The following is a 105660-nucleotide window of genomic DNA, read 5'->3' as shown; positions in this document are numbered from 1 at the left end:
ATGCTATATTCCGATTGATTTTGGTTCATATATCGGCCACTTGGATGGGGCAGTGCGTCACTTTTGTCACTTGACTTAATCTTAATGTGCCATAGACATAGATTGTCCACTTGGCTAATTAATTGATTTTATTACGAAAGATTCTGTCATGTAGGGAAACATGTCTCTGATCCGACGGGAATCGTTTCATCACCTCCAATAAACCGACAAATTTTACAGAATGCCATGTCAGCTTTCCTGAGTGCCAACGGAGCGCGTGCTACTTGCTTGCTGCCATAAAAATAGAAAAGTTCGTTGATATCTGCGTAAAATTTTAGAATCATGTTATAAAACAGAGTTATTTGTCCTTTTAGACCATTAAATTCTACAAAATGGTCGCTGATAATGGATAGAAACAAATTATGAAACTATATAACGACAAATTTATATTACCTGTCAAGGAACATCAATTTTTCAGACGGATAAATTCAGTGATAATTTTGTAAACACCATTGCCACGTTGGTTTGCAATACATACATGTCAAAATCCCTAACATGTTTCTGTAAGCCGTGCGGTGATTGGTTGATCTCCTTGTGAATAAATCAATCACAACGCTTGTACTATATATGTAGTTCATGGGTCACGCTTAATCCTACATATTTATATATCAGAGCTGTTGAACTATAACTAATTGTATATAAAGAATTGTTCCGAGCGGACGGGTTGGCGGCTTAGCTATGTTAAAGGAAATATTTATACTGTGCTTAACAATCATTCACGGGGAATTTGTTTCGTGTGTGCCAGACTCGTACCAAACAGCACGCGATGCTATCCTAAAGGCAGAACGACAACAAAGGCTGGGAAGCCAAATCGAGCTAAATTCTGCGGAACTGGCACTGGATAAATTTTTACTTCAAGACAAGCAGACGACAATCGAAAATGCACGTGTGGGAGGATCGGATTTTCCGCCTTCTATTAATTTCTTTCAGTCTAAAAAATGGATCGATGACAGTCCCGTTTTTAAAGTCATAGAAAAAATGCCCAAAGGTAAGTTCCATCATGGAAGTAGAAAAATGGTTATTTTTCCCAGAACCTTTTACGAAATTACGATTACCGTATACATATATAAACTGTGAGTGAAATTACACGTATCAGGCCACGTTCTTTTTGTTGTTTATTTATTTATTTATTTTTTAAATCGCACATTCGGATTAATGGATAGAAATTAAAACCATTATAAGACCTTTATTGTTTCATAATCAATGTACAATATTTTAGAGCATTTTTAATTGACAAGCCCCTACCAAGGCTGATTGTTACATGTATATGGGAGATAGGTTTGGGTAAAAATTGCATATAAGCGAAGCTAGCCCAGAGGCAAAAGCCGCTCCGTACAATTTATTAGATTAATGAGATGATCCCTAACCCGTGTATCTTCTATGGCCAAGGGCATTCAACAATTTATACTGATCGGTAATTAAACAAAATAACAACTTCAAAACCAAGCATTAATAGATTTCGTTTTGCCCCTTGTCATCTCAATGTGCCTGGTTGTACCCAATATAGGCTACTGTGTCATAGAACCGTGTACTTGTATTTTAAGCATTTCTGATTTATAGAACCAGTGTCGTGAACGAGACAGGATATTAATTCCCATACATGTACCATGACACCACATAGATCACTGTTCACGTAAAAGAACCCTTGGCAGTTCAAAACAAGAATAGGCCGTAGCGCCGTTGTCGGGGAATAATTTCCCCCATAGCATGGCGTATGTCGGTCTTCATTAGCCCATTAGGGGCAGAACAGTAGGACGTTAAATCCCATTTCATTTCATTTAGGTATAGCACTACTTTTCGGCGTTTCTTTTGTGCTTGAAAACGATTAAGGGGCCATTTGTGCTTGAAACGATAATGGAACACTTGTCGAAACGCCATGCCAAAATATAACAAGCCAGTGAGTGTAATTCATATATAAATGGTTTGTTTTTAATTTTTGACATAATAAGACACGTATGGCAAATTATCCCCGATCCAGTGAAATTTAAAACGCAATACCATAGGAGATATAAGCAGTTTCACTTGGACGAGATATCGGCGACCCCGGTAAAAACTAGAGTACTCTACTTATATTTCTATTAAGTGGGTTGTGGAAGGAACAAACTTCAAACTGTCAGATTTATAATAAAATAAGAGATTAGTTTATCATAGATCTGTTTGGTTTAGCGGTGTCATGCTTCCGTCCTGTTGTACTTTTGGCCTACTAGTTGTATACATTGGAGTTTGTGCCATGATTTCGACTAAGTACGTGTCGAAGGAAAACACTCAAGTGCCACTGCCCTAGGAGTATCCCCCACCTACTGCCTACATTGCAGCTGAGTATAGTGTGATGCTAACAGGGGGTTATACTGGGGGCCGCGGGCTGCTGACCTGGCATACCCCACTTGACCCCATGACACAGAAAATATATTTTACCCCATCTACAGGGTTAGAAGTTAAAATTCTGTCTTTCAAATTTCCTCTTTGTTCATCAGCACGGCTCCCGTCAAAAGGCAAAACCTAGTAACTCACTTTTTTATCAAAATTGAGTTAGGACCAAATTTGTAGTTACTAGGGTAGGTGCCTCCTGTTGTACTAGATATTCCGATCTTTTGATTTTGTAAGCAGTTACACCCATGAAACAACCTAGCAACTTCCTTCGTTTGCCTAGTATACCACAGCAAAACCTAGTAACTCAATAGTCAAATCAATGGATGAGCTGCCGTTTAATTTTCATTCATTACGTTTTCCTTTGTTTTCTCAAAATAAGAAAAAAGTGAGTTACTAGGTTTTGCCTTTTGACAGGAGTCGGTTCCTCTACAGCATGTTTTGCAGGACCCTTTGGTGAGTTAGACACCGACTCACTAACCTGGAGTTTCAGGTTTAGACCCCGGTGTTGACCGAGAAAGTTCCTCAGTCTGGGTTTCCATCGTCGGTGACGTCGCACCAGGTACCCGACAAGCCGTTAGGATGGGATGTAAACCCTATATAACCCCCTTACACACGTTTGCCTGCTCGTAAAGTAGTCCGTGACAGCTGGAAATCGTTGAAGATTAGATGAAAACGCCTCTGTCCGAGCAAAATGGTGATTCCCCATGGGATACTTCATGGCGTATGCAGGTGTTCCATATTATTTTTTTTATAAACAATATTTTTATTCAGTAAATCGGAATTTGGATTGGGGGACAGGTTATGCCTGTGTGTAATCCATCTCCCTTGTTGATGTACAAAAGGTGCGCCCCAAATATTTGGGATTACTAACAGCGCTATTAATAACACTGATTTTCTGTGTAATATACAATAATCTGATGTCATTCGCGCGATACACAGTATGCATTATCGGTTATATTACCTTAACCATACTGATAATACCTTTATGTAATAAGACCGATAGCTTTATAAATACATGTATGACATTAAATTCTATATTTAGCCCGATGTTTCAATGTTTGTATTGCATACCTTTATATAATAATGCATATGTGTAGGCCTGTTTTGAATGAGAAAATATAGTATTAACAATGATAATAGAATATGTTCAAAAGTCATTTTAAGCGGAGGTCCCGCGCTCGTTCCCCGTGTTGGCCGAGAGAGTTCCTCGGAATTTTTCGGCGAGGTATGCCCCTGTCAGTGGCGTAAAACGAAGGGTCGAACGAGGAACAGTGTCTAGTTGTTCGGATGGAATTCGAGGCCCCGTGTACCCGTAGAAACACTGACAGATGGAATTCGAAATAAGAGTAGCGCCGCTGTCAGAATTTTTGTTCACCATGGCGTGCACGTAAAAGAACCACCAACAGTTGTATTTCGATAACAAATAGCGCCGCTGTCCAGATAAAATTTCCCTCATATGCCTTTTTTCGTTATCTCGGTTTCTACGTTTCATTCATCTTTCGCCATATGTTTATATGAAGATTGAGTATCTGTGTCACCAAGCAACCTGTACGTATTGTAAGGTAAATGATCGAAGTGACCTTACACTACATAAGTAAGTAGGTCAACGGTCATACTGACCTATAAAGACCCCTTCGATAGAGGACAAGATCACGTGTATGATGGCCGATGTTTATTATAGAATTTGGTTTGGACGTAAAAGAGAGGGAGAAATGGGGTTTACTGTCCCCTCGACAAAAACTTGGTCATTTCGGGACTAACATGGTTCAATTTTATTTCAATAATTCACTTACGCGTAGGGGTCTTTAGCAGTGGGAGGACACCGGAGGACCCGGAGAAAACCCTCGAGGCTTGAAGGCGACCCTACTCCTTGTCACGTACAACCGGGGAATAGAAACCACGCCAGTTGACTTAATGAGAGACCCTATGATACAGCGCGCACACGCTAACCATTGCCCCCCTCCCCCGAACGTAAAAGAAACCCCAGCAGTTGGATTTCTATAAAGAGTACAGTAGGTACAGCAGAAACGTCGGTGTCCGGACAGAATTTCTCACATAAAAGGCTATGACGTATGCCCGTCTTTATTATTGTAGTTTATTTCATTTTCTTCTGGGAACACGGTGGCTAAGTAGTAAGACGCTGGCTCGCTAGCCTTGAGTTCGCGGGTTCGATCCCGGTGTTGGCCGGGAAAGTTCATTTTGATTTTCCGGCGTGGTTTTCACTTGTCAGTGGTGCAGGACGGAACACCTGTCTAGTCGTCGGATTGAACAAAAAACTTAGGTTCCGTGTACACATTGGCGTGCACGTAAAAGATCCCTTGGTGGAATTCGAAATAAGAGTAGGCCGTAGCGCCACTGTACGGGCACAATTTCACTCATAGCACAGTCTGTATGACGTATGCCCGTCTTCATTAGCCAAGTAGGAGCAGAACCCCAGGACGTTAAACCCCATTTCATTTCACTTTTTTAATTTTCTTCTTGACAAGCAGTAGTCCTTTCATATGATTTAATTTTATGTTCTTTATTTTTTTTTTTGACGAGCCCACATCGATTCTCTTGTGTAACTAAATGCTCTGTGAGACACGCGACCATATGTCACCCCAAATAATAAATAATAATGTAACTTGGTCACATTAGACTGTACACAGGTATTTGGTATAGTAATTATTCTCCGTTTAGATTTAAATATGAATTACCAGGATGTAAGATTTAGATAAAGAGCTGACAGTTCTCGCAATACTAGTTTAAAAATTGATAATGAAAACGCGTTTGCGGCAGTTAAATTTTCAAACATTCATCGAGCTTCTACGCCTATGCATCACGGGACCACTTTATGTATATATATATATATAGAGAGAGAAATGAGGTTTAACGTCCACTCGACACAAACTAGGTCATTTCGGGACTAACATATGGTTCAATTTTTTTTCAATAATTCACTTGTGCATAGGGGGATTTAGCAATGGGAGGACACCGGGGGACCCGGAGAAAACCCACGAGGTTGGACAGGCCAAGCGATCCTACTCCTTGTTACGTACAACCGGGAAATCAAAATCACGCCAGTTGACTCAATGACAGACCTTATGATACAGCGCGCACGTGCTAACCATTCGGCTGGACTATTTACGTGGTATTGCACATAATATTCAGCTGTGATAACTGTGTCCGTGAGCCCTATTATAGATAGTCAGTCAGTCACTTATTCAGTCACTTAAATCATTTATTTATTTCTTTCATTTTGTGTGAAGCCTGTACCATAACAGGCCCGGGACTGTACAGCACAGTGGACGTTTACAGCTCCATTCACTTGATTTGATATTTGTTTATTTTTTGCCATGTCTATATTCTGACCTTTCTGCAGGTTTATCTTGTAGATATTTGTTTTACGTGTAGTGCGGTCCTCCTGCACCTAATATTAGTGAGTGCTAATAAACTCAACCTGTGTGATAATAATACAAAATATTTAATTATTACCTATTGGTTATGTTTAACAAAAAGGACATAAATACAGAAAAACAAATATCATCGGCAGTTGTCCAATCTGGTTAAAACACAGATCCTATTTCGTTTCGTTTTTATAGTTCAAAATTTCGTTTTACTTGTCTTTACTACAATTGGATCTGGAAGAGTTGTTATTTAACCCGTGTTCTGAATGGTGTCAGGGATAAGCCAATGAAACGGTCTATTACGGCGAGCGTTAGGCGTGTTCTGCACGGAACTGTGGGTAATCCACTAGTAACATCAACCGTGATTGGTAAATCAAATGTCTGACATCATAGGGTCATAAGTCGGTCTTTTGACCCCTGACGTGACCTATCGCTATAACGTGTCAGATCTTTATGTAGTGTAGGCCATCGAAAGTATAAAAAAAAAACGAAACGAATTATAGATCTGTATTTTAATCAGATTGGCAGTTGTCCCGCCGGAAGTTGTCCGCCGGCAGTTGTCCTGCTCCCGTTTTGCGATGTTTGAGTGGCAATGTACATCGCTTTTGAGGTGGAGATTGTTTTGGGGGAAATGCATTTTTGAAAATGTTCAATCCGCTTGGATGTTTTGATAGGGGATCGCCTTGGTAATTTTGTACCATGCCATTGAAATGACTATATGTAACGGTTGCGGTAAAACATGATTAAGCAATATGATCTTGGTCGAAAATACCTACACGTAGCCCCCCTCAGCTAGTCGGTGATAAACTAAATATACAATGTAGGTGCCGATGAAGCCGTAGTCGAGACGAGCATAACCCTGTGACGTTGTTTTGTTTTGAATTGTTTGCCTTTACTATGATAGGAAGTCTTCAAGCCAACGGGGATTAGCGTTAGAGAGTTCCCCGGGGTTTTCCAGCGTGGTTTCGTCTTGTCAGTGGTACATGACGGACAACCTGGCACACAAAAGATTTTAGTGTATTATAAATGTTTCATTACCGACAAAAAAAATATGCGACAACTCTTATTGACTGCCCGGACGACTTAGCTACTGTGGGCGTGTGTTTCGTTGCCTGGCAACCTATCTTTCATAACGCCTCAAATATCGATTATTTTGGCATGATTACGCTTAAAGACGTGTAAATATTTCAAAATACTACCACGTACTATGCAGGAGCCCCCCCCCCCTCCACACACACACACACCTACACCTTCTCAGCTACATAAAAATAAAAATAAAAGTAAAACAACACTACCACTTTAATGAAAAAAGTCACGGTCGCGCGCTTTATCCTTTATCAACAGATGGTGGGATGGGATGGGATGGGCATTCAAAGCTTGAGATACGTAATGATACAGACATAATGTGATATCACAATTAATGCTTTGCATCAATGAAATTGAATCACAATGTTTTCACATTAATTCATAATAAAAATGGAGGTCAAACAGGATGTTGGATTTCTCTCTTTAAGAAGCTCAGTGTGTATGTATGCCTACCAATCTGATTAAAACACAGATCCTATTTCGTTGTTAGATAACCCGCGTTCTGGATAATGTGAGGGATTAGCTAATGAACGGTCGGTTACGGCGAGTTTTTTGCCGTGAGGTGCACGGAACTGTGGGTAACCCACTAGGGAGAGATAGAGAAATGGGGTTCAACGTTCACTCGACACAAACTATTTAATTTTGGGACTAACACATGGTTCACTTTTATTTTAATAATTCGCTTGTGATCTAATTAACCCATAGTCCCGCACCGATGTCACCCCGCTCAGGGATTGTAGAGGCTTAACGAATATTCACTGCTGATCATTGCGTGTATGGCGTACACAAAATATCTGCATTAGCCCGGTTAGCGCAGAAAACTAGGACGTTAAACCTCATTGCATTCATTCATCCCCGTGACGTTAATTAGATATACAATGGGTGTAAACATCTGCCGTAGTAAAACAAAAGAAAGTATTGGATGAACATCTGTCTGGTTAACAGTTCTATAGACCAGGTGATAAGTGCATTTAATCAACTTCAACTGGCACCATTGAATGCCTGCGATATCAATATTGTGAAAGCCGATGTTAAACAATCAAAGTACTACAACTACACCATGCAGTTTAGTAATTACGATAATTTCAACAGGCACGGTGGCTCAGTTACCAGGAGAGCTGGGTGGCTCCTGCGGTTGGTCGAGAAAATTCCCCTCGATAGTTTTGAGCGTGGGTTTCCCTTGTCAGTGGCACATACATGTGTAACTGGGAGCCTGGCAAGGAACAATATCTAGTCGTTCGGATGGGTGGAAACACCGTGGTAACCCTGTAAATGACGTGAACGTAAATGAACCACTGACAATTGGAATTCGATGAAGAGTAGGCTTAGCGAAGTTATGAATGTTTGAAGTTTTTTCAAGAAATACATGTAGTCTAGGGCCCTTATTCACGAAAACTTAAACTAAGATACAATCGAAATTTTAAGAAATACTGCAATTCGATTGGCTGACCAATATGCAAATTGGATATATGCAAATTGATTTTACTGGTCAGCCAATCGAATTGCAGTATTTCTTAAAATTTCGATTGTATCTTAGTTTAAGTTTTCGTGAATAAGGGCCCAGTACCCGACGTTTGCCGATTGGCAGTTGATATTCTCGATTGTCAACTACTATTTCCACATAACTAACGAAGCCTCCATTTCCCGTCCTTCAATCGACCATATCGGTAGTGCCTCTGTGTTATCGTTTAATGTATAGATATGGCGGACATTGTCTAATCCAGTCAATATCTAAGCCATCCTATGTTCTAGAGAGTTGGTTGTGGAATTGTTATGTGAATACATGTCTAAATAATTATTTATAAAACATTAAAAGCCAGAAAAAAGATCTGCAATAGGCAGATTTAGTTCTTACATGACGACAACTAAAGGGTGACATGATGTGCCCCATTGTCATTCCAGAATGTTCGGAAGTGACGGAACGGATTGTGATCGAGTGACACGGATTTGAGTCCTGTCACGGTTCAGTTAATCCCAAAAACTGACTTGAGCTTAATCTCGACGTACATTTAATCAAATGAAATGAAATAGGGTTTGCCGTCCTATTGTTCTGCACTGACAGGCATACACGTATGCCATACAGTGTGATGTGAGGGAAATATTACCGAATTCAATTTGTCAATGATTATATTACTCACATGGCAATGTATACGCGGGAAGTCGGTTTTTCGTTTGTCCCAACCGAGCGAATATCCGGTGTTCTATACCAGGCCCCCCTTTCTGCACCACTGACACGGAGGAACCACGCCGGATAATCGCGATGAACTTCCGCGGTCAACACAGACATCGAACACGGGACATCGAGGTTAGCGAGCCAATGTCTTACCCACTGAGTCTCCGTGGCACCCACATGGTGATTGGTAGCGATAATATATAGGGTAACTAAACATGCTCGACATTTTAAGAGAAACCATTTTTAAAGGAGCTAAATCTTTATTCTTTGGCCCCTACAAATGGACACAAACGGTTTGCGACGCATATTTACATGTATGTAATATGAATGTATATAAACAGATTTACATTCACTATAATTTCTAGTCCGTTATGTTTGGCGAAATACGCGAAGAGTCCAAATTGAATGACAGTCTTTGGCGTCTGATTATTCCAGTCTACACCGGTAGTATTCTGCTATGCAATATGGTTAGCCTCGTTCATCGAGTCGCTTCATAACTAATGTCGCTCGAAAACATTGTGGCACGCGATTCGTCTGCTAATTTTAAAATTTTAATTTTGTCTTAAAGAAGGCACGTTTCTAACTCATCGTCCACGTTCTTCGACATTGGGTTATCTTACCGTGAAAAGATAAGCTTGTGATATCCAATATTTATAACAAAATAAACATTTTAAAATTTGGACAGGATTAATAAAGCGCAGGATTTTTCTAAACATTTTGTTCCTTATGCACTTTCAAGTACGTGGTCACATAAAACTGCCTTGAAAAAGATGGGTTTTCAATGTGACTTTAATGTTTCGATAGATTTGAATTGTATAATTTTAATTGGTAACTGGGCCCAGAGATATGATGCTGCAACCGCAAAAGATTTTTTGTCGAGTTCGAGCTGTATTGGTGGAATGACGTAAGGTCTTTTGAAAACGAACGCAATCCATCACAAACACCGACATTGATTGAATTATTTTATATTGCTTTTGTGTGTTGTGTATTAGAATGGCGAATATGATCTGAAAACATGTATTTGTTCCCGTATTTAATAATGCCACTGGCACTGTGCCGACTTTTAACTTCCTTTAGCCTTATTTACGTAACTCTAAACTGTCACATTTATAATAGTATTTAATAATGCCACTGGCACTGTGCCGACTTTTAACTTCCTTTAGCCTTATTTACGACGTAACTCTAAACTGTCACATTTATAATATGTCGTTACTAATTTTCATCACTACCTGCCCCTAGAACTGTGATCGCATCTAGTTGTCACTCCTGCCTCTTCGTCGGTCCGACCTTCCGGCCGTCGTCTGAAATTATGTATGTACGCCCTGAGCGCAAAAGTTATCATCCGATTCATCTGAAATATATACACAGTGTTTATGCTTATAAGAAGAAGACACCTACTGATTATTAGTGTCAAGGTTATGGGCATTGATCACTTGTTATGTTGCCTTGAAACAATGTTTCGACCACTCTCCACACAAGTCTCGCTATCCAGCGGACTGCAAGGAAAGTCAATTCTGTTTGGGAGATTGTGTTTCGACATGATTGTACATGTATCTCTTTGTTACAAGCTGCCCTAGAGCTAGGCCTAGTGCAGAAATGTAGCCCACGACGTTTAGTCCCATATTTCAATATATTTTTCTTTCATTACAGGTTGTGCCCTACATGTCCACGACTCATCTATAACCAGTTTAGACTGGATAATATCAAACGTTACCTACAGAGCTAACTGTTATATATGCTTCAACCAAACCACTGGATCACCAAGTCTACATTTTTTTAATAAACCCCCTGTTAATAAAGGTGAGTTATATATGTTTCAATCAACCCACTGGATCACCAAGTCTACATTTCTTTAATAAACCAACTGTACATTTTATTACCCTTGGGCGGGATCTTCCGTGGGTACACTGAAAAAAAAACTTGTGTTGAAACAACACAAGTTAGGTGTCTCTATTTAACAACACAAACTTGTGTTGAAACAACACAAACTTGTGTTAAATGTTGAAACAACACAAGACTTGTGTTAAAATTTACCAAACAACACAAACTTGTGTTGAAACTTGTGTGAAAATCTACACAATACTTGTGTCGAAACTTGTGTTGAAATTTCTGAAACTTGTGTTGAAATTTCTGAAACTTGTGTGGTTTCATAAAAACTTGTGTATAACCACCAACAAAAACTTGTGTTTCATTTTCCCTCAATTTAGCAATCTTTCCCATGCAGCCCCCCACCCCTTTTGCTCTGTTTAACCTGTAAAGTTTGATAAATGAGGTAACAATAATTTTATTTGTTAAATTATCATTTATTCATAAAATGATAGGAAAAAGTAAATTAACACCACCAAATCAAAACTAAATAGACATCATTTGAAATGTTAACAGAAAAACAGAGATATAATTCTAATACTAATAAAAATTTTGTTATACTTAGCCCCCCTCCCCCCCACATCACAAAATACAAAATAGCTATTTAATTTTTTCTTTACCCGAAAACAAGAACTGAGAAAAGAAAGAACCCTACCCCATACCCCAAAAATATATAATTCAAATATATCAAAATTTAATAACATCCAAACCAAGCCCTAATTAGATTAATTATGCACTAAATTGAAATACTTTCAGAAACTGAAAAGTGCTACAAAGTCATATTACTAGTGATTTGTGAGGCATCTAGAAATAACTAGCATACACAGAAAACTAACAAAAGAAAAATGCACTATTTTGCAGGAGTAATAAAATGATGTAGAACCTTTTCCTCAAACAAAATGAATATTTTGTACATAAAAGGAGCAAAGCATCAAGATTACAGGATTGAAAAATAAAAAAATATCAGAGAAAATCGCAAACATTAAATAATATGTACAAAATATATATAAATAATCACAAGTCAAAAGCAAGGAGGAGCCACTGTGGTTCAGTGAGTGCATTGGCCGAGAAATTTCAACTGGATTTTCCGACATATACCCACACGTCAGTAGTGTAGGACATGGCAAGGGATAATTGGGTATAAGCCCAGAATTGAAACTACCCCCACTGCGTTTACTTTAAAGAACCCTTGACAATTGAATTATCTGACTCAATGACAGACCCTTCTGATCCAATGTGCGTGTGTTAACCATTCGGCCCTCCTGGGTTCCCTTGAAATATTTGATATAAGAGTAGGTTGTAGGGCAGAATCACCATAATAACACAGAAAAGTAGGATATTAAACCCTATTTCATTTCATAAGCAAGGGAAAGTCACCTTAATGTAGGTCAAGGTTTTTTGTAATTCTGGGTATATTTGATCTACATTTGGTTTCTAGACTATGCCTATTAAATACTTTATGATTTCCGACCAAATTCTAAGTGATTTATATGTCACTTTACATTCTATATTATACATAATTTCTGTAGAGAATTAAAATCTAATTGTGTTTGGGATGAATATTTAACAGTAAAAACAAAAAAAAAATATTCAAAAATTGGATCAAATGCATTCTTTTCCAGAATTATAAAATAAATTGATGCTTGGGATCTCTTGTTATCATACATCAAATAATCTTCCAGCCTAAAAAATAAAAAGTAGGCAATAAGAATACTTTCTTACTATTTATGGTTCACAATGTTTAAATAAACAATTTATTTTGCCACATCGAGACTGAGTCTCTATTTTGTTTCATCTTTGGGTAACACTTATTGTGTCTTGTCCAGTAACAGACCCAGGCAGATTATTATATTTTATTTCCATCGACAACAAATTGGATATTACCTATTAAAATCTATTTGAAAAGTAAAATATTGTCCATTTTTATACTGCTATTTACTGTAAAAATACACATAGGGTCTATCACAACCTGAAGAAAATCAATGGATGTGATTGTCAAAAATCAAGAATGCCAAGACTTGAATAGGAGAGTCCTAGGCATTGCCCCAAGAAGAATAACTAGATTACCAATCAAGTGTATAGAACTAGTTGATGATTAAAAATAAAAATATGTATGTTACTTACATTTTACCTGATTATCAAGCTCTGTGAGAAAAAGTTTCCATAATATGAATAGCCATTTCCAACTGTCTTGATCTTTCTGATGTAGTTAACTGAGAAAAACAACATACTATGTTTTAGTTGACTTAAATCGATTCAATATTTAAATAGACGAAAGTTTTAATTTAATTAAATTGTATTGTAATGTGTTGGTTTGCTTTGTCACAGATGAGACAAAATGAAAAAAATGAAATGAAATGGGGTTTGGCGTCCTACTGTTCAGCTTCGACTGGGCTAATGAGGTTGGGCATATGCCATACAGTGTGCCACGAGAGAAATTTTGCCGGGTACCGTGACCCTAAGGCCTACTCTTGTATCAAATTCTAACTGCCAGGGGCTCTTTTACATGCACGCCAATGTGTACACGGGACCACGTTTTTTTGTTCAATCTGAACGACTAGACAGCTGTCCTTGTAAGGCCCCCCGTACTGCATCGTCTTACTGCAAACCCGCGACCTTAAAATATGCAAACCAGTGTCTAACCCACTTGGTCACCATGGGTCCCCACAGATGAGATAGTCATATCTACATGTATCTGGACATAAGTAAGAGAAAGTTCACCAAAATTTTCCGGCGTGGTTTCCTCTTGTTAGTGATGCAGGACGGAGGGCCTGACAAGGACAGCTGTCTAGTCATTCAGATTGAACAAAAAACCGTGGTCCCGTGTACACATTGGTGTGCATGTAAAAGATCCCCTGGCAGTTAGAATTTGATACAAGAGAAGGCCTTAAGGTCACGGTACCCGGCAAAATTTCTCTCGTAGCACACTGTATGGCATATGCCCAACTTCATTAGCCCAGTCCTCCGTACTGCAATGTCTTACTGCAAACCCGCGAGAAAGCTCATTTGAATTTTTCAGCATGGATTCCATGCCTAGTCGTCATGGTGGCTAAGTGGGTAAGACGCTGGCTCGCTAGCCTGGAGGTCGGGTGTTCGATCCCTGCATTGGCCGAGAAAGTTCACCCAGATTTCCCAGCGTGGTTCCCCCTTGTCAGTGATGCAGGACGGAGGGCCTGACAAGGACAGCTGTCTAGTCATTCGGATGAAATGAAAAAACAAGGTCCCGTGTACAGGTTGGCGTGCACGTAAAAGATCCCTTGACAGTTGGAATTCGATACACCGCAGTGCCGCTGTCCGGGCAAAATTTCCCTCATAGCACACTGTGTGGTGTATGCCTGTCTTCATTAGCCCAGTTCGGAGCAAAACAGTAGGACGTTAAACCCCATTTCATTTCATTTCTAGTCGTTTCAATGGAACACAAAACCTGAGGTCCCATTGGCGTGCATTTAAGCCGATAGTATGGTAGTTGGAATTTGTTGGCTGTAGCACCCGTGTCACAGTTCGACTGCTAGTTTGCGATACCCACTCGATATGAATGAGTGGTGATTGGCTAATGAATTCTAAAATCAGACGAATGCTTCGGCGAAGCGGACACACCACTCAAATACAATTCGGCCAAATATATCAAACATGTTTGATTCGGGCGTATGTCAGTGGATAAACTAGGTGAAGTTTAGCGCCAATTGATTCAGCCAAATCCTTTGGCTAGTTTATCCAGCACTGACGATTTAAGTTTGTACTTTCTTTATATGCAAATATCACATTTGAAAGAGGCTGTAAGCCTACTTTCTTTATATGCAAATATCTTATTTGAAATAGGCCATTATTATGTGATTCCCCACTTGAATGTGACTAGGAATAGGGTCGTCTGTCCAGCCTTTTGGGTTTTCTCCGGGTCCTCCGGTTTCCTTCCTTTGCTAAATACCCCTAGGGTGTATTCGAAACAGTGTTCCGGTGCAGAGAACGGACGGAGAATGGGTTCTTGTCGGACTTGAGCAGTCTGGAATGCGTTCACGAACACATTCCCGTTCTCAAATCCCACACTACCTCATAGCTGGTGTGAGGGAGAACAAACATGGTCGACGTATCGATAACTGCTGAGAAAACAGCATCATGGGTGCATTTATTAATTTAAAAGTTTAATACCGTTCGAAAATTGGATGTAGTATGTGGCCAGTATAACATCAAGTAAGTTAGGTTGCCAGGCAACGAAACATATGCCCACAGCAGTTTAATCGTTTGCGCAGTCAACAGGGATTGTCGCATATTCATTCTTTTGTAGGTAATGTGGGCATTTACAAGAAAATTTCATACAAGATTATAATTTTCGTCGTTTGTGGGTTTACAAAGGTTCTACAAACTGAAACAAGGGCCTTAATTGTTGAAATTTGACAGATTTTTTTGTTTTGTGTTTTACTAATTTAAATAATGCATACAATTTTCATACAAATCGGATGATAATTTTGTTGTTCGTGCGTTCACAAGGTTCGAAAAAGTGAAACAAGGGCCACAATTCTAGACATAATTCACAGAAATCGCAGAAATTTAATAGACGTCTTCGTTTCACTAATTTAAAAGATTCAAATGAATTTCACAAAGTGAAACAAGGGCCATAACTCCAGAAGAAACTAACAGAAATTATTGAAATTAAATAGGATTCATCTCATTAAAATAAACAACATATCAATTTTAAAATAATCAGTTCTGTAGACGACGGACAAACCTACGGACGAGGGCGTATCAAAAGGTGATGTAATCGTCATCCAAAGAATTGAAAAGGAGTAAAACGGTGTCATAATTTATCAAAATTATGCTTAATAGCGAAGTAAATACTAAACAAGTTATCGTAACAGATTGTATAAATTTAATTCATCTTGTTACCATGGATACCGTTCTCTCATGTTCGAGACTCATGAAAGTGTTTTCATGTTCTTCAGCCGTTCTCGAACCTGCGCAAACACTGTTTCTAATACACTCCTACAGTACGCGCAAGCAAATCATTCAAATAAAATTGAACAATATTAGCCTCGAAATTACCTAGCGCCAGTAAGTATAAAGGATCTATCCGACAAACACTAACAACAACTCTAGGTTGATTACATGTCATTTGGGACTCACGTCATTTGGGACTCGCGTCATTTGGGACTCAAAAAATATGACCACGACATTTGAGACTCCGGTATACGACGTTTGGGACTTTGGTATACGTCGTTTGGGACTCGGGTTAACGACGTTTGGGACTCGGGATAATTTATTAGAAATAGGCCAATTCAAACAAAACACGAAAGAAAATATTTATTAACATGAAACTCGTGGTTAGTAAAAGGCTCAACCAAACGATAAAACATTAGTTGCACTTACGGTTCTTTGATAATCATCGTTTCTGATAAAAGTTTTATATTTATTTAAAACGAATAATATGCTGATGAATTTATTTGAAAATGACCTACACAAAAAACAAAATAAATATTTACACGACATGCAATCTTTTTTTACAAGCCCCTAGAAATTGTTAACGATAATCCGTGAGCTGCACGTTGACATGCTTGTCGTAGATGGCAATACCAATTGATAAATTAGTGCGTACAAGGCAAAGTTTTTTTGTGGAAAATATAAGAAATGGCAACGATCAAAGTGGGATAATTAAAGCTGATTAACTGATAATCCCAATGTTATTACAGTATGTTCAAAGAAACCTAACGGTTCTTTGGTGGATAAGGAAAATGTGAGTTGTCAATCATCGAGAATGGTGGCCGTGTGTTGATTGCAGTTATACCGTTTCACGAAAAAACATTAGAAGTGGTCGGTCAATCAAGCTCGTTTACTATTTATAACGCAAATTTTTCGTTTCGGTTAAAACAAAATATACGTCCATTTTAATTGGCCGAAGGATGTGTGACTAATAGAAATATGGCGGGCGGACAAACTGACCAAACAGTATATTTCGAGGTATTTGAGGTAAGCTAATTTAATATAATATCATAACTGCATGTGCATACTTGTGTTTCTGTGTGATTAAATATTCAAAAAATCATTCTTAGGATACAGCCTCGACACCAGTCAGCCCTGAATTGCAATGTTTGTTTTGTGTTCTGGGCGCCATTTTGAAAAAAAACTGACATGACCTATATAATACAATCCAGCGATAGTGCAGTCAATTTCCTTTAAAAGGGAATCCGAATTTGTTAATTTTCTGCAATATCACTTCGGTGGTAGCGGACGTTAAATAAAGCTATTTCACGTACAAAGACCTACAATAAAATCCAGGTGAATTGGGAAAAATATTCATGTATTTTCTTGATGAAGAGTAGCTATTTCAATTTGTAAATGCCCAGTCATCTTAGACAAATAATAATTCCAACTTCAAATCAGTTGTATTTATTCAAATCATACTATGAATAATTGTATTTTTCCACTTGCATAATAATAAAAACTTGACTTTTATTATTTTATTTCTTCAGGCCAAGAACATGGAAAATTGGCAATTGCCTTGTATCACTGCTAACTATAAGGCACAGGGAGCCTTGGGCAGAAATGATAATAATATGGTTCTCAGATATGTTACTGTGTACAGACTGAACAAAAAATATATATACACTTGCTATTACATGTACATTATATCATTGGCAATAATAAGATCCAATTTTAGTTTTTAGTTACACACTGTTAACCACCAATAGATGAAAATAAATCATAAAATGTATTCAGCTCGACGTAAGACTTAAATAAATAGATACAGTTGGTTTAACTTGAATAGAAGTTTTAATTATCTATGCTGCATATATGCATATATCACCTTGCAGCTGAATCACATTACATATCTTTTTAGTTGATGTTCATATCGTCTTACGTATTTGTCAACATCAATGTGACCTTGTTCTATGTCACATTAGCCTATTCACACTTGTTACCACGAAGAATTTACTCACCACACCCTCGCATAGTTATGAATTTATTGTTTCACTTGACTAAAGAAACATTTTGTAGGAATGTATGCTTTTATAGATTGGACACTTGTTTGCAATATCATTGTCGGTGGAAACTGGCACTATACCTAAAGAATGACTGAACAAATAGCGGAGACGGGGTTTCAGCCGGCTGATTTAAATTATTTCTTTAAATACAGTAAAGCTTCAAATATGTCAGTTTTCCCTCTTTAGAATGTTTTTGTAAATAAGTTTTTATTGTAGTTTCCGTGGCGTATTCCCAATAAGCGTTAGAAACAAAGATATACACCCTTAATCCCGGTGCCGATAAATGTTGGGTTGTGTGGAACATGCTAACAAATCTCAGGTACGATATATGTTTGATTCTGGTTGAGAACAGCATGAGAGCAACATGATTGTTTTCATTGGAGATGAGACGCAAATATTCAAAGGGGTCAGACAAACTCTAAACCAACCGCGTTCCCTTCACTGAGTCCCTTCAAAGGAGGCCCTGTCTGTCTACCTGTGGAATAACATGCATTTGTATCTGTTAAATTTGTGTGGTAGACAGATTGATATTATTTATATAACGTCTTACCCCAAACAAATTGCAAAAGAAACCATGAAGTTTCTGAGAGCGATATTTCGTAATTAGCGTGCTTTAATGGTGGGAGAATAAATAATTAAATTTTTCAAACACAAACTGGTCATATATAAAATAGCATTTTCTGACAAGACCAGCGATAATCTCGTAAGATTAAAACAAAATATACGTTCATTTTAATTGGCCGAAGGATGTGTGACTAATAGAAATATGGCGGGCGGACAAACTGACCAAACAGTATATTTCGAGGTATTTGAGGTAAGCTAATTTAATATAATATCATAACTGCATGTGCATACTTGTGTTTCTGTGTGATTAAATATTCAAAAAATCATTCTTAGGATACAGCCTCGACACCAGTCAGCCCTGAATTGCAATGTTTGTTTTGTGTTCTGGGCGCCATTTTGAAAAAAACTGACATGACCTATATAATACAATCCAGCGATAGTGCAGTCAATTTCCTTTAAAAGGGAATCCGAATTTGTTAATTTTCTGCAATATCACTTCGGTGGTAGCGGACGTTAAATAAAGCTATTTCACGTACAAAGACCTACAATAAAATCCAGGTGAATTGGGAAAAATATTCATGTATTTTCTTGATGAAGAGTAGCTATTTCAATTTGTAAATGCCCAGTCATCTTAGACAAATAATAATTCCAACTTCAAATCAGTTGTATTTATTCAAATCATACTATGAATAATTGTATTTTTCCACTTGCATAATAATAAAAACTTGACTTTTATTATTTTATTTCTTCAGGCCAAGAACATGGAAAATTGGTAATTGCCTTGTATCACTGCTAACTATAAGGCACAGGGAGCCTTGGGCAGAAATGATAATAATATGGTTCTCAGATATGTTACTGTGTACAGACTGAACAAAAAATATATATACACTTGCTATTACATGTACATTATATCATTGGCAATAATAAGATCCAATTTTAGTTTTTAGTTACACACTGTTAACCACCAATAGATGAAAATAAATCATAAAATGTATTCAGCTCGACGTAAGACTTAAATAAATAGATACAGTTGGTTTAACTTGAATAGAAGTTTTTATTATCTATGCTGCATATATGCATATATCACCTTGCGGCTGAATCACATTACATATCTTTTTAGTTGATGTTCATATCGTCTTACGTATTTGTCAACATCAATGTGACCTTGTTCTATGTCACATTAGCCTATTCACACTTGTTACCACGAAGAATTTACTCACCACACCCTCGCATAGTTATGAATTTATTGTTTCACTTGACTAAAGAAACATTTTGTAGGAATGTATGCTTTTATAGATTGGACACTTGTTTGCAATATCATTGTCGGTGGAAACTGGCACTATACCTAAAGAATGACTGAACAAATAGCGGAGACGGGGTTTCAGCCGGCTGATTTAAATTATTTCTTTAAATACAGTAAAGCATCAAATATGTCAGTTTTCCCTCTTTAGAATGTTTTTGTAAATAAGTTTCTATTGTAGTTTCCGTGGCGTATTCCCAATAAGCGTTAGAAACAAAGATATACACCCTTAATCCCGGTGCCGATAAATGTTGGGTTGTGTGGAACATGCTAACAAATCTCAGGTACGATATATGTTTGATTCTGGTTGAGAACAGCATGAGAGCAACATGATTGTTTTCATTGGAGATGAGACGCAAATATTCAAAGGGGTCAGACAAACTCTAAACCAACCGCGTTCCCTTCACTGAGTCCCTTCAAAGGAGGCCCTGTCTGTCTACCTGTGGAATAACATGCATTTGTATCTGTTAAATTTGTGTGGTAGACAGATTGATATTATTTATATAACGTCTTACCCCAAACAAATTGCAAAAGAAACCATGAAGTTTCTGAGAGCGATATTTCGTAATTAGCGTGCTTTAATGGTGGGAGAATAAATAATTAAATTTTTCAAACACAAACTGGTCATATATAAAATAGCATTTTCTGACAAGACCAGCGATAATCTCGTAAGATATGACTTTTACTATGTCTATTAAATGGTTTTCGACGTCTCTTCAAGGTCACCGCCTTGCGCCAAAGTCGTGAAACGCACCGTCGGGGGATTTGTTAGGGCCTGTCTCCCCCAGAAAAATTTCTAGAAATTTCAAGTCGGTCTTGCCTGGCCGTGAATACGGCAACCTGAAAGTGGTCGATTTTAATGTAGACATCTGAACTCCAATTAACAAATCAATCAACCAGGCTGTTGTCGTTGCATTCACATGACACCAGACGTGTCACCGATGAAACAAATATGCCTGAAACAAATGTCGCTGTTAGTGCGACCCATTTGTGACAATTTCAAAGTCCCAAATAATAGTCCTTTTTTACTATTAATAGTAATTCAATCAGTAAGTGCTATTTACCTTATAATAGTCGTCTTGGCTTTTACCCGACATTACACAAAACACCAATGGTAACTGTCGGGTGGTCTCTCCAGTCTTAATGAAGGCGTGTATGGAAAACAGCTGAGACCATGGCTTGTTCACCACCCGAAAAGTTGCATCCATATACCAAGTTTTTGCGCGTGCGAGTAGTTGCATCTGTCTATCAGTACAAAAAATGTGATGGCGCCTTTCCCCAACTTTTACTCTTTTTTGATAAAATCCCGATGCACTATGATCGATGAAATCTTCGTCAAGCTAAAACAAAAAATAAATAAAAAAGTACATTTAAGTACATGTTAATAAATAAATAAAATTGTACATTTAATTACATGTTAATAAATTCTTATATACATGGGTATTTAATTGCATGAGTACTTACGCTTGACGACACGTCAGTGGGATCTTTTGGTCGCAGAGTCTGTCGGGTTCTTTATAGCGACCTTACAAGTGCTGCAATGGGTGGTCTGCTATGAATGGGTTCTTCTGCAGAACCGACACTGGATAAAACTCTCTAAGCTATTGAGGAACATGCCTTGGTAAAAACATTTCCTTTGGCTTCATGCTTTGCCTGTAATGATAAGATAAAACATATTAAACTACAAATTTATTATTGGTTTATTTATATTTTATTTATTTATTTATATATTAAATTCATTTATTATTATAGAGTTAACTAGGTTAACTAGAGTTAATTATGCAGAATTAATATAACACAACTTACACAGATGGCAATAGAATGAGACAGTGTTCAGAAAAAGGGCGGAAGAAGACTACCTGTCCTACTTGATTCTAGGACATATATATAGCATGGACCTACTTGATTCGACCAATTTAATACAAGGAAATGAATGGCATAGTTTGTGTCAAGTGAATTCAGTGAACTTTAAACCCCATTTACTCGCCCTCTCTCTACAGAGATAAATACTTTTCGTGTTACATACAATAACAATTATTGGCCATTATTAAAAAAATATATTAAAAGGAAATGAAATTCTGTTACCTGTTTTTCTTTGTGTAGTACATGCTAACATCAATGACTGGAAAAAAAAAATAACGAAACTGTAGAGAAACTTCTGAATCATTGAAAGTCTAATATTAGGCCTACACATTGATGACATTGATATAAAAAAAGGCTGATTTGTTTGTTGTTGTTTTTTTCTTTTACAGAAATAAGATTACATTTCAACTAAACAACTAACACAAAAGTTAGTATCTAGCTATAGTCCATGTCTGGATATACATTTCTCCTTTTGCCCGAACGTCTATAAAAATCAAAGATGGCGGCCAATAATTGCAACCGGGTATTACTATAAAATCAAGACAGATTCTTACCTGCTGGTCCTAGTCGGGGGTTTCTTGCAATTATAAGTATTTGAACAACGGTGTAGCGCCGATTAGCTAATAATAATTAAGCACGATTTCAGAAAAATTAAGACAGATTCATTAGATTGCTGAATTAGCGGAACACTTTTAGAACACATCAAAAAAATTTTCTTTGTGGCGCCATTATATAAATAGACTTCCGGTGCAGTCAGTGGCAGTAGTTCTAAATCTGACTGTTTTAAACGAAACGAATTATTATATACATAGAAGCAATATATACATGCTAAATTAAAACCACGGTTTTATTTTTTGTAAAAATTTACAAACCTGCGGTCTGGTATTCTATGTGACCATTATAATTTTTTTTAAAATATCACGGCTAAAGCACCCTGTTGATGCTAACTTCACTACATCTATCTAACTGAATGTCGCTGATATAATATCAAAGAAAGAATTTGTCGCAATGACTAAAGTATAGATACTTCTTCTTAGTTAGTTGTATTTTACGTCCGCTTCCACCGAAGTGATATCGCAGACAAAAAGTATAGATAACTTGGAGAACCATTATATCAATAAGTCGATTATGAGATACACGTGGATGATCAATTAAATTTGATTGGTTACTTTTCAGTTAACCAATACTGTCCAATTTCGATTACATCAACCAATTACATTATTAAGAGTTTTACTCATTTTTTTTTGTTCATTGTACATTGAATCAATTTTCGAAAACACCAGGGTGCTGAAAATCACATGTACACTATATATTCATTTGATCTATCAGTTTATTGGGTCAATAAAAAAAGACAGACATTTTAACTTTACAGACAACTTAACATCAATTAACATTCAAGTCTGTCTGGCAATTGTCTGATTAATTGGTACTCACACCCTTCCAGTGAGGAACAGCATGTGATTTTCGAGATGTGAATTAAGCCCTTTATTACTTTTCTTAAAACTTGACGACTCCCGAATTCAGACTTTGTATGGAGTTTTTTTTTAAAAAAGAAAACAAATCTTGGAAGGTACACATTACTTGTGTTAATGATATGAAAAAAACACAAGATTTTATAAATCGACACAAGTTTGTGTTAATGCAATGCAAAACAACACATAATTTGTGTAGATTAGTTTTAACACAAGTACTTGTGTTGAGATCCAACACAAGTGTTTTTTCAGTGTAGTTTTGAGACACGACTAGAACTCAACCGACTGATAGATTATCCGGTTATAGCCCACTTTCACCCAGAGTTAACGAAGAAACTGTCTAAATCCCGCGCGGGGCGGATCCAATTTAAAAAAAAATCATGTGCTATTTTTATTCAATCTGCACAAGATCCCGAAGAACTTTTTCAGCCAGTGTCAGGATTGAACCCCGGAACTCCATTTCTTGTTACCAGGTTTAATCATGTTCTTGAATGCCCCTGGCTCTTCGAGTATGTTATGTGCTCATAGGCGTAGGGGGCCTATCTCAGTTGCGAGAGCTGAGGCTATTTGCCCGAATTTTGAAAATGAATCAATCATCATCAACTAAAACGAGTTTTCCACAAAACGGTGATGTTTCTGCTCGAAAAACGGGAATACATTGCCCGAAAAATGGACGGTTCACCTGCCCCCCCCCCATTCCCACGCCCATGTATGTTGTATGTGCCCAGTTTTAATCATGATTTATGTTCCTCAACAATGTTTTGTTGAATAGGCCTGGTTGATCGAGTATGTTACTCATGTTATTGTGTTTCAGGATGTGAATGGGAATTGATATCAACAGCACGAACACGAATTGGTAATGATAAAACATTTGATCAACAGTAAGTAGTTGAAATCTAGAAATATTCCAGCTTCATGACACATGCACGAGTTGTTTTGACAGAATCGTCTTCATAAGCGTAGTCACAGCAGAACAGTAGGGCGTTAAGCCCCCTTTCCCTTTCGATTTGATTGCATTTTTGACCAATTCGGAACGTTGTCTTGTGCTAGTTAAATTTCAAAAGGAAATATCAGCCGAAACAGGTCGAAACGTGGTGCAATTTGTTCAGATATGATAAACTATAACACATACGTATACAAAGATATGATAATAAACTATAACACATTCGTATACAAGGATATGATTAAACTATAACACATATTTATACAAAGATATGATTAAACTATAACACATACTTATACAAATATATGACTAATTGAAAAACGCTTGGCATCCACTGTGGACCATATGTGGTGTATTCCCGCGAAGGCGCAGTTACAGAGCGTGACCAAAATTAATCCTCCCGCGAAGGCGCAGATATCGACGTGTCGGCTTTCGTTTGAAGGGAGACATGTTGTTATTAGGACCCAATTAACGGTGTTAAAGATTTTTTGAATTTATGTTCACTCTGAATTTTATTCACCAATTGACAACTAATGATGAATATCATCAAATCACCCAAGTAGTGTTCACCTATTCGCTCACTCACACAATCAGTGTCATTTTTAAAGATATAAACGCACAACTTGAATTCAGCTTTGTACCTACAAATCGCGGAGGGTCAAGAAGCTAGTTGGAAAAGCCCAACCTAATGTTTTTGAATTGATCATATTTTTGCAACAAGAACAAAATATTAATGAGATAAGAATCGTCCAATATGCTGGGGGACAGGAATCACCAAAGAAAAGATATAAATATGCTCAAATTCAAAGCCAGCTCGAGGAATTGAAACGAAGACACCAGCAAAATGAATTGACATTAGTCGAGTATTTAGACAGGGTGTCTTATTTGGCGAAATTGAACTAATTTTTGTTATATTATAGTTGTTTTTATTGGCGAAGTTAAATTAATTTTTGTTATAGTATAGTTATGTTTTTTTATTTATTTGACGAAATTAAATTAATTTTTGTAATATTATAGTATAGTTATGTTTTTTATTTCTTATCTGATGCTAAAATGTTGGTTGATTAGTTACAGTGGGGATTATGAAAGTGTAAATTCTTATCATAACAATCTATAACACCATTGTTACGTTTTTAATCCATTTTAATCCATTTTAATCCTTAGTGCTGGATTCCCGCGAAATCGTCGAAAACGACCTTTTTTAATCCGTTACGGCCAATAACTCCGCCTTCGCGGGAATAAACCCCATATGTACATGATAAGGAAATTCAAATTACCACCGCCAATGATTTTCACGGAAACCTTTTCATGGGGCCCCTTTTTAGTCCGAAAGATTATCAACCGTTCATATTATAATTTTGTTTTCTTAATTAAATGTTAAATAGCCAATTTGTGTATATTTTAGTGTGGATTAAGACGTCAAAAAATAGATATTGTCCGAAAACTCAAATTATTTTAAATAATGTCAATGATTATGTATTTATAGGTTGTTTAGAAATCTTAGTATTATAGTAGATAACCCAGATGATGCGTATGTCACGGTTAATGACGTATGGAAGAAGTTCAGTAAATATTTTGGACTGATAAACGGTGTATTATATTACGCCCCTGTGTTTAAAGACTATTTCCACCAAGCTCTAGTCGAGTTCTATCAGGATAATGTCCAGTGTCTGGAAGTTCGAGCCGGACTTCCACAGGTTAGATTGGTTTGCTTGTTAGTTCATAAAGCAAGAAATTGATGCTTATACAGTTTATTAGTGTTAACAACAAATTTCCCTTTGTAGCTTAAAATACCTTTTAGTTATTTGTTTGACGTATTTCAACGGGTGATTTGATATCTATCAAGTAATTCGAAAATTTTCAACACCTTTTGAAATCATATCTTTGTCACGAACCAACAATAAACTGTTTACCAGAACTTTCGATAAAATGGACACATACGATGTTGTTTTACAGTTGATTTGCTAAAAAGTGTTGCAAATGACCATCATATCCTTCTTTACGAACGAATAATTAATTGCCAGCTGGAATTTTCTATAAAACGGATAATATTCTTTTGTAGCTGTAAAATTTCTTTACCTCAAACGCAATATGCCATTTATCATTTTAAACGGCACATTTTAACCGATGGTTTAAAATCTGTCAATTAATGCGGAAAATGGCAACGCGTTTTAACATCATATCGTTCTGCACGAACTAAATTGTCAGCTGAATTTTCGGTAACAAGGACACATCTTTTAATATATAGGACGCATTTTACCACATGATTTAATATCTATCAAGCAGTGTGGAAATTTGCAACACGTTTTATATCACATCTTTCTTCACGAACCAACAATAAATATTGTGTACCGGAAATTTAGATGTACATCATATCTTTATTCACGAACTAACAATTAATTGTCTAACCGAACCGAAACACCTTTTTAGCTGTAAAATACCTTTCCTGCTAAGGTTATGACAAATTATTATTTCATACCACGGATTTTATTTTCCATGCCCTTTATTGTTGGTGATATTTAATTATTCTATTGCACAATTTGACAGGATACATGCGGGACACCAGACAATCACACGCACAAGTGGTATCAGGTGTTCCTACACGAAATCGGTCACATTGAAAACTATTTTACCCCGAACAGTTCTTTTCTGGCAGGTTTATGAACTGAATGGTACTGTACGCGATCAAGACTGGGTTGTTCAAGCCTACCAAAGTATATCAACAGAATTCACCAAACAGAACCCAAACTTTTGGGGCACCAAAATAATTTACTCTGGCATCAGGTAATATATTTTAAGTAATCGACATAAGTTGACAAGACAATAGACTAAAAGGTGCCAACTCGCTATTCTTTGGAACCTTAGATAGACGAAAGTGGACCCAAAAGCAAATATTAAAGATACATTATGGAAGATTTGTGGCCGTTCCCACTATAATAGCTAAAACCTAGATACTGTAAAGGGAATTTGCTGACAATTTCAGTCAAATTGATCAACTCTGAACCGAGAATTTAGTGATTGATTGAATTTTCGGCCTAGCCTCGATCAGTATTACTAAAGTCGGCACGATGAAAATATAGTCTCGATTATCCATTTCATGATTTAAATCATGAATGAAAGTTGAGCATACTAATGAATATGAATGCACACGTATGCATTCAATTTTTATTGTAATTCTAATCAGTTATATGCGGCGAATTATGTGTGTTTGAAGATTGAATGGCAGTCTCTTGGGCCTGGTTTTAAAATGTTCATTATGTCTGAGTTATCAGGAGTCGGTATTTTCACGATAAGATAACAACGCTAATATTAATTGAAATGAACCAATATTAAATTTTTATATTTTGTAGATTATTGATAATAATACCTACCTACTTTAAAGATGTAACCTCGTGGGTTATCTCCAGGTCATCCGGTTTCCTCTCACTGCTAAAGACCCCTAGGCGCAAGCGAATTATTGAAATAAAATTGAACCATATGTTGGTCCCGAGGTGACCTAGTTTGTGTCGAGCGGTTTCAATCACAAGCATGTACGTGGCAAGGAACAGGATGGCCAGCCCAACCTCGTAGGTTTACTCCGGATTCTCCCCCCCCCCCTCAACTTCTAGCGAATTGTACCATGTCAGTCACTAAATGGCCTGGTTTGTGTCGGTTGGACATTAAGCCCCCCCCCCTCTCTCTCTCTCTCTCTCTCTCTCTCTCTCAGTATTTAAGTTAACAATGATGTTTTGTTTTTGAAGGTTTAACCCAGTTGCTACTATATTAAATAATGTGAAAGATGCGATGAGACTGATGAAGGCATATCCTGATTTTGTAGTTGGTTATGATTTAGTTGGTCAGGAAGGAATTGGTAACACGTTACTATATTATATTGATGATCTACTGTATCCTTCCCAACAACAACCTCCAGTTCATCTACCTTATTTCTTCCATGGCGGTGAAACAGGTATGTTACAAAGAATACATCGACTGGAATGGGGTTTAACGTCCTACTGTTCTTCTCAAATCGGACTAATATAAAATAACTATACCCCTCGGTCGTAAATTCGCATAGATGTTATGTATGCACTTTGAGAATGCACGTTATATATTATCTGTCATGCCATTGTACATGAAATGAAATGGAGTTTAACGTCCTACTGTTCTGCTCCGACTGGGCTAATGATGACGGACACATGTCATGCAGTGTGCTATGAGGGAAATTTTACCCGGACAACAGCACTATGCTTTCTTAACATCTGATACCACATCTCAATGATATGACTTTCAAATTAAGCGATTTTTTTGTACGCCCATATGAAAATTGTCGTCATCCACTTTGGATGCACTAGGGGCTGATCTGTCGGATTCACAAGGGGATGGTCTGTTGGATGCACTAGGTGTTGATGTTCATGGGCCGAAGATTATCATTACATATTCGATAACCGACCTTAGACGTCACCTTAGACAATATTATTGTGGGCGGAGTCGACGGAAAGGTCGATTACTGCCAAAGCCATAGGCCTTGATCAATATTAAAAATCATGTCGACAATCTGATATTATCACGTTTTCAATTGCTACTTTTGACGTCTTGTAAATGCCCCAGTCATCGTTTTTTTGCATGGCTTTTTAACCAGGTACACTAGTTGACTAAAACTGGTGATCTTAAACAGCGTGTTGGAAAACCGACCTGGAAATTAAATGAAATGAGTTTTAACACCCTACGGTTCTGCACCTGACAATAAGCTCTCCAATCTGTTTTAGAAGATTTGATACCACTTCTCAAAGTTCATCAAGCTACCATGGTATGTTTGTATTACAGATTGGAAAGATACGCGGGTTGATGAAAATCTAATCGATGCTATTTTATTGAATACAAGTCGTATAGGGCATGCCTTCGCTCTCAATAAACACCCGTATATCATGCAAGTCATGTCTGAAAGAGGTATTGCTGTTGAGGTTAATCCTATATCTAATCAGGTACGTGTAATTAATTTACAATACATTCTCCATATAGAGATTTAAAGCCAGGAATGAATGAATGAATGAGGTTTAACGTCCTACTTGCCTGTACCGACTGGGATTATAAACACTGGTATACTACATACAATGATGTGCTATGGAGAGGAAGTTTGCCCGCACAGCAGTTGTATTTGCCCGTGTAGACGGGGCCTAGGTGTTTTGTCCCATCCGATCTATAGACGCTGTTTGGTGCCAGGTCATCAATCCTGCACCACGGACAACGGGAACCGCGTTGAGAAATCCTTGAAGTTTAGGAGTAGGACTATAATATATCGCTTTTCGTGTGAATTTAGTACTTTGGGCATATCGTTATTCTAGTGAATTTAGTACTTTATTTGGACCATGCGTTGTAACCGGGCCATATTATGTATTCCGAAGTCGTTTAGCTGAGAAATTGTTAGCGTATTGTGGTTGAGCATCTCCATTGACTTGTTTGTTTTGCAGTATGACCAAACGATTATATTTGATGTTTTTAGGTATTAAAATTAGTGGCTGATATCAGAAATCATCCGGCTGCTCTGCTGATGACCGGAAAATTTCCTGTTGTCGTAAGCTCTGACGATCCAGCTGTATGGAATGCAAAACCCCTCTCTCACGATTTCTACATGGCATTTATGGCGCTGGCTGGGGAAGATGAAGGAATCAAAATTTTGAAACAATTAGCCATAAATTCTATCAAGTTAGTAATCTTTTTACTTTGTTACCTTAACATGGAGTAGGTAGAACCTCGCGGGGCACATTAATTCTCATAAACAGAGAGAGAGAGAGAGAGACAGAGAGAGAGAGAGATGGGTTTAACGTCCACTTGACACAAACTAGGTCAATTCGGGACTAACACATGGTTCAATTTTATTTTAATAATTCTCTGTTTAGGTAAACGATAGATAGCGAGGTTGACAAGTAAAGTGTTGTCACATCGTTCGTATGGAATGCGGTCTACCCTTATAAATTAAGCACAGGCGCAAACGCTGCTGTTGTTGCAAAAGTCCCACGCTAACATTGAACATGTGGCCAACGAAAAATCACTCAAAATGATCAAAGTGTTGTGTTAATTTGTTACAGGTTCAGTGCCATGACAGACAAAGAAAAAAAGGCGGCTTTGGCATCATGGAATGTACAGTGGGACAAATTTATCAATGATTGGAATACTTATAATAATAACTCCCAACACGTATCGCGTTCGGATCACACAGTCAAAATTATTGGTTAATCCATATACGTATATTCAATAAAACCTATATTAAGCGACCACATAAGGAAATTAATCAAAGTGTCCGTGATTTATGTGGTCGTTTAATACGGGGACATGGTTTTAGTCGTACTAATCACTGAGAAGTATTTTGATTAATTTTCCAATTATCCGTATTGTTTTTATGAAATCATTTAAATTTTGAACATGATGTGTGGAGGCATAGCATCAGATTCAATTGACCACAACAAACACCGGTGATTAGCAGGGTGGGTATATTTTATGTGAAATACATGTAACGACCATCCAACAAGTAGGCCTGTCTTAAACGTCACACGAGTGTCGATCAGTATCAGATAAACAACGAATAATAGAGATGCCCTTAATATATGTTGAATCTAATAGTTGATCTTTTGTATATTCATACGATTTGCTAACTGTAGACAAGCAGTATAAGTTTAGTATGTGTTTTACCTTGAAGCCGGAAGATTTTACTTTGGACAAAATGAAATGAAATGCAGGGCTGTTTACCCTGACACCGGTACATGGAATGGTATTGGGTGACAATTAAAACCGTGTGCTTGATTATTTTGTTATCATATATTTTTAAATTCGAATATTTAAATAAAATCCCCTGACGGTGTCTTTAACTATTGTTATATTGATTGACTTGTGGAGATATATGATTTTATAAATAAGGACTGGTTTGGGCTGTAATATACACGATGATGAATTGAATAGTAGAGGTTAAAAAGGGTTAATAGTAACAATTAATTAATACATACATGAAATGAGGTTTTACGTCCGGCTAATAAAGACGGACATATGCCATGTAGTTTGTTATGAGGGAAATTTTATCCGGACAAGGGCGCTAGGCCCTAATCTTACATCGAATTCCAAATGTCAATGGTTCGTTTAATTATAATGAATAAGTATATGGCAATTTATAAAGTTTTAATGACAATACTTTAATTAATCAATTATTGTATAATAGTCATGACAATGATGGTTTATTACGGGTTCAAATGATTATTTTATCCAAATTATTACGATTTAATTGATCTTTTATTGTAGAATATTCATAACATTGATTGTAAAAGATGCATTATGTAAGAGCTAAATCTATTGAAGTATAACGTTGCCAATATTATTTCAATGTTTACGGCGCAAAATGCATGTCAGCAGTTCAAATACGTATTTTAGTTTTACAATTTGCAATTTCCATTGCTCCACAATACCATTGTCACAGTGTTGAAATATATTGGCAACGTTATTCTTCCATAACTGTCCAACCTCGTGGGTTTTCTCCGGGTTCTCCGGTTTCCTCCCACTGCTAAAGACCCCTACGCGCAAGCAAATTATGTAAATAAAATTAAACCTTATGTTAGTCCCGAAATGACCTAGTTTGTGTCGAGTGGACTTTAATCCCCATTTCTCTCTCTCTTCCATAAAAATCTGCCCACGGCAGGTCTTTATTTTGGCTTCAAATGTTATACAAACTATTATTTAGATATTATAAACATGATAAGCCCAGAACATTGGATGGCATAGATTGAATTGGATTAGAACGCCCGTTAGATTAAAATAAAATAACGATAAAATGGATAATTGAGACTGAATCTCGTTCTTCCAGTACCGTTGCTACGATAATAAACAACCAATGATACACCTCCCAAGACTCATAACTTCGCTGTAATAAAGTAATTTGACTAAGATTTTCAAAATATTCATTTTACATTATTTATTTTTGAACTATTATAGCAAAAACGACCAGCTCTTTATGTAAATCGTACATAATGCATCTTTAACTAAGGGTTCGAATAAATTGAAATATCCTTTATAACTCATTATAATTTATTCAATCGTTTATTGTTCAATGATGGGTTAATATGGGCTTAAATAAACTACAATATCCATTACAAATTGTCCATTATAAGTTAGTATAATTTGATTAATCTGTTATTGTGCAATAGGTACGACAATGTTACGGGATCCAATGGATTATTATGAAATGGCCAAATTATTTTTAACTTAGTATAATTTAGTTAATTTTTTATTATACAACAATGTTGCCAATGATTGGTTAATACGGGTTCCAATATCCAGAATTAATCGTTTTAATTTATTAAAATGTATTTAATCTTTTATTGTACATAAAATTATTTATGATTATTATTTATTGATTGTGAATATTGTAGCTGGGTATACGTTTTCTTTTTTGAACACTTTGTTCCTAAAACAGTGGTTCAGTTTGTGCTCATTGGTCTGCAGGGTTCGCTTGTCGACCAATCATAACTGCAAAACGAAATAGGTACACATATGGGTTATGAGAATCTACTTAATGACAACCAAGGCTTGGTCGTATAACCTAATAGTTTGGATGCAGCTATGGCGGGTGTGGCGCCAGGCAGGGTAAGCTTACTCTTCCGAACACCTGTTACCACTGTTTGTCGTGTATTTTGTACACGAGGAGCAGTCCATTTGCTGATTACACTATTTAGCTTGAATACACTATTTTGCCTATAACGTTTTTTAGGACTTCGAATTCTGTCTTATGGTTTGGATTGTTCGTACTTGGTTTTATTTTATTTTTTTATAGAACGATTATCAAGACATCATTTTACAGAAAACCCACTGTACCCCAGTAGCAATAGTATATAAGCTAATAATGCTCGGCACGATTGCTTCATGAATATGGTTCAGGTGTCACTACGTGTAGAGAAATACATAGAATCATTTTGATTGTTCCACACAGTGAAATATTCCCTTGACCCTCTTGATGCACACATTTGGCTTTCGCACTATTGATTTGTCTGATGAGTGGCACCCGTCGACACGTCAACCAAACCGCCGTTCAATTGACTTCAAATGTTTCTAATGGGTGACTCCTGTCGACACATCAGTCAATTCGTCTGTCAAATGTTTTGTGTAAACGAGGACGTATTTGGTAAAATAATTTAATAAACATATATAAAATTTGAATTATTTTGTCTCCGTTTTGTTTGAGGTGGGGGAGGGGCGAATGGTTATTGAAATAAAATTGAACCATGTGTTAGTCCCGAAATGACCTAGTTTGTGTCGAGTGGACGTTAAACCCCATCTCTCTCTCTCTCTCTCTCTCTCTCTTTCCCTCCCTCTCTCTATCTCCCGTCTCTATTTTGTAAATATACGTCTAATCACAGGAGTCTGACCTTCTATCCGTATTTATATGCATACACCATGTCCAACCAGACAATATATAATAAAAAACAACAGGAATGCAATGCCTGTTGAAGACTCGATTTTATCTGCTCCGCTTCGGCTCGTTTTTTTCAACAATTCGTAATATGTCAGGCAATCAAACACAAAAACCTAACCAACCTCTAAAGTCTTGTATACTTCCGCCTCAAAATGATGACTATTCACCAAAACCTGGCAGAAAATGTATATGCAAACCCTCTTCTTCGATTCTACACCCAAAAGTCAACAAAAATCGCCATGCAAAGGGAGGAAAATGGAAAAGGGAGAGAAAAACTAAAAATATCTTTGGCACTTGTTTCAATGGTCTAGTCACTGCGGATTGGTTTTGTGTGACGTCAACGCATGGCGGCAGTGACAAAATGGAAATGGACGAAAGTAATGTAAATATTGGAAACAAGTGGCTATGATATCGTTTTGTGGGAGTATTTATGCAAATCCAAACGACTAGATTGAAGAAAAAACATATCTGAGGGAATCGACAGAGGTTTGATTGCCTGACATTACGAATTGTTGAAAAAAAAACGAGCCGAAGGGAGAGCAGGTAAAATCGAGTCTTCAACAGGCATTGCATTCCTGTTGTTTTTTATTATATATTGTCTGGTTGGACATGGTGTATGCATGTATATACGAATAGAAGGTCAGACTCCTGTGGTCTAATCCTGAAAAATGTTGTGCAGAAAATGAATGTTGTAAGTTATGTAGGTCGATTAGAACCTGATCAGTGTATTTTCATATTTTGGATCTAGCTTATTTTCAGAAGATAGCATTCAAATCCAACAGAACGTAAAATAACTGAATTTCTCCAATTTTAAGCACAAACATCATTTTTGGGTAGTCTTTTTAGCAATTCACAGAAGCCTTATATCTAGACATAATATGTCACCTTTTTTGGTTTAAAGGCTGTTTTATGTCACTGATATTTGTTTAAAAGGCTGTCTGCGTTCAACATTTCAAGTCGGTTTAGTTCCACAATCTAATAACACATACCTTTTATAAGCAAAATTGAATTTCCTTTTAAAAAGCCACAAAATATAGCTAGGGTTAATGAGGGACATTTTACCCCGATAGCGGCGTATATACCCGGTCTTCATTAACTCGATCTGTGCAGTAAAGTAGGACGTTAACCGCAATAATTGACCAGCCTCTCAGTATATTATTTCTGCAACGACCGGGCTACTGAAGACGGGCATAATATATTGAGCTATGCGAGAACTTTTGCTTGAACAGAAACTGATTTTTCTCCGCGTCCTCCGTTTCCTCCCACTGCTAAAGACCCCTAAGTGCCAGCGAATTATCCAAATAAAATTAAACCATATGTTAGTCCCGCGCAAGCGAATTATTTAAATAAAATTAAACCATATGTCAGACCCGAAATAACCTAGTTTGTGTCGAGTGGAAGTTACCCCCCCTTCCCTCTCTCTCCATCTCTCTCTCTTTCTCTCTCTCTCTCTCTGTCTCTCTCAACTAACAAATGGAAACCGAACCGGAAATCCCAAGGAACCTTCTCGGCCAACAGCAAGGCCACCAATAATACTTACGCATTTTTAAATTTTGCAGTGGCGGTCTGAATCCTTTAAACTGCCACATAATAGTTAATTCCCTTGTTTCTGTTCTTTTCTGTAGAAAATTACTCAACAGTATACGTGTCAGTCAAAGTTTGCAAATTTGAAGTCAACATGTTGTTAGTCAAAACGAATTTATATCGACATATATTCATATTATATGATTCATTCGTGTCTCTAGCCAGTCACAGCCACTCAAAGTCGGATATTTACAGTTTCTTGTATAGTACAGCAGGACACGAGTACGAAAAAGTAAAGTCATGAAACACAATGGACGAGATATAATTTGATAATTTTTATTCTAGTTTAAACAACAATGGATCCTTGTGATTGTGTGTAGTGCCTTTAACTCATGATAAATTATCATGGAATCAACAAATTGATATGAATCGTCACCAAAAGCAAATTTAATCGAATCATCGATCCTTTACGGTAAGTCTATCTACAATTGAAAACGAAATTCCGTCGTCTAAGAAGTATATGATATATAAGCAGTAATTGTATTCCATAAAATTGTGACCTGTATATTGTTTATTATCGTAGCAATGATGCTTGGCAGTCCAGACAATTTAAGTTAAATCTTATCAAACCTTCAAACATTCATATTTTCCATCAGAATAAAGACATTTGACTGAAATTTTCAATATATTCATCTTTTATTATCTTTTTTAAAACTATTGTGACCAGAACAGCCATCTCTTTATCGAAACCTTACACAATACGTTTAAAATCTAACTTTTAAATCAAATGTTTTTTTTTAAAACTTCAGGCAGTTTGAAGATTCGGTGATGAGTGACGACAACCGTCTTGTAATATTTTATATATTACACAGAGTATCGTCAATATATAAGATATCATAAAACTAGTTCTTGTATATCATTCGACTATAAACAGAGATTAGAATAAACATGGCCAACGAACTGAACAGCTTTAGTTGCAGCATATGTCTTAATGAATTTAATAAACCTAAAATAATAGACTGTCATCATACGTTCTGTGAATCATGTCTTGCTAATTACGTAGCCAATGCCGTGGTCAATAACGAGTTTCTCTGTCCACTATGTAGAAAGGAAATCACGGTGCCTGATGGAGGAGTAAAGGCGTTCCCGGTGAACTTTTACATTACAGACACACCCCAAATATCTTGTCAACAGCCAGTCGAACGTCAACAGACTTCTAGACATATGTGTACTTTACATTTGAGAGAAAGGGAACTATTTTGTTGTAATTGTTGTGAAGCAGTATGTATCAAATGCTTTATATCAGAACACCCCGGTCATTTCCTAGAAACTGTTCACGTTGCTGAGAATATACTCATAGGAAAACTTACACTGTTGAGAGAAGATATTCAGGCTAATATTTTGAAATATCAAGAAATGTTGGCCCCTCCGACTAAAACGGTTTTGATTAAATTAAATGGTGAATGGCTAACCCTCAGTAAAGAGGAATCAAAGGCGTGGTTATGTGAAGTGATAAGGGAATCGGAAGTCCAGGAAAGGAGAATATCAACGATCTTAGGAAACTGCAATCTAAGCGATATGCTAGACGAAAACCGTGAGTTCGGACTTATAATGGACAATGAGTTGCACACAGCAGTTGGTGCAAACGATGTAAAATTGGATCGAAGGGATGAACTGAATTCATCATTCAGATTACGTGACGAAATTAGTCATATACCACCAATTGAGGATGGTGTCCATTCGTCCGAATTGGATATAAATCTGCTACCGCAAAGTTTAAGAGGAGACATAGTTCACACCCCTGAACCCGGGCAATCCGATAACTGCCATGGTAATACAATGGTGCACAGCTTTGATGTAACTGCCATTGGTAGGGTCAAAAAACTATTGACCAGTCCAACATGTTTCATTGGGGGAGAATTATGGTCTTTGGGATGTATTTGCGACTATCAACATCGAAAAGCACCGCAATTAAGAATATCTCTTAAACGCATAACGAGTAATTCATCATCATTGTTCGCCAGATTTACAGTGGTACTCAGTGGAAGAACCAAATCCCGAAAAAACGAAAATGAATTTTATTTTACCCCACATTCAAACTGTTACAAATGGAGTGATTCACGAATGAAGTATGGCTACATCTCGAATCCCGCAAATGGCTATGTGAACCATGACAATAAAATAACCATAACTGTTATTTTCCATCAGTTCATGGTTAATCGTACACCTAGCTCTGGTATTACTTCATCTCGAGAACCAATGCGCTATACACCAAATACTGAAAGCGAAAATGAAAGAAGTTTGCACAATAGAACCGATCGATATGGTGTTGATGGCGACATACATATAGTATTGATTAGATTGATTTTAACAATAATAGTTTTTCTTTTGTATATTAGTGTTGCCCCATATATATATTTATATAAAACGTGTACGATGTCAGCTCGTAAGACGTTTGTCGCAATACTCTGCATTTTTGTAATTTTTGTTCAGATAGAAAATTGTTTTTGTTAATTGTAAATTGGACGATGTACATATTTAGTTACTGCTGCTCTAGTATATAATATTATTTATTGTATTTATTCTTTAGTATAATGTATAATGTATAATGTGGTCATATATTGTCGTTGCCCTCGAGCGTCCGTCCGTCCGGCGTCCACGCTCTAGAGGCTAAAGTTAATATCCACTTGAATTTATACACAGTGTTTAAGATCATGAGACGAAGAAGTTTATTAATTTTCAACGATTTGCGATAATTACCGCAAGAGTTATGGCCCTTGGTCACTTTGAAAAATCTTTTGGACGCTGTCCAAATCTTTTCAACGATTTCTGATAAATGAGTTGTTACTCGTAATCATATTTTAGTGTATTATAAATGATTCATTACCACCAAAGCCAAAATATGCAACAACTCATGTTGACTGCCCGGACGATTTAGCTGCCGTGAGTGTATGTTTCGTTGCCTGGCAACCTATCTTTAATTATTTTAACTTAATTAATCTTTTATTGTACATTAATGGTGCCAATGATGGGTTAATACCGGTTCAAATATCCAGATATAATCTTTTTAATTTATTCAAATTTATTTAATCTTTTATTGTACATAGAATTATTTATTGATTGTGAATATTGTAGATTGGTATACTTATTCCTTTTTGAACAATTTGTTTCTAAAACAGTGCCAGTGGTATAGTTTGTGTTCATTGATTGGTCTGCAGAGTTCGCTTGTCAACCAATCAAAACTACAAAACGAAATAGGTACACACATGGGTTATGAGAATCTACTTCATGACAACCAAAGCTTGGTCGTATATAGAACGATTATCAAGACATAATTTTACAGAAAACCCACTGTACCCCAGTAGCAATTGTAAATAACCTAATAATGCGCGCCACGATTGCTTCGTGAATATGGTACAGGCGCCACTACGCGTAGAGAAATACATAGAAACTTTATAGTCCCATGGTACCCTCGATGCACATATTTGGCTTCCACAGTATTGATATGTCTCATGGGTGACACCTATCGACACGTCAACCAAATCGCTGTTCAATTGACTTAGAAGTTCAAATGTTTTGTGTAAACGAAGACATATTTTGATGGTAAAATAATTGAAATAAAGGTAATAAAATTTTAATTGATGTGTCTCCATTTTATAAATATACGTCTCATCCTAAAAAATATTGAGAACAGAAAAAAGGTGTTTTTGAGTTCATAGATTGGTTAGAACCTGATCAGAATATTTTCATTTTCAGAGTATTTCAGAGTATCTGAATTTCTTATATATTTAGTACAAACCATCATTTTTGGGTCATTCAAAGTAAAGGAAGCCACTGAAGCTGTTTATCTTGATCTATGTCACTATTATTGCTCACAACATATCAAATATTACAGTTTAATAATCCAACATTATCTGTAACATTCAATGACTTTTAAATGAGAAACAGCCACAAAAAGCAACGCGGCTAATGAAGATGGGGCTAGACAACATGTCTTGCCATATGACATTTTACACAGACAACGGCGTCTGTAGGTTAGATATGGGAAGTAAAATCAACCAAAAACTTCTCACATCCCACGTGTGACGCATGATCTCTCCTCTGCTACATATTTTATTAGAATTGTGATCGTCTAGTACTAGTATTGCCTCTGGTTATATTTGTAATTTTCTTCTTATGGCTAGGACCCCTTTTCACGTTGTGTATTTTCTTCTTACTATCTCAATAGTTAAGACGTTTATCTACCAGGAATAACACTGCAACAGTTCGTTTCTGCATTCTATATCAAGCACTGGATACTTAGGTTACAAGCTTATGTCACATTGGAATACTTAAAATTAACATCTTTCTCTCCAACCCCTAATTCACAGATCGAGTTTACCGGTGGAACACACAACATCATATGGCTCTCCTACAAATCACTCAGATGGTGTCTCTTGAACATCAGCGGTCCATCCCGAATCTACATGATCCTCTCTAAGAATCTAACGGCTATCTATCTAAAGTCTATAGGATCAAAATCAGTCATATAACATTGACATTGTCCTTGAGACAGCTCTGTCAATTATTTAATTGGACAAATATTACGTAATTAATTATGACGATTGCTTACTAAGCCCCATGACGTCAAGAACCACCTTACATGGACAGTAGAAACTTACCACCAGAAGTGTCAGACGGGTTACTTTGCTATTAATCAAGAATTAAATGTGTATGAAATTATAACTGTTTTTATATATTCTTCAAAAAAAGGTAGGCGATATTCAGAAACAATACAAAACTTCGGAAATGCACTGCTTTTTTTTATTAGAGGTAACCAGTGTATGTTAATAACAGGCCATTTGGCTGCACATGAACATAAACGGTTCATATGGGTGGCTTATCTGACGGCCCCATTACACTCGCAAAGAGATACACCATCAAAAGTGAAAATGGACGTTTTTGATTTTTGTCTTAATAATGAGTAATTGCTCCACCAATCCTCGGACATTCAGCAATTCGTCGTGGCAATCTGACCCACTCCTCTTGCAGTGCCACGGCCAATTCTTGCAGTGTTGTCGGTTGACGTTGACGTTAACGAACACGTCTCTCGATCAAATTAAACGTAACACACTAAAGCAAAGATATGCTAAACCCTTTCTTGAATCGTCAAATTATACAATGAAACCCTCCCACGTCTATGGCGCTATTGCGTGCGCATGTGTAGCTCAGTGGTTCTATTGGAGCAATAAGTTCTTCATCTGTGAACATACTCTCAAAGCATGTCAAGTGTCCATGACTATTTATCATAACACAACCTACATAGGTATTTGCATTTCAATATCCCCTACTTTTTTTGAAGATTATATAGAAACCTACCACTCATTTAATTTGAGTGCGTGAGATATAATTTCCCTATAATTAGTTAAAGCCACAGTTAATATAATGCTGGTATTAATTTAAAGGGCAAAAAGTTCTACCAATTTTACTACATGTGTACTCGTCTTCATCTTCATTATGCCGGGCTAAGTGGGTAAGACTCTGGCTCGCTAGCCTGGAGGTCGGGTGTTCGATCCCTGCATTGGTGGTTTCCCCTTTTTAGAGGTGCAGGACGGAAGGCCTGTCAAAGTCAGCTGTCTAGTCGTTCGGATGGGACGAAAAACCGAGGTCCCGTGGATACATTGGCATGCATGTAAAAGACCTCTTGGCAGGTGAAATTCGATATAAGAGTAGTCCATAGTGCCGCTGCCCGGGCAAAATTTCCCTCATAACACACTGTATGGCGTATGTCCGTCTTCATTACCCCGTTGGAGCAGAACAGTAGGACGTTAAACCCCATTTCATTTCATTTCATTATCCCGGGTGCACAAAATTAGACCGTAAAAATCCAGTTTATTCATTCACGGACAGCACCTCAACTTCAACAGTCATGGGTTAGTTTTACGTGCACGCTAGGGTGTATATGGACTCTGGGTTTTCGTGCCACTCGAACGAGTAGATACTGTTGCATTTAAGGCCCTGTGTCATGCACCGCTGACAAGAGGAAACCCATCGCGCCGGATCGAAACCCGAGATCTCGAGGCTAGCCATAGTGCCTTACTCACCGAAAAACTGCTGCTATAACACTAACGCCATTTTAAGTTTTCACAGTGGTGGTCTGAAACCTGAAGTCCACAAATGATAGTTATTTCCCTTGTTACTTTCCTTTTCTATGGGGAATTCCCAAATAGTAAGTTAGTCAAAGACTGAAGCATCCACAAATTTGGAGTCGCCACGTTGTAAGTAATGAATTTGTTTAGTTATAATATTCATATTAAAATTTATCATTCATTCATGCCGTGAAGGCGTCACAATTTCTTGTGTTGTATAGCATAGTAGGTAGGTACGAAGTCGATTATTGGGTGGATACGTAGTTATGACAAGAAACAGAAAGCTTCAATGAACGAGATGTAATTTCATAGGCCTACTTTTTATCCTTAATTTCTCCCAGAACTGTTTCATGCTTAATTATCATCAAAAGTATTCGGAGAGCGACAGAGAAACGGGGTTTAACGTTCACTTGAAACAAACTAGGTCATTTCAGAACTGTCATATGGTTCAATTTTATTTCAATAATTCACTTCCGTGTATGGCTATAGTTGTGGGAGGAAACCGGGGGACCTGGAGAAAAAGCCCATGCGGTTGGACAGGCGACCCTACTCCTCTATTGAAATAAAATTTAACAATATCATCCCAGACAACACTCGATATTGGGCACATATACGGCCCATATCTGGCAACATCTGGCAAAATGATTGGACCGGATATGGCATACCACAACTGGGTCAAATCAGGCATATCTCGGCCGGACGTGGCCCAGTCAGAGCCAGATCTGACATGCCACCTGTGAGCCAGAGGTGGCACAACTGGCCCAGACCTGGCCCAAATATGTCCCACACATGAAAATCATACCATGTCAGATGTGGGCCAAAGATCGCAACCTGAAACCATAGGTTGTTCCCCGTACTATCCCTTCTTAAAGAGGGACGTTGGATAGTTTTGGAAAACATTATTAGTTGGTCCATGATTTCTTCTAATTTGATGGGCTTATTTTTTCTCTCTGTGGATTAATTTGAATTCTGTTGATGATTCACAAGTTGGAACCATACCAAGGCAAAAGAATAGTTAAATGAAGTTATACAAATAATAAAATACATAAATCTTATCTAATTTAAATAGAGAAAGTCTTTAACTCTTTTCTGTGGCCTGCATTGTCTTCCGTTTCTTGTTAATAATAACTTCTGTTAAATTCAGCCAATGACCAAACAGATTTCAAGATAGTAAATTGGATTTTAATTATGCTTTGTTGAAAGGTGCGCACGGTTGACCCGCTGGCTTCAACAAATTGTATAATTTGAGTACAGAATCGCTATAGTAATTAAAATCTAACTACTTTGTAGCATGATACCCAACAGACGGACTGTGTTCAAATAAACTTTGTCTTTATTTCATTGACTTCTTTTAAGAATATATTTACATTTGCTGGCTTTGTTTGGGGGGTGGGGTGAGAGGATTCCATTCATATTATATACATTAAAGGGACAATAACACTCTTGCTGGCTTGACAGCTCCAGTAAATAAATATTAGCCTTATTCTAAGTATTAGATGTTTAAGTGTTCTACCTGTTGTGTAAATTATCCATTACATCCTATTTTACTTGTCCAGAGGGTTTGAAAATATTTTTAAATCCAAGTCACATTTGAAAAGGTTTACGTTTGGCTTTTCAAATCATTTAGTTGAATTTTTCCAATTTTTTAAATTAGGTGGGTTAAGATGAAATTTATATCACCGATTAATTGTAGTATTGTAAAATAGTACAATTTGTTGATCAGAATAAAGATTGGGACATATTATTCAGTTACAACAAGAGTGGTATTGAGCCTTTAAAGAAAATATTATTCTAAGACTTTATGTTTTTATTCGTAATAAAACTAATATAGAACACCAGGACCACAGCACTCAGGAAAATTCTGCTGGAAACTAAATGTCATATTCTGAGCCAAAATTGATTCGGTTGATATTTTGAGGCATTTGGCCAGTTGGATGTGGGCCATCTCTGGCCAAAACTTGGCAAACTTCTCGCATAATATTATTTTTTCAAATGTTTTGAATATAAAACAAAAAATTTAAAACCTTTTAACTAACCGACAAGATATTCTTAGATACCATTAACAAAAATAAGTTTAATTCATCAGTAGTGAGCCAATAGTTGCAAAGTGTTACCCAGGCTTTGGCCCACATATGTAGCAACATATGGGTCACATTTAGCCAGATGTTTCTATATGTGGCCCATAGTAGGGCCAAAGCTGAGTTGCTGGCTGAGATAGTCCGGAAGTTAAGTTGATGCCAATTTAATTGGACGTTAATCCTCTTAATATGTTGGATATGAATTATATATACAAATGACAGGAACAGAATTATTCCTTTAAGTTATGGCCATGGTCTACTTTGAAGCCATCTGTGCACCATTTGATAAGATTGACTGTTAGTGGTCTAAAGTGATTACAAGTTATGGGTTCGATCCCAGGGTTTGTTGGTTACCAGAAGGGGGGGGGGGGGGTCTCGTGCCTAGTCTCGTCATTGTTTACCCGGGGGCTTATTCACAAAAACTATGGGATATTTGATAAAGAGTTGACAGTTCTCGCTAAAATAGTTTAAAAAATATATAACGTAAAAAGAATATGCTGAAAATTTTAGTCAAATAACTCCACTCTGAACCGAGATATTAGCTTTTGAATTTTAGCCTAGCCTCGATCAGCATTACTAAAGTCGGTACGATAAAAAACAAAGTCTCGATTTTCCAATTTCATACGCCCACATTTTCATGTGGACGTATATTATCGTCGCCCCTGCCACCCGGACGTCCGTGCATAATTTTTTGTGGACACTCTACAGGTCACAATTTTGATTTCCCTAAGATCTCGGTTCCTTTCGATATTGGCATGTATCGGACCGTAACTTCATGGATTATGGTCCCTGATTGTACGAGAAATCACGTTCTTAGCTTGTGGACACTGTCTAGGTACCGATTTTGTTTAAACTTGAAATGTAAGTTTATATCCCACAGGTCTCGGTTCTTTCCGATATCCGCGCATATCGGACTATAACTTCCTGAATTATGGCCCCTGATCGTGTTTTCAGTTTATGGACCCTATAGAGCTCAGAATTTTTATCCGATTAAAAAAAAAAAAAAAAAAAAAAAACCGTTCAAATATATCACCGTTACACCTTACGGATGGTTGAGTTCGAATTTCGTGAAAATCGAACCGAAACTCCTGATCAAAATGGCCGCCGCCCATTCGAAAATAGTGTAAAAAAATATGATATATCAAGGTTGTGGACCCTCTAGAGGTCAAATTTTGAGCCGATTTCAATGAAACTTGAAATACAGGTTTATAACCCAGAGAGTCCCTTGCGATATTCGTGCATACCGGAACGTAACTTCCTGAATTATGGCCCTTGACTGTACGAAAAAAATCACGTTCTTAGCTTGTTGTTCCTCTAGAAGTCACAATTATTATCCGATTTGAATATATCGCCATTACACCCTAATGATGGTTGACTTCGAAATTCGTGAGAATCGGAACGAAACTGTTGGGACAAAATGGCCATCGCTCGTTCGCAAATAGTGTAAAAGTATGGTATATCAAGGTTGTGGATCCTCTAGAGGTCACACATTTGATTCGATTTTGATGAAACTTGAATTTAAATAGATGTTTATTACCCAAAGATCTTGGTTCCTTGCAATATTCGCTCAGATCGTCACTTCCTGAAATATGACCCCTGTTTCTACGAAGAATCGTGTTTTTAGTTTGTGGTCCCTCTTGAGGTCACAATTTTTTTCCGATTTCAAAAAAACCGTTTGATTATATCACCGTTACACCCTAATGATGGTTAAGTTAAAATTTCGTGAAAATTTGACCAAAACTGCCAGACAAAATGTCCACCCCTCGTATGCAAATAGTGTAAAAAAAATATGGTATATCAAGGTTGTGGACCCTCTCTCTAGGGGTGACAATTTTGCTCCGATTTTGGTAAAACTTGAAATACATGCGCATATCCGAACGTAATGTCTTGAATTACGTCCTTGATTGTACGAAAAATGCCGTTTCTAGCTTGTGGACCCGCTAGAAGTCACAATTTGCATTCAGTTTAAAAAACGTTTAAATATATCACCGTAACACATCAGTGAAGGTTGAGTTCGAATTTCGTAAAAATCTGACCGAAACTGCCGGACAAAATGGCCTCCCATTGTACGCAAATAGTGTAAAAGTATGTAATACCAAGTTTTTGGACACTCTAGAAGGCACAATTTTTATCCGATATTGATGAAACTTGATATGTATGTTTATAATCCAACGATCGTGCTTCCTATTTGCGCATATCGGACCGTAACTTCCTGGATAGTGCCCCTGATTGTACGAAAATCAGGTATTTAGCTTTTGGACATTCTAGAGAACACAATTATTATTTGATTTACAAAAACGTTCGAATATTACATCATAAGGATGTTTGAGTTTTAATTTCGTAAAAATCGGATTGAACTACCCGACAAATCTCTTGCAAGATGTGGGTATATCTTTCATGGCAACCGCTTGTTACGTTTAATCATCGTTCTCAAAATGTATTTAATCAGGTAAATATCGCAGGCTAGCGATGGCATCGATAGTTGATTATGGTATGCATAAGTTAATTAATAATATTTCAGGCCTAAAGAAAGACCTGCAATAGGCAGATTTAGCTCTTGAATAAGATTTTGTGAATTAGGATCCCGGTTTCTTACATTTGAAAATTTGTATTATTATACCATATGTGGGTCTCGAAATCTCACGTGGACGTTAAGCATCCCCCCCCCCATTCACTTTAAGTTAAAGATGCATCGTGTAAGAGCTAAATCTGCCTATTGCAGTCCTTTTTCCAAGATTTATTCACATGACAAACCATAACAAGCCCATAATACACCCGGATGACCGAGATTATAAATGGATTTAAACAAACGCGGCGTCATTTAATAATTTCAAGTTTAAATGGATAATCAATAGTTTTATGTATCATCAAATCATCAATTGTTTCGATGGCATTTAGTAATTGAAGTGGAATATACAGGTCACAATTCTATGGAATACAATTACTGCTTATTACTAGGCTTCTCTAGTCAATATCATTGCCCAAAACGTCGCTGAGTTATAAGTAGTAATTGTTTTCCATAGAATTGTGACCTGTATATTGTTTATTATCGTAGCAATGGTGCTTGGCAGTCAAGACTATCGAAGTTAAATCTTATCAAAGCTCAAACATCCATAACCTCCATCAAAATAGAGAAATTTGACTGAAATTTTCAATATATTCCTCTTTTTTTATTATCCATTTTTAAACTATTATGGCCAAAACGGCCACCTCTTTATCGAAAAGCTACGCAATGCGTTTAAAATCTAACCTCTAAATCAAATGTTTTTTTTCTTAAACCTCAGGTAATTTGAAGAGGCGATGATGAGTGAAGAGAAAAGGGTGACAACCAGCTCGTAAGATTTTATATATTATATGGTATCGTCTATAACAGTTCTTGTATTAGATTCTGCTGTAAACAGAGATTAGAGTAAACATGGCCAACGAACCTAACAGCTTCAGTTGCAGCATATGTCTTAATGAATATAATAAGCCTAAAATAATTAATTGTTATCATACGTTCTGTGAATCATGCCTGGGTGATTATGTAGCCCAGGCCGCGACCAACAACAAGTTCGCCTGTCCACTGTGTAGAATGGAAATCACGGTGCCTGATGGAGGAGTCAAGGATTTCTCCGCGAACTTTTACATTACAGACACACCCCAAGTATCTCCCCAACAACCAGTCGAAATTCAACAGACCTCTAGACATATGTGTACTCTACATTTGAGAGAAAGGGATATATTTTGTTGTAATTGTTGCGACGCCGTATGTAGCGAATGCTTTTTATTTGGACATCCCGGCCATTCCAGAGAACCTGTTCACGATGTTGAAAATATACTGATAAGAAAACTTACACAGTTGAGAGAAGATATTCAGGCTAATATTTTGAAAGATCAAGAAACTGTGGCCTCTGGGACAAGGATTCGGAATAAGCAACCCTTCAAGAAAAAAGAATCAAGGGCATGTCTTTCTGTAAGGATAAAGAGAAATGAAGCCCTGGAAAGAAGAATATCAAAAGTCTTGGCAAACCACAATCTGTATGAAATGCTAGACGAAATCAGTATATTTGGACTTATATTGGGCAGTGCTAGAAATGAGTTGAACACAACACATGTAGTTTCTCATCCAACAGCGGATACAAACCGTGGTGAATTGTTGGCAGAAGACAAAGAGGAACATGCTACAGAATCCGACGAACTGGATGAAGGAGATGATCTGAATTCATTAGTCAGATTGCCTGGCGAATATAGCCCGAATGTACGAACAGAGGATGATGGTGGTCGAGTATTCGAATCAGATGAACCGAATTATAATCTACAACCAGAAGATTTAAATGACAACTCTTCACATGGACCTGACATTAGCGACCAGTATGATTTATTGGACTTCCCTGTACCCAGACAAATCATTTACTTTCATTGTAACACAATTATTCAGAGGTTCGATATAAATGTCCATGGCAAGAAAAACAAATCGTTAAGCAGTCCAACATTTGATATTCTAGGCGAATTGTGGTCTTTGGAATGTAAATACGAAAATCGACATCAATGTCGAAAATCACTTAATTTAAGAATTTCTCTTAAACACATGTCAAGTAGTTCATCATCAATACTCGCCAAATTTACCATGGTACTAAATGCACGAAGAACCGAGCCTGTGGTAAATGAAAATGGGTTTAACTTCACCCGGCGTTCAAATATTTACCAATGTTTTAATTCACAAATAAGACATTCCAATTCAATCACCTTAACTGTAATTTTCCATGAAGTCCAGGTTCCGTCTAGCTCGGGTATTTATATATCTCGAGTCCCAGTGGCCCCTACTCCTATTCATACGGAACCTGCAGGACTTTTGATTTTGTTTGTATTGGGTTTGATCCTGATAAAAATTCTAACCTGAACAATTAGAATGTGCACGAATTTGAGCTTTTATTATTAATAAAAATGAATTTCTGTGATGTCCGACATGAAAGTAAGAGGATCATATAAAAGAGTGCTCGGAGTTCATGTGCTTTAATGGAACGTTTCAGTCACTTGTGGATCTTTACTCAAATATGACGTTTCAATGTGTGCAAAACATATCGTGATCCAAAAGATGTGATTTGTCGTGACGAAACGGACCTCTTCTAATGACGTGATATGGATAACCTAAATAACTTTTATCTAGTTCAAGGGCGATAAACCGGTGTTAGCTCGGAGGTCTCAGAACTGGTTAGATCTGGTTATCCCAGTAGTAAAGACAATGATGTAAATTAGTTTATGTATTTAATATTGTGTCTATTTATTAATCACTGGAGTCCTCTAGGTAGTTTAGGTATAAATGAAATACAGCGAGATCTTACTACAAAGGTTAGTTAGAATACAGAAAACATAGAGTGGTTTCTCTAGCAAACCTGCCGTGACTGCCAGCGGTGAAAAACTGTTAGTAGTTTTTAGAAATGGTTCTTGGTTATATTATGGAATTTGTGGATATCAAACCACGAAGTTCAAATTTTTAAATTCAAAGTTGTAAATTTTATAGCTAGCTGAATTCTTATTTTTTGTAGTAACTATGTAATGCTGTAGTGGGTGTTTAGAGCCATTCTGGTTACCATAGTATTTTATTCATAAATAAATGACGTGACAAAGACTGCTTGTTTATTTACACAACGTGAAGTCATAATATGGCTATCTCAGGTAACAGCTAAAAGGACCGGTCATAATAATATTAGTAGTAAACACTAGTCAATCTTCAGTGATCAACGTTAGCGTTTCAGAGAGAGAGAGAGGGGGGGGGGGGTAACTCCAAACGACACAAAATAGGTCATTTCGGAACTAACATATGGTGCAATTTTTATTTCAATAATTCGCTTGCAGGTAGGTGTCTTCAGACGTGGGAGGAAACCACACATATTAACTGCCCTTAACGGGTTTCGGTATCTGAATATGTCCATAGAATATGGGTGTATTACACGAGGCAATTAACGTATGTATGGTCATTTAGATGGGGCTAAACACTACGGGTGTTCACATTGGTGGACACATAAAATAATCCTTGACAATTCTAAATACAGTAGGTGGAGATAACTGAAGTATTCAAGAGAAGTCATATGGAGTCAAAACTGAGCATGTTATCTTCAGTACCGGATCGATAATATATACCGGATCGATAATATATAATTATTGTTTATAATTAATGTTAGCATAAATTATGTAGTTTATTTCGCCAACATAAATTTTACTATGGTTCAATTTTATTTCAATAATATCAATAATTCGCTTGCGCGTAGTGGTCTTCGGCGGAGAAAAATCACGTCAAATTGTCACTTAATGCACCCGTCAGACGGGGTGGCGTCCTTACTGCGCTGCTGTTACCGTACGGCGACCAGTAAATGCACAAGGTTGCTGGTTAACGTAAACACAACACGAGAAAATGTCAAAAACTATTACAAACTTTAAAAACGCCGCGTTCTAACTACTTTCCAGGTCGGATCGCAAAACCTTGGTGTTTGTTTTGAACACACTCATTTACGACCATGGAGACCAATGAATTTTATCTATGTACATGTAGTTATCTTCGCCCTATGGAGATTATAGAAAAGGTGAGATCACCACTATACGGTGTAACAACATAGAAGTAAGTAATACTTGTTCAATCCTTTTTTTTAAAGTATCACCCTTTTCTTAATTTAAAGTATATGAATGTCGTTTGAGGGATAGTGTTCATTATTCACAAAGATATAGGGGATGCTCGATCCACAGTTCAGAACGTTCCGAGTTGACAGAATTGCAGTCGAGTAACGCGGAATTCAGTCCTGTTACAGTTCGGTCAGCCCCGACTACGGAGATGGTGTGAGTAGAATTAAACACAACGAATATCTTTCGGCTGCATGGTTGGTTGAGATATTTACTCATCCAGTCGACGCATGCGTTGTAGCCCGAAACACCCCTTTTCACTCGATTGTCACTTGTTTGGGATTGAGAGAATTCAATTCCGGAACGATCAATCGAGTACCCCCATAATTGTTTGAAAATTTGTCAATTCAACATTCAAACTTCACCGTAGTCATTGGGTGGGGTCAGCAAACAAATAGTGAGTACTAGCGTTAAAGTTTGTGTCAGCAAAAGAGTAAACCTGAGCCCCTTAATTTGATGCTTGGGTTAGAAAAAAAATTACACTTTGTTTTTGAAATTGAAACAAATGGCCATTTGAAAGAATGCGTTTGTTATATTAACGTATTAGTATATAACTAGTGGATAATTCCTGTGAGAAAAGCAATTTTTTTTTAAAACATATAGTTCTTTACTCTTTTGATGGGTTGACCTCAACCAGATTTATAACATTCTCTTAACGTTGAATTACACAAATGAATTGGATCGAACAGTAGTGTTTCCTCAATCTGTTCCCAATACAGTTTTCCCATTTTGTAACATGGGGTCCAGTAGTACAGTAACTCAGCCGCTCATGGATGCAGACACTTTTTTCCAGGTCAAGTGTTACCTAATTTCATGAAATTTTGCTAAAGGTTTGCCTGATATTACCCAGGATTAAACGTATAACAAGATTCATACAACTCTGAGATTTCGTGATGTCGATAAGCGAAGGCCCCGTTTAAATTTATTTCTGGTAACACTAGTCTTTTCTTGAGACCCTACTATGTACTTTTATCAACAGTTGGAAAACTTTCCAAGCTGTAATTTTGCCACCCTTTTTGTTGGACACTTTATTTATGGTCAAAAGTTAGGAAACGAGTCACAAAAAAACATACCTCAACACTGCTCTTAATCTCACCAATTGTATTTATGCACACAAGTGAAATTTATTACCTAAATAAATATGCAAAAAATTTTGTTTAACATAATTTGTTCCCCATACACTAGTGGAAGCATGATCCCGTTGTGTCTTGAAAATCATGTTTTTGAAATCAGCTTTGGGAAAATGTTACGATCGTTATGTCTGAATTTCACAATTGGGCCTTGACGATTAACCACAGCGATTGGTATCAAGAATTCTGTAATTGTCAATGAGACGGAAGACATGATAATTGTATCACCGTCCCTCAACCATTAGTCGATCATTGCGAACACGTCAGCACACTAATGATGTAAGGTCCGTCAACGTTCTGGTAGATGCCGCTCTTTTGATTTGAAACTTGTGCGATGTCATCGATTTAACGCCAAAGGGAATGTTTACCTCACCACCCCCTACCCAAGAGAACTGTTCGTCAATCAACCACTCTTGTCATGTGGAGCCACGCTAGCTAAGTCGATAAGACACTCGCTCGCTAGCCTGGAGGTCGCGTATTCGATCATTGCATTGGCCGAGAAAGTTGATCGGGAATATCCGACGTGCTTCCTCCTTGTCAGTGGTGCAGGTCAGAGGGCTTAACAAGGACAGATGCCTTGTCGTATACATTGCCGTGTACGTAAAAGATCCCTTGGCAGTTGGAATTCGATATAGGAGTAGGGCAAAATTTCCCTCATGGCACACTACAGGGAGTATGACCGTCTCATTATCCCAGTCAGATCAGAACAGTAGGACGTTAATCCACATTTCATTTCTCTTGCCACGTGACCATAAAGCTGCGCGACTAGCACGGTGCTTGTTTGTGACGGTTATGGCGACATAGGACCATGGCATATGCTCATCCTAGAGCAGATTCCGTTTGGTGGCTGCATTTGTTATAAGGCTGCAAGCCTCCACTGGTAATGGAGGTAGTCTAATGGATAACGGTAACGACGAGGCATGCTGAACAGGTTTGTAGTGTTTCGCTTTGACATTCCGCCTCTATTTTTGAACTCGAGAGAATCAATAAATCATCAATTTAAGTTTGTTGTCTTCCTTTGCTCGTTCAATTTTTCCCCAGGGCACTTCGGGAGAATTGAATGCTTCCCGGAAAATGAGAGAGGGAGAGAGAGAGGGAGAGAGATGGGGTATAACTTCCACAAAGTAGGTCATTTCGGGACTAACATATGATTCAGTTTTATTTCAGTACTTCGCGTGGGCGGAAACCGGAGGACCTGGAGCAAACCCACAAGGTTGGGCGGGCGACCCTATTGCTTGCCGCGTACAACCAGGAAATCGAAGCCACGCAACATGACCCAAAGACAGACTTTACGATACAACGCGCGCACGTGAACCCCCCCCCCCCCCGCACCCAAAAGAGCAAAAATATATATGATTTTCTATATATCACATAATTCTTATTTAATAACTAATATTTATGATTGTTTGATCTAACAGTTATGCCCGTTCTGAATCACCTATCCACAATTTAGCACAGATTTAGTCCTGTAAAATGCTTGATATCATTCTACAAAATGAACTGTCAACAATCCTCTTATATAACTGAAATGAAAATTTTTTGTTTTATTAATTAAATGTTCAATGTTTATGCGGTAAACTACAAATACCACATAGAGGTTTTAATACAAAACTCAACAGCAATAAATCCATCAATGATAACCTATACACTCACACAATGCTTTGTTATCATAAAGGTTATCTAATTGAATTGAAGATATCTTTATAAACCAAAGTCCACATATTAATTCATGGGGTATTATACCGTCAGGTGGCAAAGGGTTTAGTTCAGTGGCTTTATTCTGAATTACTATCTAGCCTTTAAATAACTTCATTTTAATTTGTTTTTCTAACTTTAGGCAATTTGAAGAGACATGTTGCTGGCTGATTAATGAAGAGCGAATGACGACGGCTCCTTTGTAAGATTTTATATATTATCGACAATATAGAGTTCTTGTATCACGTTCTACTATACATGGGGAATAGTGTAAAACATGGCAAACGAACTGGGCAACGCCAGTTGCAGCATATGCCTTAATGAATTTAATAAACCTAAAATAATTGACTGTTATCACACGTTCTGTGAATCATGTCTGGGCGATTATATAGCCAAGGCCGCGACCAACAACAAGTTCGCCTGTCCACTGTGTAGAAAGGAAATCACGGTGCCTGATGGAGGAGTCAAGGATTTCTCCGCGAACTTTTACATTACAGACACACCCCAAGTATCTCCCCAACAACCAGTCGAAATTCAACAGAGCTCTAGACATATGTGTACTCTACATTTGAGGGAAAAGGAATTATTTTGTTTTAATTGTTGTGAAGCCGTTTGTATCAAATGCTTTATATCAGAACATTCTGGTCATTACCAAGAAACTGTTCACGATGTTGAGAATAAACTCATTGTAAAACTTACACAGTTGAGAGAAAATATCCACTCTAACATTTTAAAACACCAATCCATGTTGGAATCTCTATCTACAATGGCTCTATCTACACGGTTTTGGCTATCGACATCTGTAAGGATAAAGAGATCTGAAGCTCTTGAAAGGAGAATATCAGCAGTCCTAGAAAACGCCAGCATACGTGACATCCATGAATTCGTACGGATAATGGACAGTTCTAAAGAGTTGAACATACCAAACGGGGATGTATGGAGGGGGATCCTCGCCAAAACTCTCAATTTGTGAAAATACATTTGTCGATTTGTGAAAGTACATTTGTTAATTTGTCAAAATACAAAATACATTTGTCGATTTGTCAAAGTACATTTGTTAATTTGTCAAAATGCAAAATACATTTGTCGATTTGTGAAAATGCATTTGTTGATTTGTCATACAACAAAAATACATTTTTTCATGTGTGAAAATACCTGTCTAACCTACAAAGCACAAATTTTGAAATAACACAGCTTAACTTTACAGTTTCAAGATATGTAATTTCAACATTTGTATTTTCAAGATATGTAATTTCAACATTTGTAGTTTCAACATTTGCAGTTTCAACAGTTGTATTAACGACACTTGCATTATCGAGCCTTGCATTAACAAGCCATGCGTTAGCGAACTATGACCATATTTGGGTTGATGACGTTGATCATTAATCCGGAAAACGCCGAGTTTGGTCCTGCAATGATGTCTCCCGTCTCAATAAAAATATCTCTTCTTCGGTGGAGTTTTTCAAGGGGAACTACTCTCATTATTTCCGTTCTTCAACATGGCCAATGAACTTATTCATGAAGTTAAGTCCCGAATAGAGGGAATTTGCAATTTGTTAGATACACAAAATTTTCAATCGCTTTCAGACATCATACATGATATACATACAGTAGCAGGTATTGTCTCAGATTTAATGTGTTCCATGCCTTCCACGGAAGAAGACAGTATAACGATGAATGGATTACAAACTTGTTTATTTCATATTCAAAATGCTGCAAATTTAATCGAACGAAAGCAGGCCAATGAAGTTATAACTGGATCTCTCGGACATTCATTGTCACCAGGACATACTGGACGACCATCAAAGTTAGTTCCATTTGAACAGCTAGAATTTTTGGTTTCTAATGGATTCAAATTGAATGACATGGCCAATTTATTTAATATTAGTCCCAGAACCATGAGTCGAAGATTGCTTGAATATGGTATTTCATTAAATGAAAAATATAGTCATATTTCCAATGATGAGCTAGATGAAATAGTAATTGACCTTCTTAGTAACTTTCCAAATATTGGGTATCGAAGTATAAAAGGACACCTGCACAGTAAAGGACATATAATTCAAGAATACAGGGTTCGTGAATCGATGAGAAGGGTTGATATAGAAGGTGTTCTCTATCGTCGACTTACTTTAAATCCAGTAAGACGAAGAAGATATTCTGTTCGTGCGCCAAACTCATTGTGGCATATAGACGGCTATCATAAATTGATAAGGTTAGTATTGACTCAATTACAGGCAGGGGCGGACTAAGCTTATTTATCAGCCCAAAGAGGGACTAGCAGTGCATGGCGTTGTATGCCGTGAATATTTGAAAATTCAATTGCTGGATGGGGGCCTGGTGTGGCCGAGTGGCTAGGACGCTTGCCGTTCATGGTGGGGGTCCCAGGTTCGAATTCTGGCGGAGATCGGGTCGACCTTGTGGATTTTCTCGACTGGGTTCCCCCTTGTCAGGTGGGGAATGACATGGAAAAGCGTTCTAGTCCATTGGATAGGATGAAAAACGGAGGCCTGTGTTCACTAAGCTACGAGAGGGCATGTTAAAGTCACCTCGGCAGTTAAAATCGGTAGTGAGAATAGGGTGTTGCCGCTGCCTTAGCAAAATTTACCCTCATTGCACACGCTTGGCAAATGCCCGTCTCTAGTTAGCCTATAAATTAGTGCAGAAAAATGGGACGTTAATCTCCATTTCATTTCATTTCAATTGCTGAATGTGCAATCTTCGCTTTAAAACTGACTATTAACATGCATAAATTTTTGAAAGGCCCTTTGGGTCGGGACCCAACTGGTTTTGGCCAGGTGTGTCCCCCTCCATACCTGCTTACAGGTGATATACCGTTTTGTAATGTAAGCTTATAGAATTGATTTAAGAGTCTTCGTACTGTAGTAATCATTGTTGATTTCTGACTCCTGTTAAGTGAGTTCGCTTACTCAAGATAATTAATCCAAAATCCATATTTGGATTTTTAACACCCATTCGAAACCAGCTATTCAATATCATTAATGTCAGACTGGTTTATGATATATAGGCTTACTGTATTTGTATGACTAGTATAATATTTTATATGGGTTGCATTTTTCGAAACACGATGGAATGGCGGTTTGTCAATTACCGGTATATTATATATTGTATCTTTAACATTAACTCATCGCAGTTCAGTTTGATTAGTGGTAGCTGAGTAATGATCATTTGTATATTTTTTCCATATCTTTTAAGCTGGCACTTAGTTGTTCATGGAGGTATAGACGGTTATTCTCGCCTCCCTACATATTTAAAGATTAGCAACAACAATAGAGCAGAAACTGTTATGCAAGCATTTAATGAAGCTGTTCAAAATTATGGATTGCCATGGAGAGTTAGATCGGATAAAGGGGGCGAGAACGTTCGTGTTGCAGAATATATGATAAATTCCAGAGGTTTTGGAAGAGGCAGCCATATTACTGGAAGAAGTGTCCATAATCAGAGGTAAATTTAGTACGTCTGCATTAATATGTTCGATTTTATGTTATACATCTGTCTGTTCGCATTATCCTTTGAATAATAATTTTCAAGTTATGGTCCTTGATCCCATAAAAATATGCCAAGTTTAAATGGTTTAAAATCTTGATAGTTAGTCAGTGTGAAGCATCATACAGAATGCCCGTATTATTGTTTGGAACATGTTTCAGACTTCTTCCACTTGACTACAGTATTAAGAGGTTTCAACTATTATAAACGATAATCAGCAGTCTTCGTGCCATTCGAGGGTTTTCATTAATATTAAAGATATGTGCAGTTTTGCGTTAACCAATGGATATGTAACATTTATCACCTAATTAGAATTTTAAACTTGTGATCGTATATTAGCGTTCAGAAAACGAATGTCATGTTCAATATTTGATACGATTCAATAACAATCACCAGAGTTACTGCCCTTTGTTTTTAATCTAGATTCCAGAGTTTTAATGTGTCTTTGTCGTCATCAAATGTAGGTAAAGTAGTTTGTTCAAAAATCAAATTATGTACCATTGTCTAGACTTTGCTAAAAACATTCATTCTGTGACTTTGTGTGGTTTCATGAAAGGAATGTTGACAATTTGTTGCTCTGGTGTCATTTTCAACAACCTGTTCATATTTTAACAGTGAAATAGATCATCACACTTAATTTTTTTTTTATTTCAAAGAATAGAGAGATTTTGGAGAGATTTGTGGATGGGATGCATCAGTTTTTTCTACTACCTTTTTTGCTACATGGAAGCAGAAAACACATTTATACCAACTGATGAAATACATATTCAAGCCCTACACTATATCTTCATACCAAGGATTCAAAAACACTTGAACGAATTTAGAGAGGCCTTTATCAGGCGATCTATTAGGACAGCTAATCAGAAAACGCCGTTACAGTTATGGATAGATGGTCAAATCCTGGATCCAAATGAAAATCTTGCTTCTGAGGTATATTTTCATTGATATGTTTATTCAAGAAATCCAGATTAATATAATCTTTCATTTTTTGACAGTGGTTAAGATTATGCCTAAAAATATTCAAAAATTGGAGGGTGAGATTTTGGGATATTTTAATTTCCATAGCAAACAAATGATTTAATCTGTTAATGATAAGATAGAAGTCTCCAACCTTATACACCCCAACAACTGTTATTATATCCCAGAAAGTTTCAAAACTTTTCGTTGAGAACTGTGATCTCTATCGTGTAAAGAAGAAGTTTTTATGGGCATGCACAATAACTAGTAAAATGAAACTTTCAACCTTTTCAAAGATAAGATACAACTTTTAAACTAGCATATTCATAATCAGTGACCTCAATAATATATAATTAATTGCTTGCTTCGTCAGAATCAGATGATTTTGTGACTTGACCTAATTTTCGCCATTTTTATAAACAATTACAGCAACTCTGGTCTCTATCACGTTTACAAGGTTTCGTGAATCAAGGTCAATAACTCTGGAAAACATTGAATTTCGATAGGCTTCTTCCTTATGCTGGTATAAACAACTACAGCAAGTTTCGTTAAAATTCTTGTTTACAATATGAAATAAACTTATATCTTAAATAAACCTATAAATTCAATCCCAAACAGACGTTCATTAGATTTTAAATATTTTTTTATAGGCAGACTTTCAAAGTTACGGAACAATACAAAATGGTTTGATGGCATATGATGATGAACCAGAAAGAGTTGTTATTGGTCATTTTCCTATATCTTTAACTGATCAAAAGATGGAAGAATTGATGTGCCAAATAAATCCTTTATTCGATTCAGAAAATCAGGGAATGGACTTGTTTCTTGCAACCGTAAATTTCATTTCTAATTATCATGAAATGAATTAGGAAATCAACACTGCTTTTTTTCAATTAATAGGTTTTTATTGGGTATTTCACCAACAGAGGCCCAGTTCATGCTACATACATTTTCAATTCAAACCAAAACCATAAGCACATACAATTATGTTAATAAAAGCATTTTCTAGGAAATCGTATTCTTTCATATATTTCGTTTGGTTAATAGTAATAGATGGCGCACATGTATTTACTGTAGTGCAGTTTAAATTTTCATGGTCAAATAGTAGTAGCCCATCTCCTATATTTGGAGATATGGCAGGGCTACCAGTTGTTGCCAGAAGAAAATGTCCAGTATTCAGTTGAACATCATCTTCGAGATCTGTTTCCATATCCAACCACTGGGTACTGATTTTTCCACCTAAAAATATATACAAACTTGTTAAATAATTTGAAACAAAAGACCATCAAGAAAGTTAACATACGCCATACAGCAGTTTAACTTCAAGGCAGCTACTAGTCTTCTATGAAGGGCTGCCGCCTGCCGGCATTCATTATATTTTAGAATGTATCAGTAAAATATTCATAACTAATTTCCTAATACATGCATAAACTTTAGTTTGAGCTATTTTCCGATATGCACAGGTAATGGATCTCAGCGACAGGTGCATGAACATTTCGACCCTTGACGGAGGGGGATCCTAATATTACAGGCTTTTTAGATCCAATTAGATCGTGTAGGTGTTGTTGGTGCCGTGGACGAGGCAATGACATATAATAGATCCTTGGCACGGCATAAAGGAAATTGTAAAAGGGTTGGGGCTTGAATACTTATATACACAATCTGAAAACTGTTATGAGAAGCTTAAATTATCATCTCTATATACCGGTAGTAAACATATAATTACATGCATCTATCCCTTTAACAATGAATCATAACAAAAACTCATATGATCAGGTTCATAACTATGAAAAAACAAAAATATAAACTTTGCAAAATGAAATACTTAGTTTCATGAACAACAAGTTCTTCGTTCTTGGTTGAATTCTGCCAAAATTGTAGGTCGTCTTATCACAAATATTAATAATATACAAACGGCCACAAAAGAAAATCAACACACGATTTGTTAACACAGCAACCAAATTTTCAAAATATTTTCATCTGTGATTTTAAAAATATTGTTTCGTGTAATTTGATATTTTCATAGCATATAGAGGGTAATTTAAGCCGATGTGAATACTTCAAAAAAAATTCTGCAACATTTCAATTGACCTCCACCTCATTAACAGCACTGTACCATGTTCTACCATATGTCACTTCTGGAACATGAAAATTCGGTAAGGCATGGTCGCAAAAAGTTGTAAAATATACAGAATATATTTTCAAATTTCTTGTATGACCATCCCTTACGGGATTTTCAGTTCCGGGTGTGATGTGTGGCATAACATAAAAAAATGTTAAAGGTGTGCAGGACAAATGCAGTGTCAAAGAAAAATTTTGTTCAAAGAAGCTTTAAAAAAATTATTTTTGACAAATTTTTTTTTTAATGCAATATTTTATTCACATGGAAAAGGATCAGAGAACAGGCTAAAGGCTATGTGAGACTCCTCTCCCTAACAATTATTTCATTATTGGCAAAAAAATAAGAGTTTTTACATCACAAACTAAGTGACTTTAGAAGGCTGTCCTGTCAAATAATGTCATGAAAATGTTGTTTATTTGTGCTAATGAGATCTGCGTTCTGAATACCACTTTTAATTTTCTTACAAATTCAAACACTATTAACTCACCTCACTTACACAAGCATATTTACAAATAGGAGTAACAGAGGACAACTGCTCTGACTTCTGTCTCTTTATTTTAGGTAAATTATCTTCCTGAAGCTAAATTAAAAATTTTAATAATAATTCAATGAAGGCAAAGTCAATAGGTTATCACATAGTGAGTAAAAACAATGAGTTAACATGACATTGGTTATTCAGAAAACAAGTTAAAACGCTCAAAATGTAATGGTAGGCGAATAAGTCGATAACAGATGCAAAACAACGCAACATTTCGGAAAGTTATCCATTCATCAGCAAACAAAAATTATTATTAAACTAGATACAACTAACAGCAGAATCTAAATGTGACAGCCAAAACATTACTGGTACCACCAGTTTCAAGGGAGAACCCTCAAGTCAAATCATTCAGAACAGTAATATAAACAAAACAAATAGTAATACATTAGGTACTGGATAGTAAATGTGTTGAAATGTATTTAAAAGGTCAAATAATAAAATAAACATGAGAAAAACAACCTAGAAACTGGATTTTGCAAGTAATGTAGCTAACAGTTTTAAAGCTATGATTTGTATCATGAATTATGAAAAGAGGGCAGGCATAGAAAAGGTCTACAATATAATAAAACGAATTTGTGTTAATTTCATGCGGTTTAAGGGTTCCTAATCGGTCAATGATCTTTATTTCACATTGTTTTCTGTTTGCCGTACTGCCACTATATTATTAGTGCTATGGCTGAGCTTGGCTAAAGTGCATAGCTACAGGTTTTTATACGACCAAATTATGGTCCGAAAATATGGACGGACTAGTGCAAGGACAATATACGAAACAAAATAACATATGGGCACATAAAAATCATATTTCAAGATTATGCTTAATTTCTAACCTTTGATTAGTTTGCAATGCTTACTTACCTCATGAAATTCTTGTATATGTTTTCTCAAATTATTTAAAGGCACTTTTTCACCGCAATCCATGCACTCCTGTGTTATCATATCTGACTGTAAGTAAAAGATAGTTTCAGTTTTTATCCCAGAATATTATACATGGAGAAATCAAGACGGTATTATAGAGCTATATCTGAATCTCACAAATCTGATCAGAATAGGTTTATATTCTTTAAACTGTAAAACCCCAATGTAATAGAATTCTTGAATTATGAAACTCTACAAATTAAATGCTAATAATTTGACATTCACTACTCTATCCTATATTCAACCAAAAGTTTGTGTTTAATATAATGTAATAGACGATGCAGGTAGACTGCACAACACTAGATATATACAAGACATAACACACACAGTATATAATACAAGACACAATATACACAGTACATAAAAAGGCAAATACTCCCAGAGAAGACAAACAAACTCTACCAGTAGCAATCAAAATCACTTGACGAAAGGGCTGTGGTCCACGGGGTCTCCGTAAGCGCAAACTCAGCAACAAGTCACTAAACGTCAAATACTATTCGCTCCATAGGAGAGTAACATATAATTTTACAAAATATAAAATTATGATAACGAATCAAATATTAGCTGTCCAAAGTTAGAATTAAAGACTTTAAATTTATCCAATTTGTGATTGTTTATTAGTTTTTCAATTTGTCTGTGAAGTCTGCTGTGAAGAGCACCTTTATTTAAACATTTCTTATACAAAGAAACTAATTTATTTATAAAATTTGAAGACGGCTACATATGTTTATAAATCTAAATGTCTGAGAGTAAAAAACATTATATAAGGTATTTTCATTATTACTATTACTTTCAGTTGAGGGATATTTAATTACATCAAAAGGGAAATAATCTGTTTTGTCATATACAGTAGTATTAAAAGTACAGTCATCAATAGTGATATCAATATCAAGGAATGCAGCATGTAGATCTCCAGTGTTTTCTTTATTGAGTACAAGTTCAGGTGGATAGATTTGGTCTCTGTAGCGCTTAAAATTTCCCTTATCATTAATCACAGTTACATCGTCAATATTACGAAATGTGTTATTAAGATTGCGTGCAGTTAGTTAGTTTTACTCCTATCTTGAAAATCGAATTTGTATTTATGCAGGTTTCCATTTGCCATAAATGGCGCAGGATCAGTGTCCATAGGAAGGCCAATGATCTGTTGAATGATTTTATCACCTACTGCAAAAATGGTATTATCAATCAAATAGTGGATAAGGTAGCTTGCCAGGAATAATTTCGGAAAACGTTGATAGGCTTCTTCCATATGCTGGATGTATAAACAACTACAGTAAGTTTTGTTAACTCTGGTCTCTATTTAGTTTACAACAAATTGTGGGCAGATGGACAGGGGCGATGGCGTGGGCGTATAAAAAACTCGACTGTACATACCTGCATGCCTTTTGGAGTCCCACTAATAGTAATATCCAGATCTCTCTGTAAGGGTTTGATATATATGATGGCTTGTCCAATGTATGACTGTGCCAGAAAAGCACTTGTGTACCCTGATGGAGGGGGGTCAATAAACTCCATTATGGTTCTTCCTATGGCACGATTTAGATCATACCCTCCTCCATCTATCAATTTTGGATAATGTGAATATATTTCATTTGAAAAATACTTCGCATCATCATTCTTAAAAAGAGTTATTCTTTTTTCTCCCAGTCCAGCATCCTGTGTGACTTTTCTTGCGAACCGATCAGGGACAGTGTTCTAAAAATATATTAAAAATACATACTGGTACATAAATTCAAATAATAGCTAGAAATTTGTTGAAAATCTTAAATAATATAAATCATCTGAAATATAAGCTTACTATAATAAATATTATTCAAATGTTCAAATCTCATGATTTAGTTTCCTGGTCGTACTACCTAAGGTAAAAGGTAGTAACTTGCTCTTATACAATCCAATATCCAAACTTCACATTGAAATAATTTGATTTGACCGCATAATTCTGCGTTGTAGCATCTATGTCGAACCTTTCTAACTTCAGGTTGTAATAATGTCAAAAGGTAGTAACTTAGTGATTTCCTAATGTCATTTTTGACAGTTAATGCTCCTGCCATTGCAACTTAACTACAATGATCACAACCCACTATTACCCTGTATTAAATGTGATGTTTGTGGTAAAATGTTTGGTCAAAATCAACTGTGACATATGTATTACTATATGGCTACAAGCTATCACCTACTACCACATCTACCTAAACTATGTACCACTATCAATTGAATGTCACATCTGTATGTATATAATGTGTATACTGTTTTGTTTATTGTTAGTTTGTCGATGTTCTCATAACATACTATATATTCGATGTACAATGGGCCTATGGCCTTGTAGTATCTGAATAAAGTTATTATTATTATTATTCAATCGTGTCTGCATAGTTTTAATACAACCACCAAAGAACATGTCGTCTCTGTCTATCTTTCATTTGTCTGTAGTCCACAATGTATTGTGAACACATACAGAATTCATCCAATGTTTATTTTCAGAGTTCTTGCCCTTGCTGTATGAAAAATTCCTTGTGGACTGGGCGATGATGAGCCCTATTAAAATTCAGCTTATTCCAATATGTTCATTTATCATATAAATACTTTACCTGTGTGCAACTTGACACACAAAAAAAACGATGAGTCCATGTGTTCTGTCTACCAGTACCAGCAACTCTTTTATTACTTGTCCTCGAAATACTAGAATAGGGACAAAACAAACGGCGCATTTCGCTGACATTTGGTGTTGACGGCCCAGGTAATATAGTAGTAGGAGTCTGTGTAGTTCGAGATTTTTCTTCCAGTTCTCTGGCTGCCTGCCTAAGAAGCTCAGCAGTTTTCTTCAGATCATTATCTGACATTTTTATTCTGAAAAATATAAAAAAGAATTTTAGTTGGACAACAACACAACAGACACCCAAAACAAGAACATTTTCTCAAAATTAGACATTATCAAAAACAGAATAACCCTGTAAGTATTTTTGAAATATAACTGGACTTACACCTTAAGTGCACAGGCAAACTAAAGGCAGTAACTCTTAACGATTTTTATCGAATCACAACCAAATTCAAACATGACCTTCATTGCATGGAAACAAAGATACGTACGGTACTAAGAATCGTTAAGTTCGAATAAACAGTGTTGTCTAGAAAGGGGTATATATTCTTCCGGAATTCGTGGATGTTCATCCAGGAATAAAATAGGCCTGTCAGGGAAAAAATAGTTTTAAGGAAAACAAGCGGTCGCCATGCGATATACGCCCACCAGCAGCTTTGCTCAAGTAAGGTAGTAACTTCAATGATTTTTATCGCATCGCAACCAATTCGCACTTGATCTGCACTGTATAGCGATAAAGACACATAACAAGTTTCATTAAGATCGGACCATGACACATGCCAAGTTTCGTTTCCATCAAATGAAAATTGTAGACTCTTATCGCGTTCACAGTCTAAATTGGCGAAGTTTGTCGAAAAAATGGGCATAACTCTGAACGTAATTTTCGAATTGCACCAAATTCGAACTCATCCGAGATCTTTGGATATGCCAAGTTTCATTTCTATCGGATGAACATTGTAGACTATCGCGTTCACAAAGTCTAAATTGACGAATTTTGTCGAAAAAGGGGCATAACTCTGCAAGTAATTTTTATGTGGGCGCATAAAAACCAGTTTGGTTGAGTATTTCAGCAATATTTTTCTTTACTATTTGCGAAAAAAAAGAGGCCGCAGGGGAACCGGAAAAAAACCCCAACTTAATCCCTAGCTACCGACTCACAAAGTCTAAATTGACGAACTTTGCCCAAAAAGAGGCTTAACTCTGCACGTAATTTGTATGTGGGTGTATAAAAATCAGTTTGCTTGAGTATTTCAGGAATATTTTTCCTTACTATTTGCGAAAAAAAAGAAGGGGCAGGGGAAACAGAAAAAAAACCAACTTAATCCCTAGTACCCTACCTACCGACTCTATTTTTTTTTGGAGAGGAAATATTTTTTTTTGGAGAGGAAAAAGGAAACACAGGTATTTTTTTGGCCTAAGTTTGATTAATATGTTTGGATAAAAAAAAAATATGGCATCTAGTTTAGATAATAAATGAATGAAATGGAGTTTTTAACATCTCATTTTTATGCACTGATTGGAGTCTCTATACAGAGCACACAAGAAAGAGCAGACGAGCAGTAACTCTTGCAAATGTTAGGCCTATCAAACCCAACTTCATTTTACGAAGACAAAGATACCCTACAGGCTACATACAAAGTTTCATTAAATCTGGATAAAAACTCTCGCCAGTATAGACTAGACCACAATGCATATAAAAACAAAATCTAAGAAAATATTTTAATTCAAATATTAGTCAAAGTAGATGTGTGGATCTACGGTATTATTAATATTATAGCCTAAAACTACTACTATTTATGTGTCTGTTTCAAAGTCACAGTGTCACCCCAATTCCGCGAATTCGTGCAAATATCTTCAAATATAAATTTTGACAACAAAAACTAATTTCACCTGTATTATTGATATGTCTGTTGATATATGATTTTACAAATTAAAACTGTCTAAATTTACTAATTAAAAAATATTACTCTAGCCTATAAACCAATCTGATTCACAGAGAGAATTACTTACGAATTTGCCTATAAACTAGTTTCATTTGCTGTTTGAAGAACGGAAATAATGGGAGTAGTTCCCCTTGAAAAACTCCACCCAAGAAGAGATATTTTTATTGAGACGGGAGACATGATTGTAGGACCAAACTCGGCGTTTTCCGGATTAATGATCAACGTCATCAACCCAAATATGGTCATAGTTCGCTAACGCATGGCTTGTTAATGCAAGGCTTGATAATGCAAGTGTCGTTAATACAACTGTTGAAACTGCAAATGTTGAAACTACAAATGTTGAAATTACATATCTTGAAAATACAAATGTTGAAATTACATATCTTGAAACTGTAAAGTTAAGCTGTGTTATTTCAAAATTTGTGCTTTGTAGGTTAGACAGGTATTTTCACACATGAAAAAATGTATTTTTGTTGTATGACAAATCAACAAATGCATTTTCAAAAATCGACAAATGTATTTTGCATTTTGACAAATTAACAAATGTACTTTCACAAATCGACAAATGTATTTTGTATTTTGACAAATTAACAAATGTACTTTGACAAATCGACAAATGTATTTTCACAAATTGAGAGTTTTGGCGAGGATCCCCCTCCATAGGGATGCCTACAGTAAAGATTTGTTGACAGGAAACAAAGAAAAACATGCCACGGAACCCGAAACATTGAATCGAAGAGATGAACTGAATTCATTATTCAGATTACGTGGCGAACATAGTTTAAGAAGAGAAATAGTTCATACCAGAATACCCAGGGAATCCCATAGCCGCCATGGTAACACAATGGTGCACAGGTTTGATATAAACGCCATTGGTAGGATCAAAACACTGTTGAGCAGTCGAACATGTTTCATTGAGGGAGGAGAATTATGGTCTTTGGAATGTAATTGCGATTATCAACATTGCAAAGCCCCGTTACTAAGGATATCTCTTAAACGGACGTCGAATAGTTCATCATCATCTTTATTGGCCAATTTTACAATGGTGCTCAATGGAAGACTCAAGCCCCTGGTAAACATAAATGACTTTTATTTTACCCCACGTTCAAATTGTTACAAATGGAGTGATTCACAGATGAAGTATTGTTACATCTCGAATCCCGCAAATGGCTATGTGAACCATGACAATACAATAACCATAACTGTTATTTTCCACCAGCTCACAGTTAACCGTACTCCTAGCTCTGATATTGATTCATCACGAGCACCAATGTTCTATACACCAAATACCGAAGGCGAAATCAATCAGCCCATAGTTAAACGTACATTTAGCTCTGGTTTTATTTCATCTCGAGCACCAATGCGCTATACACCAAATACCAAAAGTGAAAGTGAAATCAATCAGCCCATAGTTAAACGTACATTTTGCTCTGGTTTTATTTCACCTCGAGCACCAATGCGCTATATTCCAAATACCGAAAGTGAAAGCAATCACCCCATAGTTAAACGTACATTTCGCTCTGGGTTTATTTCATCTGTAGCACCAATGCGCTCTACACCAAATACCGAAAGTGAAAGTGAAAGTGAAATCTATCAGCCCATAGTTAAACGTACATTTCACTCTGGTTTTATTTCATCTCGCGCACCAATGCCCTATACACCAAATACTGAAAGGGAAAGCAATACATCAAATACTGAAAGTGAAAGTGAAAGCAATCAGCCCATAGTTAAACGCACATCTCGATCTGGTAATTATTCATCTGGATCACCAATGCGCTACACACCGAATACTGAAAGTGAAAGTGAAAGCGATGAGCCAATAGTTAAACGTACATTTCGCTCTGGGTTTATTTCATCTGTAGCACCAATGCGCTCTACACCAAATACCGAAAGTGAAAGTGAAAGTGAAATCTATCAGCCCATAGTTAAACGTACATTTCACTCTGGTTTTATTTCATCTCGAGCACCAATGCCCTATACACCAAATACTGAAAGGGAAAGCAATACATCAAATACTGAAAGTGAAAGTGAAAGCAATCAGCCCATAGTTAAACGCACATCTCGATCTGGTAATTATTCATCTGGATCACCAATGCGCTACACACCGAATACTGAAAGTGAAAGTGAAAGCGATGAGCCAATAGTCTGCTCTGGTGTTATTTTATCTCAAGTACCAATGCGCTATACATCAAATACTGTTGTAAATCGGCGTAAAAGCAACATTGTCACAAGAAGTTTGCGCAAAAGGGGTTATAGTCATCAAATTAATCGTCAAAATGTTGACGGCAACAGACATACAATATTGGTTAGAATTATTTTCGAAATAGTTTTTCTTCTGTGTATTATTGTTGTAATTACGTCTTTTGTTTTTATTTTAAACAAATTGGTATGAGTGTCAAAATAGGCCTGAGATTGGCGTCTGGTATAAAACATATGTTTTTGAATCAGATGAATTTAAATAAATGCTGAAGTGTATATCATGGGAGTACGATGTTGTCGTCACGCTGTCGGTCTGTCTGTTCGCCGATCCGTCCATCAAACATTGGATCGTGAATGCGACAGAGCTACCTATTTTGACGGATGCTTTTCAAATTGGGGCCATGGGAGGACAAACCCTATCGATATTCACCGCCGCGCTAGCTCCCGTTCCAAAAACTGTGACATTGGCTATAGTTTCAACAGATTGTTTGTTTAATTTGCCGAACACTGTAGAGATCAGATTTCTTGAAGTCATATAAAAGTTACTTATTAAATTTGGTCAACCTGCAAGTTTTCATGTCTGATAAGCTGCTGCCTGTGACTATTTCTACATGTTTAGACATAGTTGCTTTGTGGGCTATCTTTCTTGACGACTTGCACTTGAGGGCAACGTAAAGTGACAAAAACTGTCACAACACCTGAAATGGGGGATCCTCATCAAATCATTCACAACACATTTAGTGCCTTTATTTTGGTGTCTAAACGTGCTTGAGATGATACTGAACGATAAAAAAATGGATGAAAATCAAAAATAATGACCTTGGAATTGGTAACTTTGGAAAATATGAAGCAAATATACGATTGAGCACTGCGCAGATCATTTGGATTATATGTTTCGGGTCTGTATGGAATATTGTAAATACTGCATCACCACTACCTTGAAACTGCTTTTGGATTTCAGCAATTTTTTTTATAATGAATACACATTGTTATCATTTGTATTACTTCATAATTCAACCCTGACAATTAAACATTGAACATATTTACTAAGTTTTACAGTAAAATAATTTGTTATAAATTTTATTCAATATTTATCCACACTCAACACATTGTTTAATCTTAGATTGTACACTAATAGTCCACTATTGAATGTGGAAAGGTCCAGCTGAATGATTGATTGGAAAATATGACGTGTTTCAAATGGTACTCCATAGAAATGAATTTGCCCCACAAAAAAACATATCTAGGTAACAAATTCTATATCAGACCCTCAAAATGATTATTATTCTAACATAAATGAATAATAATCTATCCAAAATTTAGAAACAAGCCTTTTTGCTAACATTTACCAACACTTGACAACGGCAGCCATGATAGTTTAAATTTTGACAGTTCTGTTTTCATCAATTTATTGAACGCTCTATATGAATAATATTGATATTATAATTGTGACAGTTCTTGCAAATGAAGCGCAATAGTCTATAATATTACGATTTACCACCTGATGTAAGGATAATTGTGATAGTATAAGCCAAAAAGTATTTCCTGCATTTTTATTTACCTTTCTGTGTGGAATTACCGCTCAAAGGAAGTGTTGCTCGCGTCAATGAGTTCATGCATGACTTATTTTTTTTAATATTATCAAATCCCGTAAATGACACCTCATTTGTATTTTGATATGAATTAATCGCATTCCGCAGTTGTTTAAATTGAAAAAATTAAAAATTTGTATTGTATTTGAAATTAACACTTTGCTCATTGATATTAGCATAAGGTCAAGGACATACCAGATATTCGGACACGAAAGCAACCTACGAAACATTGTTTACATTTATACAACAGCGAAATATGTTATTACTAAAGAGAATACGACATAATTGTGTGTAAGGTGATGTAAATGAAACCTTTGCATATCGATACAATGTTCCGCTAAGGGTTGTCAGTTTAACGATTATTCGCTTCACTCGTCTAAAGATATGAAGGGTCATTTTCAAGATTGAAAAGGAAAGTGGCGAATCCCAACCTCGTGGGAGCAAGGACATGGCAATCTCACACTAAAAGGAAATAGGAAAGCAACTCGAAAATCTAAGACTCGACTACTGTACTACATAGATCAGAGTATAAATAGAGAGATAATAGCTGCCCCCAAGTTTTATCGTTTTGTCTGTAGGTGTAACCGCGATGGGGCAAGAAAGTGATGAAACTGAAATTTTCGTTTTCGTGATAACACGCGGATGTACGAATTAAAGGGGTATTGACAGTGAAATAGTGTATTGTGAGTAATAGAGTTTATTTTGGACGTTTGTATCCAAGAGCCACTATTCTGTGTTGGGAAATAATATCTTCAGCCTTGTTGGTGATGAGACTACTCGTCGCCTGAAAACCAAAGTGTTCTATGTCCACTTTTGGTAAAATTGGAGTTATTGCCCTTTACCGCCAAATTAGGCTCTATTCTATCTATTTATGAAATTTTTAGCCTTAAATATGAAAATAGAGGTGATTTCTCAACAATTATCACCGTACTATCTCCACTTTCTTAGCCCTCTATGAATTCTAGAGTGTTCTATGTGATTAACCAATGACGAATGTCAGATTTGTCACGTTACTTGGAGATAGTATAAATTGGTTTTGAAGTTCTGTTGGAGGGAAAGTACAAACGTCAGGTAACAATATTTGATTTTTCTTAACATCTATCTGATGTTTCTAACACTTTTCATGCCTATCAAATCCTTTTGATCCAAGGATTTGTACTGATTCTTTATATTTTAATTTACTTTAGACATCTGTGTTAAAATGATGCATTTGTTTACTTATGGAGATAGAACACTATGGATGTGAAGTATAGAAGAGATAATAATAAGAGTTGCAATACACATAGAACAATTATCAATCATTTCATCTTATATATCAATTAATCTACATTCCAAACTGAACGTTAAACCCAATTTCATTTCGTTTATATTTCAGGAACATTAAACTCAAAATGTCAGTTTTCTTAGACTTCAATGATGTTTTATCCATGATAACAAAAGATGACGAAGAACAAGAAGCTGATTTTGAAGCAGTTGAACCAGTCATAGAACTAGGCCTACACCTTTCAAAAGGGGATACACAAAGTGATATACAGATATTCCAATCTGTTGAATCTCCAGTTTCAAGTTCACCAGCTGAGATATCTACTGATGAAATTTTAGATTCCCCGGCCGATGTTAGTACTGATGAATGGGTGCCAAATGATGATGAAGAGAATTCTGATAGCGATAAATCCCAAAGTAATGATAATAATAGTACAGATCGAAATAATGATGACGAAAATATAAGATCAAGAAAAAGAAAAAGGGATATAAACAAGTGGAAAAAATGTGAACGGAAACGTCAAAGGCAAGCTGGAGAAGCCTATACAGGTTCTAGAGGTCAAGCTATTCCCAAACGAAATGTTAAAACAAAAAAGGATTGTGTAGGGAGCTGTAAATTTAAATGTTGTACCAAGGTATCACACTCAGATAGGCAAAACATTTTTGCTGCGTTTTGGTCTTTAAATGACAACGAAAAGAACCATTTCTACTCAAAAACAATAGACAGGGCAGTTAAATCCAGAAATAGATCTAAAGATAAAAGTAGGAGAACATTTTCTTATATTTACAATTTCTATATTGAGGACTCTAAAATAAGAGTTTGCAAGGTCTTTTATTTGTCAACTCTTGATATATCCCAACGGAGAATTTCCTACTACTTTGAAAAAAAACATGATACCGCTTCTTCAACACCGATGTGTGGTGATCAAAGAGGAAGTAAAACAAAGGATAGAATAAATCAAGAAAATAAAGATTTTGTACGCGAGCATATTCGATCATTCCCAAAAATAGAATCTCACTACTGTAGACAATCAACTACAAAAGAATACCTTGAGAATGATCTCAGTATCACGAAGATGTACAGGTTGTATCTTGAAAGGTGTGAACAAGATAGAAAAAGATTCTGTTAAGGAGCATATTTACAGACAAATATTCAATACAGAATTTAATCTCAGCTTTTTCTCATCCAAAAAAGATAGATGTGATAAATGTGAAGAATTTAGAATGAAAGAAAGGTGTAATCTTTTAGATGAAGAAATTATTGAATTGAATAGAAAACATGTAGAGTCAAAACTTGCTACGAAAGTTGAAAGAGACAATGATAGACAAGGAACAGATATGGTTGTTTGCTTCGACTTGGAGAATGTAATATCATGTCCTAGAGCAAATATTTCAAGTTTCTTCTACCGCAGAAAATTAAGTGTGTATAATCTGACAGCTCATTGCTCTTCCAACTCCAGTGCTTACTGTGCTATATGGCATGAAAAATTGGCCGGTAGAGGCTCAAATGAGATAGCCAGTGCATTAATTGTCATACTCGAAAAAATCGTGGAAGAATACAATCCCAAAACAATCACGCTTTGGTCAGACTCTTGCGTTCCCCAAAATAGAAATTCAGCTATAGCATTTTCCCTTAAAGACTTTCTGCAAAAGCACCAGGTAGATGTCATTCATCAGAAATATTGTGAACCCGGACATTCAGCTATCCAAGAAGTAGATAGTATTCACAGCTGTATTGAACGACGACTTTCGCAACAAGAAACATTCAGTCCTCTTGGGGTGATGAATTGTCTGAAAACCTGTATGAGAAAACCAGTTACAATTATTCAAATGAGGGAGGGTCATTTCAAGAACTATCTGGAATCATCCAAGCTTCTAAACTTTAGAAGTGTACCATTTTCGAAAGTTAAGCAGATTTCATACCGTAAAGATGCGACATATCAAATAGAATATAAACTATCCTTCGAAGAAGGACACACTGCAAACAGTTGCTCCATACGTTCACAAAATATGAAGAGACGTCTTTCTTCACCAGAAAGGTGGCCAGCTGTTAAATGTATCCACAAGAAGATGCAACTTTCCCAAGAAAAAAATTAAAGATTTAAGAGCTATGTTAAAGTTTATGACACCAAAAGATAAAGTCTTTATGTCTAAATTGACTGAATAAGATGTTATTAATGATCGTCAAGACACTGATGTTTATATTGAAGTCTATTTCTTTTATATTGTTCATGTATCATCTATAGACTACATCATATGGAATGTATTTTAATGTTCTTAGTTGAGACTGATGTTGAAACTGATCTACCAGGAGTTCCAAGTTCCAAGAACCAGACATGCATGCTAATAATTTTTTCAATCTCTGTGTATTAAATGTCAGATATTACAATATTAGTAAACATTTAGTTCAATTAATCTGTTATTATTATTATAAAGCTGAATCGGTCAAGGTGGTTTTCATGGCCTCTAACTATGATCGAGTGAGTGAGTGAGAGAGAGAGAGAGAGAGAGAGAGAGCAAACATGATACCATTTTATTCTGATAATACCCATGTGCTTAGAGGGGTATAGTGGGGGAGGGGGGGCTTAGAAAACACACGAGGTTGGGTAAGCGAGCCAACTTTTTGTCACGTACAAGTCAAGTTTGGGTTCGAAATCATGCCACTAAATGACAGACCTTATAGTCTATAGCGAACACGTGAGCTTCCCCCTTCTTAAACACCCATAATTGGATAAAATTACCAGTTACATTTCCTGTGCATGTTCATATGCATATATAATGGACATAGAACATTTTGGATTTCAGTTTGAACGATTTCAGATTTAGGAAAATGTTCTATTTCCAAACAAAAAAATCGTTTTTTAGCTTTATTTCTCATTATTTCATCTAAAATTGATGCTCCAAATTCAGGTATAATTCATATGCATGTGATGTAAAATAATAAACAACTGATGGCCAATAATATAAACAAATGTACAGTGTCAAACATTTGATCTCATTTTTCTCAAAACAGAGGTAATTGGAAATAGAACAATATGGTTTTCAGGCGACGTACTATATAACAAGATGGTGTCACTTTACCTTGCCCTTAAATTACATGATCTGGCTTACCCACAAAACTGTTAGTTAGATATGTGGAGAATGATATGTATTGTTACTGTTGTTACAAGAAAGATGACCACCACCTTCCTTGCATTATACTGAGTTAATTTTATATAGTGGTATTGGAACTTTTTATTGGTATTACTCTAAATTATTCGTAATGCTATTAATTATATAATTATGTCACACGTATAATGTTAATAAATATAAAATATCAGCGACATGAATTTAAATGATATACTAAATATGATAAATAAATTTGATACTGAACGTAGTGAAATGAAATGTGATTTGACGTCCTACTGTTCAGCTCCGATATCGCTAATGAACGAAGTAGTGTAAATGATGTATTGGCAGCTGATAGAATATGCGACTCAAACCAAGACCCTTATATTGGCGAAATCGTTGATCATTGATGTATTAAACAAGATGGTTTCGAATCCCCGGTTGTACGTGACAAGGAGTAGGGTCGCCTGTCCAACCTCGTGGGTTTTCTCCGGGTCCCCCGGTCCCCCCCCCCCCCACTGCTAAAGACCCCTACGCGCAAGCGATTTAGTGAAATAAAATTGAACCATGTGTTAGTCCCGAAATGACCTAGTTTGTGTTGAGTGGAGGGTAAACCCCATTTCTCTCTCTCTCTCTCTCTATCTCTCCCCCTCTCTCTATCTCTCTCTCGCTCTCTTAAATACATAATCACGTATTGTCGGTAGATATAATGTAATTGTTCATTTTTATTTTCTTCCATCAAACTGTACAATAAATATATTATTATTAGTAGTAGTAGTACTATTATTTTCAACTCATATCAATTAGGCCCCAAGTTCACAAAGCTTTCTCAGACGTAAGTTAGGTATTTGGTCAAAATTTTAACTAAAATGTAGCCCTTTATAAAACCATGTGCAAAGTTTTTGTGTTTCTGGATCAAAGATATTTCTCATAAACAGTGATTGAAAGTTGAGTTGAGTTAATTCGTAACTCAAGTCTGAGAATGCTTTGTGAACTCGGGGCCTTGTATTTCATACTAAATTGGGGAAGCTCGCTGATGAAAGAAACAACACAAGATATTCGCAGAACAGCAGAAATGAAATGAAACTTCCTGAAATGTGGACCCCCCCCCCTCACATTCCAAACTATGGCATATATATAGGCTTTAGACCAAGAATAAAGGGACTCGTACTTATTTAAAGATCAATAATGGCCTAAGAGATGACAACGAACGTATAGACTTGTTTGAAAGTCTCTGGATAGCTGCAGGGCCTGGCTGTGAACCGTTAGAGAGGGGGTTAACTGCACTGATCCGTAGTGAATATTCGCTAGCCCGCGACAATCACTGATAAGGATGACATCAATGCGAATTAATGGGCCAGAAATATTAACTTTTTTCCTCCGACAATCTAAATTCTAAAACATTTTTTTTCATGTGTTAGAAAAATAAATAAAGACGTTTGAAGTATTTGCAGGTAAAAATTATTACCTATTTTAGTGTAAATGGGTATTAAAATCAGTAAAAGGCGCCATTCTGTTCGAATCAGTAACGTCTTATGTAAACAATACACGCGCCATTGAGCCAATGATTGATGCCGCGTGATATGACGTCATGTGTTGAAGGCAGTCATCTTTTACAGAGATATTAGAAGACTTTCGTGATACTCTGTGAAACAGATTGGGGTTAACCTGAATGCATACTAATCTATTATAAATCAGTAATTCTATTGTGTTGTTTTATCAGCCCTTAAAAGTACTTATATTCTATGTCACATAAACAACTCGTATTTCCCGTTTTCAGTGCCGCTTGGAAAGCTTCATTATCCTTCATCCTTAGGTCACTAACATTTAGTCATTTTTCGTACCCCTGTTGTTAAAAAGACAAAATAAACTTTAACACCCACTCTCCTGCTGAAATGGATGCTTTTATTAATTGCTATGGCTACAATTGTGCGTAACTTTAACCACAAAATGTGTTCAAATTCAGGATTCTATTTACTTACAGAAGGATAGATAGTTGGATCCATGGGACGATTTGCCAATAGCTGCAAAGACGTATGATATGAGTTATCAAGTAGAATTTAAGCAAAATGTGCTAATAACTGCTCAAGACGATGGCTCACTTAGCACAAGTGGTCCGATGACTTTTCTTACCTTCCCCAATTCCTTGTTGCCTGCCTCCACCCCTTTCCTTACCTTCCCTGATTCCTCGTTGCCTCCTTCCCTAATCCCTTGTTGTCTGCCTCCACCACTTTCCTTACCTTCCCTGATTCCCTTTTGCCTCCTTCCACCCCTTTCCTTACCTTCCCTGATCCCTTGTTGCCTGCCTCCACCCCTTTCCTTGCCTTCACTTTCCTTGTTGCCTCACTCCACTCCCTTCCGTACCTTTCCTGTGGTGTCTTGAGCTTAAAGTAGCTAAGTCTCTAACTCAGTATCATCCAAAGTCTTATACGTTGAAAATACGAATTATTTGTCAATTCAAATCAACATTGATGTTGTGATCTTACCAGGAAAAGGCAGGCTTCTGATATCCAATATTTAAGACAAAATAAACATTTTACCATTATTCGTGTACCATAGTGCGTTTTAGCGTCATTTGCAATAAGTGACCAGAAAGAACGAGGCTAGACATATTCAACTGGAGAGCCTGTTCAATAGACTGGAATAACCAGACGTTAGAAATATCTATAGGGTTGAGACACATGCCTTATTTCGCTGGACATAACTGATTTGAAATTAAGAGTCAAAACGGAAACAATTGAATGTAAATCAGTTTATATACAATCAGATTACATTATTATATGCGTTGCGACCCATTTGGGTCAATTTCTAGGTCCTAAATATTAGCGATTTAGCTCCTTTAAATAGTGACTTGGTTGTGGGGAATGCCGTTTGTATGGATTATATATTCCCGGGGTCGAGGTGTATGGTTTATACATTCAAGGGGTCGAGGGAACAAATTTGCAATAAGGACATTCTGTCACAAACATTACCTCTAACCCATTTGGCGTTTGTATTATAAAGAAAAAACAGACATGACTTTCAACTTTTTATTTATTTTTTAAACAAAAAAGGGTATATTTTGGTAAAATAGAACACTTTCAACTTTTTATTTATTTTTTAAACAAAAAAGGGTATATTTTGGTAAAATGGAACACTATCATAATTTCAAAAAGAAATTATCCCCCAAAAAATTGTGTTAGAAGAAAATAGATTGTTGAAGCGTCTGAGATTTAAACATTACAATTGCAGGTCTTGGCACCGGCGTTGATAATGAGACCTTTCTGTTGGCAGTTGGAACAGCAGAGTTTCAAGCCGTTCACACCTCCAACATAACCTGGGTCGCAGCCGTTACACTGACTTCCCTTCCAACAGTCCCCAGTCCAGTCGTCACCACTTGGTGCTGTAGGTTCAGCTACAATACATACATTTGCAAACGTTAAAGAACAACTTATTAAAATACAAATTGCTAACCAAATACGCAAAATACTAAAGCCACCAATTTGCAAACAAGATTTACAGAATAGCTGGTTCAAAGTTATACCTGGCCCATAATCGTTCACATAGTCGTTTACAACCAGTGTCACTTTCTAGACCATCCTATATCACTTGTTATCAGATAAGTCTAGACCACCCTGTTCAAATTTGACAAGATCATTACTTTCAAAGAGAAGATGGCACCTGCTAATGTAAAGGGAGAAGGAATAACTCCAGAACTATTTCATTTGTAGAGTAAAAGACTTTTAGAGGGTTTTCACAATCGCCGAAGGCAATATTTTACCTATTTTCAATCATCTGTGAGTTGATCCAATTAGTGATGACGCCAAATGGAAGAGTAAGGTCAATTAGAGCTCAATCTGATTAAAATACAGATCTATAATTCGTTTCGTTTTTTTATACTTTCGATACACTACATGAAGATCTGACCAGTTTTACTGAAAGGTCGCATTAGGGGGTCGCACGAGCGACTTTTGGCCCTATGATGTCAGACATTGATTAATCAATCAGCGTTGACGTTTCTAGTGATTTACCCACAGTCCGTGCATGGCACGACAGATGGTTTCATTGGCTAATACCTCACGCCATCCAGAGCGCATGCTACATAACAACTCTTCCAGATCCTAATGTATTCTTGTCTACGATATCACTCCTGGTGGAAGTGGACGTACAACTCTAGTAACTAAAAATGAAATGAAATGAAATGGGGTTTAACGTCCTACTGTTTTGCTCCGAACTGGGCTAATGAAGACGGGCATACGCCATACAGTGTGCTATGAGGGAAATTTTGCCTGGACAGCGGCACTACGGCCTACTCTTATATCGAATTCCAACTGTCAAGGGATCTTTTACGTGCACGCCAATGTGTACACGGGACCTCGGTTTTTCGTCTCATCCGAATGACTAGACAGCTGTCCTTGTCAGGCCCTCCGTCCTGCATCTCTAGTAACTAACTAACTAACTCCTCTTGTAGTATAGGCAAATAAAACGAAATTTTAAACTATAAAAAACGAAACGAAATAGGAACTGTGCTTTAATAAGATTGGTTAGAGCTGCGAATCTTTTCCGCACCTCATAAAAAAATACCTTTCCATCCTTAAATACGACAAATACAAAACCTTGGCTGCTGGTGTGGTACACGAGGCAGGGTATGCTTACATAACTCCTGATACCACTTGGTATTAACCTTACTATTGTAATTCTAGATAATTTGAATAAATATCCAAAATTATTAACATTTGACGGCAAAATGTTTTTCTCTTTGTTTTTTGGTTTTTGAGTAAACAAATAATAAATCAACAATTACGCGATAATAATGTCGTCGATTGGTAGTGTTATGGAAAGGGCGAGATTTCACAACGCCACTATAAACTTCCACTGACCACTGTATGGTTTGATTGAAATATGTCAAATATTGAAGTATTTATTGGTCATAGTTTTATCTTGACTTGACGTGGTGTGGGGCTTCGCGTCCGCTTCCACCTAGAGTGGTATCACAGACAAGTGTTTCCTGGGAAACTTGGCAGAGGAACCAGTCTTATGCAAGGGACTCGCCTCGCGTGTTTTTGAGAAAAGATATTTTATCGCTTTTTTAAGTTAAAGTTCGAGACGTGCATTTTGAGTAACAGCGGTCTAGGAAACTTGACAGAGGAACCAGTCTCATGCAAGGGATTCGACTCGCTTGGTTTTGAGAAGAGTAATCGATTGAAATTTTATCGCTTTTCTAAGTTAAAGGTTGAGACGTGCATTTTGAAAAACTGCGTTCTAGTTGGTGTTAATACCCAGACAGATTCCATCCAAAGGCTTTGACTGGGTTCAAGTACTTAACGCCGTAGATGAGATGGTATGCGTGCGTTGTCTTGTCCGCGTGTTGCCATCATGGCATCGATCTAGAGAGGACTTGATTAATATGGAGGTTTAGACTGGATGGCACTTGGGTACCCCCCCCCCCCCCCCGCTACTTCTTCACCTCTCATTCACCTGCCTAATCTCTACATCTTTATCTAGAGCAGTGATTCTCAACCAGTGTATCTACGGTTGTATGCCGTCTATGACTTGCCATGGTTTTATTTTGCAAAATTCAAATAACTTTCATATATATTTAGCCAGGCGTGCCGCTATTTTTCATGTGTTCTAAAATGTGCCGTTGATCTGTTGTTGTTGTTCTTCTTCTTAGTGTTTCGTCCGATTCCACCGAAGGTGATATCGCAGACGAGTCTTATTTTTCATTTATATTAGGTCGAAGCGCAGCACTCTAGACCACTAAGCCATCCCAACCTCCTGGTCACTGATCAAGAGGCTAATTCATTTTATAGTCTGATAATTAGGTCGATTACGTCTCGCGATACATGACACAGCTTCTATTGATTGAAAGAGATGTTAATATACTTACTACACTGACAGTCATAATTCTGCGTACCAGGAATCCTAACTATCCTGGTGACTCTACCAGTAATAGTGGGACAACAGATCTTCATTCCGTTAAGTGCAGAAGAGCTCAAGAGGGCTTTAATCCCTGTACATTGTTCACCGCGTTCACAATTCCCCGTAATACCTACAATAACAACCAAAATAAATCTAATACATTACACGATTTCTTTAATATCTTCTCACACACACCAATTACCATCACCCTTTTCCCAGGACTCGTGTTCCAATTTCTCCGAAACGTCATTATAAGTCTGCTTGGCTTGAACGAAAAACTTTTTGTGACAAATTGTGATTGGTTATCCAAACACTGAAACAGGTACAAAGTCATAAACATGACCTGTAAAATTGTGAGCCAAGGGAGGTAACTGTGGCTAGACACAAGTGGGGAAATATTACAATCGACCTTAACCCGCATGGTTTCTCACTTAATGTATGACAATTTCTCGCCTCCCCAATCATTCGACAGTTGACAACAATATAATACGTAGGATGCATGTTAATGTCACAAAATGTTGCGTTACGAATAATGTCAAATGTCCCGTGACTACACTGCGACTATCGGTCGGGTGTGCAAAATAATGCGAAATATAAAATCTTACCATCAATAAATAGTTTCTACTTACGTGTAAAATCGCACGTACAAAAAGCACCATGCGTAGCATTAATTGCACTTCCTGTTCTTAAATGCCTGCTGCAGGTAATACCGTCTTTTGGGGGACAACATACGTTTAGGTTTCTAGCAGGTCCGCCGGGGGGAACCACGTTGATGCTATTAGAATTACACGTACATCCAGATGTTTTACAGTTAGCTGAAAAAGAAGAGACATTCAAACTGTATTATGTGTGGACGCTCCAACCACTCCCCATCCTGTTGTTGTCTAGGACTCATGTACGATCGAAATGAAACTGCGCATGCTTGTTCTTTGGACAACTGCACATCATTTGACGAGCTTCGATTATTAATATGACGTGACAATTCCAAAATGACTGCGATGACGTCATATTCATTTCATGTGTCATAGTACGTTGGTACTTGTTGATTTAGAAAATGTATAGCGATAATCGCGCTAAACCTATACTTGAGATGTTTCATCCTTGAATATCACATTTGATGTCGCATCCCCGTGCCCTATAATAAGATACCGTATCGCTGTATTTGGGTATACCTAGATGTAAATTCGTACATGTTGGATTGATGTGTATACTTGCACAAAAACACGTCAAATCGTTGATAGAAGAACTGGGCCCTTATTCACGAAAACTTAAACTAAGATACAATCGAAATTTCGATTGTATCTTAGTTTAGGTTTTCGTGAATAAGGGCCCTGGAGATAAACATAACTAATCGAGCAATGTGTGGATGTTCGTATGAAATTTGAAATTTACCCCCCCCCCCCCCCCCAAACACACTTATCAGTGTTTACATCACCAAACCGCACCAAACTATTGTTATCCAATTTGTGTCCTAGCAATAGTTCCAATATAACTCAGCAGCATTGTGGAATAAACTACTATCAGATTGTAAAGATACATCAACCGTATTGCAATTTACGAGTTTATTTAAAATAAAACAACAAAAACCTGTTTAAAGAATATTATGATATACATAAAAGCTACCAGGACCGCATTAGACTTTTTGTAGTGCTGTGACATTAAGTATATGGAGTGAATTTTTAGGTCTTGACATGTGAATTTTTTAGTGTTGACATATGAATTTTTTCGTCTTGACATGTGTATTTTTTTTGTCTTGACATGTGAAAAATAATTTTGTTGAATTGTTTATAAAAACCGAATATAGTGGTAAAATATTTTCGTGAACAGTATAAATTGACTTGAGTATAACAAAATACACGAGCAGCAATGGAAAAAAAATAATCTTTATTGAATCTTTATACGTCGTTTTGAACAGAAAAAAAATGCTTTTAAGGTGATGAAAAAATTGTTATATACTCGATTTTTTCTCTTTCCATGCAGAAAAACGGCCTTGCAATTAATTCCGCTTTATATGTCGTTTTGAACAGAAAAAAAAAATGCTTTTAAGGTGATGAAAAAATTGTTATATACTCGATTTTTTCTCTTTCCATGCAGAAAAACGGTCTTGCAATTAATTCCGCTTTGGCTTGCCATATCAGCGCCTTATCATTTGTATTATATACCAGGAACCGACTATGGCGTCATCTTGGAATTGTGACGTCATCAATCTAATTAAAATATAGATCTATATTTCGTTTCGTTTTTTATACTTTCGATGGCCTACACTACATGTGTAGTAAAGACAAGTAAAATCGAAATTTTGAACTGTAAAAACGAAACGAAATTGGATCTGTGTTTTAATCAGATTGTGACGTCATATATCAATACAATTTTGTCAATCAAAGCGCAATTGTCTAATGGACAAGCATATTATATTTCATGTCGACTATACTGAAATTAACGCAGCACTGGGATTTTGTTAGTGCGTCGCCCCCAGAAGAAGAAATAAAGGGTTGAAAAATGTACGGCAGAACAGTTTCAAGTACTTACTTCCCTGACCACGAGTAACATCCACCACTAAACAGACAGTTACCAAGACAAAACAAATCAAGCTGACAGAGTTCATCTTATATACTATAACAAAAATATACAAAAACGTTTATTATTAAAATCTACAAACAGCAAGTAATACGCAGTTTTTCATTTTTATATATTCCTTCCCTTGCAAACTGTCATGTTTTGATAGTTGAATCTCGAATAGAGAGAGAGAGAGAGAGAGAGAGAGAGAGAGAGATGGTTTAACGTCCACTCGATACAAACTAGGTCATTTCGGGACTAACATATGGTTTAATTTTATTTCAATAATTCGCTTGTGTGTAGGGGTTTTTAGCAGTGGGAGGAAACCGGAGAACCCGGAGAAAACCCACGAGGTTGGACAGACGACCCTACTCCTTGTCACGTACAACCGGGGATTCGAATCCACGCCAGTCGACTCAATGACAGACTTTATGATACAGCGCGCGCACGCTAACCATTCAGTCATCCAACCCCCCGAATCTCGAATAGAAATGAAATGAAATGGGGTTTAACGTTCTACTGTTCGGTCCAACAATTGTTGAATTCCGTTTAGTATTTACAAATATATGATGAATTGGAAATTCTAGCAATCTATATATTATTCTGCTCCCGATGTAACAATCCCAAATTAATGGACCTGTTTTTAATCGGACGGAATCCAAACCGTGAGATTATCTACAATAATTTTACATTTTTATAGAAATTCATTTCACTGCAGAAAAGGGTTTCCGTGAAAATAAACCGATTCCAAAATTGAGTTTCCTGTAATTTGAATAACTAATATGAAAGAATAAAAGAATTTTTATATAGAGTTTAAAGACCCACCATGCCACAATAAAGGTTAAATATGGAGTTTAAAGCCTCCTCATGCCAGATTATGGCCTTTAAAACCCTGTTATGTCAGAGAAAACATTAAATGTGAAATTTAAAGCACTGCCATGTTGTTAAAGTTGTTAACTATGGAAAAAATCTCACATTCTCTTATTTTTTGAGTTTTGGAGAAACACGCGCGCACAATTCACTCTGTAAAAATTAATTTAAAGCCCGAGGTATTACTATAAAAATAAATTCTTTCAGCTAGAGTAATTTTTAGAAAGTAATCAAAATACTATATGTATTCTCAAACCAAACACTGGGTCAGAAATAAATTGACGTGCAATTTCCAAAAAGCGAACAGTAAAATATATGGAATAAACAACACTTACTGAAGTCAGTAGTATCTGTAATAGTTTCCTGTTGTGTATATATCACAGCTCGCGCTAGTAACGTGCTTATATACCAAGCTACACATCCTGTTCACCGTATACGTAATTCGTCTTCTCTGAAAAATAGACGAATTGCGAAATTTCCCTTGTTTATTTGTTTGTTGCATAGTTCAAGGTCAGTCCGTCGAGCCCATCGTAATGTTTAAAGTAGCTAAGTCTCTAACTCAATATCATCCAAAACCTTCGACAATGAAAACACGAATTATTTGTCAATTTTAATCAACATTGGTGTTGTGATCTTACCGAAAAAAGGTGGGCTTCTGATATCCAATATTTAAGACAAAATAAACATTTGACGATTGGTACACGAATCGTGTACCATAATGCGTTTCAGCGCAATTTGTAACAAGCGACACGAAGAACGAGGTTAGACATATTCCACAAGTCATGTCAAACGGTGACCCCATATTCTTATCTTGAGAACATGCGCAATAAATACCATCGGTGTAGACTGGAATAACCAGACGCTAGAGATTGCCATTGGATTGAGACTTCTGGCATTTTTCCCAAATATTAGCGATTTAGCTCCTTTAAACAACCACAAATTGCAACATAAAACTGTCACAGCGCATGAACCAGGATCCGTGGAACCGACGAATCTGACATATTAAGTATTGTTAATATTTGATGGCTACAGAGATAACAGAACGCAAATTAAAAACGCATAATTCTCAATAGTTAAATATTTGATATTCGTTGGTTCGCCAGAAGGCGACGATATAAAGTATATGGCGTTTAGAGCCTTATTATTTGTATTATACACCAGGAACCGACCATAGCGTCATCTTGGGATTGTGACGTCATAAAACAATGTTTAAACCTCGACACATTCCAACATGAATGATTCCAACTGCATTCATTTATTCCTAAAATGAATAGCATTAGGCGAAAAGGGTCAAATGTGAGAGAGCGAAAGAAAGAGAGAGAAATGGGGTTTAACGTCCACTTGACACAAACTAGGCCATTTCGGGACTAACATATGGTTTGATTTTTTATTTCAATAATTCGCTTGCGCGTAGGGGTCTTTAGCAGTGGAAGGAAATCGGATGACCAGGAGAAAACCCACGAGGTTGGATAGGCGGGGGGTCAAATGTACAATTACCGATAAAATATAAATCTGGATATCTAGGTCATTGCGCTAGATTATCCAGTATTATATGTTATAATGTATGAACTCTAGTTCTGGGCATATCACTGAGTATATCATCTACTGTTTTCAGACAGAGGGTCTAATATAAGGGTAAATAGCCCCGAAACAAGATGGCGATGTCCATGTAATTATTTTAAAAATTGTCATTGAAGACAAATCTATATATATTATTTTTATTAATCCGTTTAATCGACGTCAAGTTTCATGTTTGTGTATAATAATACATGGATAATGTGATTTATGTGATAATGTGATACGGGACGCAACATTAACATTTTTTTGTTTTTACCCCCACTAAAAAGTTCCAGTGCCCATGCGTAAATCACAGACTCTAAACTCATTTCCCCATAACAAAATTCTCGAGACAAATTTTAACACAAAATATTTTTTTGTGTAAACCATATTTTATTTAAGAAGGATAAAAATGATCAGATGAAAACAGGTATAGCGTATATCACCCCTCTCCACATACAAGCAATATAAATTATATTATACACAGGTCTGCTATGTACATAATATGAAATAATGGGAAACAGATGAACTGAGAGAGAGAGAGAGAGAGAGAGAGAGAGGTTATTTCGGCACTAACATAATAATATGGTTCAATTTTATTTCAATAAATCACTTGCGCGTAGGGGTCTTTAGCAGTAGGAGGAAACCGGAGGACCCGGAGAAAACCCACGAGATTGGATGGCGACCCTACTCCTTTTCACGTACAACCAGGGAGTCGAAACCACGCCAGTTGACTCAATGACAGACCTTATGGTACAACGCGCACGTGGTAACCATTCGGTCACCCAACCCCCCGAACTGAGATAGAGAAAATCAATTGGATCAGAGAACAGGCATAGTTTATATCACCCCTCTCCTGTCGCCATACAAGGAATATGAGACATAGTATAAACAGATCTGCTATGTACACAATCGGTGTGTCCGATTGTCAAGCAAAGAATATGTCAAGCAATCAATTGATACAGAATTAAGCCATGCCACAGTTCTTTCAGCCCAAACAACGCAGATGGTCACTCGGCAAACCTCGGCAGATTCCGGTACCCTACATCTAGCCTCGGCTGTATGACAGTAAGTGATATCATAGAACTAAATTTAGTTCTATGGTGATATGTACCTACGCCTATACATTTGCGGTGCGGCACCGGTTTACTTATACGGGAAACTTGCCCGCGTTTAGAAAGGAGTTCTCAAAATTGCGTCGTTCGAAGAGTGTGTAGAATTTTCAGTGCAAATTTGTCCTTGTCTAAAGAAAATCGGATAAACTTGAAAGAAAAACAGCTTCAAACTTTGAAAATTTTGTAAGATAAAACATTCTTCAAATATGTCGTCATCAATGACGTCATTGGTCGTCATGGACAACGCCATTGTAATCCGGAAACTTGAAAGTAGTTCTAATGGCGGACTTTGTCATACAGCCGAGATTAGATGTAGGCATAGAACTAGAATACATGATCTCAAGGGTTTGCCGAACCTCAATCGAGTTTAACCCCAACAAGGAATATTATACATCAAAACTGTTCATCAGTACATGCATCTGCCTGTGCATTTTCTAGTATAAGTTTATCATCATTTGGAACAAATGGTTAAATTACTATTCAAGATAACTAATTTAAAAAACAGAAACAACAATATGTGGTTGGAATGATCCAAGGCTCTGTTCAAAGATATTTTATTCACATGACAGTGATGCTTGTTAAATAAAACTTGTGAATTTAACAGATAATGACCATTGATAAACACTAAAGGCAAATAGAAATGCACAAAAAAATCCATAAGCTTATGATATTAATGATTAAACTTACATCCCACTTCTACTCGTTGCCACTGGCAACCTTTGATAAAACTGTCCTGTTTAATTTGCAATACATGCTTAAAAGTATCAGAAATGTACAGAAAGAGTACTGATCATTTCTGATACACGGATACTTTTATACCGTTTTAGATATCTATCAAGCAATAAGTAGCGGACGTTTAGTCCGACCCAGATCGCAATTGATAACGAGGCTCTAACCAATGTACATGAAACAACTATCAAAATCATAGTAACAAAACAAAATGGGGGGAACTACATGGCAGTTCAAAAACATATACAATGACATTAAATTAACATAACAACATATTACAAAAATCAATTATTATACATACCAATTGGCATCTATTTCATAATTTGGTTTGATTTATATTAATATGCAAAATATATAAATTAGAATATTCAATAATTATTTTAATTAATTGTGATGATAGAAGGCGCAGTTCTCTTGCTGGACACTTCACAGGCTTTGAAAATAAGCAGGATGAAAAAAAGACGCCTATAAAGTCATAAACTTTATTACAAATAAATTTCAACGGAAGAACCATCCGCCGATGCATACTTTCACCAGGAATGACCCACGTTTCGCATTTCCTTTACACTACATTTAATAATATCGCAGTCCTCTACGCCATATAGACATTGTTTTGACGATGTGTTCTAAACAAACACGTGATTGTTTTACGCTCAGAGTATCATAGCAAGACGCACGTGTGAATACTACTCAGGTCGTCTCTCCACTGCGAAATCATTCTACCATGAAATGTAACCTGAGGCTCAGAAAGGGATAAATAATGAAAGAACAGAAAGTATTTGTCACTTTTCGGTTGAAACGACTCGATAATAAATACTATTTTTCACATTTTGCTTCACAATACTCGATAGAAATGTGATGTAAGTAACTTATTAGCACCTTTCCTCGGCGTATCGGTGAATATCAGGACAGTTTTGGTCGGGAGCCGCCTCGGCTGGGCCCCTCGACCAAAACTGTTCTGATATTCACCGATACACCTCGGAAAGTGTGCTAATAACTACTACATACATTATGCAAGAGCTAAATCTGCCTATTGCAGGTTTTCTTTAGGCCTGAAATGTTTTCTAAATTATTAATTAGACATTAATTAACTTATCCAGGCCCTAATCAACTCTCGATGGCATCGGATTTCTCCAATATTAAATAGATTAGAACAGTTCAGCCATATTTTGATTTAAGCTAAAAATGGAGGAGTGAGACTTTACTTCGAACAACCAGTACGATGGTTGAAATTATTGCACACGTCTTGTCAAACCTTCAAAGGCCTTCAAAGGCTAATATCTTCGCTCGCAATAGAGTAATTTGAATGAAATTTTCAAATTATTCATTTTACATTATTTATCTTCGAACTATTATAGCAAGAATGGCTAGCTCTTTATCAAAATCTTACATAATGTATATTTAAGAATAATTTAATACATTTATAAAGCTCACACATTACAAGTAGTGCACCTGTATAAAATTTGTTATCATTGTTAATATTTTATACTGAGATGCAATAAAAATAATACATCACTTTTATAAATGGATGAATGTAAATCTTATTTGAAATGAATCCAGGTTTAACGCCCTACTTAGTACTTTTCAGCTCAATTTTGTTTTAAAGATTTGCTTTAATCTTGCAATTAAGGATGTAACAACATCATATTACGATGATAACATGTGAGAATGTTTTGAAGATTGCGTAAACGCACCCCGAACAATTCTCAATCAAAAAAATTAAACCCAACAGAATCAGTATGTTGATTTTTCTGGTACACGTCGGGTATATAATGCAGCTTTTAAAAAGCTAGGTTTTGTGCAACTATGGAAGGTGCAAAGTTATGCCACGTCATCTCAGAGGTGCTATTTCATTGCGTCTCGGTATATTTTGTTTACAATTATCAACCTGGCCCCAAGTTCACAAAGCATTCCCAGACTTAAGAATTTGCTCAAATTTCAATCACTGTTTTTGAGAAATAGCTTTGATCCAGAAACACAAAACTTTGCACATAGTTTCTTATTGATATATTTACATTAAAACAACAATAGTTAGTAAAGTGCTATATTTGAGTTAAAATAAGACAAACAATTTTGAGTAAAACCTTAACTTAAGACTGAGAATGCTTTGTGAACTTGGGGCCTTGTTTTCTTTTCATTACTTATTAACTACAATACAGTAATAACAAGAAATAAAAAATCTGTAGAACACTGCTGATTAAGTTCTAGATTTAATCCTAGATTCAATCACATTTATATTTTTATACTTCCAATATTGATATTAATTCCAATAGATCCAGGAAATGTTTAGTTTAATTATACACTTTCTATTTTGTTGTATGAAATTATCTGTATAATCTGTGTTTTTGTTACTTTCATTGTGTGAAATGCTTGCAGCAAAGTGCTGTAAATAAAATACCTGGCATCACTGATCACAGTTTAACTCTATAACTTCTCATTTGACCTCAAATCTATGTGGAGTCGAGTCAGTTGGAAGAAATAAATCAAAATGGAGTGAAATCTACATTTTAATCAAATTCGTACCACATGATTATATTCTATCACTTTTTGCTCGTTTATATGGCAACTATATATTATTGCTAAGCTATTTTTGAATTGTAAATTACATTTACAAATATGTAAATATTGATTCTTTTAATTATATATTGTCAATCAAAATCTGAATATGCAATGTGCTATGTAGCCATATATGTGAAATAAACTATTATTATTGCTATTTACTTTCTCTGTAAATCTCTGTTAATCTGTCGACAACTTAAACAAATTTCTTTTTGAGTGTCCTCAAAAAAACTATTACATACAGAAGCAAGTACACAGCTTTCGTAATTTATATGTTGACTTATTTGTGTTCATGAAAAGATCAACCTGTCTGATATATCTTACAGTTGTAGGCTGACATTGAGAATAAGACTGTAAATGTTTTGATGTTATGCCCCCACATATCTTCATATTCTCAACAGTTCTTATAAGTAAATCTATAAATGTAACTTTAATTTGAACAGGAAACAAAAATTATTATATTGTACTTCACAATTCAAGTCCTTGTCAATGGTTAAATGGTATGTTACACTTTTATCTTCAGTTTTAAACAGATAGATATAATCACTTGAAGACTGACATAGCCACAAAGCAGACATTTGACATAAAAATGATTTCTGCAACATCTGAAAGGTTACTTCGTTCATATGTAAACATTGAGTTTCCTCGGTTTTCCTTGGACTCTGAATAAAATAGACAAATTCATAAAATTCAATTAAAACAAGAAGAATTGGATTCTCATACATGTATTCATAATTTTCTCGGTTTCTGAATAAAATCGAAAAAATTACAAAAGTAAATATAAAGAAGAATCGGATATTCATACAAGTATTTATAAATAAAATTATGGGAGATTACAGAAAGAGCTAGCAGTTCTCATTATAATAGTTAAAAAATAAATAATGTAAAGGGAATTTGCTGAAAATTTCAGTCAAATTCATCCACCCTGAACCAAGTATTTAATGATTAAATTTTGGGCCTAGCCTCGATCATCATAACTATAGTCGGTACGGTAAAAAAAACCCCATGGTCTCGATTATCCATTTTTTGATTTAATCAGAAGTAGCAGACTGGGCTCTAATTCAGTATATATCACAGGCTAGCGATGCCATCGAGCGTTGATTATGGTCTGGATAAGTTAATTAATGTCTAATTAATAATTTAGATAACATTCCAGGCCTAAAGAAAGACCTGCAAATTGACAGATTTAGCTCTTGCATAATGTCTGTTTAATATTGATGAATTAAATGTTCATATACTGATCTTTTCTAAGGAAACATCGAATGTTCATATTCATAATTAAGTTAACAGAAATTTAAGTTACCGGTGACTTCCTTGGATTCAATTTCTTTGTTGTTACGCTTTTCTGTAGAAGAATTAAGGTTGATAGTCTCCCTAACCCTTCTTTTAATCTTCGATGTGTGGACCCAGAATTTTTGTAAACATCTGAAATATTCATAAAATCAAAATAAAAAAGGTTCCTACATACAAAACAAAAGGTTCAGATATAATTAATTTTATTTCCATGCTTGTTGATTATTCATACCGGGAACAAGATTATTTCGAATTTAAAAGTAAAAGGATTTGACAGGTCAAGGTCAGTCATAAATAAATATACAATTTTAATTTTTATGGAGCTGCTCAGTTAAAACTTTGACCTTTAAAAAAAATAATAATTAGTAATTCATAAAATTAAAGTAAAAGAAGATTGTTGAGAGAGAATCGTCATGCTGTCACACACTCATCGGGTGTAGTATTCGTCAATTTCATAACAAATTGCAAGTAGACTAGGCCTAGCTACGGCACTAATGTAAACAAACCTATATGCATACAACTTTGATGAGAGAAAGGGTAAAATCTAACGGGCAAACATGAAAATACAGACATTCAGCTAGTATGGGTTTAACTTAACTTCACTGTAGGTTGTCAGGGTGGACTGCCAACTAGAATCTACGTATTTTACGTTACAAATATGTTTCAGCTGTCATGATTGGTTGAGATATTTTTTTTATGCAGTCAGCACATGTGTTGTACTCTGAGATTCTCCTTTTCAATTGATTGACACTTTTGGGGGAATTGAAAGAATTTAATTCCGGAACGTTCAATCGAGTATACCCAATATGAAATTATGGGAAACAGATAAAATCGGATAATGAAAATCAATTGTATACAATATTGATAACAAGTGAAAAAAGAAGCAGTGATATTTTTAAAATAATTAAAAATTGATCATAAAAAAGAGAATGCCTTAATATTGACACGACATCAAAGTATTCATATATTAAAAATTATTACTCAGTAGAAATTCATAATACAAACCGGGGGGTTGGATGGCCGAATGGTTAGCACGTGCGTGCTGTGTCTTAAGGTCTGTCATTGAGTCAACTGGCGTGGCTTCGATTCCCCGGTTGTACGTGACAAGGAGTAGGGTCGCCTATCTGTTCAACCTCGCGCAAGCCAATTATAGAAATAAAATTGAACCATGTGTTAGTCTCGAAATGACCTAGTTTGTGTCGAGTGGACATTAAACCCCATCTCTCTCCCACCAACCTAATTTTTTGTTACAATTATTCGTAAAGACAGGTATTACCTAAGATTGTTGCAATCTAAACATATGTCTTTCAAAATTCTGGATTGATGTTGCAATCTATTGTAAATATTTTTAATCAATGTGTAATTTATGCATTCATGCATGTAAAATACCAAATAAAGGATGGAAAAATATTGTAAAAATATGTCTAACAGGACAATAGATTTCTAGGTATTCATTGTGAAATACGAAATCCGGGTTGAATTGAGGACAAATGTCATGGATCGATATGTACTGATGGCGGTTTTTTTCTGTGTTGACCTCATAAAATGTTTACAGTTTCACTAGAACCTTCTTTCTCATGAATAGGACTAAATACTTTACCCCATATATAAACAAAACGGAGGCCATCTTGTTGCGTGCTTTGCCCCTTCTACCTACGTACGTACGGTATGCCTTTATGTTCATATGTTCAATTAATACTCTGAAAAACACCTTTAAAGCCTCTTTCTAGGGAATCTTATTGCGCTAAAGTTTTTGTGTCATTTTAGGGCAATAAGATTCACTGGTAAACTGCAATTATGTGATAGATGACTCTAATAGGTAAATCGGTCCAAAAATCTTTCAATTCCGTTCACTATTTACAAAGATAGGTGGAATATAAAATTTCAAAAATCTATGCTGCTCGCTATATATAATAAGCCCACCGCCATTTAAGTATACTAATTCTTTATCCATGTATTAAAGCCTTGCGGTCATGGTACAAATTTGACATATTAAAGTGACATTAAGTACACTTTCAATTTTTACCATCTTGGTGTTACGTCATAAACTAATAATTTCTAAATGTATGATAAACATATAAATACAATAAATAAAACGGTATACAAAGTAGCGAAAGAAAAGTTTGGTATAGAAAATGAATAGAGTTTAGAATGTTATAATGAAATGAAATGGGGTTTAATGTCCCACTGTTCTGCTCATATATACTGGGCTAATGAAGACTGGCATACGCCATACAGTGTGCTATGAGGGAAATTTTGCCCGGGCAGCGGCACTATCGCCTACTCTTATATCGAATTCCAACTGAAAGGGGATCTTTTACGTGCATTCCAATGTATACACGGGACCTCGGTTTTTCGTCTCATCAGAAGAACTAGACAGCTGTCCTTGTCAGGCCCTCCGTCCTGCATCGGTCAATGCAGGGATCGAACACCCGACCTCCAGGCTAGCGACCTAACGTCTTATCCACTTAGCCACGTGATCCCAATGATATCTACAATCTATTGTGTATGAATAACTATATAGAGGATATTTGTCGTTTTGTCGTGAATAACATATTTTATTTCATCTCTAAGCAAGAAAACGTTTATATTTTCACTCATGCGTGAAAATATAAACGTTTTCTTGCTTAGAGATGAAATAAAATATGTTATTCACGACAAAACGACAAATGTTCTATTTATTTTATGATTTTACAATCATTTTAGGTAAAACAACTAGCCAGTGGAATAACACTTTTATTCCACTACTGATCATAAAATAAACTGTGATATATGACTAACAGGATATACGCTTTATGCAGAGGTTAATATTTATTTGCGCATCTCAATTGACACTTTGTATCATACGTGTTAACTGCGTAGATAATATTTTAATCTAAGACTATCGTTATGTCGAGCATCTTAAAGGGACAATAACACTCTTGCTGGCTTGACAGCTCCAGAAAATAAAAAAATAGCCTTATTCTAAGTACTAGATCTGTTAGTGTCCTACCTGTTGTGTAAATTATCCATTAAATCCTATTTTACTTGTCCAAAGGGTTCAAAAATATTTTTAAATCCAAGTCACATTTGAAAAGCTTTACGTCAGGCTTTTCAAATCATTTAGTTGAATTTTTCTAATTTTTTAAATTAGGTGTGTTAAGATGAAATTTGTATCATCAATTAATTGGAATATTGTCAAATAGTACAATTTGTTGACCAGAATAAAGATTGGGACATATTATTCAGTTACAACAAGAGTGGTATTGAGCCTTTGAAAGAAAGTGATATTCATCTCTGCACCCCTGTAGTTCACATAATATAATAAACGACATATTTTACATTCGTCTGGCAATTTACACCATAAATATAGCGTGTTTATAAATAAGTATGATCCTCAGCGAAATTTACTAAGCGCTCGCTTAAATGTTTTGTCATATTATGTGAAATAATGGGTCGCGATGAGGAAATTTTACAAATTGAGTTATTATTATTTTCATATTCTTCATCTCAATAGATTCAAAATGATTTATGGTTGGTTTGAATCAGGCAAAAATTGACTGAGCTGTTCCATGCAGGAAAGTGTGTGTGTGTGTGTGTGTGTGTGAGAGAGAGAGAGAGAGGGTTAATGTCATTTCGGGACTAACATATGGTTCAATTTTATTTCATTAATTCGCTTGCGCGTAGGTTCTTTAGTAGTGGAAGGAAACCGGAGGACCCGGAGAAAACCCACGAGGTTGGACCATGTACCTTATAATACATTATTATAAGGTCCATGTTTGGACCAATTTAATTAAAATACAGATCTATTTCGTTTAGTTTTATTATACTTTCGATGGCCTACACTACATGTAAAGTCAAGTAAAACGAAATTTTGAACTATAAAAACTATAAAAAAAATCAGATTGGGGTTGGACAGACGATCGTAGTCCTTGTCACATACAAGCGGGGAATCGAAATCACGCCAGTTGCGCATAAGGATCTTTAGTAGTGGGAGGAAACCGTCGTATTACAAGGTCTGTCAACTGGCGTGGTTTCGATTCTTCGGCTGTATGTAACAAGGAGTAGGGTCGCCTGTCCAACCTCCTGGGTTTTCTCCGGGTCCTCCGGTTTCCCCCCATTGCTAAAGTGCAAGCGAATTATTGAAATAAAATTGAACCATATGATCTAGTTTGTATGGAGTGGACGTTAAACCCCATTTCTCACTCCGATGCACTCACTACTTGCCACCTGAGTATTCACAGCGCACATCCAAACTACACCTGCAAATGTAACGTTCTAACTCACAACTAGCAGACGACATAGTTTTAACATCAACAACAATAGGCTATGTCCCAGTGCATTTGTATGCGGTCAGGGTCACTGTTGCTTTGGGGACGCGCGGTTAATATTTCTTAAATAAAATTATAATCCCACAAAAAGTGATAGTCGAGAGAAAGGGTGGCAGTAAGTATATGTGCCGAGTAAATAATGTAACATCCCAACAAACCATGATAGCCGAAACGTAGTCATTGTCTTTAAAGCTGAACTCCGATTACAAAACTACAGAAGTAATCAAATATAAAATAAACACCCTAAATAATTAATCGCCATACTTGTTTTCAAGTTGTAGAACAATCATGGACGATTGTACGGCGTACAAAAACAGAGGCAGGCCACGCCTACATCCAGTTCACGCCTTATCAACCACACTGTCCACACCCGGCTAGCAATATTTCAACTACCAATTACCTTCCAACTGATTGACGTTTTTTTCACTAACAGTTTAATGAAGGTATTATTGCTACACAATTATCATATCTGATCAGGTACATATTACTTTACTAATTAGACGAAATAAATAAACCACTGTGTACTTTTGCTCTAAAAATAAGAAACAACTGCCTTACCCCAAACAATAACAAATTTCAGTTCTCCGTTTTCATAGGATATGTACCCAGAAGACCGACTTTGAGTCAGCATGTACATTGGTATTTAGCAAACTAAGAAAAAGGGGAAACTCCAAACGATATCTCCGACGTATAAAAAACAACACTCTAGCTGAACTTGCCGCCAAAGAAACAAATAATATGCAATCAAGTTAAAACCAAAATTTGTGGCCACCCAAGATGTCAAAGATGCAAAATCATAAACATATCCGACCATTTCCATAACAATACATCTTGCACACAATTCCCAATATTAAATCAACTTTTATGCAATAGTTTAAACATAATTTATCTAATTTCATGTTGACAATGTGGCAAGCATTACGTAGGGGAGACCCAAAATGCACTTCAGGAAAGAAATAACAGTCACCGATCAGACATAGTCACTCAAAAAGACAAACCGGTCTCAATTCACTTCAACCAACCAAATCATGACATTTTTGATCTCATTGTCGCGCCAATAGAAAAGGCTAAGAGCGATTTTGAAACTACAGAAGAAATTAAAACGTTTAGGCTAACAAGAGAAAAATTTTGTTTTAAATATTCATACGACTAGCGCAATAGCCCCTTTTGTAGTCCCATTTAGCGCAACAGCAGCAAGTACATCAAAAATTATCAGAAAACACTATCCTGATCTCCAAGAAAATCACCTGAAAATCTTCACACAGAAACTTATAATTGCATATTCTAAAAATAAAAATCTGAACGACATCTTAGTGCACAGTAAATTAGACTAAATAACACCAGTACTCACCCTAACCCAAAACAAACAACATATCAAACCCTATCCTAACCCTTAGCAAATAAAATCAACTAGTTATGAAAATCCCTAGCTGGCCTTAACAAATAGATTTACCCTATACAGTGTTTCATCCTTTGCTCGTTACAGTAGTTCCTGTTTAAGGCTATGGCGCCTCGCCACGTCAAAGTGCAAGGTCAAATTTCATATGTAAAAAAACAAGGAATTTAATAGGTCGCCGAAAGAATCCATGGACGAAATAACCAGGGGATGGGGAGGAGGAACAGTATCATCAATATTCAATTCTTTGATAAACCTGATTTACAGTGACCTTAAAATGTTGTGTGAACTTCCGATGAGAACCAGTCACATGCTATGAGTTCATATAAAGATGTTAGAGTAATACTTGATTGCACCGAGTTCATTTTTTCGAAACCCAAGTAAATTAGAGGAAAAGAAACATTTTTTTTTTCAAATTACAAACATCATATCATTTTCAAATTTCTTCTTTGCATCAGCCCCAGTTAGAAATGCCATGTTTGTCATGCCATGGGCGGTCGTACTTCAGACAGACATATAACATCTGATTCAGCAGATCTGTTGCAGAGACAGATGTTTTGTAATGAAAGGTATTTTAAGTGATGCTGGAGTGAACTTTTATATGCCATCATTTAAGGGAGAGAGAGACCTCAGTTGTCTGCTAAAGAAGGTCCATTGTCCAACATGATCTTAAGTGTGAGTATCCATACTGAAAGTGCAATTCGACGTATCACATTTTGCATGTGTCACTACAATTGTCAATGAAACGGTTATACAAATACAAATACAGTTTATTCAATACCTTTGGCCTTCAACGTATAGTACAAGTAAAGCATGTGTAACAATCAAAATACAGAACCTATGTAAAGTGATCAATATTACAAACAAAACAAAATCCAATATTATAAATAATATGAAAATACATATTTATCGCATGTGCCGTTTATACAATTCTATATACACAGATCACAATATAGTACAGTATACTCAATACATTAATATTTCGGTTCTCACGTCTAATGCTAATTTGATATAAATAGCTAGATTTTTATATACAAATTCTGATTTACATTGAAATAGTTTACGTAACTTATATTCAGAAGGGTTATTGTGACAGTATAATGGTAAGAAGTTCAAACGAAGATCTCTTAAGACTGGACATACGAGAATGAAATGAAATTCATCTTCCATTTTACGCATATTACATATGTTACATAACCTCTGGTCACGTGGTGTATTGGATCGGCGCCCCATTTCTATGCTAAGAGTATGGGTTGAACATCTTAGATTAGCCAATGCAAATTTTAGAACATGAGATAGGTTACTGTTTAAATATGGTTCACAAAATAATTCTGTTTTTATGTCAGAGTAAAATTCGCATCTACTTGATTGATTAGTGAATGTATGCCAGTCTTGGAAATTGATGTCTTGAAGTCGCAGCTTAAAAACAGACATAAAATGTTTTGTATCCCCTACGCCCTGCGCATTCCACACATAACCAAATCCAAGTCTATATAATTAATTTAACATCAGAGCACCAATTTGTCCTACCTACAAGATCCAAGTTGTATAACATTTCGTAGCACTGCTTAGGGAGCCTGTGATTTTCCATTTGCTTTAATGTTAAGAAATACTTTATAGGTCTACACATATAGTTTACACTTAGTTCGTATCTGCCACACTCAGCTCGTGTTATAGCATTCGTAGTTTTTTGCCCGGTACAAGTCAGCCATTTGCAAAATGAATTTTGTACACTTTCAATTTCGGGTTGAAATGACTATCCTCATATTTCAGAACCGTAATATAGGATGGGAGCAACCATTGCGTCAAACAGTTTAAAGGCTAAGGTACAATTTCTATTACCTAATTTTAACTAACATACAATGCTTAATTGTGTTCAACGATTTGGAGGCGTGTAGGGCTAGTCTTTTACAACAAGAAGACCATTTTAAACGACTGGTAAACATGATACCTAGGTATTTGTAATGATTAACAGTTTTCATCTGAATTCCCCTATAATACCACTTTTCTATATGTGATAACCCACCGCCATTTTTGAAAACAACAACATTAGATTTATCAACATTCATAGACATGTTCCATTTCAAACAATACTTATCTAACATATTTAGTCTCTTTTGTAAGTCCCCAACCGTTTCAGCAAACAAAGTCAGATCATCGGCAAATAAGAGTGCAAAAACATCATTGATAGAGTTGTTAATAAATATCCCATGGCCACTATCAGTTTTCAACATTTCTATCAATTCGTTAATATACATTCCAAACAACCAAGGGCTTAAAATGCACCCCTGTCTTACGCCGGAGTTCACGTAAAGGGAGTAGATAAATTGCCATTTATCCTGATTTTAGCAGTAATAATGTGGTATATACTTTGGAGTGTGTCTATCATTGGACCATGAATGTCGTTTTTTATCAATAAGTAAAACAATTTACATCTATTTATACAATCAAAAGCTTTACGAAAGTCGATAAAAGCACAGTAAAATATACCACCTTTTGATTTCGATAGATACTTTTGAATTAGGGCATTTAGAATAAACATATTATCTATTGTGGAGTATCCCTCACGGAAACCTGCTTGTTCTTCGACTATCAACGCCTGCTCGTCTGACCACAATGTTAGTCGAGTTTTCAAAATCGATACGAATATTTTACTAATAGAGTTAAGAAGTGATATACCTCTATAGTTACCCGGATTGTTTCGATCACCTTTTTTGTGTAGAGGGAGGATTATGCTCGAAGTCCAACTCTCTGGAAATGTTCCACTAAAAAATACTGTATTAAAGAGTTTAAGCAACACTGGCAACAACTTGTCAATCCCAACCTTATAAAATTCTAATGGGATCATATCCTCGCCGCTCGCTTTACCGTTTTTCATTTTCTTGATAGCGTCTTTAATTTCTGTAACAGTTATTGGAACATTTAACTGGGATGTATCATACTCACACTTTTGACACTCCAAATTATGATCGCGAACATAAGTCGTCGGAAAGACACTAAAATCTAAATCATCAAACTCCACGGCTGGATTCAGTAGATCCTTGAAATAGGACAACCAAGTGTTTTCTTCTAAATCTGGAATATGTGGTCTCTTCCAGGACAGACAGCCTTTAATCTTCTGCCAGAAACCATTTGAGTTGTTATTTTTACATAAGTTCATCAGATCTTCTTTCAATTGTTCCTGATATTGATTCTTACTATATGCACACGCATGTTGGTACAGGCGTTTACTTTCAAGATAATCATTCAGTGTATCGGAAGTGTTTTCTCTACGAAATTCTTTCAATAGCTGATCCTTGTGCCGTTTCAATGTTCTCAGCTCGTCGTTGTACCATGGCTTATCCATAGTCCTCTGTTCACCACCTGCGCGAACACACATTCCCGATGATGTTCCAATCTTCCCCATAAGCATAACAAGTTATTTGTTTACATTTCTTCAAAATCTACCAATTATATTTAGTACCGGTACTATTATTATTATTATTATAATTCCCCTGACCCTGTCTTCTACAGAAATATTCATGTTCCATTGCTGCAGAAGATGATTTCTATTCCTCATCTTGAATTACCATTTTGTTAATCATAAAATAGTTACAAACTTACATACTTTGAATAACATCTTCGATAAATATGGGTCCGGATATAGCGGTATGGAGAATGCAGATAGCGTGTTGCCGATTTAAAATGACATCGAGAAAGTTTAAGAACGGGTCAATCAGAGTGAATAGTTTGACATTGGCAGTTTTTCTTGTGATGAATGTTTTATTAGTGATATCAGGAGATGTCGAAACAAATCCCGGTCCATATACAAGGCAAGGTCAACTCTCAAAGACGGGGGAAATAATAGATCTAAATAACACCGAAAAAAGTGAGATTAAGTTGTTGACTGAAATGTTCCAGTCTTTGAAACAGGACATAGCAGATCTTAAGCAGGAGGTGAAGGATATTAACATTAAGGAAGAAGTGATTAAAATCAAACCGGATGTAAAAGATCTAAAAACTGAGACAGTAGATTTAAAATTAAAAGTCGACATGTGTGAAAATAAAATAAAGCAAAAGAATTGATTAATATTCGGAGTAAAGGAAAATAACCAAGACAGTGTTGAGGATTGTGAAAAGTTAGTTCGTGAGATTATGGTGAATGAATTTCAAGTTGAAGAGGCACGCGACACAAGTCTGATGGGTATTGAACGAGTTCATCGAATTGGTAGGAGAAACAATAGAGCACCCAAGCCTAGACCCATACTGATTATGTTTGAAAAGCTCAGGGACAGGGATACAGTACTAAAGAGTGGCAGAGAACAGCTTAAAACATCAAATAGTGAACTTGGGGTGAGTGAAGATTTTACAGTTCGTGTGCGCAAAATTCGTAAAGCACTAAACCCGAAACTAAAGGAAGCGAAACAAAATGGAAAGAAAGCTTTTCTGAGATCCGATAAACTGATTATCGAAAGTGAAATGTTTACATACGATTTGGATACAAATCAAGTTGACCCACGCTGATAAATAGCAGATAATCCTATCAGAGAAACACTCACCTATTAAAAACATAGAATTTGTTTCATGGAATATTGAAGGCTTGAACAGTAAATTAAAACAGAACCCAGTTGAAATTGTTAGTTTTATAGAGGCTTATGACATCGTGGGATTTGTTGAAACTTTTCATACAGTAGAAGGCGAATTTAATAACTTATCGGATAGAGTATTTACCATTGACAGTGCTCGCAAAAATATCAATAGGAAAGTATCGGGTGGGGTTGTGGTATTTATTCAGAAGTGGCTTGAAAAATATGTCTTACAAATTCTGTCGGATAGTGTTTATGAGGAAATGGTGTGGTTCAGAATTCACTTAGTGGAATTGGGTCGGGATTCAAATCTAGTTGTCGGTGTGGTTTATATCCCACCGGAGGGATCAGTTTTTTATAATGACAGGAATATAACTTGTAATATCGAACATGTCGAGAAAGCTGTTTTTGAGGTTAAGGACAAATTTCCCGATGATGATATACTTATAATGGGAGATATTAATGCCAGGACTGGAACACGCCAGGACTTTGTCGTACAGGACAGTGATCACAATCCATTTCTTAGATCATTCTATGAAGTTGTCACTTGTGATAGTCCCAAAGTGTCACGAAATAATAAAGATAAAATATGTAACAAATTTGGAACGATTCTTTTGGACTTATGTTGTGAGAACAACCTAGCTATTCTGAACGGACGTACACAAGATGATTCAGCTGGAAACTTCACGTATCTGAGTTCTTGTGGGACAAGTACAATTGACTATATCATAGTAAATGTCGCCTTATTAAATGTGATAATTTACTTTGCTGTGCTGGATACCAACATGTCTAAACATCACCCCGTCAGCTGTAAGATCCCAATTCAGTTTGTACAATCAAACAAGTCACACGGTTACTATTCAAGGCTCATATGGAAACCACAAAATACGATAAAATTTCAACAAGAGCTTGAAACAAAGCAATTTGGAGACACTTTATCGAACATACACAGTCTAATTGATAGCGATATACAAGGTGCTGTTAATGAACTTGAAACGGTTATACTCAGATAAGTTGTGTTCATTAACCAGGGAACCTGAAGGTGTTGCCTATCTTCGTAAGCCGAGTCAGTGCAGAAAAAAGTAGGACGTTAATGCTCATTTCATTATCAGATCCTTTTTATCTTTTATAATTTCATGCTGCTGAAACTAAACACTGTAATAACACAATAACTAAGATTTTATCGCAAGTCCATGAATATGTACCAGTGCTACATGAAATAACATTGAATCAACACAACAATAATTTAACAAATTATATCCCCATTGCCGTCTTTTACAAATTTTTAAATAACTTTTTATACTAGTTTTGGGATTTAAACAGGTTTTACAGAAAATGTGGTATTCACAAATAAAACATATTCAAATTGGCGCGAGAATCGGAATAATATTGCAAAATTGGACCTCAAAAAGCTAGTGACAAATCTTTCTATTACATGTTTAATGCCTTTTCCTCATGTTTAATTCTCCATGCTAAAGACATAACTTCTTTACTCAGTTCTGGGTCATATTTATATTTATCCTTTATAATGCACTCTGGTTTTGCCCTGCTATTTTCATAGAAATTACAACCCTTAGAACCTTGCTTCCGGTGATTGACCCTTTCCTTTGCTCATACCACTCCGGCGTGTCGGACTGACCAATTGTAAGTTTTTCAATACAATTTGCTTTTCAGTTAATACAACAGAAACAATAAACCTTTTCTTTGTCTCAATAAATCCACACGATAAGTTTTTCAATACAATTTGCTTTTCAGTTAATACAACAGAAACAATAAACTTTTTCTTTGTCTCAATAAATCCACACGATAATTTTGTTATGTGGAAATCTATATATTGGTAATGCATGTGACTCAAGTTGTATGCCTTCACTCATCGGAGTGTCAGAATCAAAACATTTATCAGGTTCTGGTAATCTCTGTGGTCTAGCTAATTATGTATATCGCCCAATAACCATCATCCGCCATACACATAGAACACTGCTCACCAGAAAACATGATAGCGAGTAAAATGGGGTTGAGCTCTGCTTCATGTGGAAGCTTATACGGTTCAATAGAGAGACATGCCAAGATATTAATAGGGTAATATGTCAACATATTGTGATTGTTGAGATGATTTTAGCACTGAAAAGATGATTTATCTCGAATTGACTGAATCAACGCACTGTACTGTGTCGTTTTTATACGTCCACATTTTCATGTGGACGTATATTGTCGTCGCCCCTGTCCGTCCGTCCGTCCACAATTGTTTGTGAACAGTCTACAGGTCACAATTTTTATCCGATTTCAATGAAACTTGAAATATAGGTTTATCACCCTAAGATCTCAGTTCCTTTCGATATTGGCATGTATCGGACTGTAACTTCATGGATTATGGCCCCTGATTGTACGAAAAATCACGTTTTTAGCTTGTGAACACTGTAGAGGCCACAATTTTTATCCGATTTGGTTTAAACTTGAAATGTATGCTTATAACCCAAAGATCTCGCGTTTTTAGCTTGTGGACCCTATAGAGGTCATAATTTTTTATCCGATTAAAAAAACCGTATTATTATATCACCGTTACACCCAAAGGACGACTGAGTTCGAATTTCGTGAAAATCGGCCCAAAACTGACAGACAAAAATGGCCGCCCTTCGTTCTCAAATGGCGTAAAATATGGTATATCAAGGCTGTGGACCCTATAGAGGTCACAATTTTTATCCGATTTTGTTGAAACTTGAAATGTAAGTTTATAACCCAAAGATCTTGGTTCTTTTCGATATTCGAGTATATTGGACCGTAACTTCCTGAATTATGGCCCCTGATTGTACGAAAAATCGCGTTTTTAGCTTGTGGGCCCTATAGAGGTCATAATTTTTATCCGATTTAAAAAACCGTATTATTATATCACCGTTACACCCTAAGGATGGTTGAGTTCGAATTTCGTGAAAATCTGCCCAAAACTGATAGACAAAATGGCCGCCCTTCGTTCTCAAATAGCGTAAAAATATGGTATATCAAGGTTGTGGAACCTATGAAGGTCACAATTTTTATCCGATTTTGTTGAAACTTGAAATGTAAGTTTATAACCCAAAGGTCTCGGTTCCTTTCGATATTCGCGCATGTCGGACCGTAACTTCCTGAATTATGGCCCCTGATTGTACGAAAAATCACGTTTTTAGCTTTTGGACCTTATAGAGGTCATAATTTTTATCCGATTTAAAAAATCGTATTATTATATCACCGTTACACCTTAAGGACGGCTGAGTTCGAATTTTGTGAAAATGGGACCAAAACTGACAGACAAAATGGCCGCCCTTCGTTGTCAAATAGCGTAAAAATATGGTATATCACGGTTGTGGACCCTATAGAGGTCATACTTTTTATCCGATTTTGTTAAAACTTGAAATGTAAGTTTATAACCCAAAGATCTTGGTTCCGTGCGATATTCGCGCATATCGGACCGTAATTTCCTGAATTATGGCCCCTGATTGTACGAAAAATCTCGTTTTCAGCTTGTTGACCCTATAGAGGTCATAATTTTTATCCGAAAGATCACTAATTTAGCCTCGTCATTTCAGCTACAAAATTGTAAACATGGCAAATACCGTTAAGTCTATTCCGCGCCCTTCTAAACTAATCCCTATTCTGACAGTGTTACAAGGAATAAACCTACCACACCACCTGATATGTATTCACACGAGAGCGATCACGGTACCTAAGTGGGTAAGACTCTTGCTCGCAAGCCTGGAGGTGGGTGTTCGATTCCTGCATTGTTCGAGAAAGTTCATCCAGATTTTCCGGTGTGGTTCCCCCCCCCCCCCTTGTCAGTGAAGCAGGGCGGAGGGTCTGACAAGGACAGTTGTCTAGTCGTTCGGATGGCACGAAAACCCGAGGTCCCGTGTACACACGTAAAAGAACCCTTGACAGTTCTCTATTATCTCTTGCAAAATGTGGGCGTATCTTTCATGGCAACCGCTTGTTACATAAAATATCACCACAACCTTTTTTGCATTATGCTGCTTTTATTTCATATAGTGTTATTGGTATTTATTTATTGGTATTATTTTCAACTCGAATCAACCTGGTAGTTCGTACTCAGTTAGTGAAGGTCGATACTAAAGTCCACCAACACCAGTTATGTTGTTCCTGGGAAATAGTGTCGGTAGGGTTGCGTCCCAAAAGCTTACATCCAGAATACATCTGTACATACTATAATATTGAGTCGTATCATAATTTTAAAGAAGAAGAAAGGGGGAGTGTCGGAATGAAGCTCAATAAAGGGAGACAAATCTGTAGTTAATACGGAGCAGACCACAAAATATTCTCCCACTGACTTTAATGTTAATTATTTCCCCTTTCCCGCTCTCCTTAACAAATTTTCGTTCGGCTGAACGCTCTTACGCTCACACGTCCCTTGATAATGCCATGTTCCAAAGCTTTTACGAGGATGCCCACTGAAATAAGCATATTTTAAAATACACAAATTAGTACATATCAACGCGATCAAACCCTTAACGCTAATATCCCCCGCCCGCTTCAAAATCATGAATATTTACAAAAATCTAGAGTCAAGTACCGAGATAGACGAAAATAACAGATGGCCTCTCTCTATTGTTGTAGATATTTGCGTTTCAAGTACAGGGCAGTTTGTGAGGTTTCCCAAACTGCTTATATCATGTGTTGTACACAAATGAGACATACCATGCTTCGCGCATGTTTTCGAACATTATGATGGTCTCATACAGCGAGAAATAATATGGTGGCGAATGAGCGTATAAATGCAATTTGCCACCAATACGCAATGCTCAGAAGGTGGTCGCAAGACATTCATAGGTGTTCGAGAGAAGTCGTGGTCGTTCATGGGGTGGTGCAAATATTAAGAACATGCTCATAAAATTCGTAAGCTACGCATATTCCATTTGCTTTTGTAACATTTTCGTAAGGAATACGTAGTGATCACAAGATATTTGTATGGAATTTGTATTAATTACAAGATATTTGTAAGGAATTTGTAGTGATCACAAGATATTTGTAAGGAATTGCATGATGAAGACCGAATAAAATAAAATAATTCAGATCAAAGATGAATATGCTGACTCTGCGCCGGCGGGCAAATAAGTCACAAAGCGAAACATTGGCAAGAGGTTATTTCGCAATTCGTAACACATTCTGTGTGTAGTCATTTCATTCCTTTGGCGTTCACAAGCATTCGTAGGGGCGGGGGGGTTGGGCTGGTGGTGGCTGTTACTCAAATCTACAGTCCTAAATTCCGACACTGTTCCCCCTGTTAGCGGTGCAGGACTGAAGGGTCTAGCAATGAACAGCATCTAGTGGTTAAGTTGGCACTGAAATCCGAGGTCCAATCTACATTTTGACGTGCACGTAAAAGAACCCTTGTCAGATGAAATT

General features: G+C 36.4%; 4 protein-coding genes and 5 long non-coding RNA genes across 10 annotated transcripts; 5 read left to right on the top strand and 4 right to left on the bottom strand.

Annotated features, from left to right (window-relative positions):
- Positions 1-667: 667 nt before the first annotated feature.
- On the top strand, positions 668-33210 carry LOC126825669 (adenosine deaminase AGSA). Its single transcript, XM_050555422.1, has 9 exons — positions 668-1027; positions 10705-10854; positions 23908-23974; positions 25523-25733; positions 26693-26820; positions 27777-27982; positions 28840-28997; positions 29516-29718; positions 30102-33210. Exons 1-9 carry the CDS (start codon positions 718-720, stop codon positions 30247-30249), a joined length of 1581 nt encoding a protein of 526 aa, XP_050411379.1. The 5' UTR covers positions 668-717; the 3' UTR covers positions 30250-33210.
- On the top strand, positions 18556-19497 carry LOC126825698 (uncharacterized). Its single transcript, XR_007682130.1, has 2 exons — positions 18556-18708; positions 19211-19497. It is a non-coding gene; the product is annotated as an uncharacterized LOC126825698 (long non-coding RNA).
- LOC126825703 (uncharacterized) lies at positions 19953-21358 on the bottom strand. The gene is made up of 3 exons (XR_007682136.2): positions 21223-21358; positions 20823-21098; positions 19953-20198 (listed from the first exon to the last, which is right to left on the bottom strand). It is a non-coding gene; the product is annotated as an uncharacterized LOC126825703 (long non-coding RNA).
- LOC126825702 (uncharacterized) lies at positions 21359-22416 on the bottom strand. The gene is made up of 3 exons (XR_007682134.2): positions 22176-22416; positions 21844-21880; positions 21359-21411 (listed from the first exon to the last, which is right to left on the bottom strand). It is a non-coding gene; the product is annotated as an uncharacterized LOC126825702 (long non-coding RNA).
- Positions 33211-33463: 253 nt separating the features above from the next.
- On the top strand, positions 33464-38617 carry LOC126825670 (tripartite motif-containing 13). Its single transcript, XM_050555423.2, has 2 exons — positions 33464-35462; positions 35800-38617. The coding sequence occupies exon 2, from the start codon at positions 35939-35941 to the stop codon at positions 37502-37504; it is 1566 nt and encodes a 521-aa protein (XP_050411380.1). The 5' UTR covers positions 33464-35462; positions 35800-35938; the 3' UTR covers positions 37505-38617.
- A 2552-nt stretch (positions 38618-41169) lies between these two features.
- On the top strand, positions 41170-48807 carry LOC126825672 (tripartite motif-containing protein 43C). The gene is made up of 2 exons (XM_050555427.1): positions 41170-41247; positions 46481-48807. Exon 2 carries the CDS (start codon positions 46612-46614, stop codon positions 48076-48078), a length of 1467 nt encoding a protein of 488 aa, XP_050411384.1. The 5' UTR covers positions 41170-41247; positions 46481-46611; the 3' UTR covers positions 48079-48807.
- Positions 48808-54212: 5405 nt separating this feature from the next.
- On the top strand, positions 54213-58152 carry LOC126825679 (uncharacterized). Its single transcript, XM_050555444.1, has 4 exons — positions 54213-54890; positions 55892-56140; positions 56839-57112; positions 57790-58152. Exons 1-4 carry the CDS (start codon positions 54313-54315, stop codon positions 58006-58008), a joined length of 1320 nt encoding a protein of 439 aa, XP_050411401.1. The 5' UTR covers positions 54213-54312; the 3' UTR covers positions 58009-58152.
- LOC126825697 (uncharacterized) lies at positions 57116-65407 on the bottom strand. 2 transcript variants are annotated; one of them, XR_007682128.1, is made up of 6 exons: positions 65324-65407; positions 63306-63564; positions 62092-62412; positions 60655-60741; positions 59749-59841; positions 57116-58378 (listed from the first exon to the last, which is right to left on the bottom strand). It is a non-coding gene; the product is annotated as an uncharacterized LOC126825697 (long non-coding RNA). The 2 variants fall into 2 exon arrangements; XR_007682127.2 differs by having other exon boundaries at positions 65204-65390.
- Positions 65408-76433: 11026 nt separating this feature from the next.
- On the bottom strand, positions 76434-94212 carry LOC126825688 (uncharacterized). The gene is made up of 8 exons (XR_007682111.1): positions 94198-94212; positions 90009-90130; positions 86105-89367; positions 83081-83196; positions 81849-81932; positions 79949-80134; positions 79288-79449; positions 76434-76812 (listed from the first exon to the last, which is right to left on the bottom strand). It is a non-coding gene; the product is annotated as an uncharacterized LOC126825688 (long non-coding RNA).
- Between the last annotated feature and the right edge of the window lie 11448 nt (positions 94213-105660).

This window comes from Patella vulgata, chromosome 6 (genome assembly GCF_932274485.2).
Source record: "Patella vulgata chromosome 6, xgPatVulg1.2, whole genome shotgun sequence".
Classification (NCBI taxonomy): Eukaryota; Metazoa; Mollusca; class Gastropoda; family Patellidae; genus Patella; species Patella vulgata.
The sequence above is the reverse complement of the archived record's forward strand: the minus strand, read 5'-3'. Positions and strand labels throughout refer to the sequence as shown.

Coding starts and splice junctions, on each gene's coding strand:
- LOC126825669 (XM_050555422.1), top strand. CDS start 718: ATGTTAAAGGAAATATTTATACTGTGCTTAACAATCATTCACGGGGAA. Junction 25,734..26,692: donor TTCGAGCCGGACTTCCACAG/GTTAGATTGGTT, acceptor CTTTTCTGGCAG/GTTTATGAACTGAATGGTAC. Junction 26,821..27,776: donor ATAATTTACTCTGGCATCAG/GTAATATATTTT, acceptor TTGTTTTTGAAG/GTTTAACCCAGTTGCTACTA.
- LOC126825670 (XM_050555423.2), top strand. CDS start 35,939: ATGGCCAACGAACTGAACAGCTTTAGTTGCAGCATATGTCTTAATGAA.
- LOC126825672 (XM_050555427.1), top strand. CDS start 46,612: ATGGCCAACGAACCTAACAGCTTCAGTTGCAGCATATGTCTTAATGAA.
- LOC126825679 (XM_050555444.1), top strand. CDS start 54,313: ATGTGTTCCATGCCTTCCACGGAAGAAGACAGTATAACGATGAATGGA. Junction 54,891..55,891: donor GGCTATCATAAATTGATAAG/GTTAGTATTGAC, acceptor ATATCTTTTAAG/CTGGCACTTAGTTGTTCATG. Junction 56,141..56,838: donor AGAAGTGTCCATAATCAGAG/GTAAATTTAGTA, acceptor TTTATTTCAAAG/AATAGAGAGATTTTGGAGAG.